Source organism: Pogona vitticeps, chromosome 9 (assembly GCF_051106095.1).
Source record: "Pogona vitticeps strain Pit_001003342236 chromosome 9, PviZW2.1, whole genome shotgun sequence".
Classification (NCBI taxonomy): domain Eukaryota; kingdom Metazoa; phylum Chordata; class Lepidosauria; order Squamata; family Agamidae; genus Pogona; species Pogona vitticeps.
The window spans coordinates 10,914,953-11,057,116 of NC_135791.1; the positions used below are offsets into that span (position 1 = coordinate 10,914,953).

The 142,164-nt window shown below is 41.8% G+C and overlaps 3 protein-coding genes across 17 annotated transcripts; 1 reads left to right on the top strand and 2 right to left on the bottom strand.

The window, feature by feature from the left end:
- Positions 1–29,037: 29,037 nt before the first annotated feature.
- On the bottom strand, positions 29,038–48,304 carry SRSF4 (serine and arginine rich splicing factor 4). Of its 2 annotated transcripts, XM_072979840.2 has the most exons (6): positions 47,962–48,304; positions 37,635–37,777; positions 36,645–36,757; positions 34,581–34,795; positions 31,392–31,481; positions 29,038–30,461 (listed from the first exon to the last, which is right to left on the bottom strand). In XM_072979840.2, exons 1-6 carry the CDS (start codon positions 48,066–48,068, stop codon positions 29,642–29,644), a joined length of 1,488 nt encoding a protein of 495 aa, XP_072835941.1. In that variant the 5' UTR covers positions 48,069–48,304; the 3' UTR covers positions 29,038–29,641. The 2 variants fall into 2 exon arrangements, with proteins under 2 accessions (XP_072835941.1, XP_072835942.1); XM_072979841.2 differs by lacking the exon at positions 47,962–48,304 and having other exon boundaries at positions 37,113–37,777.
- A 102-nt stretch (positions 48,305–48,406) lies between these two features.
- LOC110082282 (putative transmembrane protein 244) lies at positions 48,407–84,823 on the top strand. Of its 14 annotated transcripts, none has more exons than XM_078380193.1 (8): positions 48,455–48,571; positions 50,541–50,627; positions 58,169–58,254; positions 60,239–60,312; positions 61,459–61,584; positions 65,477–65,611; positions 66,788–66,832; positions 84,428–84,623. In XM_078380193.1, exons 2-8 carry the CDS (start codon positions 50,592–50,594, stop codon positions 84,430–84,432), a joined length of 507 nt encoding a protein of 168 aa, XP_078236319.1. In that variant the 5' UTR covers positions 48,455–48,571; positions 50,541–50,591; the 3' UTR covers positions 84,433–84,623. The 14 variants fall into 14 exon arrangements, with proteins under 14 accessions (XP_078236317.1, XP_078236321.1, XP_078236318.1 ...); XM_078380190.1 differs by lacking the exon at positions 84,428–84,623 and adding an exon at positions 79,056–79,194; XM_078380188.1 differs by lacking the exon at positions 84,428–84,623 and adding an exon at positions 72,241–72,660.
- On the bottom strand, positions 70,921–98,984 carry MECR (mitochondrial trans-2-enoyl-CoA reductase). The gene is made up of 10 exons (XM_020799689.3): positions 98,742–98,984; positions 84,028–84,125; positions 82,108–82,239; positions 81,342–81,485; positions 79,884–79,986; positions 79,023–79,125; positions 74,883–74,956; positions 73,857–73,917; positions 73,540–73,612; positions 70,921–72,518 (listed from the first exon to the last, which is right to left on the bottom strand). The coding sequence occupies exons 1-10, from the start codon at positions 98,909–98,911 to the stop codon at positions 72,355–72,357; spliced, it is 1,122 nt and encodes a 373-aa protein (XP_020655348.3). The 5' UTR covers positions 98,912–98,984; the 3' UTR covers positions 70,921–72,354.
- Between the last annotated feature and the right edge of the window lie 43,180 nt (positions 98,985–142,164).

Sequence of the window (142,164 nt, forward strand, 5' to 3'; positions counted from 1 at the left end):
ATCATTTTTTTAAAATCTTGTTCTTCAGCCAAAAAGGCCTCTGAGCGACTCAGGGTGTGAGTTGCTTTTGATGTGGGCTGGAGCAATTTAAATAAGATTGAGGTTGGGAGAAGAGCGATATGCAGTTTGATGCAAGCTTTGTGTCCAAATGTGGTACCAAACCTATTTCCAGTATGGTGAAGTGGGTTAATAAATGAGCTGCTTCAGAGGAAGTGAAATCATTAATTTTTTGCATCGGCAGATCATTGCTAAAGTGCTGAATCAGATCAAAATAAAAAATACAGTATTGTCTTCCCCTTGTGTAAAGTGCTGATTGAAACCACAGCTACAGGTAGTTTCTCCAGGGCAGGACACATCACACAAGGGAAAGAAATATATATTCTAATTTAATCTAAGTGATTCAGTCCATCACTTATGGTCTAGTGGATGCAAAACATTAAAAAAATCACTTGCCCAGCCCCTTGACAGAGGAGCAGGGAAAGTGTTTAATTTGCTAATATCCTGAAACAGCTCAACACTGAAATTCAAACTGGAAGGTTTCTTTGCAGCTTTGACAGCTTCAAGGGTCAATTTTAGTTTGTTCCCGGTGATCACACACACTGGAAATGGACTAAACTGGAGTGCACTTATCCACACCAAAAAAAGAGTAGAAGCCCCTGATAGAGGCTCAAAAAAGAGCAAGCCACGATTCTCAAGGATGGTGAGCCATCCCTCAATTGTCTGCTGCAGAGGGCTACAAAACTGTTTATACCCTATTGCCAATAATGGCTCATCTAGGACTAGAAAAAAGAGTGGGAGAAAGGGAGATGAAAAGCATGGGAAAACAACAGATGGGACAAATCTCCCAATAGCAGATGGGTACCTGATAACTGAGGTAAAGGAGGAGATAAAAGGAGAGGTGGATTGGGGAAAAGAGGTAGAACAGGAGGAGGAGGAGGAGAAAGAGGGAGGAAGAGAAGAGAATATCCCACTAGGATGGGGATGGCTGGAGATCGAAGATCCCTGGACTCGGGAGAAAGTTAAGATGAAGCTTCTCCTTGACGAAATAGAGACGAGACAGCATTTTTGTCCGGTAAACCAACCTGAGACCGAAGGGGAAAAGGTGAGGGTAGATCCCCTTCAGAGAGAGAAGGGAGGCATTGCAGTACAATTAAAAGGGCTGAACCCATAGAATGGATAGTTTATGTGTATCCCAGAAAGGGAGACCTTTGGAAGAAGGAGAGCCGACTAGCACCGACCAGCCGTCCTACAACTCCCACCAAAGGAGAATAGGCAAGATACCCATGCTGCGGAATCCTACGTGGAAACCAAGAGACTGCAAGCGGTTTGGGGGTGAACCCTTGTTGGTGAACTCTTTTACCAATGGAAAGACTGTTGGTCTTGGGGATACCTGTTAGATGAGCCCATTGGCGCTATAGAAGTTATTGTTTATGACACTTCTTTGTTGGTTAATAAAATGTACATGCACACGAATGAATCTTCACAATTTTTGCGGGTTAAAACCAAAGAACCATGGGAGGTAAAACCAGAACCCACTCACAGGGGCACTCGGGGAGCAAATTGGTCCAATGCCGCAATTAGGTCATGTGGCTTCCGGAAGAAAGAGCATACCAATCCACCCCTGCAGTGCACCAAACAATGAGATAAATGTCAGTCTGGACATGCCTTCACTCTCTGCTGTCATGTTTACAGTCAGAAGACTCACACAGAAAGGAAAAGCAATGAGGAGGGAAGAGAAAAATTATAAAAGTTAAACATTAGGTCACCAGTCTACTGTCTACAAGATTCCTTAAGCATTATGTTAGGAAGGGTGGGTGGAAGCACTTCCTAGACCCAAAAGAATCCAGATACTGAGAACTGCCACTTTAATTTCACAAATACTTATGCCACAATGGCTGAAATCTGTAGTAAACTGCACTAGAGCAGGCCCACTGAATCAGTGGGAATTTAGCGAATCAACTCCTCCATGAGATCCATTTATTATTTATTTAATTTATATGCCGCCCACACTACCTGGGCCTGCTCTAGGTATAGCTCACTACACTAAGCAACAATATTTCAGCCAACCTTCAGACTGCAAGGTGACTGTGATAGTTTGAGCATAGGACTAATGTACACACATAATCACCATCATCATAAATCTGATGACATTTTTATACCTTTGTCTTGGTGACCAAATGCAAATACCATAAGACATGTCTGGAGTACAACATGTTGTTTTAAGGTTAGGGCTTTCGTATAGTCCAGTATATATAATTATGAAACAGACTGATGTATATTGAACACATATGCATGCTGGATTTTTCTACATATGTTACAGTACTATTGCTTTTATGATTCAGGGACCATAGCATACTATTTTGATTGCCTTGCATCATGTTTTTGTTATTATGCTAATTGTACAAAATGTTTACCTGGGTAATCGGAAATGTTTTGTTCCTCGGGTATGTTTGAATGTTAAAACTAAAACTATTTATTCAGTAATATGTTTTTTCACTCTCCATGGAGTCATACACACAACTCAAAGAATAAAGCCTCAAAAAGTTCTGAAACTGTTACAATTTAATTGGAAAGAAGATGAGGAATGAGAAGTTAAATGGTTCAACATATTAAAAAAGTCTTGAATGCTATAGTGAAATATTTTAAACCTGTTGTTAAAATACACCAAAATCAAAACACATCTTTTGCTGCTTCTCATTACTGATTTGATATTGGAACTCTGACTTTGCCATTGATTTAGGTACAGTACATGTTGGTACATATAATCTCTCAGTCTCTCACCACACACAGAGAGAGACAGTGTGTGTGTGTGTGTCTTAGAAGGATCTGTTTAAATTTAAATAAATTTAAATAAATACATGTGTATGTGTGTTTTAATTTAAATATATTCTGAACAGATTGAATCCAGACTTCATAATAATTGAAACAGGCACACCGAACTCACTAGAAACTAATATTTGCCCGAAAACCCAAACTGTACTTTGACTGTACTTGAACAATCTTTCTAATCAAGATTGCAAATCCAACATCTCTACAAGGAAAAAAAGCAACAACAGCACTTGGGAAAATGTAGATCCAAGAAAAATTCAGGAAAATAAACATTAAAAGGGAAAAAAATCCTGAGAATCACCCAGGAAACCTTTGCTGATGGTCCCCAGCCAGAATTAGAGTTTGCAGAATATACAGCATTGAGAAGTAAACAAGAAAAGGGCATCTTGTATAATAAAGAACCATTTAGATGCATGGTCAAGTTTTCAAGTCCTCATCTTTTAGAAGCTCTGAAATCCCTAGCACTTGCTGGAATGGCAGATGCTCCACTATCACCCTTACTGACCTGCATCACTCAGAAAGCCATTAACTATTTTATAATCAGGGAGAGAAAAGGTGCCTTTTTGCAAAGTCTTCCGGGCCTGTTACTTTTTTAAGTAGGTGAAAGAAAAAATATTTCCTTGATTGTTGCAGTGTTTTATTCTGTTGAAGGAAACTACGTTTTCAAGCCTTCTACAGCTCAGACAGTCAAAATAAAATATGATGGAAAATATGATGGAAAATTATTGTCTTGTAGCCCATCAAATAAGAATATACAATAGAAAGCTCACAAACAACCATTTAGTAAAGTTTGGCCAATTCTTTAAAAAAATTGTTTTCCAGATTACTTGTTCTGCTTTCTCTGGCTTGTGCAGATACTAATACTGCATTGTTCTCTAACAATCCATGCACTTTGTGGTTGGGTGTCATTTGATGATGTTTCCTTATGTGCATTTTTCAGTTGTTCTATCTCCACCCATCCTTGCCCTATAGAAGGGCAAAACAAGGAGGGAAGAGAGAGAACAGTAAGGCAGGTGGGGAGAAGGTGGAGAAAGCAGTCACAAAGCAAGGGTAATCTGTGTTGGGAGTGAGATATCACAAATCAATTCCAGGTACGTTTACGGGTGGACAATCCGCTATATCCCAGTACATCCAGCAACGACTTCCATAGAAGCAGCCATGTCAGTCTTTCTCAACATGATGAAAGAATTAGTTGCCATGGTTGGCACTACTATTAGAGTGAAGCTGAAGACAACAGATTAAACCATAGAAGGGCAGCAGAAAGCTAGTAATATAATTTATTATGGCTGTTTTTCTAGTGCAGTGCAGGGGGGAAGTACTTGTGAGATTTTCTACTATAATTAATATAATCTGATCTACAGTACTATGCATGCTTGCTTTCAGGGTGAGGGGAAGAGCAGCAGAGGACACATTTGCTGCTGTACCTCAGGCAGCTAAATGTTTGGGGCCTGTCCTGGTAGTTCCTAAAGGGTGGAAGTGACCGTACACTCTGGGGTACTTTTCCTGGTATCAATGTCAACCTGTAGCCAGTAGTTGCCTAGATCTTTTTTTCACTTTTTGAAGATGGGTTAACATTTGCCCACCTCTAGTTTTCACAGACATTATCTATTCTCTAAGTATTCTTAAAAATTGTAGACAGAGGTTCTGGGATTGCATCTGCCAGATTCCTTACTACACTTGAATGCAATTTATCTGGCCCTGCAGATGTTAATTCATTTAGCTAGGTTACTCTGGCTGGGAAACAGCTTCCTTTATTCTGCTTGCACTAGGTATAGCATTGTTGTTGTTCTTTAGAAGAAGATAGAGGCAAAGTCGATGTTCAGCAGCTCTGCCTTCTCCCTGTGATCTATTATTTCTCTATCTTCGCAATGCAGTAGATCTACCATTGTTTAGTTCTTTCTCTTGCTCCGAGCATGGCTGAATCTTCACCCCTTTTGTTATTTTTAACTTCCCTTGTAAGCCTTGCCTTCTCACTGATAAACAGTGTGGTGTAGTGGACTCAAAAGGCCCAGGTTCAAATCCCCACTGAGCCATGGAAACTCAGGGAAGGTGCGGAACTGGTTAAATCGCTCCTTAAGCATCTCACTTGCCTTGAAAGTCCTGTTAGGGTCACTATAATTTGGTTCTGACTTGACGGCATGTAACAACAACACTTTCTCAGTACAAGTATTGGCTACTAATTTATCATCTTTCTTGGTATTTTGCTCCTCCTTCCAATTTTGTATACATACCTCTTTTAAATGTTGGCTCATTTACAAACTCCTTGTACAGCCGCCCCAGTTTCTTTAGATGTCTTCCACTTGTTTTTCTTCTGTGAATTGCTTGTGATGGTGCCTTTATGATTTCACCACTAAAAATACATCCTTCATGTATTCCCTTTTCCATGAGTAACTTTGATCTTGAGTTCTTACCCAGTATTTCCATAAATATCAGCTTTCTTAAACTAAAGATTGTGTGTGGTATTGTTCTCTTTGTTCCTCATGTAACAAATCCCCAGAAGGTATGGTCAATTCCATTCGAAGATCTCACAGGTCCCATTTTGCTAACAAGTTCTCCCCTTGGGTAGGGACTGTCCAGAATAGCTGGTTATTTCTTCTTCCAAGAGTAAATTGTCAGCAAGACAATTTGTTGAATATGTTTGTCATGTTTGACCTCCAGCAGATATCAGGGTAGTTGATGTCTCTCACTACTACTGTATCTGTGATCTTTTAATGTATGAATAATCTTTGGTGACCTTACCTAAGCTCCTGCCAACCTAGCAGTTCAAAAGCATGAAAATGCAAGTAGATAAATAGGGACCACCTCGGTGGGAAGGTAACAGTGTTCCGTATCTAGTCGCGCTGGCTACGTGACCATGGAAACTCTCTTCAGACAAACGCTGGCTCTATGGCTTGGAAATGGGGATGAGCCGCACCCTAGAGTCAGACATGACTGAACTAAATGTCAAGGGGAACCTTTACCTAAGATGGCATAATCCAGAACTTTTGCCTAACTACAAGGCCTACAACAGACTCAGAGTCATTTCACTGCTAATTTTTCTTTCCTCTGATTCTTATCCAAATACTCTTCAGCGTCATTTCCTGTTCCAGATCATGAATCACATCAAAGATCTAATATGTACATGAATTGTACCCTTCAGTCTTTATGTTCCAGGCACGAGTCTCTTCCCATCCAATTTCTATAATTCCTATTATATGTTATTACTTTCTCTATTGAGAGTTCAAGCTCATCGTGTTTGTTTCCCATTTTCTGTGCATGAGTATGGAGACATTTGAAGCTAAGGTTCTTGCTTTCCAGCTGCTTTCTTATTGTCTTTTCCTAACTAATTGTTCCTTTTCCATTGTCCTGGTTTATGGTGCATTGCTGACATTCTTGTCTCCAATACCTGATGTTTGCCCATCTTCTAGAAAATTTCTCCTTCCTCTCTAAAGTATTCAGTTTAAAGCTGTCCTAATCAGATATTGAAGCATACATGTTTTCTCCAGTCCCCATAAAGTGCAGTCCATTATTTCCCAGGAGTCCTTTCTCTTGGAAGTGGAGAGAATGATCCAGAAGAAGCTGAATGTTTACTTGATGATGTCATGAATTTGATTATGAAAATAGAATAGTGTTGTATTTCATAGGATTTAGTTCAGAGCTGCAACGAAAAAAACTAGAAATCTGCTTATGCCCAGGTGCTAATTAGAGAGAAAATGTACAAGGTCAGTTCTTCTCCAGCTAAAGAAAAAAAAAGAGTTAAGAAGAGCAAGTTGACCCTTATCTTATCTCAGCTCCGATGGACAAGGACATAGCTGCTTAATTTAAGGAAGATGGGCGAAGGAGGAGGAGAAGGACGGAGAAGGGAGAGAGACGACACCGAGCGAAATGCAGCCGACAGAACTTTAATCAAAAGGATTGCGTAAGAATGCTTATTTAAGATCTAGTTAGACATTTTATTGTTTTCACTTTATAGAGGAAATGTCTGGTGGCTAAGGCTGGGGGTTATTTTGGAAATACTGAATAACGTTAAAATAAGCTTGTTGAAATGATATCTTTTGTAATAAAATATAAAAAGTCAAATTGTCTGTAAGCTGTCTCCTTGTTTAGACCAAGCTACTGTAGTCAATTGGATATTTTGAACTAAGATTGTTTTGATCTGGCCACATTACCATATTACCAAAAGAGGGTCCTGAAGTAATAAAACAGGAAGAGCAGACCTTCCAGATTGTTTATATAAAATCGAGACAGACTTGGGTGAAGGAGTGAGAAGTCGCCTAGGGCAAAATTACAGGACCCGGTTTTGCTAGCATTAGGGACTAATCATTCTGAATCCCTCTCTGTCTCGTGTAAAGGCAGTTCTAAGGAACGTGTTTACCACAGATGATACTGCCTGTGCAACCCAGATGGTCACTTCCAGTGTCCTTGGCTTTCTTTCTGGGCCATAACATTTGACAGAAAGGAGTGAAAGTGGGGGAGGACCACCTGCACTTTGAGGTCTTCATCTTCCCACTCAGAACCTCATAGTCACTTGTGATATGCTGAATACTGTGTCTAGAAGCATCATTTTCCCCATGGGGAACAAATGATGCTCAGTGTGCATACAAGTGTCGGAAAGCTCTCTGTCACATCTTAAATCTTCACACCAAGGAGACAGCACATCACCTGAGATATCCTGTCAGCTTCCAAATTGCTGGCTCTGTCCTCCTTAGGAGGAAATCATCTACCAGCACTACAGAATCTTTCTCATCTAAGATGTTGCAAGACCCCTTCCCTCTGTGGGATCCTCCATGGCTCTTTCTGTGTTTTCTGATTACTGCGTCCCCTATTTTGAAAGCTCAGAATCACTGTCCATAGTGAAGGGTTGATCCTGATTCTGTTACTCAAAGGAAAGAGAATGCTTCCTGATCAGTTCCTCTGCATCACCATTCTCAAAGTGCTTGCCTTCTACACTTGGTATTTTTCTTTCCTCAGAGGCGTCCCCATTCTGTTGCTCTTCCAGGAGAACCTGCTGAGCTCTAAGTAGAAATTATTAATGTTCCCTGATGAACCACAGTGTGGATAAGGTGATGTGACAACCCCAGACCTACTGGGATATGCCACAGTTTCACTAAGCTGCCACCAACCATTCCCTGTAAGGAGTCACACAGACCAGGAATGGATTTTTAACAAATAAAGGAATAAGGTTTATTTAAATAACACACAGGGAAAATAAAATGATCAAGTGAATAAGATACAGTAACGTGGCTTAGTCTCAATCATACATACACCAGTTTGGTTCACACAGAACACCTTTAAATAAAGCACAGACCCTGAACCTATCAGTTCTGGCTACCCATACAGACACCTGAACCTATCAGGTAGGTACTGACTGACACACAGTTGTACCCTGTCTGACACACAGACTCCCACACCAGCTTCTTCTCTCAGCTCTCCTCAGCTTCTCCACACAAGCTCCACATATATATACACAGTACAGCCCCTCCTCCTGATGTCCCGCCTTCCACTCCCCATAGGATGGAACTTTCCCTCCAACCCATGACAGACAGGTAACATCAGTGCTGTATGTAACACCTCCCCTCTTTATAAGTTGTTTTGTAGGGGGAAAGCTAAAGTGCTTTTCTCCAAAAAACAACCTGGATCCAAAACATACAAAAACAGTTATATAATAACATACAATACCATACTTACTCTAGGATAAACATATCAATTAGGCATTTAAACATTTACCATTTACAATACATCAAGTTACCTTTATTGATACAAACCAAGCATGTTTACTAAACAAGTACATTTAACCTTTGGTCACCAAAATATATACATAGTCCATGTTTCTTTCGCCGTCTTCATTCTTCGGGTCTTCTTGACAAGGCGTCAGCAACACAGTTCACTGCCCCTCTGACCACTTTCACTTCAAAGTCATAGTCTTGCAGGTTTAAAGCCCACCTCATAAGTTTACTATTGTGGGTTTTCATTGTCTTTAACCATTGCAGTGGTGAATGGTCAGTGCACAGAATAAAATGTCTTCCCCAGATGTAAGGTTTGGCCTTCTGGATCGCGTAGACTATGGCCAGGCACTCCTTTTCCACGGTTGCCAAATGTCTCTCACCTTTCTGGAGTTTCCTACTCAGGTAGGACACTGGATGCTGGTCACCATTTTCATCCTCCTGGCAAATAACTGCTCCTACCCCGCTGTTAGACGCATCGGTGTAGATGATGAACTCCCGGTCGAAGTCTGGAGCACGCAGCACTGGATAGTTGATGAGGGCCTCCTTCAACCTCTGGAACGCCTCCTCACAGTCGCTGGTCCACGGGATGCGGTCATCAGTCTTCTTCCGTGTCAGATCGGTCAGCGGAGTCGCTATCTCGCTAAACCTCAGGATGAACTTTCTGTAGTAGCCCACCAAGCCAAGAAATTATTTGACTTTTTTCTTGGTGTTGGGCCTGGGCCAATCACGAACTGCTTCTATCTTGGCCTCTAGGGGTTTTATCACTCCTCCCCCTACTATGTGACCCAAGTATTTTATTTCTGGGCTACCCAGCTGCAGTTTGTTCTCTTTGCAGGGCCTAGGCCAAAGCACTTCCTCCCCTGGGTTAAAGTGCCTCTCTCTGGCTTTCTGGTCATCCCAAGCTTTCTTTCTGACCTTTTGAGCTTGCAGGGTCTCTGCTGCTAGCTCTAGGTTTCTCTTTAGGTCGTTCATTAAAGAGTCTATATATGTCACAACATCTTGTGGGTCATCCTGGGTGATCTGCTCCCAATTTTGTTTGATTAAATCGAGTGGCCCTTTCACCCTTCTCCCAAACAAAAGTTCAAACGGACTGAACCCGGTACTGGCTTGTGGCACTGATCGATAAGCAAACAAAAGGGATTGCAGCTTCTGGTCCCAATTGTTTGGATTCTCTGCCAAGTAAGCCCTAATCATGCGCATCAGAGTCCCATTGAACTTCTCAGTTAACCCATTACTTTCAGGGTGATAGGCAGTGGTTTCCTTGTGTTTAATTCCACAGATTTGCCATAACCGTTTCATGAGCTTCGATGTAAACAACGCGCCCAAATCTGTGATTATTTCTGAGGCAAATCCCATCCTGGACATATACCCCACCAAGGCATCTGCCACTGTGTTAGTTTCAATGTTAGTCAAGGGAATGGCTTCAGGGTACCTCGTGGCATGGTCCACAATGGTGAGAATGAACCTGTTCCCCCTCTTTGTGGCCTTGGGCAAAGGTCCCACAATATCCACCCCTATGCATTTGAACGGAGTGTCAATCACAGGCAAAGGGCACAACTTTGCTTTGGTCCTGTCACGGTTATTCCCCTGCCTCTGACACACATCACATTGTTTACAGAACTCCTTGATCTGCTTCCCTATTTCAGGCCAGTAAAAATTCTGTGTGATTCTCTGCTGTGTTTTGTTCACCCCTAAGTGCGCAGCAAACATGTCAGAGTGCCCCCTTTGTAAGATCATGGGGCGATACTTTTCAGGTACCACTAGCTGACTTCTGATCCCATCTCCCCCTTTTGAGATATTCCTCAGGGTCTCTCTATATAAAATTCCCTTTTTCTCTCGAAATCTCACTGGGGTTTCAGGTGTGAGCTGGGTGTCTGTCACCTGTTCAAAACACTTTTGGAGAGTGACGTCTGCCTTTTGCTCTTGGCCAAACCGGCTGTCTGTGGTTAAGGTTTCCACCACAGCTTCGGAACTCCACTCTGCTTCCGTCTCGGGCTCGACAGTACCCCCCTGAACTGTCCCCGTGGTGGCTTGTGAGCGTGTAATCACTAGCACCCGTTTCACATGTTCAGCCAGGTCATTTCCCACGAGCACGGCTGCTGGCAGAGTCGATGAAATCGCTAGCCGCCAAACTCCCCTCCAGCCTTGAAAGCTCACAGGTACCTCCGCTACTGGCAGTGAGATCACCTGTCCCTCAATCTCTGCCACCTTTAGGCTCTCATTCGGGATTATATACTCCCTAGGAATAATATCTGGATGGCACAGGGTCACCTGGGAACAAGTATCCCTTAACCCCCTATACTGATGGTCAAGTATTCCTACGTCCACCCCTGTGGTTTCAAACAACTGCGAATCTGTTCTCACTAGTAAGCAGCGCTTGACCTCCACAAGAGGACCATTTTCCCCAGCCTGATCAGCAGATGTAACTGTTCCAGATTGAGTAGCCATGGCAACAGGCTCCCTCAATGGCAAGGAGCTTTGCTCTTTCTGGACACAGAACACAGCTTTTGGCTTGGTTCCACTCAAATCATGAGGCACATTTCCTTTTAGCTGCTTCAATTTCTCACACTCTGAGATTAGATGGCCCTTTCCTTGACAGAAATAACATTTTCTGCTGTATTTTGAGTCTTTCTCGTCTGGTTTTGGTTTTCCCTCCAAAATCTGGTTCCTGGACTGGCTCTGCCCAGAAGTTTTATCAACAAAATGGCCGCCCATTTTTGGCGGGCTCTGAACTAACCCTTTGGAGTACTTAGGGTCCCATGTTTCCCTCATGTTTTCTTCAGAATAATTCAGGTTTTGATGTTGTGCCTTAACCTGTGTGCCTTCTTTTGGTTTCTTTTCTAGCTGCAATTTCTTCTCTTTTATTCTCAAATCCAGCTCCTTTTGCTTAGCCTCAAACTCAGCCCTGATCTGTAAAATTTCTTCCTCAGCCCTAGCTTTTATCTCTTTTACTTTTTCTTCAGTCTTATCTCTGATTTCTTTTAATTTAATGTCTTTTTGCTGATTATATTTTTCAAGATCTTGCTCACTTTGTCTGGCCTGAGCCTCATACTTTTCTTTCTTTGACATTTCTTCCACTGATAAATTGTTAATAAACTTATTTAGGAAATCCAATTCTAATTGTACCATTCTAATTTGGTGTTTCAGTTCCATCTCTTTTATCCTCATGTCCATTCCCCTTTTCTTGGCATCTGCCTCTGCCTGACTGATTTCAGCTCTTTCTCTGGCCTCCCTTTCCAATAGTCTCATTCTATATTCATGCTGTTGGGCTAGGAGCATTCTTCTGAGTTCTGAGGTCAGTTCTCCCGTGCTCTCATCCTGCACTGAGCCAAATTCATCCTCAGAACCTTGGTCTACCTGGGGTTCCCTCACTTCACCCATTTCTGCCATTTGGCTTCGAGTCAAGGGCATAATCCCCCCCCCAGAACAGGCTGCTTTCAAAAGTCAAGCCTCAAAATAAAGCGACCACTTTTTTTTTTCCTCCTTTGCCTCAGAACCAGCCTTCTATAGATTGCTGCTGTTCTTCGGCACCAACTTGCAACTGTTGCCAGCCAGAGTCCACCCCCCTCTGCTAGGCCTCTCAGCAGGCAGGCTAGATCACTGCTATTTCACACAGCTTTGCCTCAGCTTTTTCCCGCCAAAACAGGTTGCCTCAGAGCTCCCTAATCTAGTCCCACCAATCTGAGGTCACACGTTCTTCCACTAGCCTACCTCCCCGTGAGGTAAGCCTAGAAGATTACCTACGCGCTCTCAGATTGTCCCTGACTAGACCCCCCTTGCTCTGGGCACACTTGCCAAGGCTTTGCTGGACCACTGGACAACTGGACCAGTCGTATCCCACACGCTGGACACCAATCAATGTGACAACCCCAGACCTACTGGGATATGCCACAGTTTCACTAAGCTGCCACCAACCATTCCCTGTAAGGAGTCACACAGACCAGGAATGGATTTTTAACAAATAAAGGAATAAGGTTTATTTAAATAACACACAGGGAAAATAAAATGATCAAGTGAATAAGATACAGTAACGTGGCTTAGTCTCAATCATACATACACCAGTTTGGTTCACACAGAACACCTTTAAATAAAGCACAGACCCTGAACCTATCAGTTCTGGCTACCCATACAGACACCTGAACCTATCAGGTAGGTACTGACTGACACACAGTTGTACCCTGTCTGACACACAGACTCCCACACCAGCTTCTTCTCTCAGCTCTCCTCAGCTTCTCCACACAAGCTCCACATATATATACACAGTACAGCCCCTCCTCCTGATGTCCCGCCTTCCACTCCCCATAGGATGGAACTTTCCCTCCAACCCATGACAGACAGGTAACATCAGTGCTGTATGTAACAGGTGATCCTCAAGCTGCTGTATCTTCTGTTCTACCAGGGCAATCAGCTTGCATTTGCAACAGGTATAACTTTTTATATCCTCGGGCAGGAAAACATATGTATCACATGAGCTCTGCATGTCACTGAAAAAGCTCCTTCAATCATATCTCTTTTGCAAGTGCTGAAATAACACTTCTCCACTAAATTTATTCCTTGTTCATTTACCCCTTTCATGAGCTCATAGGTTCACAAGTTCACTCACCTCTTCACCTGCTGCATTTAGTTCCTCCTCTAAATGCTTCTCCACTAAATTCTTCCACTAAAAATTCTCTTTGTTCACTCACTCCTTTCATGAGTTCATAGATTCACAACTTCATTTACCTCTTCACAAGCTATTGACTCGCTGCAGGGTCCTGCGATTAAGTCTGGTGAAACAAGTTTCTCCCACTTCATCTCAGATCTTGCTCTTTCCTCAGCATCATGTGCTTGGTGTACAAGACATGACTGCGATGAAACAAAGAGATGCAAACACAGACAAGGCTCCAAACAACTCAGTCAGCCTCAGGCCAACAGACACAGCCTCAGTTCTCTTGTCTCCTCTACTAATCACACTCAAAATGCCCCTATTTACTTAATCCTCCTCACCATCTATTACCTATCAAAGGGATTCTGAGTTCAGTTCAGGACCTAGCAGTTGCAAATTTCTTCCCCAGCCAAGGCTCAGAACTGCTCCTGGAGGTGGTGCAGCCAAACTGTCTGAGACTATTTTTAAGATTGCTGTCTTTCAAGATGCTGAAGTTTCCCGATTACCTTTAGAGACAATTATCAGAGTATGGGCAGTATTTCTCAGCTCTTAGAACTTCCTTCCATGGCAGAATAAGCCCTTTCTCTCCGAGATACATTAATTTCTGTTGTGTTAATGCCAATGACAGTGTCATTTCTCCCTTCAACTTACTTCAATCATCCTGTTTATTTGTGGAAGTCTCTTTGGTCATTTTTTGTAGTTTCTGGGATCAAATCATTTAGCAAATTTGGGTATTCCAATTTGTCATTTGGGATTTTTCTACCCACAAACTTCCCTTGAAATTTGAGGATGGACAACTGGTGAGTAATGCAACCCTGGGTGTAAATGCTGAAGTCAAGGACCTTCTTGTATCCTTTCTACACAAACAAGGTACAGAGGTGACCAGGCATCTTTGTTTAAAGAAGAATCATGCCCAGTTCTTCATACTTTGATGATGATGACAAAACTGCAGACTAGAAGGGGTGCCAAGGATTGCAAAAATTGTGGTGGTCAAATATGGGTTATAGGAAACAATAATTTGGTGCTGGGTTCATGTCTGCTGAAAGAAAATATGCTGGGACATAGTGATTTCAGAGAAAAACTGATATTTATGCTTAATTATTTCTGAGAATCCATCCAGAGATGGGTCAGAACACAAATCCAACCTTCTTTGACAGAAGACCCTTGAAACTTTGGCTTTCATGAATGTCTGTATGCTTGCAGCGAATCTAGGGACATTATGTGACTGCCTTTAATTTTTTTTTTAATTTCAAGACAATGACTTGCAACTCATTGCAGTTGTCTTTCCCACTACCCAATACTGTACACCATTCTTTTGAACCAGAATGTGAACCTTTCATTTTCTGTGTGCAAAGCAGGTGTCTTTCGAAGATCTCAGGCAGAGGGCTTTCATATCATCTGCTACCTGAGTCTTATTGAACTGAGGGTGGCATGGACAGAACCTGGACCACCTGTGGGCAAATTATGTGTTCTTCATCAGTGGGTGATGGCCTCTACTCACATCTGTGGATGATTTGCTGCTGAAGTTGATGGGAATAACCCAGCACTACTTAATGTGTAAATGCGAGTAGATAAATAGGCACCACCACAGTGGGAAGGTAACGGCGTTCTGTGTCTGGTTGCGCTGGCCATGTGACCACATAAACTGTCTATGGAGAAATGCTGGCTCTACGGCTTGGAGACAGGAATGAGTATCGCCCCCTAGAATTGGGCATGACTGGACTAAATGTCAAAGGGAACCTTTACCTTTACTTCATGTGCATTTGGTTTTGCAACTTTAATGTTGTGTGTTTTGAATGTCTAGTAGCAGATTCTACACTGAAAAAAAAAGAGTTCTAACAGTCAGAACCTGTGTGTTGTTTTGAAAGTGTTCCCGCAAATGCTATTTTTCATTAAATAGTTGGCAGTGACAAACTTTCTTCTGCTATCCAGAAATGTTTTGTACCAGTCCTATGAAAAGCCAAGCCAAACTGCAATTTCAGTGTATTCAGTGATGCCTATTTATTATTATTATTATGCAAGTTCTCTACAACAAAGTATTACTTGCTGCTTTTGAATTTGCTTGCGAAAAAATACATATTCATATATTCTTTTAAATGCAGATTAGTCACACAGGAATTGCATACTGTATAGGAGCAAAACTATTTTTGTTTCTGACCACCCTACTTCCATCTCAGCTTACAGATTTTCTCTGCATTGTAAAGGGGGTTACAGGAAGGGATGGGGGTGGGGGAGAATTCTTCTACGCTGGGCCATAGCCACACTGCCTTATCAAGAAAGTACTTTCTCCAGCAATATTTTCTCAAAGGGGACGTTTGAAGCTTAGAGATAAGGTGTGTGCTTTGCATCTGTCGATATACCGGCTATTAAACTCTTATCACAGGTTGTTTAGGGATTTGGGGTACATAAACAGGCAGATGCAAATGTTCTCCATGGTTCTTGGTCTCTAGCACATTCTGAGATGGCAACGTTTCCCTTCAATTAACAGTCAATTCTCTATTTTTTCTCATCTAGGTTCAACACATGAACAAATATATCTATTTTATACGAGTAGGACCACATTTACAGTAGCCATGTGTCCTAGCTTGAAGAGGACAGTCAACCATGTAATGGCTGTTCAGAAGATAATCATTTCAGGAGAGGTGGAATCTTCATACGGATTGGTCATACCGGCTGGGAATATGGAGCATTGTCCCATTAGTGGGCAGATGGGAAAGAAATCTGAAGACGACTCCCATTCAGAAGCAGAGAACAAGGTGTGCAAAGATGCACTCTGCAACTGGCTTTGCAGCCTGGGTAGTATATAAATTTTAAAAATGAGCAGAGTACATCTAGCTGACCCTGCTCCTTGCTTCACTAGCCCCAGTGGGCATTGTCTGCCACTGCCTCTGGGTATTTGGGACTACAGTTCTCCTAGCCCTTCGTCACTGATTGTACTGACTGTGGCTCTTGGGGTTGAAATCCAAAACATCCAGAGGACCAGAAGTTCCCCTACCTCTGCTGTAATGGAAGGCATCTTCTGTTTTACAAATGGCCCAAATCTAAGGCTGATTTAAGAATAAAGACCCTTTCATAGGCATGCTACCAATTAGCACATGTACATTTGACACACATCTATGTCCTCTTTTGTCCTTTAACACTTGCCTTATTTTGGAAAGGCACAGGTGTCTACTTTGCTTACAGTCAGGATCCCGCAGACATTGGCATCCTATTCCCTGACATTCCAGGGCCCAAACCTCCAACCAGTGGGTCATTGTGTATCATGGAGGAAATGTAGACAAGAACTAGGAGAGAAGCAAGCATAAAAGACACATACACACCTTTTTGCTGGCACTTGCATGACCAGATGAAAAAGAGGACAGGTTCCTATAGCTTCGATATTATTGATGGATGGATGCATGGATGGATGGATTGTACTTTTGTGCTCCTTTTCTCTTGATGGCGGGAAAGGAGAAGGGGAAAAATCAGCAGGTGTAGTTTGCATTGCATATACCCAATATGGTGTAATGGAGAGAGGGTTCAAATCCCTGCTCAGTCTTACTGTGGGGTGGGATGGAACTGGCAAAACCACTCCTTAAATATTTCACTTACAATGAAATTAGGGTCACTATAAATCAGTTCAGTTTTGATGTCACATAACACACATGTAACAACTTGCATTAAAAGTCGCACCTGCTGAAACTTCCTCTTTTAAGCAACTCTTAAGGGTATAAGAATAGTGCCCTCTTTTTCATCTAGTCACCCTAGACCTTGTGGGGGGGAAATATTGGTTCCTGGAACCACCCATTTGGTTGGAAAACCAAGGCTTCTGCCCATCTCTGCTTTGTAAGCCAGTGCCAGGGGAAGAACTGGAGGATGCTTTGGTTGGCCTCTATGAAAGGAAAATATCATCTGGACAGACCTTTGATTCGATAGTTTTTAGCTTTTCTTCTCGTTTCCCTTCTCTCCCTTTGCTGCAGCCTCCGCTCCAGACCTAACAAAAAGTATGGAAAGGAATTATTACAAGGGGTGATTGGAGCAATAAGCAAAAGGTCAATGTGGGCACAGTTCATGCTGTTAAACTAGTAAAGCTTATTGATTGAGATGCTATAGATATACTACCATTGCACCTCGTGGAGTCTTCCAAAATCACACACCGTGGCCAGGCAAAGGAAAGCTCTGGAGTTGTTTCAGGATAGGCAACTTGTAGCACTCCAGATGTTGTTGGACTGCAATCCACATCATCCCTCCCTGTTGGTTATGCTGGCTGCAGCTGACACGAGTTGGCCACAATATTGTTTTCAAAGCACAGTGTGAACACTGCTAACTTTTAACTGCCAGATATTTACATTTATGCTCTTAAATGAGAGACTTACTGCTCCCTGGCTTATTATTCCTGCCCCGGGATAATAACTACTGAAAGCCTGAGTATACATGTACTAGCATACAAAGTATGTGATAGGAGTGTGCAACAGAAGCGAGGCTGCTAATAGGAGCATCTTTCAGAGCCCACATGACATCAGTTCTGAAGGATGTGCGCTGTCTGCCAATATGCTTCTAGTGTGAGCTCAAAGTGTTGACATTAAGGACTAAATGGCTTTGGAGCTGGATATGTGAGGGAGATCTTCCCTAGATAAACCTATCCAATCACACTGATCTGCTTGGAAGGCCCTCCTCTGTGTCCTACCATTGACAACAGTTTATTATGTGGAGAAATGGGGAAAGGCTTTTTTGCCTGTAGTACTCCAACTGTGCAATCCTTGGAGGCTTGACTAGTGCTGACACTGGCATCATTTCAGTGCCAAGCTAAAATACTTATTTTTAGAGTGTCTGGAGTTTGAGGATTGTGGCCTGCACAGGTTTAATGCAATGGTTTTAATGTTTTACTCTTGGGTTTCAAGTTGCTTAATTTTGAATTGTTTTAAGACATACTATGTTTTTAAATAGTTTTCAATGACTCTGTAACTTGCCCTGAGGTGCTGTCATATAGGGAAGGCTATAAATAAATAAATAAATAAATGTTTTCCAAATGCCATGGCCATGGACAAAATAATGGGGGAAAGGGTTCAGCTTGTGAAGGCTGGTGTTATTTTCAGAACCCCATCTTTCATGCCAGCCAGGGATATGCATTCGGGCATGCACAGTCTGCAGACCTGAGTGTGAAAACACAGCTGGTGTTATTTGTGTGACCGTGAGATGGCCAATGGGCATAGGAAGTAGGCGGTTATCTGTGGGGAAAATTCCCCCCCATCCTTTGTGTTCAATCTAACTTTTGCGGGTTTAATTTTTAAAAAAATCTTCATCTGTCTAGACGTTGTTGGACTGCAAATCCCATCATCCCTAGCATAGGCATCCTTCAGTCTCGAGAGACTATGGTAACATGCTCTGAATCGAGGAGTGTCCTCTCCAGAGCATGAAGCCCAGGTAAGGTAATATGGAGGATAGGCTGTTACCCAAGCAGCAGATCCCCCCTCTCCACATTGCTGAAATGGTCCAATGGAAAGGCAAGAGCCAATTCAACTGGTTCCAGCAATGTTGCAGGAGTTGGCAGAATGACACATGCTGCCTTCGGGACTCCAGCTCCGGATTTTGCCTCGAGGTTAACTCCTGAAGCCTTTTCCATGTGTGGATATAGCCACAAGGCAGTGGAGGTTTGAAATTGGAGTTTTCCTTCTCCTAGATGGGCTGCCTTCCATGGCTGACGAGCCCCATCATCCCTAGACAGATTTGCTAATAGGGAGAAATAGTGGGAACTGCAGTTCCCCAGTAGCTGCAAGGCTTCCTGTGCATTGCAGAATCCAAACAGACAAAGCTCACTTCTTGATGAGTCAAACCTTACAGTGGTGTAAGATGGAATTTGGTAAAACAGGCCACAAATCTGGTGGGTGACACATGGAAATAGTAATCGAAGGCTCACAGGCAACTTATGAATAGCATATATTGAAATGAGAACTCAATCTAGAAGGCAGAAAAGAGTAAACAGAATAACTTAAAATCTTGATATGGCAATAGGTACAGAATGGATGGAAATATGTTATTGTCTCCCCTCTTCCTCATCAATTCCAATTCCCTTTTCCTTTCTGTCATCCCTTATATATAAAAAATAAAAGAAAAGAAAAGAAATAGTAAATGAAGGCTCTGAGGATTCTGTAGCAATCCATCCTAAAATTCAAACAAGATCAAATATTAAAGAAAGCCTGGCATGAGCTTAATCATACTGCAGAGTGAGGAATGAACAGACCTTGGATAGACATGGCCTCAATAGAGGAGAGGAGAATGAAGAGGTGGTTGCTTTATTTGGCTGGGATTAAGATGAAGCTCTAAGCAACAAAAGGATTATTTCTCTTTCAAAATAAATTTCAATGCTACACGGAAGAGAATGACGTTGTGTGTAAGGTATGGGGCTGAAGATAACTGCTGATGGGGACCCAAGCCTGTAGCAGAACAGCAGGGGCTGGCTGGGGAGAAGAGAGAAAGGGTGGTTACTTTGAATGGCTTTGCTGAATATTGTAGAAAAGGCCAAGAAAGATGAAAATAAATGATTCTTTTGTAAAAAACATTATAAACTTCTGCGGAATCTTTAAACAGAACAGAAAACCTATTTGTATGCTAAGCCCTGCTATGAGATTTGGGCTGCTAATACCATCCTTTATTCTCCTTCTTTATGGAGATGGAAGTAAGTGAAGGCCTGAATGTCAAAAGAGGAAGAAAGGTTGGGACCCCTTAAATATACTTCATTAGGCCATATAGGCAGATCTTTTAGAGGTTTCGCCTTGACCCATGCTTTCCCTACCCTCCTGTCATTGTTTGCAAAGATCAAGAATCCCATCAACGTGAAGGGCACCAGTCTAGGGGATTAGTAGGTAAGCACCAGGCCAGCTTTTCTATGATGCTCCTGTCAGGCTTTGTCTCCTTTTGCAAAACAAAATTAAATGAAGATAAAATAATCTCCTATGTTTTGTCTATGCAATTGTCAAGCTTATTCAGAAAGGGCATGCCCTCTCAGAATGGCACCCAGACACACCACTATTTAAGGTTTATTAACCAGTTTGGGCAATGCATACATTTGATGCTCAGAGGCTTCTCTTCCCACCTGCGCGATTCTTTAATTTTTCTACTCGAGGAAGTACATTCTCTGCTTTCCCTCTTGCTCTTGGGGCCTCTCACGGATTTCTTTTCTTGAGTGAACTCCTTAAAAGCCACAGCCCTCAGTGCTACATGAATTCAGATGGCCAGTGTACACTGCAGCTCCATATAGTAGAGAGCACTACCTCTTGAATTCTAATTAGGCCTTTCTCTCCTGAATAGGAGATGAAAGAAGAATGATGCCTGCCTGCTTCATGTTGACCCATGAATAAGATATATACTTAGATGTATGAGAGATCAGCTTTGAGCCGCATTTTGTGGTAGAATATATATAGATAATTAATACAAAAAGGTTGAAGTTATTAAGAAAGAGAGATTGAGAGGAAGAAGGAATGAATAGGTTGATGGATTAATCCTGAGTGAAATTTCTAAGGTTATCATGTTAGTTGTTGGAGCAAAAACAACAACACCTTGTGGTACCTTGGGGACTAACAATTATCATTTGGTGTAAGCTTTCGATGGCCTGCAGTCCACTTCACTGTTCTATGCATAGTTGCAATAGTTGATTCATAAGCTGGTGGCGATGAATCTCTAAAATATGATCCTTTCAAATCACATTTATTACAGTTGGTTCTACATTTGGTTGCTTACTTAGATCGCACCACTAATACATGACTATCCCACATTTTAAGTCTAGATTGGGATCTGTTCCCCAATGTTGACTAACTCCAATTCTTATTTGTTCTTGGCTAGCAATGCCAATGACCAGGGATAGGAACTGCAGTTCAGCAACAGCTGGAGAGAAAGATATCGTGTCCCTCCAGATGTTGGCAGACTCAGTGCTCACCATTCATGCTGTTTAGGGTTGATAGCAGATGCAGACCAAGATCTACAGGCTGGGTACTTCACTTTTAAACCCAACACTGGCTTTATTTCTCTGCACAATTGGCCTTATATTTCATCTTCAACTGAAAAAGGCAAATCAAACTGACGTGGCTGATGGGGACATAAAGAGCGAAAGGCCGCCAGAGATATGAACTCAGAAAGCTTTGAAAACAGCTGAAATTCTGTTTTCTCCTGCGAAACCGTCTTCTCCAGTCTAGTGCTTCACATTGGACAACAACTCTCATAGTTCCTCCAATGGGCTTCATGGCGCTTTCAGGACAGCTCCTGTTCCCACCACTTCCCTAGCTATTTACTGCTTTAATCTTATACATAATTTATATATTCAAGATGGTGATGTCCCTTAATATGAATATTTTACCATTTGATTTCTTTATGCAGGAAGGTTTCAAATCTAGAGTCCTGGATGCAGTCTTGCAGAAGGGCATAAGATTCACAGTGACCGATTATGCTTTCACTGTCATTGATGAATATTGTTCAGAATGGCTTGTCTCACTGCTGACTAAAAGAAAGCTGAAAATTGAGTTAATCCAAGTTTTCCTCCACTCAATGCTACAACTGCTTTATTTGTCTCAGACCCACCTTTCCTCCATCCCTTGTTTTTCTTCTCCTGGAAATGGATACTTCAGAGTATTGGATGACATACCACCTGTCTCCTCCGAGAGTTTATTCCAAGTCTTCTCACGCAAATGAGAAGACTTGGAATAAGTCTTCTCATTGCCAGGACTGGGAGGCTAGGGGAGGCAGTTCTTTTATATTGCCCTCACACTTGCACCCTTGTACCCTTCCCAGTTAAACATCACAATTAGAACCTCTCCTCTATCCAAGGGTACCCTCCACAATTGTCATTGTCTCCTTGCTGTCTCCCTCCTGCTCTCCAGCATGCCCTGGAAGGTAGAAGGGCACATCCCACCCAGATGCTGGAGAAGGGTTTGGAGGCATCACCTGCACTATTCTGGGTTAGATCATTGATCCCTCTTTGTATTGTGTTCATTGACTGGTCATGGTTCTCCGGGATTTCAGATAGTTTTCGTAGCTGGGGTGTTGAACTCTGCCACTGATGTGTATCCTTTCTTCAGCAAAAAGCTTCTATGGCATCAGGCCCACAGTCTGCTATTTAGCCCATTATCTTCTCCACTGACTGACAGCAGCTATCCAGGATTTTAGAGGGCTGTCTTCCCTTTTACCTGGAGAAGCTAATGGTCGACCCTGGAGACTTTCTGTATGCTCTGCCACTGAGCTTTCATTATCATCTTCCATCTCCATTCATGGTCCTAGGAAGCCTAGCTGAATATGGCGATGAATGGCTGCTGCAAAAAATTGATGGAATAACTTTCCTCAATCTAGAAAACAACTGCATTGTGGCAGCTGATATTTGGGGCTCCAGCCAGAGAGAATTCACTTCAGTTCCTTGTTCATGAAAAGTCATCTTCTTTTAGCCTGACTCCTCTCATAAGTTTGTTGTGAGGATAAGGGGACTACTGTAAGTTGCTCAAAACAAGGACAGAGTAAACACTTATCGTCACGCTGGATGCAAGACTCCTTTTTTGAGCTAATAAAAAAAAGGAGACGAATTTTAAAATACATTATTAGTACAGTCTAAACACACAATGCTGTACAGTACATGGGCTTAATCTGCTTTTTCTGAAAAAAGTTTTCAAGTTAGTCACTTATACTTTATGCTATAATCAAGGAGGAAATATATTTATCTTGTTTTACACACGTCTTGATTTCTTCACCTAAAGGGTTTGCAATTGCAATGCCATGACAAAATTGAGGGGAGAGGAATATTGGTGCTTACAGTGATGTGTTCGCTTTCTGTGGTAGAAGGAAGACATTTCAGGATGGATTGCTCCTTTGTACATGCAGAATAGACTAAAGCAAATCAGAGCATGCCATGGTACCTTCTGGAGGGGGGAAGCAAGTGACTGTGACATAAGCAGAAGCTTATGTCACAGTCACTTGCTTCCCCCCTCCAGAAGGAGGGAAAACTAGGGCAAATTGGGCAAAATTAAACAAACAAATGGGAATAAATCACCAGTTTGGGGGGGGGAGCAGAAAAAGAATTTGCCAAATGAATAAACACCCGGTCTAGTAGTAAAAGTTATAAACTGGGAAGAAAGAGCCTCTTCTTTCCAGTACAGAAAATGGATGTATCACATTCTTTCTGCTCCAGCAAAGTAGTGTCTGTTATTAGTCAGTGGAACTCCTTGCCACAGGATGTGGTGATGACATCTGGCCTTTAAAAGGGAATTGGACAGATTTCTGGAGGAAACATCCATCGTAGGTTACAAGCCATGATGGGGATGTATAATTTCCAGGCTTAAAAGCAAGGTACCCCAAAATGGCAGATACAGGGGAGGGGTATCAGTAGATAGGGGTCTAGTTGTCTCATGTGTTCTCAGAGGCCTCTGGAGGGGCCACTGTGAGATACAGGAAGCTGGACTAGATGGGCCCTTAGCCAGATCCACCAGGGCTCTTTTATGTTCTTGAATATGTCCTAGGATGGAACGTACCACGGCTGAAATGCATTGCTGGACTCCACAAACAAACATTTTTTTTCTCTGTCAGGGATAGCAGCACCACCCTGTCATAAGCATTGATCCTATCTTTTAAGTCCTTTCATCTGAAGGATGCCTCTGTTGAAGCAAATTAATCTAGTCTATGGTGTCTAACAAATGTTGAGGCAGAACTGCGGTGGGCCACTGCACCAAATGTCAAGCAGCAGAATCCTAGGACAAAAGATGGCAGACCGAGTTGGATAGAATGATGAAGTTGGACGGGGCCTATAAGGCCATCAAGTCGAACCCCCTGATCAGTGCAGGAGTATAAACCACACACTCAAAATGGAGTGAGTAATCACACTCCAGGCACCATTGAATCAGAAACATCAAAGAAATGTCAAAGCACGTGGCAATTTAAGCTTTGATCCATCTTGATAAGAATGACTTGGAAATTCTTCTGGCCATGGTTGCCTGCTAGAACATATCACGCCGATTCCATTGGCAGTATGGGTTCCTATTGTCTTTAGCTGAAAAGACCTTTAATGAGAAAAGTAATCTTGGGAGGAAAGCGATGACAAATCTTGGCAGCATCTTGAAAAGCAGAGACATCACCTTGCCAACAAAAGTCCGAATAGTCGAAGCTATGGTTTTTCCTGTCGTGATGTATGGAAGTGAGAGCTGGACCATAAAGAAAGCTGACCGCCGAAGAATTGATGCCTTTGAATTGTGGTGCTGGAGGAGGCTCTTGAGAATCCCCTGGACTGCAAAGAGAACAAACCTATCAGTTCTAAAGGAAATCAACCCTGAATGCTCACTTGAAGGACAGATCATGAAGCTGAGGCTCCAGTACTTTGGCCATCTCATGAGAAGAAAAGAGTCCTTGGAAAAAACCTTGATGTTAGGAAGGTGTGATGGCAAGAGGAGAAGGGGACGACCGAGGATGAGATGGCTGGACAGTGTCTGCGAAGCAACCAACATGAACCTGACACAACTCCGGGAGGCAGTAGAAGACAGGAGGGCCTGGCGTGCTCTGGTCCATGGGGTCACGAAGAGTCGGACACGACTAAACGACTAAACACAATCTTGGTGAGCTTTTTGTCATCTTTCTTTTGCCTATTGGGAGGGCTTGGCTTTTATCTTTAGCATCTCAGAGCTGGATCTAACAATTTGCCAAACAACTTAGTACCTCCAGAAGGGTGTTAGACTGTACTTGGCCCTAAAGTCAATCTACCAGTGTTTCAACTAGATCTAGGATGCACTTAAGCTGTTTCACATCTGCCACAAAACTGAATGGCATTTTGGACTGACATCTGCTATACTAGTGTCCTCTTTTAATAATTTGATTTCCTCCTGTAATTTGATGTTGCCCTGTTGGGTGTATTTAAAGACTTCCTTAACCTCTAGATAAGAGGCCCCGACAATGATGGAAACTGTGAAGGATGCACACATGGCCAAAGAAAGGGTCTTATGAAGGAGCCATCTTGAGGCAGATCCTTCTCACCTTGATTTTTGAGTCCAGTCCGTAGCATGAACAAAATCAAGAGACCAAAACAATCACAGATCTTCCACTGGGGTACCTGAAGCCAGGTCATTAATGACTTTGGATACTTTTAAAAAAAATTACCGTATTTTTCTGTGTATAAGAAAAATAATCCAAAATTAAGAAAAAATTAAGAAAAACAAGTGGGGTTTAGGAAGTGCAGGGGAAAAGGGATGAAAGCTCTGTAGGGTTGCTTTGATCCCTGCTTTCCCCTCCACTTGTTTTTGTTTTCTCCTCAACTTACTTCCGTGTATAAGACGACCCTCAATTTTTAGTCTAAAGATTTTAGACAAACTATAGTCTTATACACGGAAAATACAGTATTACTACTACTACTACTGGGATGGGATGCAGCTGGCTTTTCATATCATCATTTGGTGTCTATAAAATTGCTGGGCAAGGGGCTGTGAGATTGGGAAAGTCTAGGTCCCTTGTCTTTTCTGGCATCCCTGCGCAATTTAGTGCAATGGCCCTGCTGGCTTTGTGCGGAATATTGCCAAACCCTCTACCTTAAAACAACCAAATAGATAGGTTCAGAGAGGGTGTTGAGGCCCTCTTCCACACATATCTGAAGGTAGGAGAGACACAAAGGAGGGACCCTCAATTCAAGTGCAAGTGGAGAGCCTGAAAGGACCAAGGCTGTTGTCATCTGAAACTTTCTTAAGTATAGGTGTGTGTGGGGATGTTCTCCAGTCACTGGGTCTCATTCCATAGAGACGCTGCTTGGTTAGTAGGATGGCAGGCCCAGTTCTTTCCCCCCTTCTAATCTAATGTGGCAAAGCAGGCCTTAGAGGTCCTCTTCTCAAGAGGACAGAATGGGAGAGGGGAAGAAGAGAATTCCCAAATTTGCTGCCCTGTGTAATGCTCTGAGGTGACTGTTACTTCCTTTTCTTTGGTGGCAAGCTACTAAAGCTGGTGGGCAGGATGATGACAGCATTCTGCAGCAGAGGCAGGTGGTGGCCTGAGTAGACTTACTTGATGTCCCAGTCTAGGGGGCGCCATGATGCAATCTGATTAACTGAACCTGCCTCTTTGAGCAGGAAAGAACCCCTCAGAGGATGTCTTCTGTATTACAGGTAAACTAATCAAATGGAAAACATTAGCAATTCCAAACCTTGGTGTTATATATGTATTCAGTATTTCATGGCACAGTGAACTTTAGATGCATGTGTTTTTACTCTCCTACTGTTTTCAATAAGTGAAATATACTGTACTTGTCAATATATGGTGACACATTCTGATTTGAGTAACTGAGCTGTTTACACCTTGGGGGGGAAAAATGAAAATAATGAAACAAAAGTATGTTTGCATTTTTACAGGACACTTACCTGCTCACTTGAACAATTTCATACTTTCATTACGAAGTACCAAAATCTAACTGCTGAGAATGTAACACTGAGAAAGATTGTATCTTTTATTTGGGCTGATTAGCACTCTAGTGTTGGCTGAACAATCTGTTCTTTAAAAAAAACTATTCAAGATGCATGTTTGGAAAAAAAGAATTTGTAAGGAAATACTAATTCTGTGAAAGGCTTAGCAGCTCAGTCTGAAGGAGGAAGAAGTTTCTGGACACTTGCCTATTCTTCACTTTTTATGGCCCTACCGGAAAAAAAACCACCCAAAAACAAAAAGGCGCATGCACACACCAGATTGTGATACCAAATTCACCTGTAGGCTGAAATCCAGTAATCAGTCACAACTAAAGTAGGCCAATTTGAATTAGTGGAACTTATGGAGGCACTGACTCACCAAATCCCCTGATTCAAAGGGTCCACTCTGGCTTCAGATTTCTACTGGATTTCAGTCAGTGAATAGGCAAGTTAAGTTATTCACGCCACAGTATTTGGACTGCAACTGTTATCAGGTCCAGCTTAAAGGGGAAGAATGCTGTAAGCTGCAGTTCAACATCTGGAGGGCAGCTTTGCCCACGGTAGTAATAATAGTACTGTAAGTGAAATCTCAAGTTCTTATTAAAGTTGTATGTAAAACTATTTTCAGCAGCCAAGTTCCATTTTCGTCAAGAGTTCAGAGGGAATCACTCACCTATTATCCTTGCATATATGAAGGAAAGTCACAAATTTACACCTTCACCTGGAAAATCAAGTTTTATGGCATTCAAAGAAACAAAAACATAAACTATTTTATTTGGTAAAATTGTTTGTGGGCAACAGTCTATCAGATGTATTTCAGGGCTGCATTAGATTACTGCAAAGGACTAACATGGCAACCCCTCTGATTTTTATCATGGAAGACAGAAGGCCAATACTGTATAGATCCCGATACAGTATTTGGGACATCTAATGCGTTTAATAGGAAACCCTAAGGTACACAAAAGCCCTCTTCAGGTTCTACTTGTAGGGATCACATGTATGGACAACATCCTACTTATCACTCCCAAAAGATGCATTCAGCCATAAATGTCATACAGATTGGAACTAGTCTGGCCTCCGATATTTCCTGCCACTTTATCATATACAGTATTCTGAAATATTCAAATAAAAGTCTCCATAAGGAGCAGCCATGTCTTTGAAAGCACATTGCCAGAGTCCAATCCTAGATGGTACACTGGCCTAAGTATGCTACTGTAGCATTTTCCTTAAGTTATGCATTATTCATGTTATATGTTAATGTGTTTAAAGGGAGGGGCCAAAAGAGATGCTAAAAAGGCAGAGACTGAGAGTCGGAATCTGAGTCTGGATCAGGGAGAGAAGGATAGTTTGGGAGTTTGTGTAACCTGTGATAATATGGAAGGTTAATATTGTTGATAGATGAATCTTGAAGAATGTGCTTATGAATTATTCCACAAAACCACCTGTAATTAATAAACCTGTTTTGTTGGAAAGTCAGTACTGGATGGACCTTAGTCTTTTCTAAGTAAACTAAGTTGAGAAAAGAGATCAACTGGTGGCAGCGTATCAGAGGGCGTGCTGAGGTCCCTTGTGAGCTCTGTTTGGGTAAACAAGCAGGGGCCACAAGGGCTAATGCCACAAACGCTACCAAACAAGAATGTTCAGAACCCATGATATCCACTCTTTTGACATATGCATTAACAGATTCAGTAAATACACCTGCCCCCGCATTTACTTAATTAAAATATTTATACACCACCTTTCTCAAGAGAACCCAAGGCGAGGTCTTATTGTACACTGATCATTAAGATATTTATTTGTTTATCTTGACGTTGTATGAGAACTGCAAATATAAAAGTCTGACAGTCATCTAGACTTGTTTCTTGCTCATGAAGTTATTTCAATTAGTATACTATAAGAACTGCACATATTTCTCTTCTGGGTATAGGGAAACATCAGTTTGCTTTGATGTCAAGTTAAACCCATGTCTAAGGGAATTACTTTTTCATTAAAACCCCATGTCCACCTTAAGAAAGGAGACACAGTTACAGAACAAAGCATTTCTAAGTGCATGCTCAACTCAATTTTATTTTATTTTTTGGTACTAGAACTTGACCATGAACACAAATCCTTTTACATTAAAATCTACTCATTCTCTCCCACAAAGATAGCAGCCCAATTTAATAGAGGAACACAGGCCTTTTGTTATTGTTAAGCAAATGAAGGTCAAAAACTACTGCTGCTTTACTGCAAATCTCCACTCTATAATAATTTAGCATTTGCCTGCCCTTAGCTTACAGTATGATGGAATCTAAAACAATACGAATTAATCTGACATGACATTGTTGATGAATTTAGATTTTGCCTGAAGGACTGGACTCTCTGAATGCCAAGTTCCTTCCTCTCCATTTATTTATTTATTTGAAAGAAGCACGAGACTCATGATGGCATATTTAATTGGGGGGGGACAACATAACAAAACCATTACAACATGTGGTCAAGCAAAAATAGTCTTTATTCAAATTTAATGGAAACAGGGACCACTGTACTTTGCAAGACAGGGAAAAATAAAAAAAATATAAAACAAGGATATTGTCACAATACCAGAATGTGGAAGTCTACTTTCCCCCCCTTCCCTTCCTATTGTTCATTGTAGGTATCTAGTTTCCTGACTGTGCTATTCACAAACTCTGAAAGTCGGAATTATGAAACAAAAAAAGTAATATGAAATTTAAGACTTTTCACTTTTCACTAAATGGCATACATCAAAGGGCATCATTTAAGGGCAAACTGTTGAAGTTACCATACCTACCTAGGAGTCATCATTCCAATCTTAGAAGCCCATCAAAGTGTAGTGCTCATTCTCTATTGCTATTCTGGAAACCCAGGATGATGTGTGGTGCTCCAGCAAGGCTCTCAGCCTCTAATATCAGAATAGGCAAGAGAGAAAGAGCACTGGACTGAACACTTACAGATACACCATGGGGGGAGGGTATTAAAAATGTACAGCAGTGACGTGTTCTACTCCAATCACTTGTGCTACAACTACCAAACATGTACAAAAGACTTCTCATAGAGCTCTAAGTGTGGTTGCAGCAACTTTAGGATCTCGAGCGAGACCGTGACCTAGATCGTGAATGTGATCTAGAGGCAGACCTCGATCTAGATTTGGATTGGGATCTTGTTTTTGAAACTGATTTGGATCTGGAACGAGATTCCGATTTTACATTTTGTTTAGATTTGGAATTTGACCTTGACCGGGACTTACCCCTGGTGTCCTCCATTTCCTCATCTGCACTTTTTACTTCCTTTGTAACAGGTTCTATTTTCATATGTTCCTTTTCCTTGGATCGAGATCTGGATCTAGATCTAGACCTTGAACGTTCTTGATCCTCTCTTTTTTTCTTCTTGCTGCTGCTAGATTTGCTATCACGCTTACTCCGCCTCTTGCTTCTCTCACTTCTGCTGCGACTTCTACTCCTGCTCCTACTGGCATCCCTGCTTCTTTTCCTCCCTTTCCTCTTATCCTTGCTCTTGCTACGGCTCCTGCTCCTGCTCCCCTCTTTGCTCCTGCTCCTAGCCTTGCTGACACTCTTTTCCTTCTCTTTACTCCTACTGCCCCTTACACTCCCCCTCTCTTCCTCTTCCTCTTCCTCTGCTGCCTTCTCCTTACTACCGCTCCTACTCCTGCTTTTACTCTTACTCTTTTCCTTGCTGGGACTTCTGCTCTTTGTTTGGTCATCATCGTCATTTTGAACCACATCCTCTGGCTTGTCTTTGCTTTTACTTCGGGATTTCTCCGCACTTCTGCTGCGGCTTCTGCTTTTATCATCTTTACTTGGACTCCTGCTTTTTTCCTTTTGGCCTCTGCTATGACTTTTGCTTCTACTGCGGCTCTTGCTTCTGGAATGGGACCCAGACCTGACAAGAGAAAAAAATGTACAAGAGCTCTGTAAGTCTTGCCATTACTGCCAGTATTAAAATCCAGATTCTAAAATTCAACTGAGTGCTTTGTACAGCTCAAATATTACCAGTAAAATGGATTTGTGTTAAACTCTAAATGCTGAATCTTTCTCATGGTACCCTTTCCCCATACAAGTCAGTGCTTGTTCGCATTTTAAGTACTCCCTAACTTGTGCAGCACCCAAATATGTACTACTGCAACCAATAGACACCTCTTGTTAAGAGTATTAGAGAAGGAGTGGAAATAACAATAATGGGCCGGGAACTAGACTTTAAAGCTAATAAGAACACTAAAGGGATATGGCTATAAAGAACACTCAATAACTTGCTTAAAGGATTAATATAACTCCTGCCTAGGTTCCCTGACATTCTGCCACAAATTGAAAGACTTTTCCAAGACAAAATCAACCAAAACATCCATCTCTGCCCTGATAATTAGGATTCTATCTTATTATGGTATGTTTGTTTAACAATCAAATTGTGCTTTTTTTAATGTTTCCTGTGATAGCACAGACAAAGCAGTGATCCAGAGATCTCAAACTAGACTTGATGGGGAATGTGTACATTTCTTTATTTTATTTTATTAATAAATAATTTATTTTCTAATGACAAATCACAAAATGAAGCATGTTAAATGAAGGAACAAGAGTGGGGAAAATAAAATATTATGACAGATATCTTTCACCCCTTGGGAGATTAGATGTTTAATTATGTACTAATTATGTTCTGTATATTCTTTGTGAAACGTACTTGACCTCAAGATCATTAACAAGTGAATGTGGCTAAAAACTACAGATCTTCTGTTCTCAAGGCTTGTTGATATTGACACAAGATGATGAGACACCATCAGCCCCCTCTGAAGTAAGCTGCTTGTTCACTGTACAGTACCTGGATCGTGATCTGCTTTTTGAATGGCTGCTTTTGGTACTGCCACTACGACTCCTGCTTTTGCGTGAATGTCTGCTTCGAGAGCGAGATCTGAAAATAAAAGAATTGCAGCAGCTGTTAACGGTCCAGAAGCATTTGGGTGGAATCACAGCACATGGCATAGTGAACTCTACGTACACACACACACATTACTACAATGTGACAGCACTTTTCATGGAGTAAAGTTCTGAAAATATTTCTGATAGGCCCCAATACAACAGCATGGGCTCTCTCAAACTGCCACAGCATGTATCCCTGCCAACAAAAGAATGCTATGGTCTCCTAAGCATTGAAAGCTGAACAAAACAAAAATAAGTTGTGCCACAGATGCAGGCAGATCAAAGAGAGATGTTGAATGGCACCACATGGACATTTGGGAGGAGAAAGAACAACAAAATAGGGGTTGTGCTATGATCACACGCACAAAGGAGGAACCACCTGGTTACTACATACCAGGAGAAAAGGAACAGATACTGTTGTCTTTCTATGCCATCACTAGGCAGTCAAAAGATTTTAAATGCACCTGTTTTATTTTGTACTACGACACCCTTTAAAAAGGCAATATATTCTAAAATTTTGCCACCTCCTCCTCACAAATCTCAGTTGCTTAAGCTTCCCCAAGGGGGGAGGACAAATAAACCAAAAAAACTTCAGCTTGCAACACCCAACTTACTGGTTCTTGAGTTAGGAATAAACAGACCAGGGAAGAAAGATGGGAGTGTCTGAACACAAAGCTTGGAAATAGGATTAAGTAGATGTCCCACTAATTCTGTACAAAACGTTTGCAATGATTTATATCTCTTTTAAAATAAATACAAAAAATGAGTCAGTCCATCTATTGTTTCTTTCCACCTTTAAATCTATATACAAAAACAACACAAGCAGAATGCCTCAAGGGCAAGGGTCTCAAACATGCGGCCCGGCGGCCATTTGCGGCCCCCCAGATGAGTTTGTGGCCCTCGCCTTGCCTCCCCCCCAAAGCGCCCACACATCCTCTGCTATCAAGAGTTTAAAAAAAGCCTTGCCTCGCTCGCCGGCTCTCTCCCAAGACACCACCTCTTGCACCCTCCGTCCAGAACTGCAGCCTGCCAGCCAGCCCGCCTGTCTGTCGGCTAAGGAAACTACTGGGTGGCTTCCTTGGGCTCTTGCTCCGCTTGGCGGAAAATCTGATGCTGCCCAGCCTCACGCAGACTCAGCCTCCAGTGGCCCCCAGGTAAATTGAGTTTAAAACTCCTGATGTATAAGCTTCACTCCCAAATGCTGATGCACTCCCTGAGTTATTCTAGACCAGGGGTCTCAAACATGCGGCCCAGGGGCCATTTGCAGCCTGCCAGATGATAGTTTGTGGCCCCCGCCTTGCCTGCCCCCCATAGTGGCCACATGTCCTCTGCTGTCAAGAGTCAAAAAAAGGCTCGCCTCTCTCGCTGGCTCTCTCCCAAGACAGCGCCTCTTGCACCCTCCATCTGGAACTGCAGCCTTCCAGCCAGCCCACCTGTCTGCTGGCTGGCAGGCTGCAGTTCTGGATGGAGGGTGCAAGAGGTGCTGTCTTAAGGGAGAGCCGGTGAGTGAGGCGCATTGCCAGCCCTTTTCCCCAAGCGCCAGAGCTGCCGCCACGCGATGCCTGAGAGCGGAGCTCGCTCCCGGCCTGTCCTCGAAAAGCACCTTCAAGCCGCCAACAGCAGCTGCCACCACTGCCACCTCTTTCAAGGAAGCGGCTCTCTGGCTCTCTTTCTCTCTCGGCACCCCCAGCACCAGCTCAGCCAGCAGCTTTCGCAGCGCCCAGCGATGCTTCCTCCTCCTCCTCTTTGTCCTGCTTCAGTCACCTCGGCTCTGCAGGCTGCCTGGACACACCTTGCAAAGTTTACTCCTCTCTCATGGTGGGGGTAGCTGCTGCTGCTGGTGGTAGTGAAGAAGGAGCCAGAGGGGGTCATTTCCGGCACCCCTCCTCCTCCTCCTCCTTGGAGCCCCAGCCGGGCTAAGGAAACTCCTGGGCAGCTTCCTCGGGCTCTTGCTCTGCTTGGTGGAAAATCTGATGTGGCCCAGACTCTGCCTCCAGCGGCCCCCAGGTAAATTGAGTTTGAGATCCCTGCTCAAGGGTAAAGGATTACTGATACTCTACTGAATTAACAGGCAATAGACAAACCATGCAGTTCTAACCAGTTATTACTCACTTAGAAGTATGAGATAAATAATAATAAATGGAAGATCAAAATCCCACTGAACCTGATTTTCATTTTATAGACAGAACAAAGGCAGTCAGTTTATAATTAAGATGATACAGTAATAGATATACTGTATAACGGTTTATGTAAGTACAGGTAAGTATATACTGGTCTAACTCTTTCAGCCTGACGTTACTGTCACATATCACAATTGTAAAAATCCCTATTAGCTCAGTAATATCCAGTAAGGGTTGTCCAATAAATGAGAAGTCAGCTCATTTCAGCCATCTCACTTTTATGCTCTTCTTCCTTTACAGTGATCCCATTTGTCATTCTGGTTTAAGGCAAATCATAGGTGCCTTTTTTTTTTAAAGCTGTGAACTTAAACACACAAAGCTGCCTTCACATTATACATCCATCTTCTTCAGTACTGTTTGTGCTAACTGTGACTCTTCAGGGCTTCATACAGGAGCCCTTTCTAGTCTTGTCAGGAGATATCAAGGACTGAATCCAAAATGTTCTTCAAATTCAGATGGCGTTCAACAACTAAGCTACAGATCTTCCTGGGCTGAAATTTCATTCCCATTCTTTTTTCAGAACAAGCCTAGTTGCTTAGAATCTCATCTAAGATGGGATTTTTACATATAGGTCTTCTACCCCTTCCCATCACCTGATATCAACTCAGGTTTTTCTATTCTAGTAATACCCACTGGAAATCTGACTCTGGAAGCACCAGTTTCCCTATCTATCCAATGCCAAATTTGGGAACAGTTTCCACAATATCCTGGGATAGGGAGAAATGGTAAGCTCTTGTAGCTATAAAGGTTTCTGACCACTCTGTCAGGATGCACCAAACCATTATTTGTCTTGAACTATATTGCCATGCCACCAACATAAACCATCAAGATAGCTTCACTGTTTTATTGTGTATTATTATTTTTCAGAAACTGTATCAAGCTACTGACTGCCCAGTAGCAAACAGACGTACCTTGAATGAGTCCGACTTCGGGAATAGGAGCGGCGACGCCTGGACCCAGGCCTGTCTTCCACTAGTCTTATCTTTCTACCATTTACTTCTGTCCCATCCAACTTTTCAAGAGCTCTTTTCATGTCAGAATAGGATTTGAACTCAATCACACCTTCATTCTTTCTCCCTTTGTGTGCGTCAGCATACGTCACTTCACCTGCCTGACGCATATAATCCTAGGAGAAGACAGAGTACTGACTCTGAATATATTTATACCTTTGATCTGATGTAATCTGTTCTCTATCTTTTTAAATTTAAAAAGAAGCAGTCTTAATTTCTAGCAAGTCAAACATATTAAAGTTCACAAACCAAATAAATATGCATGTAAAAATACAGATTAAAATTAAAATGCATTAAAATAAAATGCCATAATATGTATGAAACTGTATTATTGTAGAATAGAATCATCTGAACATGTCATATTATTGGGCCAGTTGACACCTATACTTCTTTTTTAATTGTATTATATAAAATTTACTGCTTTCTTTCTATACATGTAGGTGTGAATGTGAGGAAGATCAATTTATTAATGCCATCTTTATTCTGTTCTCAAATATATTAATTTCTAGTTACTACAGACAACTTACATTTTGTTAAATGTATACTGCTGCAGGAAGAACACGGAAAGTGAGTATCTAATGGACCAATAATCTGAAATGTAAGAGATACAGTGGTCCATTAACCATTGTATCTCTTGTAAAGTCAAAATGTTCCATGGAAAATTGGACAGCAGAAAGAACACAGAAAGCGAGTGTGCATCAGACCAAGTGTAGGTTACATTATAAAGCAGAAGTGGACAACTTAGAGCTCCCATGGATATTTTTGTAGTTTGAAGGCCTTGCAAGCACACATGCACACACCCACCCCGTCACAGCAGTTTCACAACCATCTACATTTATTCAAATACATGTCATCTTCTTCTGGTTGTTGCATAATGGTGGAGGGCAGGGTTTCACTTAACTGGGGCTTATTTCGGTGTAAGGCTTATACAGTGGTGCCTCGCTTAACGAGCGCACTGTATAACGAAGAATCCATATAGCGATCCCTTTTTGGGGATCGCTATATGGAGCTGCCCCAATCGCCGCACTCGCTTTGCGACGATTGGGGCGTCCAGCGGCCATTTTGGAGCCACCGAACAGCTGTTCGGCGGCTCCAAAATGGCCGCCGGACCAGCAAAAACATCGCTGGAGGGGTAAGTTTTGGCGCCTATTGGAATGCATTAAACTAAGTTTAATGCGTTCCAATAGGCTTTTCCTGCCCCGTACAGCAATGTTTTCGCATAGCGAAGGTTAATCCGGAACGGATTAACCTCGCTATGCGGGGCACCACTGTATTATGTGCATCATGAAAAATCATACTAGGGCTTATTTTCAGCTTACGTCTTATTTTTGGGGAAACAGGGTAACATCCTCTACCACAGACATGCATCTTGGGCTAGAGTGTCATATACAGCAAACACAGAAAATGTTCTCCAATACTATAGTTTCTTTTAAATAACAATATAGTAAACCTTTGCTCATTCAAAGAGAAATTATTTCATGGCAGATTGTTCCTCCCCCCCACTTTCCATTTTTTTTCTGGGGAGAAACTGGACAAAGACCTTTCTGCACTTTTTCTGTTCAGCCCTTCACCTATCTAGCTGTAATATTTCTTTTCAGATCACATCTACATTTTCTTGTCAAGCTAGTTTGTATGGTGGACCACCACTATTTGAAACAAGAATTTTACTCATTTTTCACTTCTTTAGGGAAAGGCAAGCTGCCCTTAATTCATAAGCACGACACAAATTCTGTTGCTGTTTTTTTACACATATAAAATCATGTCATTTTTATTAGTTCCTTAGTTTAGGAAATATTATATATGCTGTTCTACGTTGAGTTTAAAGTTAATAATATAGCTGTTCTAGACAAGGTAATGGTTGTTTTTCTAGCCCACAAGCCAAGAACAGACCTGGGCTTCAAAGCACAGTAAAATGTACATTTTCAAACTTTCAGCACCACAGGCAGAACCACAGAAATTGCATACCTTCAGATCCTGCCAACTGCAACGGCTTGACAGATTTTCAACGATCAATCTGTATTCTGTACGGGTCGGAGGACCGTACTTATCTCTTCCACTTCTTCTATAACCATATCCACCTTTAGAGGTGATAAGCAGATGCAATACTTCAGCTAATGAAGTGGAGCCAGTCGTTAATATACACCCCCCCTCCCAATAAAAATAAAAACTAGTCTACCCAACAGTCACTAAGTACATTTAACTCCCCCCCACCCACTAATCTAAGCTACATTCTATTTGTTTTAAAATTTTACATTAACAATGCCAGATATTTTAAAAGGTCTATATAGGCATGTCTATAATATTAGCATATAATTACAAGAATGTATATTTTATATTTACTATTAAAACTGAACATGCAACTAAGTTAAAAAGAATTAACACTTTTGAAAACAGAATAACCAAATCACTATATTATTTACTAATGTTACTTACATTGATTTAAAGTTTTCTGAATATCTGACATGAATAAAGGTTTTCAGGCACCTATTCAGTTTAATCACATCTGTTTCTAACCCTTGGGGTCCTCACCACCCAGGTCTAATGGGAAAAGGTTGCGGTCGTCACATGGCTTCCTTTTTTGGTCAGCCAAGGGCCACAATGGTCAAAGAGCCACTCATGGAAAGGCAACCCAGGGTCAGCAAATGGAACAGGCAGTCATCTTAGCCTCAAAGGACTCTTAATTGAAACATTGAGGTCTTTGTTAAGTCTATGTTAAACAATCACATTACACATAAACCATTCATATATTTACAAAATAAAATAACAAAAAATTAAAGCTCATTTATTTAATTACATTTAAAAAGTTAAATACAAATTAACATTTAAATAATATAACTTTAATAAAAATTACATTAGTTAAAATATACATATTTCTTTTGTTCTATTTACATTACTGTTTTTAAATGTTTAAAATAGAAATCAAAGTCACCAATACAATGGTAGGTTAGTGCTTACTGCGTCCAGAACCGTAACTGCTGTCACGGCGAGGGCCCCGGGCATGCTCAACAATTACACGTTCCCCACAAAGATCTTTGCCATTTAGCTCATAAACAGCGTCATCAGCATCACGTACATCATCAAATTCAACAAAGCCATATCTAGGGAGAGAAAAAAGTTGCTCCAAAATCAATCAGGTAAATCATTTCTCCAGCAATTCCCTATGCTTCTGATGTATGCTTGACAACCTATATTAATATAGTAGCAGGTTACTTTCAATTTTCTCTCCACATGTGCAAACACAGGGGATTTTTGGAAACAAGAATAGTATAGGAAATGGAAGCTGCAAGGTTGGTTGAAGAAATGCTCAGAGGAAATGTATTTACTATTAAGAAATGTTTAAAGGAAAAAAATAGTCTTGATTGCTTGTACCAACAGGTTTAGGATTTTCCAGGCAGAAGAGTACACCAAGTATACTGCTCTCACCCTTCCTTACCTTATTATTAGACATATACAGTAGTATAAACAACATCCAACTCAGTACACCTCACTCACCCATTATGACCAAGAGACACATGCAATCTGCACAGTTTGCTGAAGTATTTTCTCTTCATTTTTTTTCCTACTTGGGAATATCTCACGGTCTGCTAATCTCTTATGCATAGCCCATGTTTTGCATATGTAAAGTCTAGCATTCAGAGAACAAAAATAAAACATGTGTGTGCACGTGCATGCATATATTACAGACAGTGGGATCTAATAGAACAGACTAGGACTCAAGAGACCTAGTTACAAATTTCTGTCCGGCCATGGAAATTCACTAAGAGGTGACTTTGGTAAAACTAATCCTAAACTTCTCACATACTTGAAAAACCTGTTAGGGTTATCATAATTTGGGTGCAATTTGATGATAAAGGAGAAAACTGAAGTGTATGTATTACGATGATACTCTGTGTTCTTTCTGACGGAGACTATGTTCCAGTTGTTTAGTCGTGTCCGACTCTTCGTGACCCCATGGGCCAGAGCACACCTGGCCTTCCTGTCTTTCACTGCCTCCTGGAGTTTGGTCAAATTCATGTTTTACAATCAGTGCACTGTTGATTGCCTGTTGTATACACTTTTAAAATCGCATTTTATGTGTTTTGACCATGTAGTGTGTTTTGTGGATTGGCTATACACTTTTGAATTGCATTTTGTGTATTTTGGCCACATGGTATGTCTTGTGAATTATTTGTATATTTTTGAACTGTATTTTGTATGTTTTAGCCATGGATATGTTTCATGGGCTGGTCATCTGACCGTAATAAATTCATTCATGTTGGTGACAGAGGATATAGGTAAAGGTAAAGGTTACCAATGACAAATTGTCCAGTCGTGTCCAACTCTAGGGTGCTGTGCTCATCCCCGTTTCCAAACCATGGAGCCAGCGTTTGTCCATAGACAGTTTCTGTGGTCACGTGGCCAGCGTGACTAGACACGGAACGCCATTACCTTCCCACCGTGGTGGTACCTATTAATCTACTCGCATGTTTACATGTTTTCGAACTGCTAGGTTGGCAGGAGCTGGGACAAGCGTCGGGAGCTCACTCCGTTGCGTGGATTCGAACTGCTGATCTTACAACCTTGCAGTCCAGAGGCTTTGCGGTTTAACCCACAGCACCACCACATCCCCAGGACAGAGAATATACACCACTGTAATTTCAGAGAGGAAGTCCTATGACATTAGGCCAAAATGTTTTCAGTTTTTTCTAACTGGTGAGAACAAGATGCATAGTTGTTTGATGAAATGTCCTGAAAAAAACAAACTTGCTACCTTAAAAAAACAACAACTAGCCAGCAAGTAACAATCCAAACTTGTAAGCAACACAGGATTCAATAAGCATCTCTGGCTTTAGGAACATGAAGCAACAAAGAACAAAATGAAGTTACGATGTGTGTATACAGAAAGTGCATGCTTGCAGGAGACCTGACAGCTCATGCTCAGTGTCATCATCGAAGGCACAGCGTGAACAGACTGCATGTTGTGCGCACTAACTTTTATGTAAGAAAATGAATGTTGTGCCAAGCATTTTCTATGGTGTGTCTATTTAGGTCTTTCACATAACTGACTCTATGGGGAAGTCCCTTTTTCTTTCTTCTACAGTTCTGATTTTTCAATACACTCCTTTTTCTGGGATTGTACCATAGTTCTTCCTATGCAGCTGAGAAAATCTGTGGGTCAAGACACTAAAGAACGGTGCCTTATTAAAACTCTGCAACACCGGCAGCCTCTCCTATAAAAGCATTATGTTTGAAGTTATCACTCAGTCTCATAAATAAGTGCTAATATTCTTAGATTCAAGTACCTAAACACCATTAACTTTAATAGTCACAAGCAAGACTGAGTTTCCACATAATAATGTATTTTCAAGTAATTTCTGACTTAGGGTAGCACTTTCCAGGGTTTTCTAGTTATAGATTATTCAAAGGTGGTTTACTATGCCCTTCTTTTGGGAGTGCCATGGGACAGTGCAGCTTGATCAAGGCTACACAAGCTGGCTTTTCTTCTCGGACACATACAGTACTGTGGAATCAAGCTCCCAACCCATAGCTTCAAGATCAGAGATACCTAACTCACAAGAGCTATCACGACCAGTTCCACATCCATAAAGTTTAATATAGGGAAATACTCAATGGGCAAAATTCCATTGTGTAACTTTGTGCTGGCCGTAACCCGGATTAGGTGCTAGAAATGTTTAATTTACACTAATTAAAATGTTTCTATACTCACATTTTAGGTTCTTAGGCTCCCTAGGTCTACCTTTGGCCTGGTTGAAACCTTTGGGACCCTTGGAACAGCAGGCAGGCAAAATATTGCCACTAGATTGGAAGCAGCAGTTTCGATTCCAATGGCAGCAAACCGACAGCAAGTTTTGACTTTTAAAGCCCCCCTTTTAGAGGCTGCCAAAGGCTTCCCCAGGACAAAAGGGAGGCCTAGAGGGAATCTAGAAAAGGGGGAGAGGACAGGAAGCTTTTAATTAGTGCAAATTAAGTTTCCAGCACCTGATCCATTTTACACCAAGTGCAAAATTATGCAACAGGAGTTTGTCCAATAAATACCACACTTCCAGGAACCTTATTATTATCTACGAGGCATCTGATATACAGAGGTGCCTTGCTTAACGAGGATAATCCGTTCCAGCGAAATCGCTGTAGAGCAAAATCCTCGTTAAGCGAAATAAAAAATCCCACTTAAACGCATTAAAACCTGTAAAGTGAGGAATCCGTCCCAAAACACAGCAGAGAGTCATTTTACACAGCAGGCAGCCATTTTAAAGCCACCAATCAGCTGTTTTAAAAACGTTAAAACCGATCGTCGCAAAGCGGATTTTGCCTATTAAAACATCGTTACGCGAGGCACCACTGTATAGCAGATTGTGAATAAGTGAATCAAGGGATACTGATCCCACAGATATGGGCCCCCTGCTGTATATGTAAGGCTTTAATACTCTTAGTCTCAAAGATACATTAAGGTCTTTGTTACACAGCCTTATTTCCCACATTTGCCCCAATTGCTATTGCAATTCTTTGATTTATTTCAGTAGAGCAGTCTATGTTGTTGGTAATTAAATGTATCACATACGTGCATTTTGGTCTATATGTGAATTGGTACATATAATATTCAGCAAATATAATATTTAACAAACTCTTTATAAAGTTAGGTGAAATGACGACTGACTGATATTCTTGGACGAGAGGAGCCAAAGCTCATTTAGCTTTTATCTATTTTTAATATACATGTCACAGGGTTCTCAATCACAGGATGCTGACAGAGAAAACCAATTACCCTCATATCTAATTGATATTGATAATTAATCTGAAAGATTAACAAGTGTTAATAGTAAAAAAATAATAGTAACAACCCACTATCTTATTATATTAGCTATCTTTTGCTACTTATAGAGTACTTAATTCATGTTATGAGATACTCCTATTAGACTATTACTTTTTGTGACACTACATTCACCTCTACCTATATTTTTCTGATGTCTTGTCTATGATGCTATTATCTGGGCAATGAAACTGTCTGTCTTAAGTGTTCTTTTAGTAGAATAATATAGTGTAAACAAATATGTTGTTGTTACACTCTGTCGCATCACCTCCAATTTATCATGATCCTATGAATGAGTGATCTCCAAAATGTCCCGTCCTCAACAGCCTTGCTCAACTCTTCCAAACTCAAGGCTGTAGCTTCCTTTAGCAAGTCAATCCATCTCGTATTTGGTCTTCCACTTTGCCTGCTGCCTTCAACCTTTCCCAGCATTGTCTTTTCCAGAGAATTTTGCCTTCTCACGATGTGCCCAAATTATGACAGCCCACGTTTCATCATTTTTGCCTCCAGATTAGAGTCTGACAATGTCATAACCCAGAATGGATATCTTTAATTTAATTAAACTTCCCCCCCCCCTGGTTTCGAGGTTCCCTTGGGAGTCTTGGGATGGATAGAAAAGCCTTTAATATTGGAAAATTGCCATTGGCAATCCTAATCCTATAGCAGTACCACCACCAGAAATTTTCTGATATAAAAAGCCCCTCCAACCCTGGGAGCTCCCAGAGGGGGGAAAAGGGATCCCTACAGAGCCCCAAAGCCTGAAGAGGATTAATAAATTTTAAATTAAATTAAAGATGCCAATTACTGGATTATATCATACCGTTTTATACAGCCTAAATTTATGACAACTGAATTTCAACTAATACATGTTACCTTTAGCTCTACAGATATTCTATAAACTGAATCTTTGCTACCAGAAATATTGAATCAGAAGAGGTTTTGTCTATGAAAATGAAGAATCAATTGATTATTCTCCAAGTAAGAATATTTAAATTTCTAGCATCACAAGCATATAATTTTCAGCACAAGAAAATTAATTGGTCTGCCCAGTAAGTAAGAAATCATGGCTGAACACTCTATCAGTGATGACTGTTTAATTTTGCATGTCAGTTCTTTGAGGTTCTGGCATGTAGTATACCAGTTTCACTTTCAGCCTAGAATTATGCCATTCAGCACTGATAACAATGCTACGAAACACCTGGAGCACACCTTCACTCCCAGCACAAAAAGGGGTCTTTTATCTCCTAAGGATGCTACATAGAGAATGGGAGTAATATGCATTAGAAGTGTGCTTATGCAGGAATATGTTTATAATAATCAAGGAGACACTAGAGAAGTTCTACACATTTCCATGGAGGCAAAGCTAATCTTTTTAATCAGTACCCACTGGCCAGCCTTTGTATTTGGAGGGAATTTCCTATCACAATGGCAATCTGATGATATACTGTTAAACCTTATCAGAGAAGATCTACTGTACAGTGGTGCCTCGCATAATGATGTTAATTGGTTCCATTAAAAACATCGTTATGTGAAAACATCGTTAAGCGAAACACCATTTCCCATAGGAACGCATTGAAAACCGGTTAATCCGTTCCAATAGGAGCCTATTCAATACATTTCAATGGTGAAAAAAAATCACCAAAAATTCAAAAAGACTCAGAACAAAGCCAAATTACTTTAACGAAGGTTTTATTAGGTGCACTAACAATTCCAAGCACTTTAAACATTTTTTAAACATTTTAGAATATTTTTAAAATAGTGAAAACAGGGCTGTCAAAAAATGTTAAGCGAAACAGGGGACCTAAAACTGTCATCATTAAGTGAAGCAAGGTCCCAAACATCGTTATGCGAAAATCCCCCATAGGAAACATCGTTAGGTGAGGTGGCAAAATTTCCAGCAAAGGCCATCGTTATGCGAACTCATCGTTGAGCAAGGCACTCGTTAAGCGAGGCACCACTGTATTTTCCAATTCTTCTACAGTATGATCTCACAAACACATATAATGGTTCTAACCAATGGATCAGCAACTACTAAAGAAAAACAGATTCCTCCCTCCAATCCACATTCACTGGACATAAGGCCAGAATCCTATTAATTAGTTACATGAGCCTCGTGGCGCAGTGGTTAAAAAGCTTTACTGCAGCTAAAACTGTGCTCACGACCTGGGGTTCAAATCCCAGGTAGCCGGCTCAAGGTTGACTCAGCCTTCCATCCTTCCGAGGTCGGTAAAATGAGTACCCAGCTTGCTGGGGGGGCAATGTGTAGCCTGTATAATTAAAATTGTAAACCGCCCGGAGAGTGCTTGTAGCACTATGGGGCGGTATATAAGTCCAATAAATAAATAAATATAAATGCAAAGGCATAAACTGTAGCAATGCATTGCCATTAGTTAATTAGTGAATGCTTGCAACTTTGTTGCATGCCAGTTGCATGAGTTGGTATGTAATGAGGGATACAACTGGCAATTAGTTACCTAACAGCAGCTAATTAATCATTGCATGTAATGCCAGCATAACTTACCAATGGGATTCTGGCCATAAACTATCTAGAATTTAATTCAAAAATACTTTCTAGTGTTTTTGGGAAAGTGATCTCCTTCTATACCCTTACCAGCATCAATTTTGAATTTTCACTAATTTTATTTATTTATTTATTTATTTATTTTATTTATATCCCCCCTATCTGGTCGGTTAAGACCACTCTATTCACTAAGTTCTATCATGTGTTAGTAGACTGAAAGGTTTTACTTGACCACCACAGAAACGGAATTCCACAAGTGTTAGCTAGATGTGAACTTAGAACAAGAATATGTTTGCTACATCCATTCTACAGATTTGGAACAACAACAACAACAACAGCATCTGATTTCACATATCTCCCATTATTGATGAATTCCACCTTCTAACAAAAAGAATGAAGCACACACAAGATTTTAAAAACAGATTAGCAAATGACCAGTATTTTCTTCTGCCCTCATATTACAAGCTACTATAGAATGCATGTACTACAGACACATCATTTTTAATGCTTCAAGTACATCTGATTTTGCCTAGCTTCAAAGCTACTTTACAAGCTCTTCAGCACTGAAACTCTCTGTGAAGAGAGCAACCTATGTTTTTCATTAAGAACAAAGAAACTTAGTAAGAACAAAGAAACTGCCTTGCTGGACCAGCTCAAAGTCCACCAAGTTTAGCATTCTGCTTTCAATAGCTGGTAGTCAAAAGACAAGGAGATGATTAGCTTACTTGCTCCAACATGCTAACAGAATTTTGCTGACCTTAAGTTCCATCAGTTATTTGAGGGAGAGAATTCTACTTCCTCCACAGTTTTTATAAATCTCTACCATCTTCCCTCTTTGTTGACCTTAAACCAAGGGCTTGGAAACAATTTCAAGGGCTGAATTCAATTTTAAAAAGAGTAGAGAAAGATGAGCCAAAGGCAAAAAGGTGGAACCAGAAAAACCTAGCATATATTATTGTGAATAGCTAAAATTTCAAAGGGCCATTTCAGAATGTGAGCATGGGAAAGAACTGTACAAATGTATAGGCATCCTTCAGTCTCAAGAGACTATGGTAACGTATGGTAATGTCCTCTGAATGTAAGTCTTGGAACAGCGTCTAGAGTGGCTGAGAAGACCAATTCGAGAGTGACAATCCCTTCCACACTGAAGACAAATACAATCTGTTCCCTGTCCAGCTCCTTGATTTTGCTGGTTTCTGGACTGTCTCTTTGCCTGGCCTGCTGAACAAGTGTCTGTTCAATGTACAAATATGAAATCAAAATGTAGTAGAAAAAGGGATTTGGCACTCCAGGAAACTAGATATAGCCCCATGATATGAGCAAAAGCTCAAAAATAAATCGAAAAATTAAATAAATAAAAAATAGTGCTTTGTGTTCTTCAAGTATCATTAGTCAGCTATTCACACAGCTTGGTGAGGTTTACTTGGAATTTTACCATACTGAATAATGTCAGCAAAAAAATTCAGTATCTCACTTGTTTGATTACAGCTGCAAATTTATGAAGGAATATCAGGGAAAAAAATCTATTTCATTCCTTATCAGGACAGAACAAACTCTTCCAGAATAGCATGTGTGAGGAAGTTGAACCTTATGCAAGTAATGTCCTTACCATACTATAAAACGGACAGTTGATCTCCACTGAAAGCATAAACCAATCTCCAGCATGTGGGACACTTATCTCTGGACAAGTGAATGGTGAGTATAGGTCTTCTGAAGATCCTGTGACTCTTCTATCATAAGCTGGGGGGGGGAATACTGAGAGATCTACCAGCCACTACAGGGACCATATAGAACAGTGGTGGTGAACCTTTTTGGGCTCGTGTGCCCAAATTGGAAGCAGCGGCAGAAGGGGGAATCCCAGTACAGAAGTGCCTCAAGACCTCACTCTGGATCCGCTGCCAGCACCAGAGTCTTGTATACACACACTCGATGAAGCCCTTGCAGGGGCGCTGTTCTCCTCCACCTCCTGCCTGCCTCCAGCGCCACCCCCTTTTCCTCTCCAGTCCCACCTGGGACTTTGTCTTATGTCATTAGAGGGAGGCGGAGGGGGGAAGATGGAAGGCAAGTTATTTTCTCGCCTTCCTTTGTTTCCATCCCATTCAAGGGAAGGCAGGTTCTCCCCCCCCCCCCAATACACCTTCTCAGGTTTGGCTGTGTGTGTGTGGGGGAGGAGTAGCAATCTGGCGACCTATGGCTCATGTACCGACAGAAAGGGCTCCGCGTGCCAGCTGTGGCAACCGTGCCATAGGTTCGCCATCGCTAATATAAAATATCTCCATATTGCTTTTTAAATTCGGGAATTATGCTATGTGTACAATCTACACCATATTTCTTTATACCAGAAAATTTTCAACTGCATCATTATTATTGTAAGATCTTCCAACCTCTGTAAGAGAATTTTTAAAAAACTCAATCCCTGAAACTTCATACTTACATGGAAATAAGGAATACAGAACTCTGTGGGATCTATTTTCAAATTAATATAGTTACTGTAATAAGCCACAATGGCTGTAAGTCACAGTGCAGTATGTGCAGTATTATACATTCCTACCCAACAATTATCTCCTGAGTCTAACAGAACTGTTTAAAGTACTTCACACTTTGCTTCAGTCTCTAAGCCAAATAAACTTACTAGAAAGTAAATTTTAATAAACAGTGACACTTACTCACTGGGTAAGCATATATGGGATAGTCTGCTATACAGATATGAATGATACCTTTCAAATTCAAATAGTGATGATGCTTTACTCTTGCCTAAGAGGAATAATCTATGATTCAGTAGTAGGGCACTTGCTGTACATCATAAACATTCTAGGGTTCTGAACAGGTATCTCCCTGATCAAATTCTACATCACAATTGCTTCCTGGATTGAGGAAGTTAGTACCATAAACGTAGGGAGGAGCCCTTTACTCTCCTGACTGTTATGGTCCAAGCACTACAGAGACTAGCATGCTGGGCTGGGACTTCAGAGAAACAATCAAAAGTTTCCACTGACCCACGGAGTGGCTTTGGGCCAGTCAATTCCACTCTAACTTACCTCACAGGGATGTTATGAGGCTAAAATGGAGAGCAGGACCATAGGCACCACCATAAGGTCAATGGAAGAAAGGTAACTGACGAAGGTGAAAGTGACAAACAAATAAAATGCCAATGCAAAGACCCCAAGTCATGAAAAAAACAGCTGCTTTGCATGCACGAGGTCCCAGATTTAATCCCCAGCACTTCCAAGTAGAGATGAGGAAAACTCCCAGAAAAGACAACACGACTCTAAGATGCTCCTAGAAACTAATGGACCGCAAAGCGTTGCTTGAATCCCGATCTCAACCCCTAAGCCTGTTTCGGGTCCCGGGAACTTATTTTCTAGAGATGAATGGGTAGGGAGCAAAGGGAACCCAGCCATCCTCACGAGGAGGAAGTCTCTTCTCCCGGAAGAGGAGCAGAGTCGGCCCTGGCATGTGGCAAACCTGAAAGCGAGGGCAACCAGGGAACCTCTTCCCGGCTTCAAGCTGCCTGTGGGAGAAGCGGGGCTCCACCAAGAGGCTCCCCGCTCCCTCAGCCGAGCCACCCCGGTGTGCGTTTGGATCATTTGGGGGAGAAGGGACGCTCGACCCCTGGACTACGGATGTGGGGGGACAAGAGAGCCTCCCGCGCGGGACGGCCTGGCCTTCACTGGAGAAAGGGAATAGAAGAAATAAAAGGCGGCCTCCCTCCCTCCCCCGGCGCCGCACCTGAAGGGGTTGGGGGCGAGAGAGAGAGAAAGAAACGGGGGGCAAACGAGCTCGGGGGGGGGAGGAAAGAGGCGCGCGCGGGAAAAGGACAGAGGAGAGGGCGCGCATGCGCCGTGGGGCGGCAGGCCGCGCTGACAGGAGGGGGACGAGGGAGGCTCCGCCGCCGCGTTTAGGCCCCGGCCTGGGCCTGGCGAGGGAGACGAGATGCCGGCGCGCGCCCTCACCCGTTCTTGAGGTCCACTTCGAGGATTTTCCCGTAGCCCTTAAAGAACCGCTCGACGTCCCGCTCCCGGGCCTGGTAGCTGAGGCGCCCGATGTAGACTCGAGGCATCTCCTCCACCTCGACGACCCCCCCGCAAGGGCCCCGCGCCGCCAACGACGACGGCGGCGGCGGTGACTGACGCCCTGGCTCGGCTCTTCGCGGGGGCGGGGTGGGGGAGGGGGCTGGCGAGCGAGAACCGGGAGGGGGGGAGGGGCGGGCGGCCGGCAACACCAGCCGCGGACTTTCCTTTTTTTTCGGCCTCTTCCCCTCCCTCTCTCGGTCCCGGCGCTGGCGTAGCGCACGCACGCTAGCGCCTGCGCGCTGGGCTACTCGCGTCACATGACTGCGGGGCGGGGACGAGAGGGTTTGCCGCCGGCTCTTAAAGGGGACGCTTCACCCTAACCCCACCCCCCCAAGCATGAGAGGCAGCTGTTGAGCGTAGATAAAGGGGCCCGCTTCTGGCGCCCGCCTCTTTCTAGTTCCTCTCATGAAAACACACGCGTGGGATCCTAGATGGGGCCTCGAAGCCAATTCCAGTGCAGGAATTCAAACCAAAGCAGATCGGGCAGAAGGTTGTCTCTCCATCTATACTTCATGTTGATGTGTCTTGTTCCACACACTTATGGGTGCACTTATGCATAAGTACGTGCATTTGTTTGTTGATTTAAGATATTTCTACCCCACCGTTCTCCTTAAAAAGGACTTACGTCATTATTAGGCAACATTTAATGTTGAAAGTATTAAATATTCTGTTGTTGCTTAGTCATTAAGTCGTGTCCGACTCTTCGTGACCCCATGGACCAGAGCACGCCAGGCCCTCCTGTCTTCCACTGCCTTCTGGAGAGTTGGGTCAAATTCATGTTGGTCGCTTCAGTGACACTGTCCAACCATCTTGTCCTCTGTCGTCCCCTTCTCCTCTTGCCCTCGCTCTTTCCTAACATCAGGGTCTTTTCCAGGGAGTCTTCTCTTCTCATGAGTAAAATTGTATCTGGCATATTTATGAAATATTGGGCAAAATCCTATAGGTGTACAGTAAAATTGAAACCTTCCTCCTCCCTCCTTTTCAGGCTCCAAGGGCTCCCCTTTGCCCTGGGGGAGCATTGGGACAGGGCAGAAGCTTTTAACAGTCAAAAAGTGCCACTGGGTTTGAGACAGCCAGTGGGATTTCTTTTATTTTTTTAAAGGCTTCTTTCCCACCCCCATCTGTATCATATTCAGGAGCTCTAATTAAAGTGGAACTAAGAGAAGCAATTATTTCTTCTGGTTATAGTTGAAAAACAATAAATCCAGTTTTCTCATTTGAGTATAAGTACAAGTACTGTATGTGGTAATAAATATTTTTTCTACCATTGTAGTCTAGAATTGTTTCACTTTTTTGTTGCACTGGTATCATATTGCTGAATTTTGATCCATCCTTAACTGGTTCGACAAAAGAGGCTTCTGAACATCCTGCATATCATATTTGTTATCTAGCAGAAAATATAAGTGCATAGATATTGCAGATTTCTTTTACATATTGATCCAATTAACATTTTGAAAGACATTGCTGTGCCATATCCCAATATAAGCAGAGATGAATACTGTACAAGATTTTCTATGCAAGCAAAACTTCAGTCACAGATTATTAGCTCATCCATAGGGGGAGTGTGTGGCACTTCAGGTGCTGGTGGATATTGACTCTCTCTTGTTATTAGCTAACCTGCTTAGGGCTTCTGGGTGTTGCAGTCCAACAAATGCAGAGAGCCACACATGCACTATCTCTGCCCTCTACCTCTATATTTGATGTTGACTTTGCTTAAACTCCTGCGGCCACACTGGCAATAAGAACTGCATTTAAGCATCATTTAAATTGATTTAGATTTGATCGTTCACACATTGCAAGATTGAATTTTTTTTTTTATCTGGCTGGCAGGATATTTTTAAAATACTTTGCTTCTAAAATGGACCCAGTTCAATGTGGTTTCTGGAAATGGGTCTGTTTAGCAGTATAGCTGCCAAAACTGGTTTAAATCACCAGAAATCGATTTCCATTCAGTGCATGTGAGCACAGCCACCATTTTAAATGCCACATGACTTGAACCTGATTTTTAAAAAGTGAATGGAAATTGATTCAAATTCCCTGTGTGACTACAGGCAGACCTTTGAATTTATCTCTGTTGAACCTTCCTTGCATAGTTTCAGTTTATTTTTCCATTCTGCAACGTTGTTTTGAATGTTATCCTAAGGAGTTGATTATCCCTTCAACTTTTGTATCATCTGTGCATTGGATAATCTGTTACCCTCCTTATATTTTAAATAGGAACGTTGCCATTCTTGTTGAATAGCAGCCATATCCTATGAAATCCAAGACTGTGAAGTTCAGCAGTTAGAGAATGCTGCAATTCATGAAGCTCAGGAAAATGTGTACATTGTACCAGCCAGGAAGTGGACATTTCGTTCTCCTTCCCTCCCCCTCTTCTGGCAAAGCAGGCATTGCAGCTCAGTTCTTAATCTTCTTCCAGGAAAGGCTTAATTCTCTCCTCCTTCTTGCGCGTTCTTCAGGCTACAAGTGTGCTTCATGAAACAGAGGTATCCTCCTCGCTGAATCTGTCCATGGTCTTGCAAGGCAGCCAGGCAGCAGCCATTAAGGTAAAGTCCTCTGGGACTAGCCAGCCTCTTCTGACTTGACAAACCAAAGGCAGGCACAAATGGGTTTGGAGGTCACATTAGGATTCATTTGCACCATTGGCTCCTGGTCAGCTTGCAGATGGAATGCAAAAGAAACTGTTTGCTAATATAATACGGTCAGCTGGAAAACAAACCCTGGTTCTTTCACTAGATTTCTGAAAAACAGCCTTTCTGTTTTTCTGCAGGAAATTTCATACTGAAATCTTTATTTAAATATTAGCATTTTGGTTTTTTCTTAAAGCTTTACTATTTCTGTTGTATTTTGTTGTTGTTTGGTCTTTGAGTCGTGTCCGACTCTTTGTGACCCCATGGACCAGAGCATGGCAGGCCCTCCTGTCTTCCATTGCCTCCCGGAGTTCGGTCAAATTCATTGATGGTATCTGGGATCCAGAACAAAGTTGTCTGAAGTGCTGTTTGGTGGCTTAAAATAGTCAACATATTGTACATATAATGATTCTTTGCCATGGTCAGCATTATTCAGTAGTTCACTTTAGCCATGTATTTGTGTATTTCTGTTGTTTCTTGTCTGTGATTAAGCAGGAGTAGAGTTGCAGTCAAATAATATAGGTTATCTGAGTGTATCTATAATGAGCCAAGCTAGTTGGGGGATTCTGGGAGCTGTAGTCCAAAAAGTAACTTTCTCCAAACTTGGTTGCCTCAGAGGTTTAGTTTTACATAGATTAGATAATTATCCATTGATCTGAAAAAGGAAGTGGGGAGAGGACAGAAATGTGCATTAAAATCATATGTTAATTTATATGTATAAATATAAATTTAGACAATAAATTTACACTTGAAACAGCCGTACAGTATTTCTCTTTTGAGAAAACTGAGAATAGAATAACTTTGTCTCTGCTCAGTCTGAACAACTTCCCCTAGTGATTACATGCATACTTTAAATAGCATGAGGAAAAGCAAAAAGTACAAAATACAGTCTGGATTTCAAGAAAGCTGGAAATACTAGGTGAGATCCCATGGTCAGAGATGGGAGTTCATTATGATTGGGGGTACCAAAGTCTAATTAAAAAAACAATTGTTAGGAGAAAGACAGCTGTGTGGCAAATCACCAAAGAATAATACTGATGAGTAGCCAATACTTATAGAAAGGATAGGAGACCTAAGAATGATTCAGACTTTCAGGAAAGGCTAACATAACAAAAATTGGAGTTTTCAACTGTGTTTAGAGCAAGAGAGAGAATAAGGAACTTGTAGTTCCCCAAGGTGCAAAGGATAGAAAAATATTAATGGGTGGCAGAAGGAAGGTGCCAGACCTATTTTGTCTTTTCATTTCTCAGTAGAAAGACAGTATTCCAGCCTACTCAAGATAGTAAATCTTTGCTACAGCAATGTCTGGCCATTTTGAAATTTGCAGGCTAGAGGAATTGCAACCTCAGGTATAAAGGTTCCTTGCAGATATAATCTTATAGTCGATGTCTGAGAATTCTTGGTGACCTTATGAGGCCCCTGAAGAAGAGTGTACATGGGCAATTGTTTTCCCTATATGCAAAACAGGAGAACTAGAGGACCAGGACAATTATAACCAGTCAGCTTGACATTGGTACCAGGAAAACATCTAGAACAGATTGTTAAATACTTGGTCTGTGAGTACTGGCATGGTTCTTAGAAACAAGTCGTAATGGACATCTCTTTCTCTCTAAGTCTCTTGTGTTACAAGTTTGTTAGATGAGGCAAATGCTGTGGATGTGAAGCATCTTGATTTCAGCAGGGCGTTCAATGACATCCTCCATTATATTCTTGCAGTCCTACAAACGGATTCGTCGTTTTGTGTGGTCATCGTCTAGCGGGGCACCACTGTATTTGGTTTTCTTTGGCTTTAGTGCCTACTTTCTGATTTTTATGCTGGAAGACTTAACACATCAATGTAGCAGAACCTAATACATAATGAATTTGTAAGTGTTTAAGATGTCACAAGACTTGGTGGTTTTTGCTATAACTGGTCAACACAATTATCATGTGGGAATTAATGCTTGTAGGAAATGCTGATCTCCTGTATCACGACATTCAGTGGCACCAGAAGCCAGGAAAGTATAATGCAAGTGGATTGCAATTTTATATTAAATGGTGGCTACCTGATTTTTACAGGTAGGAGCAGAGTAAAATCCGTAGTGCAGACTAGTACAAAATCGAGGATAGTACATTTTATGGAGATGAGCAGGTGTAAAGAAACTTCATGAAACAGGGGCTTCAGAATGTCTTTACATATAGCCCTAAGCCCAATATGGGAAGCGACTGACTTTAAATAAAAACAGAATGATCAGAAGAAAAACATATGCATGTTCTTGAAGAGACTGTTTTTATTTATTTTCTTATTTATTTACAAGAGGTTTTAGCTGCGCCATTACCAATGTTATTTTAAAAAATAACAGAAGGGGCTTTCATGAAAAGAGGATTTTAAAGACCATATATACAACAGTGTGGTATATTCAGTTGAGCTAAAAAATCGAAAAGATCTATCGCTACAATAAAACAGAGAGGTATAAAAACTATGTGGGCCAGTCCAAAGCGCCAATGGAAATTTAAAATATCCGAGCAAATAAAAAGTGTCTAGTCCTCACAGAGGCAAGCAAGGCAAGTCAGCGGGCAACATGCAGTTTCGATGGTGGCATTTGTTTGTAAGATGATCCTGCCGTATAGTCCACCTCGGACATTGGGGTGTTACAGCAGTTAACGAAGTCTCCTCATTTCCCCTTGTTGCCGTGCATAATTTTCTTTCTAACACACACACACACACACACACACACACACACACACACACACACACACACACACACACACACACACACACACACACACACACACACACACACACACACACACACACACAAAATATCTGGGGCAGAACCGCACCCCTCAGATTTGGGGTGACGAGATGCTTTCCACAGACCATGACCGTCTGATCTCCCAGCCCAGATGAGCCTCCCACTGACTCCTCCTGGGGGCGTTGTTCTTCAAAATCGAGCATCCTGGGAAAATAAGGGTCTTCCATTGGGAGGGCCAAAGTTTCACCCCAGGGCTCGGAGAGACAGAAGACGCAGATGGACATCTCAGGATCGGACTGACGAAGGGAGGACGGCTTCTCTCTTGACAAGGACGATGGTGATCTTGATCTTCGTCCATTTAATGTCCTTCCTCCAGTCCAGGCTTTGCTCGCCATTGTCTTCGACGAGTATCCCCAACGGGCTTTTTGGGGATGCCTCCGCCTCCTTCCGCTGCCTCCCAAATAGGGTCCCCCGCTTCCCCTGAGAGATCCGCTGCCATCTCGGCCCCCTGGGGTGTCCCCTCTGAACCCAGACCCATCTTCTCCTGGAAAAGAAAAAGGGGGGAAACAGTGAGGATGGAAGCCCCGGACCAGGATCCGACTTGCCGTGGGATCTGGCCGAGTGCTCCTGGTGGCCCGTGGGGTGGACGCTCCACCACCCAACCCGATTGAAACTCCGTGGGTCTAGGGGGGAATCCCAGGGGCTGAGGGGAGATATTTAGCCCACCACCATCCCTGGCTTCAGCACCCACCGTGAAGGGATTCTGGTCACTGCCCCAAGAGGGGTGCCGGGGTCTTCACTGAGTAATCCCCTCATCTCTTCCAGAGAGGAGTCCGTCTCCTCCTGCCTCTTCCCAAAGACCATCTTCAGCAGCGCCAAAGCGGGTGGTGGTGACCTTTCTTTGTCTTCCTTTCTGGAGGGTCTCCGGGCATTCAAAACCCATCTCCTCCTGAAAAGAGAGAAAGGGGAAAGGGTGAAGAAGACAGGAGCTGTGGACCTCCACCCAGCTCACCATGGGACCTGACAAAATGCTCCTTGGGGCCCCTTACGTGGACCTCCCTGGGTAGCCCCAGTCTCTCAGGAGTTCCCTTGACAAAGGAGGTGCCATTTCCAGATGAGGAAGGAGTGCTCCTTGAAGAGGCAAAATTGGTCTGCGTTGGGCCAAACCCACACTTGGTCAATCAGCCTGCCTTTTTGCTTTATACAGTGGGGTCTTGACTTGAGAACTTAATCCATATTGGAAGGCGGTTCTCAAGTCAAAAAGTCTGTAAGTCAAGTCTCCATTGACCTACAGTGCATTGAAAACCGATTAATCCCGTAACAGGCCGTTTTTGTTCCATTTTGGTTTTTTTCTGGTCTGTAAGTCAAATCTCAGTCTGCAAGTCAAACCTAAATTTTGCGGCCAGAGAAGTCTGTAACTCAAAAAGTCTGTAAGTCAAGCCGTCTGTAAGTCAAGGGTCCACTGTAATGCGTTGAAAGAGCTTGGCTCTATTTGCATGCTTGATGAGTCCCAGACAGGCAGCCCTGAAAGAGTTGCGTCGCTGGAGGGAAACCGGTTTTAAGAGGGAGATCTGGATTCAAATCCCTGCTCAGCCCCATAAACTCACTGGGGGAGGTGACTACGGGAAGCTACCCCTAAAGTACTTCATGCCCCTCAGAAGGAGGGTCACCCTAACTAACGGACGACTTGGCAGTGGTGCTCCACAATGACAACGGCTTCAGGAAACTACAGAAGTCTTTGCTTTTCCTTCAATAAAAGGCAAACACAGCAGGAAGTGGACCCGAGTGGGAGCTCGAGGGGCTGTTCGCTCAGTCACTCTCTGTGCCTGCCCTCCCTCGCAGGGTTGCTTGGGGGAATAACCTTGGTGGCCGAGCCAGGAAAGAGTTTTAGGGTCCCCGGAGGGAGAAACCTGTGACATCTTCAGACACAGGCCCATGGAAATACTCACAGCCTCGGAAACATGCTTAGGGGCTGATAACTGTCAGGCGAAACGCTAAAACAGGGGCGTGACCCACAGAGCATCGCCTTCACACGACTGTCCAGAGGAGTCTCCAACGGTCAACTGGCCAACTGACCAACTGACCGTTGAGCCCAGAGGTGGACATTCCGCCAAGACCCCCCCCCCTTTGGAACGTCAACTCTCCTGCGTATCCTGGCAACGGGCTCCTCCCTGCCCCACCGCCTGCCTCGGGGAAAGCCCCCCTCCCTCCATGCTCCCCTCTTTCCTCTTGGGCTCCCCAGAACGTGGTCTTGAAGGATAGACTGCCACCGGCCCTGGAGGTCCGTGTGGAGAGAAGAGGAGAACTTGATTGCTTCATGTCTTGCGGAGAGAGAGCGGCCAATAGGTCTCCCCGGGGCAAGGACATGGGGACCTGATCCAGCTGGCACAGGCCGGGGATGAAGGAAGGAGAGGGAGGAGGCGGCCACGGTGGGTACTTCACCCTAACCCCAACCGCATGAGATGGGAGCTCTGTAGCCCCATGATACAATGTCGTACCTCGTCAGCTGCTGCGGTTCCGTCCGACGGGTGTCCTGGGTTTTGTGGTTTGGTGGAAGGTGTGCTTTTCTATTGACGCCTCAAAGGTTTGAATCCCTCAAAGGTTTGCTTCTAAACTGTGCTTTGGATTGCTTTCCATGGGCTTGTCATTGAATCCTTTTTCCAAAAGCTGGCCGTGTTTGGCCTCTGAAGGGCATCCTTGCTTTCTCCCTTCCTCCTCCTGGCTTTTCCTTCTGGTCCTCTGGGCCGGGAGCCATTAGAAACCGCAGAACAAGTTGGGAGGGCAGGACAAGAGGGGAATGGTGGATTTATGGGGCTGTTCCACTTCTCTTGCACCCCACTCACCCACACCTAAACTCCCTCCCCAGACCCATGCACCTCGAGTGCACCTTGATCTTCAGTCTGCAACAGTTGCACCGTAACAAAGAGGCATCCCATTGCAGTTTTTACAACCTTGTGTGCTGCCTGTGGTTGAGTGACTGGGAGGGACTTTTCTGGGGTGACTGTCAATCTGTCCAGCATTGACCAATCATACTTGTCCACCTCTGAATTCATAGAGAGCCCCGCCTCTCTGCTAAGTGTTATTTTTCCCCTGTTTATTTGTTTATTAAATTTAAATCTAAATTTATTTATTTATTAGATTTAAATCTAAATCCCCAGGTAGGTGGGGCTCATCAGCCTTGGAAGGCAGCCCATCTAGGAGAAGGAAAACTCCGATTTCAAATCTCCACTGCCTTGTGGCTATATCCACTAACGGAAAAGGCATCAGGAGTTAACCGAAAGGCAAAATCCGGAGCTGGAGTCCTGGAGGCAGTTCGTGTTGTTCTGCCAACTCCTGCAACATTGCTGGAACCAGTTGTATTGGCTCTTGCCTTTCCATTGGACCATTTCAGCAACGTGGAGGGGGGGATTTGCTGCTTGGGTAACAGCCTATCCTCCATATTACTTTACCCAGGCTTCGTGCTCTGGAGAGGACACTCCTCGATTCAGAGCATGTTACCATAGTCTCTCGAGACGGAAGGATGCCTATGGAACAAGTAAAATGTGGGCTAGACAATGTTACCGTCAGTAGATTTGTAGCTGGTTGACAGGTCATAGCCAAGGAGTGCTCATCAATTAATTATGCATCCTCATCCTGGAGAGCTATGAAAATGGGGGCGCTTTAGGTTCTGTCCTGGGCCTAACATTATTCCAAAATTTTTTATAAATGACTTGGATGAAGGCCTAATTTGTGGATGACACTAAAGTGGGATAAGTAGAAAAAATATTTCAGAAGGTAGAATTGGGATTCAGGATGACCTTAGGAGACTGGAGGACTGAAACAAAACAAAAATACTTGTATTTCAGCAGAGAAAAATGTAAAGTTCTATATTTCAATGTAAAAAAAATCAGGAACATAAGATGGGTGACCACGGGCATGGCAACAGCATGTGGGAAAAGGATTTTGAGGTCTTGGTAGACCACAAATTAAAAACTAGTGTGATTGGAACGTCTCTTGGGGTGTGTGTGTGCAATTACAATAGCCATTTACCCTGCAGTTTGCTTTGGATTAGGCACATAGAGTTCCCTTTTGTCCTGGGGAAGCCTTTGGGAGCTTTGAAACTGTTGCCACTGTTATGGCAAAGTGACTTTAGAAGTCCAAATCACTGTCAGGTCACTGATAGTGTGATCAGGACCACCAGCAGTGATCCTGGGACACACATTTTGAATAAAATTGCTTTTATCCTGTAGATGAGCCAATTGCAGCCAGATTAACAATATTATTACCTGCCCGCATTTCCAGCCAAACAGGAACCTTGTGTTTCAATATAGCAGTTTAACTTCACCTGACAATAGGAGGTGTTTGATCCTACAGAGAACTCCCAAATTTTTCACCATAGAAAATGCGTAGGTGCCTAGTTTTCTGAAACAGCAAGCAGCGGTTGGGGTGATATATCTGTGGCACATCAGTAAGTGATAGATGACAATTCCTAGCATCCCCAGCCATCTGTGAATATGACAGGCTGATGGGAATAGGAGTTCTACAACATAGGAAAGTCCAAATGCCCCACATTCCTGCTCTTAAAATCCCCCATGCTCTTGTTTGAGAAACAACATATCATGCCCTTCCACAAGGTAAATACAGTTCAGCTTTTTTCACACACACAAAAATGAAATAAAAAGAAAGAAAAAAACCCAATCCCTTTGCAGATGTTTGACCTTTTTCTCCTGCTTGCATTTCCAGGCCATTACTCTTCACATACTACTGTGCCTCCTTGTTTTCTACACAGTGTACTACATGATCTGGAGCATTTGCTGTGGGATATTCAGGTGAGGCCATTCTCTTGAACCATAAATGTTACTCTCTTAACCTCTTCATTTAGCATTTCCCACCAGACTTCAGTCTTCCCAAAGTTGCTCCCAGGGGAGAATGTCTTTTTCCACTCTGTTGTACACTGTGGTTCTGGCACAACAGCTAATTATAGTGTAGGCCATTTATTTCAATTTCCATGTAGCTTTCTGCTGTTGTGAGACCCATGTTGACAACTTGTTTCTGCAATCAAAATAGCTTCTCCAGAACAAGCATAGTAAAGATTTTCTTGCCATGCTAGGACAGATACTTAACACCCCTCTCCCCTGAGAAGACAGATTTGTATAGCACATGCCTAGGGTGATTACATTATAGGTGCACATTTGTGGATAATGACCGCCATTTGACTTAAAACCCCATGCATCTCATCTTCCTCATACTGGGCAATTTTGTGACCAACTTCAAGGCCCCTGCTCTGACTTCTTTTATATTTAAGTAGATTTGGACCACACAAGTCTTCAGGGGCTGCCTTTAAAAGAGCACTGTCCTTTGTAAAGGAGGACTCTGGCCAGCCTGTTTCAACCTTATACTTAAATGTATTAAGTCAATGCAAGAGTAGGTGATACATTTATTAGACAACTTTAAAAAAACATACAGTCTGCTAGTGTTTGTGGATCAAAACCTATTTCCTCAGGCATGCATCAGTGTCTTCTTGTTAGTGCAGATGATTTCTTAGTTGTTTCTTACATGTAAACAAGCCTGGCACACCATCCGCCATGAACTTTTGAAACTCTGAATTCTCTGCACTAATGATACTGGTGCATGCCTGAAGAAGTGGGTTTTGATCCACAAATGCTAGCAGGTTGTATGATTTTTAGTGATCTAATAAAGGTATTGCCTGCTCTCACAATGTATTATGCAAGGACCACATGGCTCTCTTCATTTCCCCCCCCCCATCAAATCACTTCATGTAAAGATGGAAAATCTTTTGATCTCCAGAAATTTTTGACTGCAACTCCCACAATCCCTTAACCATGGGTGATTCTAGGTGGGGCTGACGAGGACAAGAAGAGCACATCTCGTTTTGTTTCTAACAGAAGTTCTCCTCTTCTTTGGAGCTGGCTGCTCTGCGTCTCAAATCTACAGTGCAGTCTTACACCACTTTACTCCAAAGAAAGTCTCATTGAGGTGTATTCCCTAAGTAAGTTGTTTACTCCCCTCTGCTCAGGCTTGCAGTTTTTGTTTTCTGTTATGTAGAATTCTATTTTTTTAAGTTCTAGCTGAGCATTCAGTTGTGCTGTTCCCTTTTCCAGCCCCCAAATTTTAAATGTGACAGTCCAGAAAAACACACACATGAAGAATCAAGTTTTATGGCATGTTCCCAAATCCCTTATCATAAGTGCCAGTCCATTTAAATTGTAAACCAACAAAACTTAATCCTGCAATGAAAAGCCAACAGGGATAAAACAGATTTATGGCCTCCCAGATCAACTCAACCCCCCTACTGCCGAGCTTGGCAAGATAGCAGTAATCTTTAATAATTCCACATATTAAACTGTCCCGGGAAGAACATACTTAACTGTCAAGGTTACAGAGTGGTATTCAATCTGACAGAGCTGGTGGCAAGATCAAATCTACAAATGAAACGAAATGGAACAAATAAATGAACCACTCTCTGCTGTGAAGAGTACTCAGCGTGATAAATTGCAATTAGATGAAAGAATAGAGGTTGTAGAAAAGATTTGGCAGTGGCTTCCATCGTGGGAGTTCAAAGCAGCATGCCCTGCTTCCTCTTCACAACCTCCTTGTGAGGTAGACCAGACAGACAAAGAGGTCACCCTAGATCTCACATTTTCTAGTTCAGTGCTCTAACCACTGCCCTACATTGCCTCTCAGTTACTCTATGTATATATAATGTGAATGCAGGATGTATTTGTTTGTTTTGATCATTGTGGTTTTAAATCTCAGAGTGTCTCTCTCTCTCTCTCTCTCTCTTTCTTGCAGGCTCAAGACCTTTGGCTTGCTCACCCCTTTTGAATTTAAAACCGAGCCCTCTTTCTCAAGTCCTGACTATCTCGGTGAGAATGCCTTTGGGGAGATTTGTTTTTTTAAGCTTATAGAGATGGAGCTGCCGTTTATGGACAGAGGGAGCTACAAAACGCCCTGAAGGCACGACACTTAATGGAAGGACTTCTGTGAAGAGTGTGAAATCTGCTGGACCTACACGGGAAGGGCCATAAATCAGTTTAGAACACCTGCTTTGTTTGCAAGTCGAAGATCCCGAATTCACAGGCAAAGTTCTAGGATGCCCTAATTAGCCCACCCAGTGACCATGGGATGCTGAGGCTTGTAATAAAAAAAATAAAAATCCAGGGCTATATTTCCCAACTCTGGTGCAGAGTTCTGTCAAGACCAGCCAGGGCCAAGAAAAGGGAGGGGGAAAGGGGGCAGCTCTGATTGTGACTCTGCCTGTGGCTGGCTTTGCACCATCAGGCAAGACTTGATGCATTACTCTTGTGGAAGTGTGGCCTTTGTTGCAGAAACACTTCCAAGTGTGGCTGGGGTGGGGAGCTGGGGTTGATGATGGAGAAAAATACAGGCTAGGAGCAAAGTATTAAGCTTTCCTTCCTTAAGTCATATATACTGTATATGACTTAAGGAAGGAAAGCTTAATACTTTGTTCCTAGCCTGTATTTTATATGCTGTACAGTATATATATTCCTAGCCTGTATTTTACATACACACACACACACAGAGTATATTCAGTGTGTGTATATATATATACACTGTATATACACTGTATACACACACACACACACACACACAGTGGTGCCTCGTTCCGCGGTTAATGTTGTATTGCAAAAACTTCATCTTGGGAAACGCGTTTTCCCATAGGAATGCATTGAAATCTAATTAATTCCTATGGGCAAAAAAAAAGTCAGAACAAAGTCAAATTTGGTTTATATAGCGTTTATTAGGTGCTCTTTAAAGCCATACATATTGTGTAGATGATTTTAAAAATTTCAATCAAAAAACTTTGACAACCTTGCCTTCTGTCCTGGTACTGTGTTTGGGCACTCACTTCCTTGGGTATTGGTGGATAGGATTGTATTCTGAAACAGAAGAAGGGAAGGTTGTCACAGTGGTAATGTGTTTATGGGGGGTGCTGGTTCTTGTTGTGCACCATTTAGCACTGACTTACATTTTCTTTTCCTCTCCTCCAGCGAAAGTACTGGCCACCAGCCTCACCTTTTTCACCAGTGGCCTCCTCTTTGCTGTGCTTTTGAGACGATGGGTCTGGGATTATGCCATCACGGTCACCTTAACCCATGTCCTCTTGACTTTTGCAGGTATGTTTTAGAAGGGCACAAGTGGAATGGGAAGGATTCTTTGAAAGCTAGAAAAGGGATAATGCTTTGCACTGGGACCGTCCGTGGTCTTTGCAGAGTAAACAGCGTCTGGCTTGAATCTTAGTGTAGCTCATGACCAGAACCTTCATGTGACAGGCCACAGCTCTGTCGCAAAACCCCTGCTGTACATGCACACAGTCCCAGGTTCAGCCCCGGGCATCTCCAGGCAGACTGGGAGAGATGCCAGTCAGAAGCCTGTATTGACAATGCACGGCAGATGATAGACCAATGGTCGCAGCTTTCTCTGCTTTATCAAGAATTTTTCAAGGCCAGCTTAAGAAGCACAACTCCCACAACTGCTACTAGCTGTGATGTCAGAGTTGGAATGTGGAGCTGTAATATTAAAAAAGTAATGTTTTTTTAGAAAGGTGCGGCAGGCATTAGCAATCCCATACCTGCTTAAGAAAAAAGGATCATCATTCCTGGAGTCCACCAGGGACAACAATGGTCAGATTTGGGCTGGCTATTATTCTGTAATTCTGCAGTACCTCTGGGGTATGTCCAGCAGAGGTCTGAGACTTGTGGATTGTGCCACCCACATGGCCCGCAGGCAGCAACATTCCTACCCTTGCCCTAGCGCAGTGCTTCCCAACCTTCATTCCTAGATGTTCTTGGACTTCAACTCCCCAAAATCCTGGCCAGCAGAGGTGGTGGTGAAGGCTTCGGGGAATTTTAGTCCAAGAACATATTTGGACCCAAAGTTGGGAACCACTGCCCTAAAGCAAGGGTGGGCAGAAGCTAGAACTCTGGGTGTTTTGCAGTTGACAAGTTTTTTTTTTAAATGCCACTTGTTTAACAATGTTAGCAACAAGATGCCTCTCTTCTTCCCACCCTAAATTATTATATTACAGTGGGGTCTCTACTTAAGAACGTCCCTACTTAAGAACAATTCCACTTAAGAACAGCTCCATTTGCTAAATTTTGCTTCTACTTGAGAACAAAAATCCAGATAAGAACAGGAAAAAAAAACTTTCCTGCTCTTTTTTTAACCTTAGGTCATCTTAGGTTAAAAAAAAGTTCTCCCCCTAGTGGTCGAGTACGTATTAACCAGCTTTGCATTAGTTCCTATGGGAACTAATGCTTCAATGTACGAACGCACCTCTACATAAAAAAACAAACAGCCAGAACGGATTAATTGGTTTTCAGTCCATTGCTTCAAAATTAGCTTCGTCAGAAGTGCTTTTAACACAGTTCCCTGACCTAAGGGGAAAAAAAGAAAAAATCCCCTTCTAGTGGTCGAAGGCGGAATAGCAGCTTCCCATTAGTTTCTATGGACGGAAAAGAGCAGATACAGATTAAATGGTTTTCAATGCATTCCTATGGGAAATGCAGATTCTACATAAGAACTTTTCCACTTGAGAACCACCTTCCAATACGGATTAAGTTCTTAAGTAGAGACCCCACTGTAATGTGAAAAAAGTTTGAGATAACAAGGAATGTATTTGTATATGGAGAAAAATTGTGCATTTCATGGTGTTCTGGTACTTGGAATTAATTTCTTGGCCTCAAAATTTTGTAATTCACGATGTTGAATATGCCAGCTGGTGGATTTCAAAGTACTAGTAGAAAAATGAAACAAACCTAGTGTTTGCCCACTTCTGCCCTAAAGAATTACCCAGAGCTGTGTTACCAGCTGGGAAATTTTCTCTCAAGGGCCTGAGTATTACACTCAAGAGACACAGCCAAATCGTCCCCTTCCTAAAGCCATATACACAAAATTGAAAAAAAATTAACTAATGATCCAAGAAAAAATTGGAACAGCTTTGAAGTAAACATGAACCTTAGAGAGAAAGTTGTTTATAAATGGCTTTCAGATGGTTGCGGCCGTCTCTACTTCTCGCCTGCTTCTGCTTATTGTTCTGTCCCATTAATCCCAGTGCCTTGTGGAACCATTCTTCCTTCCCTCCCATTATGGCTGCAATGATAACACGAGAACAGTTTTCATTTCTCTTGCAATGCAACTTGGGCGAAAAGACAGGCGCCGCCATCTGCAGCCTGCTGGTGCTAATGGACTGGAAAGAGACACCCATCATTTCTGACACCCCGGAGAGCTGCGGCAGCCCTCTCTTGTTGGCTTGCTGTGGGGACTGGGTGGGGAGCACTGTTTATGGAAAGACTAATTGCTTACTTACAAACAAAGCAATTCCATTAAATGGGGAGACCAATATGTATGCTTTAGTGAAAAGGATGGTGTTGTTTCCAAGCCGCAGTACGGAGCACTTTCCCATTAAGGACACTGCATCAGTGCTCAGCATTACATGACCCTGATTTGTCTCTGCTGGCAACAACATGCATGATGGACTGCAACTGCTTTAGTTGCAAAAGCAAAGGGTCTCTCTCTCTCTCTCTCTGTCGCAGTTTAAAGAGAGACAAACTTTGGTGCTCTGAGATTGAGATGAATGGATGGATGGATGGAAGATGATACGCAAATTAAGAGGTGATGAATGAGCCAAAGCAGGAATGGGAGACAGCTGCATAAATAGATGGATGGACTCACAAATGGATGAGCCAGGATTATCGGATTTGCCATGGGAGAACAGTGCACTAGCCCCCTACTTCAGTAGCCTGTGGTGCAAATGGAATGTTAGAAGGAAAAAGCACCAGTGCAGTGTTCATAAGTGACCCGTAAGTGGTGATGCAGAACTAGGCAGGTGCGATTGGGCTTCTTGTCTTTATGGTTTTTTTTAGTGGCCATTTACCATGCAAATTACTCTCCTTCCTCCTTCTATGAAACTAGTTGCAATTGTTTTCCTTGTTAGAAGGAGATAGCCACACATTGGGACTCTGCATAATGACTACTAGTATTGTATACAGTTGTGGCCAGAAATATTGGCACCCTTGTTTTTTTGTGTTGTTCCAACACAAACCAAAGAAAAGAACATGTGAGTACCACAACATTTGCAACTGTAACAATTTTCTGAGAGAAGGGTTGTATTTTCTGACAGAATTGCAAGAGTGCCAATAATTTTGGCTATGACTGTATATGCATGCATAGTTTCTGTAACTAAACATAGATTATTGCTTTTATATCCTGCACTATTGTCTAATAACTTCCCCAAGGTAATGAACGTAAGATTTCTGTTTTTACTGAACTGAGGGATTCCAGAGTATTTATCGTATTTTATGTGAAAAAACATACAATTCTGTTATGTGTTGTAGCATAAATAAGAAATACTCGTACAAGGATCTCAGAGAAGAACCTGGCCCCATTCCACTGAGTTTAGAGCAAACTTGAGGACTTCAGAAAAAAGACTCAGGCCCCATCATCATCATCATCATCATCATCATCATCATCATCATCATCATCATCGTCGTCGTTGTTGTTCTTCTTCTTAAGAAACTTCAGGCACAGTCAACATTATAAAAACATTGACTAGTATTATATAACAGATACAAGTTTTAACAAAAAACCTAAGTATCTGTTAAATATCAACGCAGTGGGATATTTCAATTGCCAGGTCTCTGTATTTTGTTAGTATTTTGTTAGTTTTTTCAATTCTTTATCTTCAGCTCTGGCATCCCATGGAATTGCAATGTGTATTCTCCAGACATTTTTCCTTTCTACTACTACTATGTCTGGTGTGTTATGTTCAAGGTGTCTGTTAGTTTGGATCCAGAAATCCCACACTATCTTGACTTCATCATTTTCTTACACCTTTTCTACCTGACGTTACGATGTGGGTTTTTTTTTAAAGCATGACAAGTATTCTTTTGCATAATGACCAGTGCATTAATTTTGCCACTCTTAACATGCCTAATTTTGTAATCTGTATGTGCAGTCTTCAGACATTCATAGATTAGGTGTGACACAGTTTCATCTTTTTTTTGGCAGAGTCGACATTTGCTGTCAGAACTAATTCCTTGGATCTTAGCTTTCATCACATTGGTTTGGAGTGCTTGTTCTGGTGCAGCAAAAATCAAACCTTCAGTTTCTTTCTTAAGGTCCCCAGTTTTAGCCATGCCCGTGGTGAATTATGATCATTTAATATTTATTTCTCTGGTGTTGTCTGTGTAGTGGTTTATTTTTCCAAATGTTTATTTTCAAAATGTTGTTTCTTACATTGAGCCTTTGTTTCTGTTGTTTTCAAACTATTCTCCACTTTCACCTTAAGTAATTTTCTCTACTTGTACTTATATAACTATTTAGGCTTTTTTTCATCCTCTACTACCTGCTGTATTTGCAGTAATCTACAGCCTTCAGTTTTTCATGGTAAACGTAATCTGTCTACATCACTTTTTGGATGTAGTGCATGATGCATGTTCATTAATTTATGTGTTTTTTGGTCTAATTCTTCTAATTTATATTGGGTCCACTTTGTTATTTGAGGTGGGATTCTAATTACTGGAACTGCCCATGTGTTTATGGCTTTGATTGCATTTCCACCATTTAATTTTGATTTTAAGATTTTCTGCAGTCTTTTGATATATTGCCTTTCTTTCAGTTTGTTAACTTTTGTGTGCATGATGTTACCTGCTTCTAGTATTCTAAGGTATCTATAATTTTCATCACTTGAGAGTGATTTTATACTGTCATTTTTAATTTCTTCTTAAGTAATAGTATTACATTATTCTCATTTGAGTGCACCTCATAGGGCATAATGTGTCCAGTTCTGGACACCACAATTTACTGACAAACTGGAATGAGGCTGACCAGGATAGTACAAGGTCTGAAAACCATGCCCTATGAGAACCATTTTAGAGGGGCTGTATATGTTTAGTTTGTAGAGGCCTGAGAGGTGATACGATAGCCTCTTCAAGTATTTGAAAGGCTGTCATATCAATGCCTTGGAGAATGGAGAACTCTTCTTCTTTGGAGGCTGCTAAACAGAGGGATGATTTAACTGTAGTTATCCTGCTTCAGCAGAGGGTTGAACCGAATGACTTTTGGGGTCCCTTCCAGCTCCACAATTCTGTGGTTCTCAGTCCAACAATATCTGAAAGGTCACACTTTCACAGCCTTTGCAGGGTGGAAGTTTCAGACTTCTCAAAAGACCATCAGAGATAGCAATAGGACACTGATGTCCAGGTGGTCCAAAACTCTTGACACCTTCCCTGCGTACCACTTTCCTGTAAGTTAATTTTCAGTTTCATCATGCTGGCAGGTCATTGTATTTTAACTTCTGTTGACTTTTTTTTTTTACAGTGATGAAAGAATTCCCTTTCATTTGGCAGTGGTGGCTAGCTCTTGGTAAGATTCCACTTCTTTCTTTAATTCAAGGCAGACTAGCTGGTTATAGTAGCTGGATATACTGTATAATAGACATGGGATATTTGTTTTCGTCTCCTAGGGCAGACGAATATGAATATTGGCACTGAATACAAATATCAGTACCACAGGTGCCTGGTGAAACCAGAGCCTTCCCTCAGAACGGGCCATTCCACTTACTGCTCGCCACTTGCCACACCAATTGTGGAAGTAGCCCGGCTGGCACTTCCCCACCTCCCTGCGCTGCTGACCACTCTGGCAAGGGGGTGGGATGGCAAGTCTCCCCGCTCAGCTGCTGAGTGACCAGCTGTGCAGGGAGGCGGGGAAGTGGCAGCTGGGTTACTTCCACAATTGGTGCAACGGGATTGATGCTGGCCACATGCACCGCACAGCAAGCGGTAAGTGGACTGGCCAGAGACAAATACAAATATCCCATCCATTCGTAATATATAATCAAAAACCAAACCAAACTACAAAAAAGTATGCTGGCATTTTAAGGACAAACATATTTATTGCAGTGTGAGCTTTCATAAGAGTACAACCCACTTCCTCAGACACATTGGTCAAAATCCTCTTCCAGATTATGCCAGTGAAAGGGAAATTGTCTTTTCCTGCTGCTTTTTAACAGGTCCCTACTTGGACATGCCACTGGCAAGCAATGAAAAAAACAAAACAAAATGGAAACTTGTCGGTTAGCAGCAAGTACCTGCTGCAAATTATGCTATTTCCCTGCTGCTAGGGTAAAAGTGTACTGCTTCTATACTACCCCATAGCACTTAAGCAACTCTCTGGGTGGTTTACAATATGCAGGCTACACATTGCTTCCCCATCAAGCTCAGTTTACCAACTACGGAAGGATGGAAGGCTGAGTGAACCTCAGGCTGGCTACCTGGGATTGAACCCAAGTTGTGAGCAGTTTTGGCTGCAGTGCAGCAGTTTAACCACGGTGCCACAACAGAACATCGTTTTGGCCACTGCGTACAGTATTTAGGCCACAGGAACTGAGTGACATGCTATAGAGATGTCTTGATTACATGAACATTGTAAACGGGTAGATTAATTAGGTAATATAAATCATTAGTGGTTGATGCAAAATGATTGGGCTATCATATTTAAGTGCTCAAGCAGTTGCTTTTGCTTCTAAGAGGCAGTTATACCAGAGCCAGAGTTTTGATACAGAATACTTCTAGCTATAAATAAGACTATGGGGGAAATTATCTTTTATATCTAATGTAGCCTGTATTTAAGCCTCTAGATTAGTGCTTCCCAGCCTTGGATCCCCAGATGTTCTTGGACTACAAGAAATCCTGGCCGGCACAGGTTAAGGCCTCTGGGAACTTTAATCCAACAACATCTGAGGAACTAAGCTTAGGAACCATGGCTCTAGATCCTGGTAGGCATCTAAGGTTTGTAGAAGGGTCTTGTTCCTGCCTCTGAATTCGTATTGTGTGACCTGTTGAGTATCACTGGTTGTTTAAAGCCAGATGGGAGGCGAGTACAGCCCTGCAACTCAAAACCTGGGACAGCAAAGTACTATTGGCTAGAAGGGGTTGCCATTCATTAGTTATACATATGAGGAGGTCTCAGCTGGGAGCTGAAAGTCGTAACCAATGGTGCTCTATTATTTCATCATTTGGATCTGTCTCGTGGTAGCACTTAGGTACTAATCTTGTTCTGCCAATTTTTTCCCTCATTGAGTGGGTATTATAGCTTAAGAAGTGATTGCAGTAAATCCATCAACATCTGAGATACACTAATGGTATTGTTATCATCCGGACCCAAGAGAATAGAGAAGTGCTACCAGTACTTTAAATAACTTTCACCCTCTATCAGCTTGGGACACAACAGTATTTTCTAGATATTACTATGTATCTAGGTACTAGACATAATAGTGTATTGAAAAACTCAGTGTTCATTATACATACTTACCTGCATCCAGTCAACACACCCACAGACACCCAAGCTATAAGATACAGCTGCAAGAAAGACTCAAAACTCTTGCATTTATAGTAAGCATTTCTTAAATTTGGATGAGTGACTGAAAAAACATATTGACTATCCTCCTTCTGATTTGTCTTTGTGACACACCAGGTAGCTCGGCAGAGATTATGGCTGGCAATGCTCCTGCTTTCATTCTGGCACTTTTCAGATGAAAGTGGAATGAGGATGGTATCCAGTAATACTGAAGATGCCACTGACTGTATAGAGATTTGCACCTCTCGTTTTCCCTGTTCAGGCTGAAATTAGTAAAGGATTCAAGCACAGCTTTAGTAATATTTTCCAGGAAGTTAATATTCATTGCTGAGGACTGAAAACTTTCTGGCAGCCAAGGAGGAAGCACCTTCCTTGAAAACTCTGGATGCTTCTTGGGCCTGGTTGCTAGGCAAAGCCCAGGGTTGCATCTTGAAGGAGCAGAAGTTGGAGAGCAATGCATCCAAGACATGTGGTGTGGAAGCTAAACTAGCTTCTCATCTGCTGCTGGAATGGAAAATCTTTGCCCTTCATATGTTTGAGACAATTCCAGTAATACTTCACCATGGACCATACTGACTGAGGACTTATGGAAGGCCATATACTCACCAAATCATTATTGACCGACTGCTTTGCTCATCATTTTGCTGCTAGGATATTGCAGACCATCCAACTGCTGAAGTGTTCCAGCTTTAGGAGCCAAATCTTGTGTGTTTGTGGGTATGGAGGAGTTATTACATTTACGTCTGTAGGCCGAGTCCTACTCCAAGTCTCTAACAACTAGTTTTCCCACACAATCACTGCAAAAGCTTTACAACACAGCAGTTGGGACACATGACCTTTTTCCAGCTAACTGATTTTAGTATTTTTTGAAGGTCTTTTATGCGGTAATTTTCTTTAATTGTAGAAAGGTCTGTGGCCAAACAGGAATGGGGCAGAACCATTATCAATAAAATAATTAGCAAAGGATTAGCTGAGAGACAGAAAGGTACACACAATGCTTCATATGCTTCTTTATTTTCTTTTCCCACAGCCAGTGACCTCCTCCTTATGATATGCAGTGGTGAACTTGTGACTTATCTTGCTTGCTCTGATGCCAACAACCTTAGTGGAGACAAGTTTTAAAAAAGTTTTTGCTGAACTCTACCCTCCTTGACCCCAAAGGAATTACAGAAAGATGTATTACTTCAGGGTAAATCAGGGAAGAGAATACACTTTCAAGCCTCATAAAAATTCACTGACATCCATACTTTAAAGCTTCTATATCCCTCACATTATCTTGGGATGCAAGAGAACCTTGTATAAAGGTTTGATGACACTCCCTCCACAGCTTAATGATAGAACACACACTTGCCCACAGAAGTTCCTCTGTATAATCCCTGGCATTTGAAAAATCTAGATATGGAAAACCTCAGCTGGATAGCTATTGCCAGTCACAATAGAAAATACTGAGTTAGAGAGACAAATAGTTTGATGTGCGATAAAGCAGTTTTATATTTTCTGCTCAAAAGAGACGGAGTTGCACGTGGATTCACAGCATTTAGCCATTGATTAGACTGATGAAACTGTCCACCAAAATAGCATGTTTTGTCTAAATCTAAAATTACATTTCTTTTAAAGATAAGCCCCTCTAAAAACTTCATGGTGCAAATTCAATTGCAGAAACATTTCTTCCACTCTGTGAGAGATGGGGTGGTGGTGGAATACCTCCAAAATATTGCCTACTTCCACATGCACATACTCACAGACAATGGAACGTTGCTTTCCCACCCTTGGAGAACAATCGAATTTCAGTATATAATGTACAGTAGTTGCTGCCAGGTTACCAAAGGAGGCTAGGCAAGCCCTTTCCCTATTGTTCTTCCACAAGAAGGAACATTTTATCATTATCATTATCATTATTCAAACAAGACTTTGGCAAATTAAAGTGGGTTGATGTGAAAGAGGAGTTTTAACTGTCTGGGTGCTATCCTGTTTTTAACTACATATTATATTGGCTTTATCTAATTTCATTATTAGGGAGAAAGGTAGGAGATGAAAGAAAATAAATTGATCAAGTAATTCTTTTTGGAATTAAATACTCAAGAGTGTACGATACCTTAAAGACAAAGCTGTTTTATTTAGCACACACTTTCACAAACTGCAACCTGGTCTTCAGAGGCAAGGGCTCTGCAGTCCAGAAACGCTTATACCAAATATTGGTCTTGTTAGTCTTTTAGTTACCACGGTACTTGTTATTTTCACTGCAGTAGACTAGCAGAGATACAGCAACACTATGTGACTGAATTTTTTCAAAGGTGCCATTTTTTTTACTAAGCCCAAACAAAATCCCATCACTGATGAGAGGTAGAGAGTTTTATTGGGAATGAAAATCACTGGCATTTCAACGGCCATTACACAGTTCTGCAAGAACAGGTTTGCAATCAAGTACAATTTGCCTGCATTTCAGTTACAGCGGTCTTGGTATAAATAACCAATTCAAAACCCTTTCATTTCAAGAACTATATACTGATCAGAAAGCTAGCTCTTGAGAACTGCATACATCCCCCATCAAAGCCATCCTTCAGACCATGTAATTCTGCATTATAGCCCTGTGGAAACTCATCTATGAGATGGATATTCCAGGGGGGAAGCCATGGTATCAGTGCAAGGCCCCTCTTATGCCCCCTCTAAGAGCTCATGCTTTAACATGTTTCATAAGGTACAAAAACTCAATGAGGGTGCTACTAGACAAGCCTAGTTTTCCCCGAAGTCCTAAACAGATCTGCTTCCCATGCTATTCCTTATGATGTGCCTGTAAATCATGCTCGTGTCTTAATATTAAATGTGAATGACAGAGACATGTTTAGTATGTTCAGAATGTAGGAATGGCTTATAACTGACCTAAATTTGGAGGGAAGGAATAATGTAGCACAGAGATGTGAACAGAGCCATTAGGGCACCCTTGTATTATAAGAAGTGGCCTTAGGTTCAACAGGAAAAAAGAAAAATCCATAGGATTATGCTCATTGTGTACTAGAGCTGTTCTCTTAAGAGAGAAAAATACTTATTTCAACTCTCATAATACAGATTCAGCTTTCCATATATAGATTAGCTGCAATGAAATATGAAAAAAAGTTAAAAGCATTCCACAAAACAGCAAAAAAGGCAACACTAGACATACTCCTATGATGCTGCCCAGTCATAAGCTTTGGGGATAGGCACTCTGCATGCACACCCATCAATGTGCAGAACTGGTGAAAGCAGATTTTCCAAGGAGATTTTCACCTTATGCTGAGGGACCTACAAGCATTTAATTATTTTGTAGGGAGGCACAATCACTGTTGGGAAGGGATATCATTATTATGGGAGAGAAATCTTGTTGATACAATCAAAGTCTATAGTCAGATTCATTTCATCCACGCATTTCCCCTTTGCAGATTCTGTCAAGCCACATAATTTGGGGCTACAAAATAGTCCCGGAAAGCACTCAGACCAGCGCGGACTGAACTCCCCTGGAGCTAGCTGTGCATGATGTTCCCAATAGAACAGCTTCACATGAGGAGGATCTGCTTAGCCGATACATATGGTTTCATGGAGGCTTCCAAAGCTACCTGGTAGTCTGCCAGCGGGACCTGTTGACAGACTGGAGCAGTGAGCTGACCCTTCCGAATGAAACCGCACAGATCTGTGATCATGCTTTCCAATTTTTCCTTGTCTGTGTTGCAGGAAATAAAACACAGAAGGGTTAGATAGTAACTGTCCTCTTCCAGGATTGGCTTAAACAAGCCCTAGTATGGGCATAAAACAAAACAACAACAGAAGGAAAAAGAAGAAACAATGTATACAAAAAAGAAGTAGCTTGGTTATGGCTGTATTAAATCAGGCTGCAGAACTCCAGTGCTGTCTTTGAGTTGCCTTTTTGTGACTCTGTGCAAGTGTCTGGGATGGACTCTCAATTTTTTAAAAATGATTTTATGTCCATGAACTGGATATGATGTTTTTATCTACAATTACAATTCCCAGATTCCAGCCAGCCAGCATGAATAAAGCTGGCTGGGCAATTTAGGAGCTGTAGTCCAAAAAAGCAACTTTTCCCAGCCATGAGCTAGGCAGGTGCAAACAGGAGCTGGGCACAAGAGGAAGTGGGTGTTTGGGAGACATCTCATGTTAGACACTGGGATAACTGGCAGGTACAAATGCAAGCTTAAATCGATGAGTAGAGATGGAAATTACAGAAAATGTAACATTAGAAGAAGGAGTCTCTTAACTGCTGAAGATTGCACAGCAGGAGCTTTTTGAAGCCTTATTTCTCAAATACAGAAGTCTTCCTGAAGCATGTATCTTCTCATCACTTACTTGCTTATGTTTCTGCCCAGAGTTACTACAGTTTCGGCATTTTTACAAAACTGGTGAGCAGAGGCACACAAAGGCTGTTCATAGTCAACTTATACTTCTAACTGTCAGTGGTTTGTCAGGGTCGCATGCAATAATTTTACTCATCATCTTCTGTAGTACATGTTAGGGATTGAGCCTGGATCCTTTCACATACCTTACATATGCACTTACAATATGCTCTGGGCAAAGCCTAAAAATAAGCTACAATTCTCGGGATTTCCCAGCTGGCTGAGAAATCATAAGAGCTATTGTACAAAAAAAGAAGGCATAGTTTCCAAATTCTGTCTATGGGGCTGTTACTCTCTTCTAAAACTCAATCTAAACACTATTCTATCATTTACCTTGGCTATGGTCCCTCTTCCACTGGGACATCCAAAACCCACGAAGTTTCACATCCTTAAAGATCAGTGCACTCTGTGGGAATGCAAAGGAGTCACAGTTTACAAATGTATTCCCATGGCTTTTCTTTCAGAATACTTCCAAGTTTACAGCACAAATTGACACTTGAAGGGTTCTGTGCTACAGATGCTGCTCTAGAACAATCTATAGGAAAAGAGATTGCTCACCAGGAGGAGAACCTGAGACAAAAGTAACTGGAATAAGCTAGCTTCTACAGGAGCAGAAAAAAGGGCATACAGGAAATAGTAAGGATACTTACCACAGGAACTGTCACAGGCTGCTTTGACATTCCACCATAGGTAACCATGGTCCCTTTATGCCTACAGGAAAGTAAGCTACGAGATTAGGAGGTCTATCCTTCTTTCTCAAAAGTAGATTCAATAATACTATCCATGCACCATATTAAAGTAAAGCACTTTTTTCTGGCTACTCCAATGCTATGTCGTTCTATTTCCTTAGAGCAAGGATGGAAATCCTCCCTAGTATTGTCTTTGCATGCAAGGAAAAGGACCCACAACACAATTCTCATCAGGGTGGCACTCGTGACAAGAGAAGAAATGTATCTTCTGTACAAATTTAACACAAATAATACACATTGTACAAAATTCTGTTTCCACTCCTCATTTCTCTCTCTTGATGTTGGAAGTTTCCATTTTGTGAAGAAGGAGACACTGTATTGGTTTCTTCCTAACATGGAGAAAAGTATATAGAGTTTGAAAGAAAGTTTACAGCAATTAATTAATTAATTAATTAATTAATTAATTAATTAATTAATTAATTTCTTTTTTTTGGTAAAACAGTGTGTTACATTGAACTTGCCAGGCATGAACCAGAGGATGAGAATCATCTGTGTTGGGGAGTCCCTCCCTCCTCTTTATATAAACAACTAGAGGCAAACCAGCTCTGAGGAAATTGTTCCCACAGTTGACATGGCAGCTGATGTCAGGGGAGTTGTACTTACACACATCCCCACAGGACCCAAGCTTGTTTGACACAAAGGAATAGATGGGGTTAACAGATTTCAAAGGAACTGGCCTTCTAAAAAAATCCCAATTCTCAAGCAAGGAAAAATAACCCTGAAATGGAAGAGAAGTAGGAAGGAATGATTTGAGATTACAACAACGTCACATGGATCTCTTAACCTAATACAAATCAATGGACAACTGAAGCCTCCACTTAAACAGGAGTAAATAGGATGTCTGCACGGGCCCAAAGACAGGATCTGACCCAAGGAAATCATTACTATGAAACACATGTAATTCAAGCAGCAAACAGTTAAACTTACTGCAAATGACGTAGCAACTCAGTAGCACTTTTCCCTCCTACGCCGTTCAAAGCCAAGATGGGCTTAGGAACTTTCTGTAGAACAACAGATTTATGAAAAATAATTGTTGCACTGCCTGCTCCATGTTTTGGCCAAACATTTTACCAAACATTAAAGTACTATGAATATTTATAAAGTACTTAGAAATGAACAGTTCAAAGTCATAAACTGAAACAATATAAAACACTACATAGTATCAAGACACAGTACTGGCCACAATACTATTGCTATTTCTGTAAGGACACATAATGATGGACTCAAGTTACAAGATATCAGATTTTAGCTGAATATCAGGAACGGTTGAAGGATTACAACAACAGAACCAATTATCTCAGGAGGTGGTGAGCATTCCGGAACTGGAGGTATTGAAGAGAAAATTGGTCTGCATTTTGTCAGGTGTACCTTGATTTGAATTCCTGCACTGTACAGAGGGTTGGACTCTATTTTATGATTCTATGATCTTGGGGTAAGACATGAACATTCAATTCAGACAATGAATTGCCCCAATTCAGGACTATGTATCACCCATGAGAAGATTCCCTCTACATCAGTGGTTCCCAACCTTGGATCTCCACGCATTCTTGCACTGCAACTCCTAGAAGCCTTCACCACAAGCTGTAGCAGCAAGAGCTTCTGGGAGTTGCAGTCCAAGAATGTCAGAGGACCCATGGCTGGAACCCACTGCTCTAGATCAGGCATCTGTGCGTGCATGGGGCAGGCAGGTGTGTGTGTGTGTGTGTGTGGCAGGTGGGTGTGGCAGCTGGCTGGCATCTACGTGTGGGTGGGGACGTGTGGGTGTGTGCAGGCACCTGTGTGGGCAGGGGTGTGTGCAGGTGGCCGGCCACATGTATTGGCATGTGCATGTTCCGGTTCCTTTGGCCCTCAAAAATGTTGGAAATACCCAGTGTGGCCCTCACAGTCAAAAGTTTGGAGACTCCTGCTCTAGATGGTTCCACGGATTTAATAGTTCTATAAAGGAGATCTTCTCCAAAACAACCAGATTCCAAGTTGAAGTAATGTTGCAATCAAATGGGGAAAGAAAAGCTTGCCATGATCATGTTAGTTGAGATTGGACAAAAACCTGCACAAGCCATCTTAAAATTCTTTTGAATACAAAGAGGACAATATATCCTCACAACCCTCAAGCTATTTCAGGCTAAAACGCTCTCGCAGCTTTTGTATGGAACAATCCTAGGGCCCCCAGGCCCCAGTTTTGCCCCATTAGAGAGAACCCAATCAAAATTCATAAGGGCAGTCTTCCAAATGTCCAGATGTGTTTCAAACACCAGCTTATTCCAAGAATCTGGCGTACTCAAAATAGAAGCTAGAGTAAGTCTTGACTCCATCAATTTCTGGCTTAAGTTAAATTACTAACCCCAAGAATTAACATCCTTAATTCTTGAAGACCACTTCTGCTCTCCTTTGCTAAATGCAGTATATCAGAAGTTAACATCTATCAGCCTCTCCCCTCAGTCCCTCCTTACAATGGGATTAGACAAGGTGACTGCATTTGTCAAACAGAGAGCTTCTGACATAGAGAGAAAAAGCAATCATTAGTCTATCTCCCCAATTTTCTCACAGCAGATGACTCCAGATATGTTGTAGCTCTGGCTGCCTACGTCTCTCTCCTGGAATTGCTGACCAACTGCAGGGGGTCTTCTCACTAGTTAGATGGCACACTGATAGCACTCAGAGGTTATCAATGGGAGATAGAAAAATATCTCTATGGCTAAGTGGGTCTGTCCTTGCAGTGACAGCATGGTAGAATCAACAACACACATTATGTTACACTACCAGTTTTACCATGAACCTTGTGTTAAGCTTGTTCACCCTTTGCTTAACTGGTTCTTGGGCTGTCCTGAAACAAAGATCTTACACAAACTACTTTTAGGCCTTACTCCTCAGACTACACTTACATGAAAAATCTTGCATGCAAGATTTAATGGGCAATGATTTTGAGATATAACTTTCCCTTATCTCTTTTTTTCCTTTGTATTAGGGTTGTGACTGTCTTATAATTTCAATCTGCATTACGTTCAATGTCTTTTGCTGGTTGTGGATGGAAACAAACTGAAAATGAAACCAATCCCAAATTGTTTAGGGCTTCATAAACTGGGCATAAGAATATAAATCTTGATAAGCAGGGATCCTGTTCAATTACTTCACCAGAGAGCTGCACATTGAATTGACTGCAACAATCCAACTTTCAAGTTACTAGCTCCTACATCACTCTAACCAATTATACTTATCAAAAATGGACATAGTTGAAGCTGGCAAAAGCGGTTCTGTCCTGCCTCTCTGTCATAACAAACTTCTACTTTGCAGAATTTGGATTCCTGCAGTGTGGAAATGAGTTTCACATTCTCAACCCTGACCCGAGTCACTTCATTCAAAACACAATTATGCAGGGCCATTATCAAACTGCAAAAAAACTTTGTGGTCTAGCAGCTGACAAGGCAGTCTAGGCACAGAGGACACAGAAATGTACAAAATCTTAGAGAAGTCCCCTGGACTGCAAGGAGAACAAACCTATCCATTTTGAAGGAAATCAACCCTGAGTGCTCATTGGAAGGACAGATCCTGAGGCTGAGGATCCAATACTCTGGCCATCTCATGAGAAGAGAAGACTCCTTGGGAAAGACGCTGATGTTGGGAAAGTATGAAGGCAAGAGAAGAAGGGGACGACAGAGGACGAGATGGTTGGACAGTGTCGTCGAAACTACCTACATGAATTTCACCCAACTCTGGGAGGCAGTGGAAGACAGGAGGGCCTGGCGTGCTCTGGTCCATAGGGTCACGAAGAGTCGGACACAACTAAACGACTAAGCAACAACACAGGTATGGAAATTTCAGATTCCTTACACTACAAGCCCCATAATTCTCAATTCTACATAACACACAGACATCTAAATGTGACTCACCTGGAAGAAAGTCTTCAACTGGAAGGCTTTGAGGCTAAGCTCTACCTAGTTTCATGTTCAGAAAGAAAGTTTCCAACTAGCATTTGGGCAGGAGCAGGGGTGGAGCTAGGCCTAGCTCACCCTCAAAGCCTTTCAAGCTGAAGTCTTTAGGTGTCTGTAAGGCCTCGGTCTGTCAAGCAGAACACCTAGAATGGAGAATTATGGGATTTATAGTCCAAGAAACAAAACAACAAAAGACCCCATTCCACTGCACTTGGTAGGTCAGGCTTACCTGACCAGATGCCCTCTTGTTGTGTTGGACTGCAACTTCTATCATTCTTAGCCAGCAGGGCCAATACTGAAAATGCTGAATTTTGCAGTCCAACATACTTCTAGGGCACCAATTTGAAGAAGGCTACAATAGATCAATTCCTTGCATTAACATAAGCCAGTGTGAAGCAATGGTGAAAAGGCAGAAGAGGGGAGGACAAACAACAGGATGTTCTTGCCTCTAACCTCTTCTATTATGTCCCAACATACATAAAGAGAAAACAACATGCTCGGCATGTGAACATGCTTGCTTCTCTCTCTCCTCCATGTTCTTTCAATATCTTGCCTCAATCAAAGTTACAATTTAGATGATAAAACTCTTTCTAATAAGAATATGAATAAATAACTGCTTTGATGTTTATGTGAACAGGAAAATATGTTCCGCGTCAGCTTTTAACAACGTTCACCTGCAACATACACGTTTTTGAAATATAGCATGATGAGCATCCATACGGCTATGCTTCCCCAGCTACTACACAGCAATTTTATGGTACTTCAGTACCTTGAATATTCCTCTTGATCCATTCTTCTCAAATGATTTTTAGAGATAATAAGCTTGAGGAGTGAGATGCTCCATTTATAGAAATAAAAAGACTTCATAATGGACTGCCTTGTCTGCATTCCCAGTTATAAAGTAACAGGACAATGAATCAAATTAAATCCAGAAGTTAAGCACAAGAAAATCTCTATGTTTCTAAGCTGAAGTCTTTGGAAGCTCAAAATAATAATAATAAAAAGTAAAATCTCCCCACCCCCTCCATTGCAGCAACTTGCATCTTTCTGTGAGGTACTGCCTCAGAACAGCCATTTAACAAGGTGGTCTGACTCCCTCCTCATCTCTGATTCCAATATATTTGATGCTCACCTATACCTTAAACAAGTCTTTCACTTCTGGTTTTCGCAGCACCTCCTCTGTGATGACATGGTCAGCACCAAGGGACTTCAATCTCTCTGCCAGCTCTTGGAGATTAGGTCTGAGAAGCAGGAAGGGAAAGCAGGGAAGAAGAAACAGAAGATCAAGCAACATTTGCAATTTATCATACTGTACTGCATGGAAGAGAGGAGAACATTTCACCGTTTTATGAGCCCACATTACTGCAAACTTTTATTCTGGTATAAACTTGTTTGGAAAAGTTACTTATTTGGACTATAACTCCAACTATCTTCCAGCCATCATACCCAGTTGCACATTCTGTAAGAAGCTGCTGTGGTGATTTCTGTGAGTTGTAGTCCCGGGTGGCTAAAAATCAAAACTTTTTTTAAATAAAATTTATTTAAATCACAATTTAAATTTAAAAAAATTAAATTTAAAATATCAAAAATCTGATTTTTTAAAAATTTAAATCACGTTTTAACTGAAACCTACCCTGCCATTAGGCTAAGGCATCTCCTGAAGAACTACGACTCCCAGATACACCTTGGCAGCTTCCTTTTTTCCACACATGTTGGTGTCTATAGGTGTGTGTTTGTGGGCTGAAACTCTCAGAAGTTTGCCTGGGCAATTTTTGGAGAATTCTGGGAGCTGGCATCCAAGATAAACAAAAAAAAGCACACACATATGTAATAATGGAGTCTACCTTCTTAATAACATTCCCCGTCATCATGTTAAGGAATGCATCCAAAACATGGTCTCTTACCAGCTCTGTAACTTAAAGGAAGCTGGCTGAGTCAAAACAGCAGATTGGGGGGGGGGGGGGAGGAAGGAATCACCACAACCTTATTGTACACTCACCTATCTCTGATCACATTTATTGTTTTGATACCCTTAGCTGCCGCAAGCTGGATAACAGCCTGTCCCACTCCACTATTGGCTGCGTTTTGGATTACAGAATCTCCTGTAGACAAATAGATGCATTTTTAGTTTTAAAAGTTTTCTACCCTTTAGTGGAAGAATGATATTGTTAATCCTCAGCTGCTAAAGAGTAAGTGAGATTCTGGGCAACACAAATGATAGCAGTCCTAATACTGACATCATCATTTTTTCTAATTTGAAGAGTGAAACTCTAGAAATCAGAAAAGTGGCATATGTTAGCCACACTGACAATTTAAATGCAGAAGAGTTTATTTCCATCAGCAATGGCAATTTCTGCTAAACCACCACGATTATTTAAATAGGTAAAAAAGAAAACAGACATAAAAAACACTGCATACATTTGGTTGCTGTGGGGGAAAGGGAAATGTGAACAAGGATATCCAGAAAAGCTTATTTGAAAAGATACGTTTTGAGGGACTTTCTGAAGGGAAGGGGCCTGCCGTACCTCTGCTGCCAAAGCATCTTGTAACGTGGCAGCCACCACTGAGAAGGCCTGATTCTTAGTCACAGATTTCTGGGGCTGCCTCGGAGTGGCCACCTGCAGCATCACCACTTGAGTGGAGTGGGTGGAATAGGTAGATGATCTCAGAGAGGGGCGCTTTGAAAAGTAACGAGGTCCGAAACCGTTCACAGCCTTTTATGTTAACATTAATACCCTGAATTTGGCACAGAAACGTAAAGGAACCAGTGCAGGAGGGCCAGGACTGGGGAGATATGATCATATCTTGAAATATCAGAGAACAGCCTAGCCATCACATTCTGTACCTGCTGCAGCTTCTGTACCACCTTCAAGAGTAGCCCCATGTAGAGAATGTTACAGTAATCAATCCTCAAGAGTACTAATGCATGAACTAGCATTTTTAGGAATACATGCCTCTTCCTCTGCAGGAACATAACTTAGTCCCTTCTTAGTCCAATGGCCCATCTCTTCTACTGTCCCATTTTCCATGGAAACTATGCAGAGTCTTCCAGCTCACAGACAGAGACTGAGGATCATCACAGGGGAATATTAGGTTACTTCACATCAGAAGACAGTATTGCTTTCAGGTTTCTTCCAACTGGACACCATCTAGTCTGTGCCCATCATCCCCAGCCAGCACATCCAGTGGCACAATGAGATTTATACTCCTTGTGGACTTGGTGTTCGCTCACTCGGGTAAAATGTACAAGAGCAGAGAAACCCAAACAGTGAATAAACCTCAATCCCCTTTTACCACTGTGCACTTCTACTGTAGCTGTATAATCCTAGCATCCATACCATGAGTTAAGAAAATTTCTGATGTCATTCTAGGCAGTTCAAGCAAATATTCCTGTGGAGTTTCTAGTAAAGTTGCCCATGATATACAAAGATTACTCTGACGCCCCTTCAATACATACCTGGTTTCAAGATCTCAAAGTCACATAACATTCGATACGCTGTGCACGGATTGACACCTAAGGTGGCAGCACAAGTCAGTGGGATATCCGACGGTATTTTCAGCAGAGTTTCCTCATCAAATACAGCCTCTGTGCGCCATGTTCCTGGTTTGAAGGATTAAAAAGTACAATTCAAGCTATAAGAGCAGCTGGAAATAGGCAGCTTAAGTTGTATGTTTCCACAATTGAAGTAAAAGGTTTCAGGTAGTATACTGAACAATTTAGAAAAGATGCCAGCCACAGAGACTGGCGAAACGTTAGGAAGAACAACCTTCAGAACACGGCCAAAGAGCCCGAAAAACCCACAACAACCATTAGATCCCGGCCATGAAAGCCTTCGCGAATACAATTTAGAAAACATTTCTAAAATGTCAGTAGTTAGAAAACCTTTTCCTTCAGTGCCCCTAGGCGTGGCAATAAGAGAGTTTAGCTTATTTACTGGGTCTCAAACATTTTACTGGACAGAACATCAGGGGCTGGTCTTTTAATTCAACTTCTGCATGTTGCTGTAAGAGCTATAAGCATGTCGTCTGCATGGCCCTTTGATTGCTTTTAAAGTGTTAAAAATATAGCCCCTGAAACAGACCAGGGCAATGGTGCCAGACACTTCTCCTTCTATCGTAATGACATTATTGGCTGATGTTTGTTTCTAATGAGTGCCCTTCATGACTGGTTCTCTTATTCTAAATGTTCTCAATTCTCAGTTTAAACATTGAGTCAAACTTACCAAGTCCAGCATCAGCTGGAATCACCAAATCACCTGGTTTCAGCGAAGTCACATGACTTCCAGTCTTCAACACTTGTCCAACACCTTCATTGCCCCCAACTGCAGGCAAGTCAGGGAGAATAGCATAGGTTCCTACAAGACAACCAGAAACAAATCATTAATATTCAAGCTTTACTGGATATAAACAGTGGAGCTATAATAATAATAATAATAATAATAATAATAATAATAATAATAATAATAATAATAATAATAATAATAATAATAATAATAATAATAATAATAATAATAACAACAACAACAACAACAACAACAACAACAACAACAACAACTATTATTATTATTATTATTATTATTAGTATTATTATTATTATTATTATTATTATTATTATTATTATTATTGAGATATAAAAACAGATTCCAACAAATAATACAGACAAAGGCTGTTTATTACTCGCCACCAATAACCTTTCAGTTATAACAGTTTCCAAGGTGATTACAAATATGGAGATAGCTGTATACTCCACATAAACAAAATAAAATCCAGTTGTGATCAACACCAACCACAACTTCATGACAGTGTGTAAGCTTTCTAGTCTTCTAGGATTTTTTATCAAGTTAGATGGTTAAAAAACAGCTTGGTGTGGGGGTAAAACATAGACATCTCAAATTTGACTGTATGTTTTAGGCATTATACTCAGTCCCAAATAGAGACTGGGTAGTTAATAACAGCAACAATAAAATTGTGTGCCATCAAATCAACTCCAACTTATGACAATCTTTTTCAGAATTTTCTGGGTCGAGAGTACAGTGTTGCCTCGCTTAACGATTGCTCTGCATTATGACAAAATCGCTGTACAACAATCTTTTTGCGATCGCAAAACGATGGTCTAAATGGTTTTTTTTTCACTTTGCGAAGATCGATTCCCTGCTTCAGGAACCGATTCTTCACATTACGAGGATCAAAACAACTGATCGTCAGGTTTTCAAAATGGCCACCAGTTGCTTAAAATGGTTCCCCGCTGTGTTTAGGGACGGATTCCTCGGCACCGAAAATGGCCACCATATGGAGGATCTTTGCTGGACGTTGAGTTTTTACCCCACGGGTTTCAATGTGTTTCAGTGGGGTTTTTAATATCACTTTACAATGTTTTCTCTTAACTGCAATTTTCCTGGAACGGATTATCATCGTTAAGCGAGGCACCACTGTACTCAGAAATGGTTTACCATTCCCTTCTTATTGAGGTCATCCTGAGACTGTGCAGCTTGCCTAAGGTCACACAGGCACAGCAAACTTCCAACCTGCAGCCAGATACTTAACAGAGCCTCGTGGTGCAGTGGCTAAACTGCTGTACTGTAGCCAAAATTGTGCTCACGACCCGGGGTTCAATCCGAGGTAGCTGGCTCAAGGTTGACTAAGACTTCTGTCCTTCCAAGGTCGGTAAAATGAGTACCCAGCTCACTGGGGGAGGGCAGTGTGTAGCCTGCATAATTAACTTGTAAACCCAGAGAGTGCTTGAAGTGCTATGGGGCAGTATATAAGCAGCATGCTTCTGATTTTGCTTTGCTATCCATCCAACAGTTAACAACAAACATAAGAACTTAAGAAAACCACAGGTGATCAAAACAAAAGCTTATTCACTTGGACATTCTATTCTTGCAGTAACCAATAAGCAGAACATTAAAGAAAAAATTCACAATTTAGGTTTTTTAAAAAATTATATGCCAGTTGCAGCAGAAGCTGGGCCTTGGAAGGTGGACAGAGCACTGTAAAACCTGGTATGTTATTAATCTTTCATAACCTGTTTGCCTACGTGTCTTTTCACAGCACAAAAGGAACAAGATGGGGGGAGATGGCACAATTATGCTAAGGAATATTGCACTTATGAACAATTCAGTTTGTTTGCTAGCCAAGGTTACCTTGAACCATATTGATGTCTGATGGGTTGATAGGGGCTGCAATCATTTTCACATGGACTCCAGAATCTCCCAGTTCTGCTAGATCTATCTCTTTTAGGCTGGAAAAAAGACAGACAAAATGGAGCACTTTTCCTAAGAGCAATTCTCTCTTATCTTCAAGGTGATTATCAAGCATTTCACTGGAGTTCTCTCTGTCTTTTATGAATTCCCTCATCAACTCCATTTCTATTACAAAAGAAAACACGCAAGACTTCAGGCAAAAACAAAAGAAAAGTAAAAAATAAAGAAGTCAAAAAAAATTATGTCTAAGGAAGTGGATTTGTCTGCGGAAGCTCACATTAAAATATGGCAGTTACTCTTTAAGGTGCCATGACTTTTTTCTTCTTTTTTTGTCTTATAGGCTAGAAGACCAATGAGATGGCTGCCTCTTCTAACACAAAGGCTTGTTTAAGTACAATTTTCTCTTAAGAACTTCTATCAGTATCGCATCAACTTTGGAGCATCTTCGTCTTTTTATCAGAACTTAGAAACAGTAATCATAATGCTATTATGTAAAATAATTATTATGGTTACTGAGAATAAAACATCAAGAAATTTCTAAAGTCAATTCCTTAAACTAAAAAAAATCACTTCAATTTGCTGAAAATTACTGTAATGAGTTAATGTGCCAAGAAACATGGAAGCAACATCATTTGTCGTTTTAACAAGTAAAAAAAAATTAAACTGAAATTGGTTGCTGAACAAAATTAACAAATTATAGGAATAAATTAGTGTTTAATAAATTATTTTCACATTCTGGTTCTTATCTTACTATTTGAAAAATGAGTTTCAAAAACAACTAAGAATATTTCTACACTTGCAGCTTATGGACGTTACTCACTTTTAACAATGACACTGGGACAATATGTCATTTTGTGATGTATGTCATGTTGTCCCCCCCCCCCCAAATCTTTTCCTCCAGAACTGGTCTGCGGCAATTTCTAAGCACTTTAATACCCAGGTGCAGTGCCAGCCCATCAAGCACAGACTGGCTGGATTGCTACAGTTCCTGTAATTGGCAAGGTCTTCCTCCTTCACCCTTTCCTTTAAAGCAGGTTTTTTTCCTTGGAATTCTTGTTTCTAATGCACTTCTGTGAACAGCTCTTAATTAGCAACACCCTCTTCTCTACAAAAGAGTTCCTTTAGTTGCCGACTTTCTTTTTTTCACAGCAGAAACAAGTGCTTATTTTGCTTTATTTTATTCAGTTGTAAAAACAAAGCCACAATTAAAACAGACAAGCAGTGACTTATTGGAGAGGGGCAAAATAGGAAGTTGCTCATTAAAGGGAGACTGGAATGCAGAAGCAGAAACTTCGTTTAGTAGGACTTTTGAATAACCACATAGTCTTGTTCCCAAGTTGGGCACTGAAGGTTTTGTGATTGGGAAAATGGCACAGTATAAAATGCCACATGAATCTTTGTTTTAATAGTTGCAGTCTATCAGAAGAAATGCCTCAATAACATTAAGCGCCTATAACCAGAAGTAGTGGGAAGTGAAATCAGGTATGGCAGTAAAGCCAAAGTCAGGTGTAAGACCAATGCAAGAAATAAGTACTTAACAGTTCTAAAAGCTGACTAGTCAGGTAGACAGTTTATGTTATGGTGTCAATAAAGACATGAACGCTTATTGGTTCCTTCCTCCTTGGGGCTGGAATTCTGGAACTGAAGGGACAGGGAGATCAGTACTCCTGTTACCAACAAATAAGAGTAAACTGGCAACTGGCTTGTCTCAAATATTGTTTTTTGTGGTCTCTCTCTATATGGCCAATGTCCCTCTCAAAGAGAACATGGAAAGGGTCATTCAAAACCACCATACTATGGTGGAGGATAGTAGGAAGGGTGAACATACGAACAGTTCCTTTGGTTATTGAGTCTCTGGAGAGTGATGCTTCTTGTATTGAGTCTCCATGGCAGGGAATCTGGAATAAACAGTGGCATCTCTGAGGGATTCTTGATGTCAATCTCGACCGAGACTGGGTCCTAGATTGTTACTGAGTGTCTTGTCCCCTAAAATGGAATAAGGCAGTCACCCACTCTGCATGTGATGGCTCAACTGAATGTTCAATGGCACATGGTGGAGATTGTGTCATGCTATGAGAAAATATGTTCCTTAACTCACCAACAGAGATGGATCCTATGCACATAATATCAGCATTACCAGATGAAGCTACCTCGCCAGATGGGGTTTTTGAATGAGGAATTGGAGGATGTTGAGAAACAGGCAATTTAACCACAACAGATTGCAATGACAACTAACCTTGATGTTCCACTTTTTTTCTTACGTTGTTTATGTTTAAACAATCTGAAATTGAAGGCCCCTTCTTATGTTTTATTGGTGTCAATGGTAGGATTGATTTCGAAGGGCTAGGATATGAGATATGCCTCAAGTCTAAGTTTCTGGTGCGTCCAGTTGAGGAGAGGCCACTGGCAGGTGCATTGGACTAGGTTTAGAAACTGTTACTGGAGTCGGTTGAGATTGTTGTGTCAAGGAGTCCATTGCCTACAAGGATTTTTCCCACAAATGAAATCTAAGACATGACTGATGGTTTTTCAGTGCAACCTTAGTTAATCTTTTACAGAGAGTGCACTGCTGTGTAAGCTGTTTCTCCCCAAGGCAGAAAAGGCACTTCTTATGCCTGTTGGAGCAAGGAACTTTCCCTCCACAGACAGTACCTTTTTGAATAGGATTTCAGAGTCCATAAAAATTGGTGGGAATAGGGAGTGGGGCAAAATAACAAACAACTATCTTTTTTGGACAATGAAGAAAAAAGATTGGATGAAAAATATGACAACAGAGACTACAACAGAGAAAAACAGGTAGGCTACACAGAATAATTACAAACTAGTTGTGAGGTGAGAAGAGAAATCACTCTATAGAACACTCTCTAGGTTGGTGGCTGTCAGCCTCACGTCCCCAGATGTTCTTGGATGAAAAGTCACAAAAGCCTTCACCACTAGCTGTGCTGGCCATGATTTCTGGGAGTTACAGTCCAAGAACATCTGGGAACACAAGTTTAGCAAACACTGTTCTAGGTACTGTGTGCATGGTAAAAATGATTGAAAAGAGGAGGAACTGTTAGGGGGAGCACCTGAGCATGCACAGTGGGCACTGGAGGTAAAGAGATATTTTAAGAATACAAGGCTCCAAAACATTCAGAGGATTGTTTTGCATAGGTCTCAAAACCCGTATGTGTGATTTATAGACACCATCAAGAATAAATTTTCTTCTAACATCAGCAGATCATTAGAACCCAAAGATCGCCCACATGTAAGACATTAGCTGTGAGGGACGATGTGTTTGTTCACAGAAAAAGTCTGCCTTCTGAGTATAGACAGAAGGCAGGAATTAATTTCCAGGATCAAATCAAAGTACTGTAATGTCCTGTCACACCAGCCACTGTTTCTTCACTAAACTTTCTTCAATCTAAGTAGCCAAATGGAAGGGGGGCAGATTTTTCATGCTTTTTAACTGTTCAACAAATAGGGAGTTTGAACATCATACTTAACGACTGCAATTTACTCACAAAGCTACCTGTAGATACCAATCCACCTTCTGCTTGATTTAAATAATGTATATGGGGGGGGGCTAAAATATGTCAACTACCGTAGCAATTTTTAAATCCCTACAGACTCTTTTTCTGCCTTTCAACCTTTACAAAAGGGATTTCCAACAGTTTTCTCACTGTAAGCAGCTAAAAGTCATTGGACACACTACTACTGAAGTTCCTGCTTGACACACTGAGCTCTTGCACCAAAAAATAAACACAAATAAACTTTAAATCCCAACAAGAAGTCAGCCCACACGCTGATTTCAGAACTGTCTTTTTTCATCTCTACCTCCACCCAAATTCAGGGATGTTCATGGGGAAGGAACTTTGCCCTCCTTGGAATATTCATTTTTAAAATTATTTTAATTGCACAGACAGATTTAATGGCCAAAATCTTGACTGTGTATTTATGTAATGCAAACCATATAACATAATTATCTGGTGCCAGTAAAATTTAATTTAAAAATATTTAAAACTTCTTATACACTTAAGTTTTGGTTCTGAGGCTCCCTTGGGCTCCATTTTGCTTTGGGGAGAAAAAAAAATTACCACTGGATCACTGTGTGTCAGTCCCAGTCCTGGTAGTGATGATATGGTGGTGATTTTTTTTTTTTACTATCAAAGGCTACCTGCTCCCAAATCACAAGGCTCCCAAAGTGCAAAACGGATTATAGCAAGCTGGCAATTAAATATTTTCAGTCTGGTTTACCACACTACACAAACAGGATTTTGGTTACTGAGGTATAATGGCTTGTGTTACACATGTGAATTATGCTAACATGCCAGCCAGTGCAACTTCCAACTTCATTCCAGAAAAATCTTTGTGGGCCCTGAGAGGATATCAGAAAAGGTTCTTTCAGACTTAATGCTGTCAAGGGATGCTAAAATATCTCAATAATTACAGATTAAACTCTTACAAAAACTAAAACAAGCATAGACTTTAGTTAAACTAATGAGGGACCTGTCTGAAGACTTTGAAGAGCTATCATGAGGATCTCATCAGAAAAAACGGTAGCTGTATTTAGATATTTTACCGTGTTTTCTAGCTCTCATGATGCCACATCAGTTTACACCAAAATCTAACACACACTGAGGAACACAGGTTAAAAAAAAAAACCACACTACAAATGCAAAGCAAGACACAAATATGAAAAGACAATAGCTGCACAAATCATCCATCCCCAATGAAAATGAGACAGCAGCCAAATCCTACAACTGTGTCACTTGAACACATTCAAGTCATTGCAAAATGTGCATCAAGGCAAAAATCATGCCAGCTGCACAACTGGTTGAACAATTAATTGCACAATCAGACACAAGGACTATCTAGGTGTAATTTCTTGTGAACTTCATGTTATGTCAAATGGAACAGAATTTCAGCCAACATGTTAGACTCTGGAATGTTCTACTTGCGGAGTTCAAAGTGCCAAGAATGAAAGTAGATTATATTCATCACCAACAGCTGCCCATAGCAGTCATGCCTATTGACATAGAAGACAGCGGCCATCACTGCACTTACAAGTTTTCAGTAGCCCAGCTGTCAAGAAAAGGCACAAGCTTCAGACATGCCTTTGAGGCAGATTCTCTGTACCACCTACTGCAGCTAAAACACTGATACTATCTGGCTTGAGTTGATAGGCAATACTTATTGAGAGGTGCAATTATCCTTTAATATGGTAGTTCCCCAAACTGGGGTCCCAGATAACAGTGAATTTCAATTCCCAAAACATCTTATTGCTGGACATACTGGCAGGAACTAAGCATCCAACAGCATCTAAGAACTCAAATTTGGGGTGACAGTCTTAATTGATGGTTGACGTGGAAGCCTTAAAAAGTCAACACTGCCTTTAATAAAGTTTATTATGCATTACACAGTATTTATTCTCACTAACCATCTGTTATTAAGCAGAACTGTCCACTAGACCAGACCAAAGTCAGAACATTATTCTTCAAAGTTTCATTTATTTGTCCAACTGCAAGGTTGCTCTGAACAAACTGGAGGAAGGTACAAACACAAATATAAACGTGGAAGACAAACACAGCAAAGATATACAAACTGCATGCTCTTCATGAAGGTTAAGGAAAGTAACATTATTCTTGTATGAACACCTGCAGAGATACAGAAGATACCTTGCAGAAAATGCAGAAAAAAGAACAAGTCACTGGCAGGTGAAAGAGAAGCTAATAAAACTATAGGGTGGTTTCAAATAGACCTAGAATTGAACATCAAAATGGCACCAACTGAACCACCACAACCATAACCCAACTACATGACGGTGCATTGCTTAATGTCAGTCATGATGAATAATTAATTTAGGCTTTTCCCCATAGAATAGCCTACACTTCCAGTCTAACTCTATTATCTATGAAATGTTCACTATTCTGCTTTGATCTGTAACATTTGAATTAAGACAGCTTGCCAAGTAAATGCTAAAAAACTTTTAACATATAGAAATTAGCATCCTTTGATCTTGCAACTGAGATACTCTTAAAACAATTTATTGAGACTCTCAGCCAAATGCAACGAAAGTCCTTCTCTCCCAAATGGTAGATACCAAGCTACAAATATAAGGAAATGACCTCCCTTCCCCTTCCCCTTCCCCTTCCCCTTCCCTCCTTCCTTCCTCCCTCCCTCCCACCTTTCCCCCAGCACAGGGACTCAAGGCTTCTGTATGTCAATATTCCACCTCTTACTGTTGTCACAGTAAGAGTTAATGTCCTTTAATTCTTTTCTGTTGTTAGGTAATTCTGTCCTTTAGTAACAAAAGGCTTACACTGATGTTGAGCAGGCCAAGCCCCTGTGAAACCACTATGTCACAAATTAAGACATGGAGGAGGTCGGGTTTTGTTACTTTTACCTCCTTGGATTCTGCATAAGCAAAATCCTTCTGGACACAAGACATTCAGATTTTTCGAGGGAAGGACAGTGGTGATACCAAAGTGGAAAGAAGGCCTTTTATTTTGAAATTTTGAGGAGGCTGTTTTCTTTCCCAAACTTCATTATTTTATGCTTTGTACACTATGAAACAGACCAAAATGCCTGTTTGCAACAGCATTTGGGACCCATCTTGGCCTAACAGCAAACACTTGATACAGTAGTATCTAAATCTTTAGTTACATGCACAGCAAATCTTCAGCTTTCTATGAAAGGCATGCAGTCAAGTCTATGACAATCCATGCCAGGCTCCCACAAAGTACCGTATTTTTCTGTGTATACAACCCCCAATGTATAAGACAACCCCGTAATTTTGACCCTTGCCAGAGATGGAGAAGCAGTTAATGGGCAACTGCTCCTCCACCTCCGTCTCCTGCTGCTGCTGCCTCCACTGCCCGATCACCTCCTCTAGGGCGACTGCTGGGCCTCACCTCCAGGTCACGTCACCACTGCCTTGTCCCCTGCCTGAAGGGAGCGCTGGAGGAAGCGATGTGGTGGCAGCAGTCAATGGGTAGCAGCAAGAGGTGCCCGAGCGCATGTGAGTGCTCCTTTGCCTCTGCCTCTTGCTGCTGCCTCCACCAATGGAGGGGACAAGACAGTGGCGTGAGATGGAGGCGAGCCCCGACAGTTGCACTGGAGGTGGTGATTGGGCGGCGGAGGCAGCAGCAGAAGCAAGAGATGCCCAAGCGCGTGTGAGTGCTCCTTTGCCTCCACCACCTTCCATGTATAAAACGACCCTCAATTTTCTCCCTAATTATTTTAGGAAAAAGTGTCATTTTATACATGGAAAAATATGGTATCCTGACTTACTGTCATGTCAAGACGCTCCTCTGTAAAGAGCAACAGTTCATGATTTGCAAAGAGCAAGCAGCACCTGCTGTAACTATGCTTCAGGACATCTCTGCATTCACAGTACACAAAGGCACCCAGGGGAAACAGAAGGGGCCACAGCAACTTTACTGCCACTGACTCACGTCTAAGAGGGACTCAACTACTGAGGTTACTACTGGGTGGTGGGTGAGAGGTGTCCCCATCTTATCTTCTTGCTCACACCATGCCTGGGGACTGAACTGAATCACAAGAGCCTGCAGGACCTAAAGTGAGGTGGTAGCTAGGGAAGGGCTTCCTAAACGGATGGAAGTGGCTTCAGCAGCAAAGGGCTTTCCTTTCAGAGTGGCATCAACAGCTTTCCTTGCAGAAGAAAAAGAAGTGATTGTGATGGCTGGGAGCTGGCAATCAGAGGAGGAGGGAAGATGTCTCCTTATAAGCTACTCACTTCCCTTTGCTTCCCACGATCCGTGTAAGGGTAGGGACAAGGAAAGTTAACATGGCCTTACTATGAACTCTGCTTATGTAACATCCAGAGGCAGGTGATAACCACCCATCAGTTCCTAGCTCCCAGTGTGGAAGGGCTTTGGCGGTACTTTTCCTTGCAAAAGACCCAGTGATGAGGGTCATCCGGGGTCATATGAGAAGAGGATATACAGATGTGTAGGAGCTGGCCAACAATGCCCAGTCACAAGGCATGGTGTGAGCAAGAAGATGAGATGGGGACACCTCTCACCAGAGCGCGGTCCATTCCAACAGAGGGAAAGACAGAAGGAAGTTCAGGAGGGACAGCTTTCTCAGAGGCAGCTTCAACAGGCTCTCTCAAGGGGGTCAAAGAAGAAACAGCCACTGAGGGTCTGAGGGGAGAGTTGGAGAAGCAGTTGGAAAAGGTGGGACATGAAGGTGAAGAGGGAAACCAATCAGAAGGAAGAGAGAGAAAAGGTTGGCACGGGGGGGAGGGCCAAGTGAGGGGGAAGCAGTAGTAGTAGAGGCAGGAGAAAGTGAGAGGAAGGAGGAAAACCTACCTCCAGGGTGGGAATGGATCTAACCGGAAAACCCCTGGACCCATAGGTGGGAAAGGTTGCTAAGCCATCTGACTGGGGAGAAACAGAAGACAGAGAGTGAAGGTGGAAACTGAAGGGAGAAAGGGAGGGAACAGAACAGAAAAGCAGAGAAAGAGCGGAATGGCAAGTGCAAGAGATAGGAGGAGACCAGGGCCTTGGGAACCTGGGAAGAGAACAAGGTGGAAAGAAGACCTGGGAGATGCATCCGTGCCCTTGTTACCAGTATTGTTGGGGAAGACAATGAAAGACTGGCAGCCTGTAGAGCAGCCGGGACCGTGGAACCTCAGTTATGGGAAACCATTTGTTAAAAAAGAGTGGAAAACCCTTTTTGGCCCCATTGGAAGAAAAGGAGAAAGTCCATGTTCCGATTGGCGTGTTACAACTTGAATCTGTGTCTGTGTCTGAAGAGAAGGGAGGAGGAGAAAGAGAGGAGATTTGGCTCACAGCATGAACCCTCCTCACACACGGTCATCAGGCAAGGAGTGCCTGGTAACGCCAAGCAACCCGGACCCAATCCTAGGAGCCGGGAATGGTGGGAAATGGCAAGTGCAGGCAGACACTGTTTTTCAGTAATGTTACACACAATCCAGCCAAATTTGAGCACCAGTAACATTGTTTATTTTCTTCATACAGAGAAAAGCCATATGCAGCTGGAGTTCTCAAAATAGATTTCGCTGTTTCAATGGACTCATTCCAGCAGTTCCTCTGCTAGCCCAATAACTGTTCCTTTCAAAAGCTTTCAGATCCTGACTGTTTAAAACCAACTGATTCCAAACACAATTGCTCATTTGCTACCATTAACGTCAGGGGGAATGTCTGTATATATTCTAAATACAAATATCAAAAGCCCTTGCTCAAACCTTTCCTAGCATCGGTGTTATAAGGCCTTTTTTTTGCTTAGCTCAGCTGAGAATTGCTGCTCATCTGTTTGACCTTGACTAAAACACAGTCACATGGATGAAGTGATTACATTCTGTTTTATTTGCAACCACACACTAACATTATGTCCAGAATATTTTATCTGTGTGGTATTCAATCTCCATGGTTTCATGGCTGCTCACTAATAGAGCATTCCATTATGCCTTCATTAACCAATATCTATCAGGATTTACACTGGATGAATTTAGAGATCTTTTCTGAATTCATGATAATCCCAATCACAATAATGTACCGTCGAAATCAGGCCAACCTACTGTCAACTACAGTAGATTACCTCTGCTGCTCAATATGACTTGCAAAAACAGTGTGGGACATATTTGTCTCAATATTTTACATTGGTTAGACAAAAAAAGTATCCTAATAATAAAAAGAAAAAGTTTTGTTAGGATTTTTGTGTGTTTTAGACTTTGTCTGTTAAGAAAACACAAACAAACAGAAATGGCAAGTGTTGTTCGCAGCACTTCAGATGACTAAGTCATAGAATGCACAATCAATTCAAACCAATAATAATAAAAAATAAAAATAATGTGTTTGCAGACTTCATGAACTAATATGTTTACTTCAATGCAAGTGTTCACTAACTAGAATCCAATTCACAAGCAACAGACTAGCCTAGTTAGCACTGAGCAACACAAAATAGTTTCTACTTTTTAGTTCTAGCTCTATGTGAATTCTGCAAGAAAGCATGAACTGGAAAGAGTTAAATGCCCTGTTCTTAGGGAAAAGAACTAAAAATACATCTAAACTTACTTTCATTTTTTCATGGCTATCACAAAATTTGGAATGACCTTTTTATTTGAATATTTTTAGACTTATCTTTAGGGCAAAGAACCTTACTTTAAGGTACTTTACATAAAAACAAAGCATAAACTACACAATCACCAACCCATGAAGAAACAGTACTGTAATTTAAAACAGTAGCTAATAGATAATTGTGTTCCATGAAGACAGTTCTGGCTTATGGTGACTCTTTCCACGATTTTCTAGGGAGAGAGAATTCAAAAGTAGTTTACTATTCCCTTCTTTTGGAGGCATCCTGGAGCTGTACAATTTGCCAAAGGTTGTGTAAGATGGTTTTTCTCTCTCTGCAACAGTGCTTCCTAATCCTGGGTCCCCAGATGTTCTTGGACTACAACTCCCAGAAATCCTGGCCAGCACAGCTAGTGAGAAAGGCTTCTGGGAATGTTAGTCCAAGAACATCTGGGGACCCAAGGTTGGGAACTATTGCTGGAGGCACAGTGGGGAATCCAATCTCCAGCCTCTGGCTTCACAGCCAGATATCTGAGCTATCAAACCAACTGAAAATAGTAGTTAAAATAGCAGTTAATGAAAGGCTATTAAACCAACTGAAAATAGTAGTTAAAATAGCAGTTAATGAAAGGCGAACGAATCCAATATACTTTAAAACCAACAAAAGATAATCATCAACAGCAGCAGGTGCACATCTTGCCTTTAATTGCAGGAGTATTTTGTGGTCACGGATTTTAACTCACCACTGCAATATAGTTGCTCTGCAGATGTAATTAAGTATAGGTTCACATTGGATACAACTTTTTGGTCATATCGGCTATGGTGATGCCAGCTGAAATCCAACAGAATCTGGAGGGCTGCAGGATTCCCTGCTGCTACACTAAAGACATGAGATTAATTGCAATTTTCTTACACAATTTTGTACGAGTAGCTAACGCAGTGGTTAAGGACCAGGAATTGTTTAAAAATAGTACAGAAGAAAATCTGACAAGACCCTGATCTTAACATTTCTGCACAGTCCAGATTAAAAAACAAATTGTTAATTTATAGCTCCCATGAAAAATTGATGCTATAATGGAAATGCTGACAGGTCATTAATTACTGCATTGCTAGTAAAGTAGAGTAGGAACCTAATCATCCAAATTTGCTGGAATTTATTATGCCATTCAGCTGAATAATGGTCACTTGCCTTGACTGATCAAATAAATTGTGTAAGAAATCCATTGCTTAATCTACAAGATGCTGGGCAGGGAATTTTATGGCTAATGTCATATTTGATTTCCTATCAGGACAGAAATTAAATATCACAGTGGCACTTTCAAGAAGCTATGTAAGAATCAGAAAAGAGAGCACAGAATCACCAATAAGCACAGCTGACTTTAAGCAAAAGAGGGTAAGTTGTTTTTATACCACATCTCAACATAATTAAGTCAACAGTGTAAGACTTAATGTCAATTGTCTTCACTACTTTCTCCTGCACCGTTCTTCTTTACCTATTTAAACGGCTGTCCTTTCATGCTGCAGCCACAATTCATACAGCTTTTCTGCTCCAGGCTGCCCAATGATTACCTGAGTTGCCACAGGTACCCACAGCCCCATAACATACTACCATTACCATGTTCTTCTTCTGGCAGCCTTCATATATGAGAAAGGAGCATCATCTTTACAATGTAGGAGGGATGTGTGGTCCTCTCCATACTGTTGGATTATAACTACCACTGCACCATCCCATCTTCACTAGCTATGTGTTTGTAGTTAATGGGTGATGCAGTGCATTATCTGCAGCTCTATATTTCCCTTCTTATTTCAAGAATATTTCTATTACTTCTAGTAACCTCCCAGGAGTTATATGCATCAGTTTTGATACCCCCTCCTTCCAAAGAATGAGATAAACTTCCATAAGAAACCATCTGATACCCAGCTTTTACTAGCTTACTGCTGTCTGCTCTCACTGATCACACAATGAAGAATTTCAGGCAAGAGGAAATTTCCATTATTACTGGCTAAAAAGATTGAATTCGGTCACTAGTGTTAAGCCACACTCTTCATTCATCCTTCCTATTTGCAATATAGAAGGGAACTAAATGAATTACAATTGAGATAATGCCAAGTGTTAAAAAAAACACGAAAATATTTAAGTACCAGAGAGCAATCCAAGATGTGTAATTTTCAAAATGTGAAGTATTGTTGCCACTATCACCTGCAACTTGAGCCTTTTTGTTGGGTAATCTATGCCAGTATCTCTGGCATCAAAAGCATTTGACATACCACCTAACAACAATTCTTCCCCAGTTATATTACAATAATCACCCCACCACTCCAATATCTTATAGCTTTCCCAAAAATAAGGACAACACAATGGTAGTCCTCCATTTTTCCTCCCTATTACCACACTTTCACAAATGTAACCAAAGAATCATGGAACTGGAGAGTTAGAAAGGACCTCTAGGATGACTGGGGCTAACCCCCTGCCGAAAAAGGAAAATCACAACTTAAGTATCCCTGACACGTGGCAAAATAATATTTGTTTAAAATTTTGTTCATTAGGATCTTTAACTTACTTCTCTTTAAAAAGGTAATGTGACATGAAGAAAGCTGCAAAAATAAAGCTTGGAAAGATGAACATTTGCACATGCTTACATCACATGAAGTGGGAGATTTGGGACACTTTAGAATTATTTTTCTTGCCTGAGATGCCACACAGACAACTCTAACAATTATTGTTGTTTCATGCTGTCAAGTCAGACCCAACTTATAGTGACCCTAACAGGGCTTTCAAGGTGAGATATTTAAGGAATAGTTTTACCAGTTCTACTCCTCCAGAAAGTTTCAATGGCTGAGTGGGGATTTAAAACCCAGGTTTCCGGAATCCTAGTCCATCACTCTATCCACTACATCACACTGGGTATCCAATCTAATAACAGATAATAGTTATTATCACTTTAAGCTACATGTCTTTGCAGTTACTTGTAAAGTAATATTGTATGGTTGTGAAGTAGGGCCATATTAGTTTGTAGTGTACATTACTTATTTATCTCCTACTTTTGGTAATGTATCAGGTCAGTCTTGATTATTATTGGATTTGTGTGCCATCTTACAAATGTCTTATTTTCATTGGTTCCCTCTGTACAAATCATCATTTGGTTTGAGAATTATTTTGTTTCTCTAACCTTATCCCCTTTATGAAAAGCATTCACAGTTTTGCATTTTCAGTGTATGCCATCAGCCATTTTGGAGGAGAGGATATGATAATGTCCCATTTCAACAAAGACCCTGTATCTGAAGATCAAGAGAGGTCAAAGATGCTTTCCATTATTTATTAAATTGCCCTTTATATGAGCACCCCAGAAGCCAACTTCTTGCTGGCATTCTTAGACCCCTATGTTATAGACACCACCACCACCGGCTTAACCTTGCACATTGATTGTGGGTAGGGATGCAAATACTACCTATCAAGTAGCAAAATTTGCTTTGGCAGGAAAGAAAATAGATGCCAAGCATTAAAAAAGGGAGGTTATGTCATCTTGAATTTATGTATAGATATATGGCTTCGGACTCCGCCCCCTTCCACACCAACGCCCCCCCCTTCACTGCTGCCAGTGAAAAACCAGCGCCTTCCAGCCCCAACGGGAATAAATTAATAATACTAAACAAAATAAATGATGGTAATTGAATAAATGTAGATTGTTGTTCTTGAAAAAAATAAAACATCCTCCCAAAATAAGCCCTAATGTATATTTTTTAAGCAAAAATTAATATAAGACCGTGTCTTATTTTCGGGGAAATGCAGTATTTATCTCCTACTTTTGGTAATGAATCAGGTCAGTCTTAATTATTAATTTTTAACTTTTACAAAGGAATTTCTCTATAATATTTACTCTTGGCTTTTTAAACCTTTGGCAAACCTGTCAGGCAGGGCAAGAAACACTGCGGTGTACTGAATACAGTGTCAGAATAAGAACTCTTGGTTTAAACACCCACTCAGGAACAGAAACTCACTAGGTGACAGCAAAAGTAAATCATTCCTCAAACAAGCTTGGAAACCGTATTATGGTTCTCATAAATTGACAACAATCTGATGGTACATAGTAAAAACAATACAAAGGACGTACCAATGAAAACACCATAATTAAAGTCAGAATCCTAAAATTATACCTAAAACAAATGGCCTTTAGTAATTAGAACTGTTAAAATAATAATTGAAAAGGTTTTGAAACCAAAGTAAAAAAAATAAAATAAAAAGTAAAACATAAAAACGTGGTGGCACCGTAAAGGCTACCTTTCATATTTTTTAAATGTAAGCTTTCGTGGACAAGAGTAGTTCGCCCAGAGTAGTCTACTGACTACACGGGGCGGGGGGGGAATATAAATTCAATCAATCAATCAATCAATCAATCAATCAATCAATCAAGAAAGAAAGAAAGAAAGAAAGAAAGAAAGTCAGTCCACTTCATCAGACATCAGGGCTCAGCTCCTTCATTCTTGCCCCCTTTTAGGCGACCATCTTATAGTATTTACTCGGGAGGAAATACTAATAGAGACGGCAGGATTTACTTCCAAGGAGAGACGGTCTCTCCAGGTCTGCGCCATCCTCCCTCCTTCCTTCCTTACCGCAGCACCTGAACGGGGTCCCCGTGCTGCTCGTAGGCCAGCCCTCGTGGCCGCGCCCGGGTCGTCATCCCAGCCGCTGACAGGACGCCGACATCGCCGCCACACAAGAACCGGACGGGCCGAGCCCAACTCCCTCGTCTCGCTGCCCGGACAAAAACCATAGCAACCATGGCTGCGAAACCCGCGGGCGCAGCGATGATGACGACACCACCACATGTCCTCCTCCCCCTCCCCGGCGTCGTCGTCAATAGACGTCATCAAAACACCGCCCTCTGCCTTCCCTGGGAGGTCGCGCCTCTCCGCTCAGGGAAGAAGCTGGGGAGGGACAGTTGACTTTGGGGTGGTTATTCCAGGGTTGGAGAAGGAAAAAAGGGCAGGTTTCTTTTTGTGTTCAAAGGAATTGGATTCAGATTGCTGGTCAATGACCATACTAAAACATTTATTATTATTATTATTATTTATTATAAAAAGAGAGGGACATCGCGAATTGGGTAGTGAGGCTCAGCACGCTTCCCATGCAGACCTCAAGAGAAACGATTCTCCCATGCATTAATAAGATTTCTGTGGGAGGCTTACAGTAACAGGAAAAGCGGTATGGATTTTAGACATTGCAAACCTTACCAGCAAGCGTATTTTGTTAAGAAAAAAACTGAGCAGCGATGAATGAGACCGGTGTTAAACAGCGCCAGCATAACATTCCAAAACAATAGTGCTGGACACTTATTTGAGTTCAACTCCCCACTTGGCCACAGAGGGTTGGTAAAGGTAACCCACTCCTGGATCATCCCACATACCTTGAAAACCCTGTTTGAGTTCCCATAAATTGGAAAGACCTTGACAGCCTGTTACATCAAAGAGCCATTGCTATAAGAATTAAGTATTTACAGTATTTCATAAACTTGTATACCATCTGATAATACTGGGCAGCACTCTGCGTGGTTTACATCAGAGAAAACAATGTAAATGCAACAGCAAAAGACATCAAACTCAAATAAAAACAAAATAATGTCTAGGACTGAGCAAACCCAAACCATGGCAAGAGTGTGGGAAACATCTAGAAAATCATTTAATCAAAGATGCCCCTAAAAGCTTATTAAAACAGCCTAGTTTTCAACATCCTCTTAAAGGCAAAGAGAGAGGGGGCCAGGTGCAGCTTTACTGGGAGGGAGCCCATTCCTTAGGAATGGTGCCACAACTGAGAAGGCCTGATTTCTTGTGGATGTCTTCCTGGCCTCTCTTGGAGTGGCAACCCATGAGAGCATAGCCTGTGTGGATCAGGTGATAGAGGCTGATCTTCTTAGGGAAAGGTGCTCCAATAAGTACTGAGGTCCCATATCATGAAGGGCTTGATAGGTAAGAACTAAAACCTTGAACCTGGCCCTGAATGGCACAGGTAGGAAGTTCAGGTAAGCCAGGACTGGGGAGATACGATCAAACTTATTTACACTCAACATAATATGGCAGCCACATTCTAGATCTGATACAGCTTTCAGCTCAGCCTCAAGGGATGCCCCACATAGAGAGTGCTACAGCAGTCAGTCTTTGAGACCAGTACCTCATGTAGCAGTATCCTCAGGGCTCCCCATCCGGGTAGGGTCATAACTGCATGACCAACTTCAGTTGCTTAAAAGCTGACCTGGTCACGGCCACAATCTGGAGTTCCCAGGTTACAAACCCAGTCCCCAAGCTGTACTCCCTGGATTCAATCATCAAGGAAGGACTGGAACCAGCTAAGTGCCAAAATATCTGATCCCTACACTTGACAGTCGGTCCAGGAGGATACTGTGGTCCGCAGTTTCAAAGACTACTGAGAGATCAAGGAGTACCAACAGGATCCTTCCTGCCTCATCAGCCTCCCTTAAAAAGTCATACATTGCGAAGTGTGACCCAGTGCTTTTGATTCCCTGACAGGGCCTGAATACAGACAGTTGGCTAAAAAACTATTGTGCTTTGCAGGGCTTTTTGGAGTTGTTGTTTTTTTGACTAGCTGTTTACAGTGTAATAAATGTGTTTCTTAAAAGGATTTTCTTAAGAGGTGCAAGTCACCCTAATAATAAACAGTGTGTGCCGACAAGTAAATTCCAACTTATGGTGACCTTTTCCAGGATTTCCTTGATACAGAGTACTCAAAAGTGACTTGCCATTCCCTTTTTCTGGGGGTACTTTGGGACTTTGTGCCCAAGGTTAAACAGGCTGGGTTTTTTCCTAGCCACACTGGAAAAATGAACTCCTGATTTCTGGCTCCACAGCCAGGTGCCCAACTCATTAAACTATCCATCACTCTACTGTACCAAAATCTTTCTCAAATGAGGCAGGACTCATCTTTGATGCAGCAACCTAAACATTCAGATTCATGTTATCATTTCTAAGTCCCAGACCTTGACATAGGTAAGTAGATGGAAACAGCACATTTGAGGGGAAAAAGAACCCTGGAAGCATAGAACACAGTTGTTTTTCAGCCACCATTTCTTTGTGCTTCTGAGGTTGATATTTGGTGACTCCAGCTTAAAGTGGGAACCCAGCCTAGATGCATTGGACCACACTCTTCATGTAGCTGGTAAGGATGTGTGACATCTGGGTCTCTGCTTTCCTCTGGCTTCCCCCCAGGCAGTATTAGTAGTCTGTGAGGCAGTGCCATTTTGTGTGGTGGTTAGAGTGTTAGACTAGGGACTTAGGTAACCTGGGTTCAAAGCTCAACCCAACCATAAATCTCACCTTGTGCTAAAGATAAAAACAACTTTATTACGGTCAAAGACCAGCCACAAATAAAACATTGAAATAAATAAATATACAGAGGTATACAAAAATATTGGCATCAAATGCAAATACAGTACTTGGTTCTGAGGTGAACAACAACAACATCAAAACATTTCCCCTAAAGCAATGTACAGAATTTCTAGCAAACCATACTCTAACTACAGAGGCTCATCTAACGTCACTTTGTGACACTTTGTGACATTAGACCAGTTACGACTCTCTCAGCCTGACCTACCTCGAAGGATAGTTGTGAGGATACAGTTGGGGAGAAGAGAACCACAAGTACAGTCTGGGGCTTGTTGAAGGAAAAGAATTATATAAATTTAAAACTGCAAATAAATAACTATTGGGTCTGGTCATGTAGTACGAATCTTCCTCAAGATGCGTGTTCTGTCTTCCTGTCTGTCTCTTCTTTCTTTCTCCCTCAGCATTTTTGTTGCTCAACTCTTCATTCTTTTCTCTCTTTTTCCTCTTTTTTCCCTTTGTTTTCATTCTCTTGATTTCCTTCTTGTTTGCTTTGTTATTTTCCCAATTATGCTTTTCCTTGGGAAGGATCTATAGCTCAGTGGAAGAACATGTGCTTTACATTGCTTTATCTCACTAGGTGGGTAGAAAAACTCTTGCCTAAGTCCCTTAAAGCAATTCATCTCTGTGAATTCTTCCATAAAGGAAACATGAAATGGATCAGCTCTTTTGGGCCACAAAATTGGCGACTTGGAACTGAACTATAGATAAACTCACTAGAAGAGGGGATTTTTAAAGTGCTGGTTGTGTGTAATTGTCAGAGCAGGAATGTTTCTCATCTTCCATAATATGCAAATTAGTTTGCTTTGTTTTCTGATTTGGTTGTTAGGCCATAAACACACTCCTATAAATCTTAATTTCTCATATATGAAAAGCGTGCTGCTTATATACTGCCCCATAGTACTTAAAGCACTCTCTGGGTTGTTTACAGGTTAATTATGTAGGCCACACATTGCCACCCCCCCCCCCCCCGTACTCATTTTACCAACCTCAGAAGGATAAAAGGCTGAGTCCTTGAGCCAGCTACCTGGGATTGAATCCCAGGTCATGAGCACAGTTTTGGCTGCATGGATTGCTGCCTTGTCGTGGCGAAGGGGCTTGAGTAACTCAAGGTATGGGCTCTGCCGTGCAGGGACACCCAAGACGGACAGGTCATAGTGGAGAGTTCTGATGAAATGCAATCCACCTGGAGTAGGAATTGGCAAACCACTCCAGTATCTTTGCCAAGAACACCCCATGATCAGAAACAAAAGGCTAAAAGATATGACGCTGGAAGATGGGCCCCTCAGGTCGAAAGGTGTCCAACGTGCTACTGAGGAAGAGCGGAGGACAAGGACAAGTAGCTCCAGAGCAAATGAAGTGGTTGGGCCAAAGCCGAAAGGACACTCACCTGCAGACGTGCCTGGAAGTGAAAGGAAAGTCCAATGCTGCAAAGAAAAATACTGCATAGGAACCTGGAATGTAAGATCTATGAACTTTGGGAAGCTGGAGGTGGTCAAACAGGAGGTGGCAAGGATAAACATCGACATCCTGGGCGTCAGTGAACTAAAATGGACAGGAATGGGCAAACTCAGATGGTTATCATATCTACTATTGTGGGCAAGAATCCCGTAGAAGGAATGGAGTAGCCCACATAGTCAACAAAAGAGTGGGAAAAGCTGTACTGGGGTATAATCTCAAAAATGATAGAATGATGTCAATATGAATCCAAGGCAGTAATCCAAGTTTATGCACCAACCACCAATGCTGAGGAGACTGAAATTGACCAATTTTATGAAGATTTACAACACCTTCTAGAAGTGACACCAAAGAAAGATGTTCTTCTCATTCTAGGGGATTGGAATGCTAAAGTAGGGAGTCAAGAGATAAAAGGAACAACAGGGAAGTTTGGCCTTGGAGTTCAAAACGAAGTAGGGCAAAGGCTAGTAGAGATTTGTCAAGAGAACAAGCTGGTCATCACAAACACTCTTTTCCAACAACACAAGAGGCGACTCTATACATTGAAATCACCAGATGGGCAATATCGAAATCATATTTAAAACAGATATGCCTGGCACTCTGCTGTTGTTGTGTTCTAGTACATATTAGCCTTTGCCACAATGCTCAATTAGGATGGGAGTTGTAGTCTAGTAACATTAGGGAATCACAGTTTGCTCACTGCTGCTCTCGCACATTGTCTTTCCCCATTGTGTTGTGTAGCCCTGTGAAATTTACACATGTGTGCTGTCCACACTCAAGCCATTGATGAACATACAGTATAGTGTTGTTGCATCCACCTATGTGGGTCCCTTTGGGGTCCTTACAGTCAGCTTCCCAGTTTGTTCCCTGATCTCATCCATTTCTGAAAATATGTCTACCAAACTGCTATAATTGTGAGTGTTGTTTCCTGCTACTTCCCTCTTTGGGCTGCATTTTTCTTCCTCACCAGGCTACTAATTTACTTCAAAACTAGCAACATATTTCACGGTCCCAATCCAGTTTACTCATACTCAAGGTAAGTACTTCACCCACTTACATGAATTAGGAGCTGCTGGATCAGCTCCAGATGCACCCACAGCTGAGTTATTGCAGTGGTTAAAATCTTTCACTTAGTAATTTCCTGACTTATTTGAAAAAAATGAAACTTTAATGCCCTCTTTTGCTTTAATGTAAGCTCATAAACACATCATTTTCATAATGCTCTTAAATCTGCTGAATGCAAATGGGATACATTATTTGAGCCAAATGAGAGCTATTAGTAGAAAACTCAGCACTCTGCCATTGGATGCGGAAAGAAAAAATACCAGAAACGCCAGTTTCTTGAACTTCAGCTTTTCTTTGTAGTGCACATGGGGTAAAAAGTGGTGCAGGAGAATGCTATAATTATTTAAAATGGGATACCCGTCTGTCACCAAATAAGAAAAGGATTGTTCAACTCATTTTGGTATGTAGGAACAGTGTTCTAAGTTGGGGAAGGTATCAGTTTATTTGTTTCTTTTGTCATTGAAAGCATCAAGAAGCAGCATTTGTGTGCCTTGAGCACACTGCAGAATCCCAGGGTGCTCTCAGAAGAAGGGAATATAGTGAACCAATACTCTCGAGCCAGAAAAACCTGAAAAGGGTTGCCGTATGTCAGAACCGACTTGACAGTTCTTAGTAGTATTTGCAGCACAATAACATGCATGTCTCTTTACTAGTGAGTTTTGATGGGCCTTACTCCCAGGGAAGTGTATCCTGGATTGTAGCATTTATAATGCTATCATAAACGTATATGTTTTAAAGAAAGCCCCACGTGAATTCACTGGATATTACTCTCAAGTAAGAATGCTTGTAGATTGGTTTTCTGTTAAAATAATCAAAGTAGCTATGATTTTTCTTTTCTTCCTAAAATAGCTGTTCTTACTGCTATCCTTCTTATGTTTTGGAATCATTTTTTGTGTAAGCATGTATTGTACAAAAATGTACAACTCCCTGAACGTCTGGCCATTCCATCATTTCTGCTGACTGGAGATTCATACTCCAGGGATCTGTTGTGCTAAGATGACAAATTCCAGGCCATTTAGTCATTTAGTCGTGTCCGACTCTTCGTGACTCCATGGACCAGAGCACGCCAGGCCATCCTATCTTCTACTGCCTCCCGGAGTTCTGTCAATTTCATGTTGGTTGCTTCGCAGACACTGTCCAGCCATCTCATCCTCTGTCGTCCCCTTCTCCTCTTGCCGTCATACTTTCCTAACATCAAGGTCTTTTCCAAGGAGTCTTCTCTTCTCATGAGATGGCCAAAGTACTGGAGCCTCAGCTTCAGGATCTGTCCTTCCAGTGAACACTCAGGGTTGATTTCCTTTAGAATTGATAGATCTCTGGTGTAGATCTCAGCAACAACAAGAACAATCATCATTATCATTGTGGCTGGGGAATTTTTAGGAGCTATAGTCTAAAAATATAAATCTGCACACTGTCTCCCCAGACCCAAACCTATACTGTTGCTTTAGAGTGTTTGATGAATTTAGAGTCATAGTTTTGCTTTTCGTATTCTTTTAAGCTGCCCCCAAAATATGGCTATAGACCAGTGATGGCGAACCTTTTGGAGCCCGAGTGCCCAAACAGCAACATAAAAATGTATTATTTCTTTCCAAGTGCCAACACTGCAATTAAACCTGAATACTGAAGTTTTAGTTTAGAAAAATAACAACTCACACAGTTGTCTGAACTAATCAACACCTTTTGTCTTTAAAAAAAACCCACAATACTTATCAGCACCCCCTCGTATAGACAACCATTCAAGATTAATTTTTAAAAAGGTAGCTATAGTTCTTGAAACAAGTACAGATGGTGTAAAGACGTTTGTGGTCATAAAGAGTTGCAATTCCTTGTTTTCTGAGGCTCCTTCTTTCTCCTACATTGCCACCTGCTAAAGGAATTTGTATTGGCAACAATGGAAAAACTCTATTTGCTAAAAAAAGTTTTTCCATTTAAGTGCCTGGAGGGATGGTAGGCATTTTGTGAAGAATGCACAGCACCTGGAAGCGCCTGTTGTGACATTTATGGCCAAATTGCCATGCTGAGTGCTTCTGAAATGTGGCTGCCAGGCTTAGGTTCCTAAATTACGGTAGAGTGCTGTGGGGGAAAGGGAAGAAAAACACCCTTTCTCTCCTCCTGAGTACAAACAGACTTCTTTGAAAGAAGCAGATAATCCACACACACACACACCAACCTTCAAGGGGTGTTGTAGGACTCAAAGATTTGGTTATAGTTATTTAAGGAGGACCTCTCGGAGTCTTTCAAGCCCACCCTGAGACCAACCTGTTTTGCCAAAGAGCTAACAACTGGGGGGGGGGGGATCTTTTTGTTAAATAAAAAAATAGAGAAACAGGAAAAAAGGCAGAATTTAAAAAAAATCTTTCTATGTATGTCTTCTCCTACCACGCTGTGGCTGCTGCACACTATTTTCAGTTTGTAGGACAAAGCATTTGTCTTCTCCCCTGGATAAAAACTTCCTACGTTTCCATCACCACCACATTTATACTCTCTATAGCAGTATGTGATGCTGTCGATTCGTTTCTCCGTGTGTGTGTGTGTGTGTGTGTGTGTGTGTGTGTGTGTGTGTGTGTGTGTGTGTGTGTGTGTGTGTGTGTGTGTGTGTGTGTGTGTGTGTGTGTCCAAGCTTCTTAGGAGGAAAGTCATTTATTTAGTTTTTTGCTGGATAAGAGCATATACAGCCTTTTGAGTCTATCTGCTCAAATATAATTCAGCTGCCAAGATGTGTTCTATTGGGGCCAATCCAAAGCATTTTGTTCCTGAGGCATGAGCATCCGGGCACGCACGCACGCACGCACGCACATACACACACACACACACACACACGCACACACACGCACACACACGCACACACATGCACACAAACACACTCAGGACCTGTTCAGTTTTCCCAGAACATCCTTTACTACTCTGACCTGTGCTGACATTCCTTCAATCTGATGGGACAGTTATACTGACAAAAAGAACAGCTGTTGAATTGGGGTTTGCATAAATAAAAGCAATTTTAAAAATCCAGGCTACATGGCGAATGAGGAAGCCTGATTTTTGTTGTTGTTTTGTTGTTGATTCTTTTTTTTTTGAAGAGCCTGGCGTTGCTTTTTATTTTAATTAAATTTTGAAACTGATTCTTTATGAATCACTTCAGCCTATGTAAATGCCCCTGTCACATTTACCATAATATGCCCCTTGTACGTCTTGAGCTACTGTCCCCATAAATCAGGAAAAGCTTGTATTCCTTCCTGTTCTTTCTTGTTCTTGCTCCCCCACCTGTTTCCAGTCTTCCTCTGGTTCCATCTCTGTCAAACTGTGGACAGCTAGTCACAATCTTGCAAAACAATTGGCCAAAACAGTGATTGTATGTTTTGTGTTTTATTTCAGGTTCTATCAGGTTTAGACCAACTGGTCTAAATGAACATCAGGTACGATGCCTAAATCCAGGTAAAATCCAGCCAGCAAAATAACATGGTCCTATATTGCGTTGGTCAAATCCAAAAGAAAATGTGCTGTTAATATTTTGTAGAAGGAGGAATTACAGCAGGTGCCACTTGTCAGACAAATTGTTTATTCAAAAACTCTCACTATCATACAATATTGAAGGCTACGGGACCCTCCCTTCTGCATGAGGCCACCCTATTGCCCACTGGTAGGGCCAGCCTGGAGAAAGGAGACAAACCTACACTTTGTACCTATCCATTAGAGTGAATGATGAGAATGACAATGGGCATGAAGAATGTAAAAGGAAAGGAGAGTTTGTTGGGAAAGCTGAAAAGTTTGGACTCAGTAAATTTGAGATGCATTTGTTCTACGCAAGTAGCCCTACTTCTGTACACATATCTTTCCAACTGAATCATGGCACATGCTTCTCTGACTGTATGTCCTTGTCTCAGTTCCCTGCACTAAATAGAGGTAATTACAGTATTCACAAAAGAGGGGCACCAAGCGATGCAATTAATATTCATATAGTGCTCCGATCCAGACAGTGTTTTTTTGCTCATTTTTCAGTGTGCTTCTTGGTGCGGCGCATGAAGATAATAATAAATATTGAGCGGATTAAATTTGTATTCAGATCATCTGACATCAAGTCTTTTAAAACAAAAATCAATGGCTGCATATTGCCTCGTGCCAGTTCTAATTAATCTTTCACCCCTTGGGGGTTTTTTTTAGTATAAAAATACTTGTAATTAAGAATAGGGGTGTGCACAGTGAAAACTCTCATTTCGGTCTCATTTCAGGTTGTTTGGGAGTTGCCTCATTCATTTTCATGTCTTTCATGTACTGCTCTTTTCATTTAAAATGAAATGGACTGCTTCTTTCAGGCTATTTTCCGTTTCTCCCCACTCATGTTCTGTCTGGAATTTATCTGAAAGTCCTAAAAAAAAACCTACCCCAAAATAAAAGGTAAGGCATGAAAAATCTATCTACTCAAAAAAGAGGCAACAGTATAACCAATCAACCACCACCACAAAACTAAACAAACTGAGAAAACCCACCAAAATACACATGTTAACAGAATAAATATACATATACACAGTAAATTAGCCAGATAACAAATAGGGAAAGCAGCTCCCTCGCCCACACTGTCTTCTTCTCCCAGAAACCAGGGAAAGCAAGCAAGCAAGTGAAAGTTTCATTTTTTAAAAAAAACCAAGCAAACCCCTTCCAAGTTAAAATACTCTATCACTTTATGTCTTCTCTTTCTTGAGTCCAGCAAGCTGGAGTCACACAACACTAAAAATAATCCAAGAAAGAAAAGGACAGAGCTGGGGGAAAAATTTCCCAAAGGATTTGAAGAGGGAAATAAAAATAAAAATAAAAAAATCCCAAGGAGATAAAGAAAAATGGAAAGGATCCAAGATACAGTGGGGGCTTGACTTGAGAACTTAATCCGTATTGGAAGGCGGTTCTCAAGTCAAAAAGTCTGTAAGTCCTTTGACCTACAGTGCATTGAAAACCGATTCATCCCGTAACAGGCCGTTTTTGTTCCATTTTGGTTTTTTTCTGGTCTGTAAGTCAAATCTCAGTCTGCAAGTCAAACCTAAATTTTGCGGCCAGAGAAGTCTGTAACTCAAAAAGTCTGTAAGTCAAGCCGTCTGTAAGTCAAGGGTCCACTGTAAAGTGAAGGACAGGCAGGCAGGCAGGCAGGTAGCCATGCAGCACAAAATCGAGGCATCAGGAGCCCACACACCACAAGTAATGAGTCAAACAAAGAAATAACACAATGGGTTTGTTGTAGCCATGTTAGTCTGTGCAAGCATATCAGCAAGAAACACAAAACAAAACGAAAGCAGAAACGCATTATGGGTTCTCTTGAAGGCTTTCATGGCCAAGATCTGATGGTTGTTGTAGGTTTTTAGGGCTGTTTGGCCGTGTTCTGGCCCAGAGCACGGGCAAACAACCTACAAAAGCCATTAGGGGTTCTATTGGGTTCCAACGGATCAAGACTCCAACTCCCCTGGGACATTCTGATTGGCTGCTGACAACAGTCCTTACAATGCTTTTGGAGGAAATATTGATGGGGCAATTTGACAGACAAGGAGTAAAAGAAAAATTAAGCAAAAGAGGGGGGAAAAGCACATACAAAAAGAAACTTGAATATTCCTCCCCTGGTTTTTCGGTTTTTGTTGGCACAAAACATTTGTGTTCTCTTTAAGGAACCAATGAAAGAGCATGAAAATAGAAGTGAGAGCCTCTTTCTTTTCCATTTGTATTGAAATGAACTTCCACCCCTAGTTATAAATCTACAGTATGTGTAAATGGTCAAAGAAGGATTAGTTGTGGCATTGTCTGTAACAGTAAATTTGCTCAGATATAAAGTCTTTCAGCTTGATCCTGCTGTTTTACTCAGAGAAAAGTCCATTACTTCAGGTGTGGTTTACTTCAAGTACTATATTCATATTTATCTGTTTGTCTGCCATTTTTAAAAAAAATACAGTATATGGTTTAATTTTGGATCCTATAACTTCCAAGGTACTGTATGTGCCAACAGCTTATGACAACACAATAAAAAGTAATTATATTATAGAATACAAAGAGATTATATTGCTGGAGGGATGTGATGTTATTACTACTGATGCAGCTGAAAGTTGAAATTGGTTAGTTTGTAAATTGTGTCTCACACATTTATAGAGTGGGGAAAAGTGTAATGCAATTTGACTTTAATCCATCAGATACTGTAATCCAAGCATGAACTGATTACAAGTTAATTTATATTAAAAGTATGCACCAATTTCAGAAACAAGTCTTCAAATGAGGTCGAAAAGGAATATTTGTGTATTTCAGGATCAGCTACGAAGAGGCTCAAGGAGCTCTCATTTGCCTCAGGCCATTTCACGCACACCTTTCATGAAAATCACAAAAGCTGATTTGGCATCAGATAGCTGAAATTTGTAGGTGCAGGAAATTCAGTCCCTTGGAACCAGTTATGGTAGCAAAAGCAGAACGTGTCAAAGTATAGGGAGGTTGACACGTGAAGCCCCAGTGACCCAGTGAAAGCCAGACTTTTCTCTGGAAATGGGAATCACTGAGTCCTGAGGAATCTCAGATTAACCTCACCAGATTCTGTATATTCTTATCAAACCAAATGAACAGCCATTTCAATTAAAGTGTTGCAAAGGGAGGACCTCCATTACTAAACAGATTCACTATATGCTAGACTTTTCTTCTTTTTCTTTTAGGTAGCTACACTGATATTTTATTGCACCTAGGACTGATTATGTGTGTGAATGTGGAATGGACAACTTACACTCTTGTGTGGGCTTTGATTGGAGCATGAGAGCCTCCAGTCAAGGGGCGGGGAGATGAAACAACTACTTTATTTTTAATGCCTTCTGCTAATTGATGCAGGATGGGTCCCTGGAAGGGTGAGTGCTAGGCAAGAAGTAGCACAGCTCCTGGGTGGTGGACGAAGGAAACTGGTAGGACCTTTCTCTACACGCTGAAGGTCCACCACATTCCCAAAATTAATGGGTATGTATAGTACAGTACCTCCGTCCCAGCACATGGCCACTTTTCCTGTGAATTTGCAGTTTTCTCCCTTGATCTGGAAATATTGTTATTTATTTAAAATATTTTTTTTCCTTAAAAAGCAAGGCAGCTTACATCATTAAAAGGTTATAGGTACAGCAAAATAGAAATTAAAAGTTAAAATGACAAAAACATGGTGGCACCTTAAAGACTAACTTTAATATTTTTTTAATGTGACCTTTTGTGGACAAGTCCACTTCACCAGACATAGCAATTTTAAATATTGTCATAAAAAGACAATATTTAAAACTAAAACCGGCAAGTATTTGAATACTAAAAAAAATCAAACAAATATCACATTAAAAGACACTAAACAAAAGCAACACCAAAGGCATATTCAAAGCAGTAAGGTACAGTGACCCACTCAGGTAGCCAGTCATTCAGTGAAAGCTTGCCTGAAAAAAAAGTTTTTCCCTGCTTGTGGAAAGGCAGCAAAGATGGGGCATCTGCACAAACCTGAGAACAAATAGCTTCAAGTCCCCTCCATACCAGCTTGGAGTTGTTTCAATCTCTGTTTGTACAGCAAATATTTAGATACAGCTCAGACTGGATAGTATGAACAATCCCCTCTGCATTTTCTTTACCTGTCCGGGCTACATTACTTATGCAACTTAATTTCTCAGCCTTTGAGCATCTCAGGGTTCTGGCTGAAGTCTCAGGGAATTGCTCTGTTTTTCCAGGTATGTAGGCACAGAGATAGATCTCAGGATGAGAGGCACTGGAAGGGGACAAAGGACAGTTTTGATGTGTGAGGTTGCTCTGAAACTTGGAGACGTCTCTCCGTCCCTTGAAAGCTGTCTCTCCTCACTTTATTTTGGTTTCTCTGATCTTGTTGGTGCAGTTGGTGTCGTTACCAAAGTTCACACTCGCTTTTTCCTGCTTCTCTTGTTCTTTTGCCTGCTCTCTGGGTTGGAGAATTACAGGCAAAATACAGTCATTCTGTGTAACATCCCACTCCAAGGCATAGCCATTTGTATTTTCCCATTCATGAAGATGGGATTTTTAATGGAGAGCTGGAAACAAATACTGGAATGGGCACATACAAGTTGAAGTATCCTTGAAAAGGAATAAAGTGTGTTTGATCCGTATAGTGGTGCCTTGACTTTCAAACATCTAGACTTGCGACCAACTTGATTTGCAATCAGCTCTGGTCGCAGAATTCTGCTTTGACTTGCGATCGGCACTTTGAGATACAACCGAAAAAAAGGCTCCCTCCCTCCCTCCTTCCTTTCCTGCCCTTTTTTCAACCTTAGAGGTCATTTTAGGTTAAAAAAGTCTCCCCCTAGTGGATGGATTAACCGCTTTTGCATTAGTTCCTATGGGAACTAATGCTTTGAGATACAACCAGTGCATTGACATACAACAACAACAACAACAACAAAATGGCCAGAATGAATTAATTGTGTTTCAATGTATTCCTATGGGAAATGGTGCTTTGAGTTACGACCAACTTGAGTTACGACCATTATCCCGGAACAAATTAAGTTTACAACTCAAGGCACCACTGCATTTGGATCCTTATCATATCTGGATCTTTATCTATTTTTAACATTTAGCCCAAGGGCTGAGAAGTACTGCTGTGGACAGCCAAACACGAGAGTACCTCCATTTTGGGCTTCAGCACAGTGGGATATATATAAACCAGTTCTATGGGTTTTTCTACTCAAGTCTGAGTCTTAGTTCCTTTGATCCTGAACTGATTTCTTAATTGCCACACATTCTGAATTAATTTTTAAAAATAATTACCACAAATTCACACAACGGATGGGATTGCTCACAGGAACCTGTACAACCCTCCATGATTCAGGGTACAATCCCTGTACCTTTGGAGGTTGCCCACCTCTGATCCGGCGGCAGAGTTTCACCTTGGCATCTGGCTGGAGCCCAAGCAGGACTTGAGACAGGCAGGCATTACAATGGAAATGCTCATTCACACAACATTATCCTGCTTTCTTGATAGCAATATATGTCCTGCTTTACCATTAAAAAATAAGAACACATGATTGTCCAGAAAACGGTACAGGAAGAATCTGTGGGTCTTTTCCCCCTAAGTGATCTCATGTATGTGTCCTAACATGTAGGCGCCAAAATAGAAGGTCTTGATCCTAATTCAAACCATGTCATCTATTCTGATCAGGTGGGGAAGAAGCGGGAAGGCTGCAGGCTACCACTTCAGTGAAGAAATATAGTGTTTGGAGCGCAGTTTCCCTGTGCCAGCCAATCCTCCATTTGTGGAAGATGTCTGCCTTCTCTGTCATCATAACTGAGTAACAACTGTGAATATAATGCATATAAAGCCTGAGCCACGATTTACCCTTCATAATTTAGCACTGACACGTGAAAGAATTATCTATGTCCAGAAACCTGGCACGGGGCTCTACAGAGTATAAACAATTTCAACTGCTTGCTATTAAATTATTGATTCTGAATCTGTGTTTTAATCTAATCATGGTAATAAAACAGTCACATTTTAATTGTGTTTAAAGGCCTGGATTTCAACTGCTGCCAAATGTCCCTCTTTTAGTACATGATGTGGGGTTGTTAGCCCTGTGGCAAGGGTGGCTAGAAAATCAGCTTGCACAAAGAGGCATGGCTGGCAGGATAGCTCAGAGGTTTAGGTACCAGACTGCAGAGCCGGAGGCTGGGGGTTCAATTCCCCACTGTGGCTCCTAGGGGATTAGCCAACCTGTGTAGCCAGCCAACAAGCAACCTAATCCCAGGGCACACCCAGAAAAAGGAAATGGTAAACCACTTATGTGTATTCAACCCTGGAAAGGATTGCCATAAGTCAGAATTAAACTGATGGCATGCATTAGTTTAATTCAATTTTTTAAATTATTATTATTATTATGGTATCAGTAATGAACTGAATAAGGGCGAACAAACTGAAACTTCATCCAGACAAGACAGAGGTGTTCTTGATCAGCCAAAAGGAAGACCAAGGAATAGGGATGCAGCCTGTGCTGAATAGATTTACACTCCTTCAAAAAAAACAACAACAACACAGGTGTGCATCTTAGGGGTAGGTCTGCATTTGTTTCTGAGCCTGGATGCCACAGTTTTGGTGGCGGCTGGGAGTGCCTTTGCAGTTAAAACTAATGCACCAGCTGTGTCTGTTCCTTGAGAGGTCTGATCTAGCCATGATGACCCATGTCTTAGTTACATCTCAGTTGGATTATTGTAATGTGCTCTACATGGGGGCTGCCTATGGAAAGTTGCTGGAAATTTCAGTGGGTCTAAAATATAGCAGCCAGATTGCTAAGTGGGGCTGGACACAGAGATCACATAACCAACTGCCCTGTTACAGCAGCTCCACTGGCTGACAATCCATTTCTGGGCACAATTCAGAGTGTTGGTTCTAAACATTAGGGTCCAAACAATCTCAAGGACTGCATCTCCCTTTATGGAACTGGTCAAGTGTTTAGATCATCAGGAAAGGCCTTTCTTTCCATCCCAACACCTTCACAGGTGTGTTTGATGTGTCCAAAGGAGATCATCATTGCTTCTCTGGGAAAGGTGTTAGCAAGATACAGTTCAGTTACATCCGTATGGGACCTGGTGTGATCCTGGATTGAGGCATACCTGTAATATATGGAAAAGAACCTAAGTTGGCACATATCTGAAAATTTTAAGTAAAGCTTAGAATAATGTTATTGTTAATGAGGGAATGTTAAAATATCTACTTCTGTGTTTAACAAGATGAGCAAATTGATGCATCTAACCTTCTAAAATAACAGCCTGAAGGTAATATTAAGAGTAAATGTTGTTCTTAGAATATTAGATGAATTGGCTTGCTTGTCATCTGAACACAAAACTAATAGTTATAGCAGTGGCACATTAATGCCACATATTGGTCAGAATCCTGTTGCAGAACTTTATACTGCACAGCTATGATTATGTCATCATCTATGACCATTGGGGAGAATTAAAAACTTTGTATTCCCTCCCTGCTGATTCCAGGGATTCCCAGGTACCTTTTTTGTTTACCCTTTGGGGCTGGCTGTGGCAATTTAGGGGCATTAAAAAGTATCGTCCCTCGTTCTGTTACTCCCATAGGCTTTCCTGGGGAAAAAGAGATCTTTAGAGATTCCTGAGGTTTTGGGAATGGGGAGAAAGCTTTTAATCCCCACCACACCTCAAATGGTTCTAGCTGATAATGTCATCAGAGTTTCATGGCAGAAAGATGGGCAACAGGATTCCAGCCAATATTTCCAAGAAAATATCCCATCGTGCTTCCAGCTGCATTCATTCTCTGTGAGTGCTGAAAGTAAATCTAGTTTAGATCATCATCAACCACAGGAACAGATAATCCCTTCTCCTTAGCACAACAATACACCCACAACAATACAGACTAATCGCCCATCTACAGAAAAAGACAAAAGCCTATCTCACAGACATAAATACTGCACTCCCAAGCCAACTACACCAGAGCACAGGTTGCTGTCCTCTGAAGATGCCAGCCACAGAGACTAGCGAAACGTTAGAAAGAACAACCTTCAGAAGACAGCCAAAGAGCCTGAAAAACCCAGAACAACCATTAGATCCCGGCCGTGAAAGTTTTCGCGAATATATTAAATCTAGTTTGTTCCATGAGAACAAAATGACTTTAAAGGCTAACAGCACAAGCCAATCCATCTGTAGAAGTTGACTGGGGTCTCTGAAAGTTTGTGCCATAGAAGTTTTAAAGGCATTGCAAGACCCTCAATTGGTTTTGCTGCAGCAGCCTTATGCAGTTATTCCCCTGCAGTAATCCCATGTTAGCTATTCCTGTTCCTAAATAGACGGTATCAGGAATTTTTGGTTGATTTGCGATGACCCTTTTCAGCAGAATAATCAGAGAGAAGCCTGCATTTTTTTTTAAAATGGCAGTTTCTATAACTTCATGTAGTTAAAAATTCAGTAAATCTACCCTGTTGCTTTTGGGGACTGTCTTCTTCTTTCTGTTGCAACCTGCCCCAGATGTTTGTCCCAGAGTTCTGCCCTGACGTCATTGTGGCAGCTTATGAATCTCTGCCACTTTTAGCCAGAGGTGCCAAGATTTAATCATCTCCTGTCTAGGCATCTGATGGAATGCTTCCGTTCCTCTTTTCCCCAGTCTTCCTGATTTGATGGTGGCAGGGTGTCCATTTATCAGGATCATAGCATGTGAAAAGCGGAATACCCACTGCGTGCTGTTTCGTCCTCCATCTGCTCCATTCTTCCTTTCTCCTTTTTTTCAGGAAGGGTTAAAGAACTAATTACCTTGGCAAAATGAGATTCTCTTGCATATCAGTCAAAACATATGCATTTGAAGATTGGGACTGGCAGACCATTTATGATTATTTTGTTAATGTTTTCTCTTTTAACAAGCGCAATTTCCCATGATTAAGAGCTTTTTCATCTCTCAAAGCTATACTCATTTATTTTTTTTAAAAAACGGAGACGCAAATGTTGTTTGTGTTCTTAGGAGAGGTTTTATGACTTAGATTTTTTTTTTTTTAAGGTTGTGAAAGGCGGAGGTACAGAGCTCTCTCAAGTACAAACAGCTCTTCCAGGCTTCATCAGTCTCTCCCCCCCCCCCGCCTCCCTCCACAACAGAACAGCCTGGCCAGGAGGGAGAATTAGACCATTTGTTCTTTTCTGCCTTGCCTGGCTAATAACCATTATTGTTAATTATGAGGCAATGATTTATCACAGTCATTGACGGATTCGAGTAATTCCTGCCTGTTCATGTCCTGAAAGCCGAAGTGTTGCCAATATGACATTAAATTTATTTATTAATATTTTTTTAAAAAAATATCTGTAAACCAATTGTAATGCTAGTAAGCAAGGATACTGTGACAGTACAGTGCGTGGGACTCATTTATTCATGGTACGAAGGATCATGCTTATTTGTGCCGCAATGTGCCAGCCTGCATTGAGGAAAGCTCGGCCGTCCTCTAAGCTAACTGCTCTCTCTGATGGTAGTCTCCAGGGCCATCTCTGCCATTTTCAGAGTGAGGTGACATTCTGCCTCAGACGGCAGATTTTTTTTTTCATGAAAGGGCAGAAAATGGTTGGTTATTCCACTTCTTTTGATTATATTTTTATGGCCAGAAAAGGGCTAAGTGGTCCTTTGGGCTGAGCTATCCTGGAAGTTGTAATCCGAAAAAGTAATTTTCTTATCTCTGGGGAAAAAAAATGTAAACTCTCATAGTGGCAGCACATGTCTCTAGGGTGCAAGAAAAAGACCTTTGTGAAGGGGCAGCAATATTGGAGCCAATCCTGACTCAAATCAGACATCCACTCAAGGAAGGAAACGCAAAGCTATCAAAGACAGTACTATACCTAGTCCAGAATATATACGCTGTAGCCTCAGCGTGTTCATTGCTTGGCCATATGAGCAAGAGGATATCATTCTCTTCTTTTGTCCCTGTGGATTTCCTATGGGTATCTGGTGGACCCTGAGAGATCAGAATGATGGGCTAGACAGGTTTTTGATCTGATCCTGGGACATTTTTCCTATATTCTTAAGGGTTGGACTTTCTGGATTGCCATTTTCTTGTTATAAAAATCGGACAGGTTTGCTTTCCTTTTTATTGCCTATATTGATTCTTACACAACTTTGTTTAGGGCTTGGTGATTCACGCTGCAATCACAATAAAACTCTAAAGGGCTTACTTTAACCTAGTAATGTATAGGATTGCACGATCACTTTCTCTGTTACAACATGGTTACAACAAGGTTTAGAAAGATCAGTGTCTTAAATCTCTGCAGTGGTACTTATAGAACAAGAACCACAGAGGAAAACAGTCAAAATAATTTCATTTTTAGTGGGAAGGAAGACAGTGACAAGAGCCACCAGGTCCTAAGACCTCCAGAACCTGGAGTATGAATTGGTTCAAGGAGATCCAAAAGCGTCAGGCCAGTGGGTTTGTAATACTAGACAATGATCTGGCATCACAGGACAACACTGTGAGCTCCTTCTCACATTCTCTCCTTCCAAATTACTTATTCTTGAAAAGTTCCTTCGTCATGTATAAGAAATCACAGTTTGCCCTTAACAATTGAAATAAAATTGCAATACACCTTCAAACTATAGTTTGAACAAACTGGAGTCTACTGATCTCTGTTTTGCACCAGCCAGCACTAACAGGCTTTGCTTTGTTCCACAGCATTCAGACTGTACATACCGTTCCTTGAGAATCCATAACAGTACCAGCCGTGCTGAACCCATTTAGTGTCAGTGAGTTCAGGGGAATAAGATTTGCAGAAGTAAAAAGAATCTTTGGAGTAACAAAACTTTAAGAGAGGGAAAGTAGAGGAACGCCCCGACTTCTGAATAGGGAATGATTATGCTCTGTGATCATAGAATACAGTAGTGACTGACTGTGTAGAAAAAGTGGGTGGCAGGAAGGGATAAGATGCTAAACTCTTCAGCCCAGAGTAGACCATTGGTCTAGAAGGATGGGGTATAAATCTAATACATACATACATACATACATACATACATACATACATACATACATACATACATACATACATACATACATACATACATACATACATACATACATACATACATACATACATACATACATACATACATACATACATACATAAATAGCAGCACGTTGCACTGCGTCATTTGGTTGCAGACCCCGTGTATAATATTTAGAAACTGGACAGCTGCTCTAAATAATATACAAACTGATCCCTGTTTTCAGTCCTAGGAAATCAAAACTGCAATTTGGAAGACAGGTAGAAACTCGTATCTAAAGCCAAAATAGACAGCTTGTGCAAAAATGGTCAGCAGCCCCCTTTTAGGCTGTTTCTCCCTCTAGAGGTCACTCGTGTCCCGGGAGGACCTGCCTGCCTGCTTCTTTTAGCGCCTCTTGGTCCAAGAGCTACAAAAGCCGCTGCATGAAACTGCCCCAGGTAACAAGATTACACACAGTGGGAAAGGGAAGCCTTCAAATCCCCCAAGCTTTATATTGTTGATTTTTAAAAAACTTCAGTCCTTCTGCTGCCTACCTGCTCTTCTTCAAATGCTTTCCTGCTGCCCTTTACACTAGGAAAGGGGCTAAAACAGGAAACAGGAGCTGCTTTCCCATTCCTACTGAAAAGAACTGGGTTCAGCTGGAAAACCAAACCAAACCCTCATCTCATCAGGGCAGCTACTCAGAGAAAATACAGCAGGGCCCAGCAGGTAACCTGGGCCAGAGGTTCTTAACCTTTTTGAAAGAAACGCCCCCTTGAGCCATTGAGGAAGTTATCATCGCCCCCTTCCCCACGGTGATGATATCTTTTATTTATTTATTTATTTATTTATTTATTTATTTATTTATTTATTTATTTATTTATTTATTTATCTATCTATCTATCTATCTATCTATCTATCTATCTATCTATCTATCTATCTATCTATCTATCTATCTATCTATCTATTTATTTATTTATTTATTTATTTATTTATCTATCTATCTATCTATCTATCTATCTATCTATCTATCTATCTATCTATCTATCTATCTATCTATCTATCTATCTATCTATCTATCTATCTATCTATTTATTTATTTATTTATTTATTTATTTATTTATTTAAGACGCTTAAATCCAATGACCCCTGAAAACAAAATTAAATTCCAAGAAAATGAAATGCCCCCCAAAAAGTAACATTTAATCATTTAGTTGCAAGTGAATTTTAAGACGCAAGATGAAATATAAAAAGGGCGTAAAAACAAATGCAGGAACTAAAAATTTCAAGACAAAAAGTCTGAAACTAAATTAAAATTGGAGGAAAATATATATTCATGCACACTGTAAAAAGGCTGCAGCCATCTTCACAGGTTTGGCTTGCTCCAGCACCCCCCTACCGCCCCCCTTCTGCTCCAGCGCCCCCACGCTGCCCCTTTTCATTCTACCGCCCCCCTGAAAAATGAAATCGCCCCCTGGGGGGCATTATCACCCACGTTAAGAACCACTGACCTGGGCTATGGGTGAGATGTCCTCTAATCCAGTTACATCCTTACAAGTGAACCAGGAGCCCGTGGTGAAGTGTGAGTGGGTGGAGATGTCCTGAGTGTATGTTACTATGGAGGAGGAGGCCAGTGGAATTTGAAGGCATATTTCATTTTCAAATGGAAACAAAAGTAAAACAAAAATGCCTTTCTGCATTCAGTTATCTAGGGTAGGACTCCGATAGCCCGTTGGCCACATGCAGCCCCCCTAAACTATTCTTGGAGTTTTCCTATGGGGGGAGCCCCTGAAAGCCTTGGGGGGGCAGAGTTTCTCTCTACAACAAGGTGAGTCTTTCCCAGTTTGTTTTAGCCCCCAGCTTCTTTTTGACAGATTGGAAATGACCAGAAGCATCAATAATCTTTTCTGGCAAAACCGGTACTGACCAAAAGGACATTTCCAGTTATTTCTGGATTTACAGGAAGGGACAGGTGTGAACTCATAGGGACAAGGGGGCTCATTTGGCAGAGGGAGGCAGCTGACTCAGGCGGTAGGTTCGAGGTGCCCTGACAGGGCAGCAACTTCTGATTTATTGTGTCACTGTATTTTTTCACTGCCAAGGATTTTCTCTACTGTGTGCCAAAGTGTCTTTGCTGAACTGAACTTGTTTGTAAGAGAACACTTGATAATCGCCTACACCTTACATCCTGCATTCAGGCGTGATGCAGTGCAGCGAGGGCTGTGTTGTGACCTTCTTAGAAAACATGGTTAACTTTTTGGTATCTTTGCAGATGATAGTCACCCTATTACCCTTCCCACCCCAGCCCATTTCCTTCCATTAAAACTGTTCTTGCACCAAGGAGCCAATAGGGTAACAGAGAAGCATGCCACCAGGACTCAATCTTGGTTGAAAATGTGCCGAGGTGTATCTTTGATAGTGATTGTGGGAAACTGTAAAAATAATGTGTGGTGTGTAGTAAAGCATTGTAAAAGGAGGCACCACAACACTAGATTCATGGAATTTTGCTGAGAAGGGCATGCTTTAGCTTGGAGAAGATGATAGTGGTGACATGTGATGTCTGTCTTCAGATATTTTTTAAAAATGTTATCCAAAAGTAGAGGAGCCAAGGCCTAGTGCATTCTACATGAAAACCCCTGGCTCTTTCATCTAGTGTGGTGGGAAAGACTGCGGAAAACCTTGCAGAGCTGCTAAATCAGGATCTACAATCCTGGGCTTGATGAATCGAGCATCTGACTCAGAATAAGACAGCTCTCTGTTTTTCAGACAGAATGGATTTCTAGGTATAGAAGGCAGGACAAGTTGAAAAGCGGATAAGTTACTTTTGGCTGAAGATGGCAAGGAACTCTGTTGAGCACTTGAACAGAATGTCTTGGTGGACCGTGACCTCTTCTTCACTGGAAGTGTTTCCCTTTGCTTCATTTTAGGAACCTAGTATTCCAACATGGAATACTAGGTTCCTAAAATGGAATTCCTGTCCAGAAGGACTAAGGCAAAGAAAGCCAAGATTATGGGTCAACGTTATCAGTAGATCAGGCAGCCCAGAACATAAAAAAGTAGTTCAATTGCTCACTAAATATATTCTCAGCCATTAGATTGTTGCTTATTTATATATAATGCTTTGACTTCATCATTATGGCAACATTCCAGATTCTTTTAGAAAATGTTATCATGTATTAAGAGATTTGATATCAGTGTGAAACTGTAAGGAGTTTCAATATTCTCAATTTATATTACACTTGATTTCCTTATAAGGAAGGAGAAAATAAATGTCATTTGAGTTTTTCCACATATATATTTATAATCTCTCTGTGTGTACACACACACACACACACACACACACACACACACACACACACACACACACTGTATATGGAGAAACTGAAATATATTTGAGTTGTCATCAGTTTCTTCAGATGGTGAAAATTCAACAAGAGAGTGGTAGCACAACTATAAATTATGTGGATTTGTATGTTTTCTCTCTTCTCCCACTCACTCCACTCCATCCCACTTTCTTGTAATGTGAGTCCAAGATTTTTTTTTGGCTGAAGCAAAGCCAAACCTGAAGCACAGGTTGCTGTCCTCTGAAGATGCCGGCCACAGAAACTGGCGAAACGTCAGGAAGAACAACCTTCAGAACACGGCCAAAGAGCCCGAAAAACCCAGAACAACCAATTGTGGATTAGTTGCTTCTTGTTCCATTCCATTTTCCACAAAAGCTTGCAATTTGTTTGATTTTTTAGTGGCCCAATAAAAGCTATCAACCCCTCTTACGTCTGGTGTAACATTGCCGTGCAGTCGCCAGTGGCCCTACACTGACCCTGGATTAGTCAGTGCCAGTTCTAAGGTGTAGACCATTTAAAGGTAAAGGTAAAGATAAAGGTTCCCCTTGACATTTTCAGTCCAGACGTGTCCAACTCCAGGGGGGCGGTACTCATCCTGTTTTCAAGCCGTAGAGCCAGCGCTTGTCCGAAGACAGTTTCCATTGCCACGTGGCCAGAGTGACTAGGGAATGGCGTTTTACCTTCCCACCGAGATGGTATCTATTTATCTACTCGCATTTACATGCTTTTGAACTGCTAGGTTGGTGAGGAGCTGGGACAAAGCGACGGGAGCTCACTCTGTTGCGTGGATTCGATCTTACGACTGATTGGTCTTCTGACCCTGCAGCACAGGCTTCTGCAGTTTAGCCCATAGCACCAACATGTCCCCAGACCATTTAAAGTTCCATTTAAAAGCCCCATAGGAGGGATCAGTTTAGATATTGGCAAGTGTCATTGGATTCATCTCTGAAATCCTGTTGAGCAGAGAAGGAAAGAGGAAGGGAGAAGGGGTACCAAAAAGAGAGATGAAGGGGGGAAAAACAAGCCTGGTGGCGCTCAATTTGGATATGTCCAGCACGGAGCAAGAGACGGCTGAAAAGGAACATGACATCTCTAAATGTACATCTGTCGCATGAAGACAGAGCAAGGTTGTTTTATGGCAGCTCCAGAGGGCAGGACCCAAACTGAATTGGTTCAAAGGACAAGAAGGAAAGTTTTCTCTAAGCATTAGGAAGAACTCGCTGACAGTGGCAGCTGTTCGACAATTTAAGTGACTTACCTCCGAAGGCAGCAGATTCTCCTTTGTTGGAGGTTTCAAAGCTCTGGAGTTGGATGGCATGCAGCTTTTCTGGAATAGTAAATAAAAAAGGTTGTGATCTACTTAAAACATAATAATGTTTTCAGTAGATATTTTGAATAAGTGCCCTTTAATAGGGTGTTTCCAGTGTCAATCCCCAAAGAGCTGATGCTAAGGAACATTTCTGTTTATTTTCTTCATTCACGCTGGTTTTCTAGGATAAGCCAGTGGGAACGTGAAATGAGATGTTAAACTGTGGTGCTGAATCCAGTCTTCAGCTAAGCAAAATTGCCTCAAGCCAAGGTGCTAAATTCTCAAATGCCCCTGTGGGTATTATGTCAGTGCTGTCCATACAAACTGCTTTCAAATCAGTGTCACTATCATGATTCCCTTCATGGAGAATTTTTTTTGAGGGGGGAGCTAACGTTTGGTGAAGAGCCGAGGGACCTGTAAGAAATCATCTTCCCAAATATTACAACTGCCAGCAATCCTTTATGCAAGTCCTAATGAACGAACGAGACTTGACACCTTTAAACCATTTGTAGCTGAGACAGCGTTGTAGCTGAATCGGGGTTCACAGGATGGATGTGCTGGGGTGTTTTAAATAGCAAGGGAGAGGACGTTACCTGTCACATTCTCTCAGGCTTTTCTTTTTCCTTTCTAATCCTAGGATAAGACAGGGTTTCTCTGATTTTGTGATTGCTCCCTATTGTAATGCAAAATGAATTTCTATACACACATGCACACAGAGAAGAGAGAGAGAGAGATGGATCACTGTTGCCAACATTTCAGCAGCAATGGAGACTGTCAAAATATGCCTGTGCTTCAAAATTGACTGACAGGAATGGTTGGGTTAAAATGGCTGCTTGTAGTGACTCCATTTCCCTTCCTTGTTTCCATGTTTGCCCCACTCTTATAATCAGCTCGCATTCTATGTTTGTGAATCATGCTTTGAGACTTTTTTTTTTTTTTTGGTGGGATGGTCGCCCTCCCTCCCCAGTTTTTCCCCTAGTGTTTTAACAAAAGATGTTGTACGTCTGCCGTCATCAGGATTTCAGTCGTACTGAAACTTCTGCCTCGTACGTATGTGTGCAAATGTGTGAGGCTGGCCCAAGACACTGCTGCCTGAGGCAGAGCCCCAGATGGTTCCCCTCACACCCAATTCAAGGGGCATAGTATCTGTGGCCTGTCAAATTATTTTTGACACATGAAGCAGAAAATCTACCAAGCAGGCTGGCAGTAAAAATGCAAAATGATACATTCAAAAACTGAGATTTTGATTCCCTTTTGTGACAAATCAAACCTGCCGCCTGAAGCGGCCACCTCACCCTACCTAATGGTAGAGCCAACGTTCCACGCGTGGAGCTATTTTGGCTACATGAACAGTGGCCCTTCGCTGCCTGACTGTTGGAAGCAGAGGGGTCGAACGGAATGCCATAAACATCTCTGAACAGATGATGACAAGCATTCTTGTAGCTGCTGCTACTTGGAGCAATATACAACAGGCTCCACTTGACAACTGTAAGAAGTAAAGTAGCTTTGAAACTTCCACGAAAGATCTCCTTCCCGCCCCCACTGATAAGTTAAAAGATAAATGCTTCTCTTGCTATATATTTCCCAGCAGCCGCTGTCAGCAATCTGACTCCCTCTGTGATTCCTTTTAAGCCCACCCTCATATTATGCTGTCAGGATGGAAATATCTCAGGCTTGATTGCGATTATATTTTAATTAAAGGCCCTTTTAAAACAGCTGTGTGGCTGTGACTAAAGCAGTCGAGCGACATCGCCCCTGGAAGCCTTGCTCTCGTCAGGGAGGGGTGGATAATTGTTTAACATTGATCACCATCCCTTCAGTGAGAGTTGCACTGAAATAGTGATTCCCTCCACCGTCTAACCAGTATGGCCAATGTTGTGGAGAAGCCGGGACTGGGAATAGTGAAGTACATGGATTTTTGATAATCATGTCCTCTGAGCAACTAAGACCTATTAGTTCTATAAAAGAATCTAGCTTTTAGTCCATTCTAGAGCACAAGAAAGGGACATGGTGGTGCTGCGGGTTTAACTGCAGAAGCGTCTGTGCTGCAAAGTCAGAAGACCAGCTGTCATAAGATCGAATCCATGTGACGGAGTGTCCCAGCTCCTGCCAACCTAGCTGTTCGAAAGCATGCAAAATGCAAAAATGCGAGTAGATAAATAGGTACCATCTCAGTGGGAAGGTAACAGTGTTCCATGTCTAGTCGCACTGGCCACGTGACCACGGAAGATTGTCTTCAGACAAAAACGCTACCTCTATGGGTTGGAAACGGAGATGAGCACCGCCCCCTAGAGTCGGACATGACTGGACAAATTCTCAAGGGTACCTTTACGTTTACCTTAGAGCACAAGAATCCAGAGGTCTTTTAGCACCTCTAAGACCAACTGCTGTAGTTTTTATTTCTTATGTTTGGGTGTCATAGGACACTTCCATCAGATGAGCTTCATCTGAAGAAGTGTGGCTGGACACACAAAAGATTATAAGAAATAAAAAACTAGTCGCTTTTGCAGGTGCAACAAGACTTCTGGATTCTCTGTATAAACTAATTGGGGCTGGTGGAGTTAGAGGAAAGTTCCTAGAGCTGGCTGTTGTGGTGGATGGCACCCCTGTGCTGCCTGTATCTGGGGACTTTCCTCAGAGATGGAGCTTCAGGGGATTTAATGATGCGCTCTTGAACTTCAGGGTGCCTAACCACAGCTCTGAATATCCTGACCAACATAGTCCCTGTCCCTGCTCGCTGGGTATACTGGAAGATGTAGTCCTGTCTCAGGATCCTGCAAGGCTGACGGTTCTGCCATAAGCTGAGCACCTATCTATACGAGGACAGCACTTGTAACCATCAAAATGGCATGTGTTGATTAGGAAATCCAAGGATTATTAAAAACTGTTTTCTAGTCTTGTTCTTTTGCCCACATTTTCTATAGAGTCTGTGTGCACTCAACATGTCTAGCATTCAAGCCAGCGATAATAATAATAAAAAAAGCAACAACACCCCCCCCCGCCGCCACTCAGTTCCTATTTAGTTAAAGGCAGTAGTTACAGCCTGCCCACTACACAGGAGAAGGCAAGGTCAGCCGTTTTGCTTCGAAGTTGAATTGCTGTTATTAAAGCTGCAGAGACCCATTCACAAGCAAACAATGGTGCTGGGGAACCGCTGCCATGCAGAAAATAAAATGAGGCTTCAAGATCAATTGATTTCCTTTTTGCATTGGACGTGCATGAATTTTCTAATAAAAAAATACATTGTGCTTAAAGAAGCACTTTCCCTAATCCATGGCTTAATCCCCGAATCCTCATTTAACGCCTCTTAAGGTGTTGGACAATCCTGTAATTTCTGCTGCCTCCAAGCTCATTTAGTTAAAACCTCACTGCCACCCACATGTGTCACTCTTGGAATCTAGTAGAGCATTACTCTCTAAATAAATAAATAAATAAATAAATAAATAAATAAATTGCCGGGTTTGTAGGAGAGTTATTTTAGTGAATAAAATGGCTTTTATCTATCTATCTATCTATCTATCTATCTATCTATCTATCTATCTATCTATCTATCTATCTATCTATCTATCTATCTATCTATCTATCTATCTATCTATCTATCTATCTATCTATCTATCTACCTACCTACCTACCTACCTACCTACCTACCTACCTACCTACCTACCTACCTACCTACCTATCTATCTATCTATCTATCTATCTATCTATCTATCTATCTATCTATCTATCTATCTATCTATCTATCTATCTATCTATCTATCTATCTATCTATCTATCTATATGATAAAACAGCAGGTCACTCTGCTTATAATTTTTATCAACCCTGCCTCCTCTGTATCTGTAAATTAACGTATGTAAATATTATGCAAAGATTGCCATGCCTTTACTGCATGTGGAAGGGGCTCGCTCACCCCTTGCTATCGTTCTGCTGGCTATTCTGTGCAGTAAGATGAGCCTTTTCTGATTAAATTTTTAATATTCAGGATGATGCATTTAAAAAAATAATATGTATTTTGAATAAACAGATGGATAGCTTCCAAGCTGGACCTCCACTTCCCAGCTTGTAGTGCTTCTGAATATTTCACTGACAGCAGAAAGAGAGCTGAAAGTGAACTCTGGATGGATGAAGACTGATAGTTTGCTGATGAGATAAAGAGCAGAACCTCCATCTAACAGGTGGCAGAAGCACCCATTATTATGTAAGGTGGCTTCTGATTGATTGGCAGCTGTGCCAGCTGAATGGTTATCTGCTGTCTATTCTGAGTGACCTCATTAATCACAGTAGTGTCAAACAACCTCCCAGACATTAATGAATTTGTCTCAGCAGAACTCTGAGAGTAAGAAAAAGCACACACACTCGTGCAATGGGAAGAGAAGGAAAAGGGAACCTCAAAGTAAAGGACAGTAAAGTGTAAGGGTGGATGGGGTGAGGGAACCGCAACAATTCTTAGTATGGAATAGGCCAGTTGTGAATGTTATTGTGCAGCAGAATGGATCAACATTCTTAAAATGATGCCAGCCCAAACCAAAAATTATTATTTTGAAACTGAACTTTAGATCGGCACCAAATTTGGCAGCACCAAAGGCACAGCAGACAGTTAAGCCCTGCTCTGTGCCAAATTTGGAGACATTTGGACACAGGATTTTTGAGTTTTCACAGCAATATTGTCTTTTCTGGTCAGTTCTGTATTTTCATTATGCGTGCATGGTGGGGTAGTCTAAGTTTACTCATTTTTTCTGTAGTGAAAGTTCAGACTTGACTTGATTGAGCACCCACCCCTTTCAGCTTTTCTGGCCTTTTGTGGTTAACCGCTGAAGCCTCTGGGCTGCAAGGTCAGAAGACCTGCAGTCGTAAGATCCAATCCACGCAACGGAGTGAGCCCCCAAACGCTTGTCCCAGCTCCCGCCAACCTAGCGGTTTGAAAGCATGTAGACAAATAGGTACCACCTCAGTGGGAAGGTAACGGTGTTACGTGTCTAGTCATGCTGGCCATGTGACCACGGAGGATTGTCTGCAGACAAATGCTAGCTCTATGGGTTGTAAACGGAGATGAGCACCGCCGTCTAGAGTTGGACATGACTGGACAAATTGTCAAGGGAAACCTTTACCTTTACCTCCTCCAACACCACATTTCAAATGCGTTGGTTTCTCCCCTGTCTTTTTCCATTTTCTTTCTTTTACATAATAGGGATGATTCTGACTTTGATTTCCAGTGACAAACGTAGCTATCGCCAAGCCTTCTTCTCTCTTTTTATTTCAATAGGTGACGGAACATCTTTTGGAAAACATGCACACAGCATCTTTGTAGAACTTTCGGTCTGATAATAGCTTTTCTTCCTTTGGTTAGTATTCTCTGGATGAGCCAGATTATGAGATATAATTTCCAGCCACTATAATGAAAAGTTATAGTATGTATGCCTTTCTCTGTTTACTCAGTTCTTGCCACTTCCCAAAGATTTCCCTCCCCCCCCCAAAGAAGATATGTGTCTTGCTGTTAACAACGTTCTAGAATGTTACATTATCTTGCTGTTTTAATTTGAAATATTATGCTGCTGCCAAGGAGAATTTTCTTGTCAATTTCAGAGCTGTGACGGCTATTGAAATGGATGAGATGTGAGCCAGGCATCCCGGAATTGCGATTTCAATCTTGGATGGCACCAAGGCTGAAGGGTTTCCGTGTATCATGTCAGGTAGTCAGTGGATGATCTAGCCCTTGGCCTTCTTCCAGATTCACAAAATATATATCATTATTATTATTATTTGCTTCAAACTATCAAAAAGAAGAGCTATGTTACTGCATGAGGAGTTAAGATTAGAATGCATCTGTGGACACTTCTAGTGCAGAAATTGGATCCAGCTTGGCATGGAAGGAATATTTTCTTTACAGACCTCTGTGTTTCATATTTGCAAAGAAGTCATGTTGAACTGATGTGACGTTTCCAGACTGGCACATTTCAGGGGGCTATAACTGCTAGAATAGCCTAGCCAGCAGTCCTGGCAGGTGAATGTCCACCTTCTGCTACAATACAGTGGACCCTCGATTTACAGACAGCTCGACTTACAGACTTTTCGAGTTACAGACTTCTCTGGCTGCAAAATTTAGGTTCGACTTGCAGCCAGAGAATCAACCTACAGACCAGAAAAAATCCAAAATGGAACAAAAATGGAACAAAAATGGGCAGTTACGGGATTAATAGGTTTTTAATGCATTGTAGGTCAATGGAGGTTCGACCTACAGACTTTTCGACCTGCAGCCACCATTCCATTACAGATTAATTCCTTAAGTAGAGGGTCCACTGTAGCACTAGCATGTTCTTCCATGGAGGTGTGTGTATAGCATATATATAAAAAACTAGTTGGGTTTAATGATTGCAATGTGTGTTGGGAGTTGGACCTTGAACTATCTGATTCCAGTCCCCATTAAATCATGGAACTTATTTGGTAACATTAGACCAGAGACATCCTCTTTGCCTGGATAAAAGGTGGGGGACAGCCAGATGTACCACCTTAAGCTATTTGGAGGAATGGTGGGATATACACACAACTGATATGCAAGTACAGTACATATAAGGGTTTCAATCTATGGTTTGTACATTCAATTTTTACTTTGTATTTTTTTGTTTTCACTCCATTTCTCCTCTGTTCCTCCAGAGGAGCCCACCACAACATAAAAACCCAGACGGCCATGTTAAAACAATTAAAAAAAATCTATTAATGCCATGACAGTGCATGATAAAATCCATTATGACAATGCGGTCATCTGTAGTAGCTGTCACATAGTGACTTAAGAGTATCAGCTGTGGGTGGGCGGTGGGGGGGGGGAAGAGAGGAAATGACTTGTTTGAATTTTGTCTGATCCAAAAGCTACCTGACACCCTTGAACATCAGTGAGGCACTCAGGAATCTGGAAAAAAACTCCACTTATTCTGTACCAAAAGCTGAATCGGTAGAATCATTCATTTATTATTTCCCTGCTTTTGGCTAGTCATTCTGTCTTAGCCTGACCTACCTCCCATGGCTGTTTAGAAGATGAAATAGGGAGAAAGAAAGCCATCTATACTGGATATATCTGTAACAGATAAATCCTTTGGAGCTGGCTTCTGAGTAACACCAACAGTCATTCATGAAATCATGCTAAAAATGTATTTTTTAATGGTCTCAAATTTTCTCTATGGACATATGGTCCAAGTTGTAGGGGAGAGGGCAGTTAAGCAGGCTATGGGGTGGTATTCATTGGCTTCCCTCACAGAGCTAGCCCAAGTGTTATGCCCTGCCTGGTAGATTCTTCCTCAGAGGATGAAGGCCAGGATGACAGGGCTCAACTGGAGGGACTGGGGCAAAAGCTTGAAGTCCCAAGTAGCAGTCTGGCAGCCCCCTCCCAAGAGGCACAGCTGGCATAGCCTGGCCCTTTCAGAGAAGACCCGTCCTTCCCAGATGTGGAGAGGAACAACTTCCAAGCTCCGAATAATGGTCGCATTTCAGATGAAAGGGCAGCTAAGCACAGTGGAGACAAAGTGTTTGCCTCTGGTAAGGAAGTCCCAGCTGTAGAATGCAGCTAGATGAATTATGGAGAGATCAGCAGTAACAGTGAGAAATAAACAAAGTTGTCAAAACAACTCAGAGATGAATTTTTTAGTGGTAGGGAAGGGGAGAGGGCATAATGAGAATTAATTCAGTTTAAATTTTATTTGAAATTAGAGTATGCATTAACTGTTTAGGAATAAGTTGGAACTTAAACCAGTTGTCTTAGCACAGTGGAGAAAGACCTAAGAAGCAGCACTGACAGCTCTTAGCTACATTACTTCAACCTCTTCCTTTGCTAAGTCCTTGTGATCCTGCAGGACTGAGCCTATAGCCTGTGGGGTTGGGTGTAATCTGAGAAATTTTGATCCCTTTCCCCCCAGAAATGTTGTTTTCCTCCTGTTTAGGGATAGCATTATGTGTAAACACACCTTAAACAGTCGTTGTGCTCATATCTGGGTGATTAAAAGGGGAAGTTGTTCCATTTTTAAATCACATCCTTGCGGATGAAGTGGGAATTAAGTCATTTAGAGCAGTGGTCCCCAACCTTGGGCCTCCAGATGTTCTTGGACTTCAACTCCCAGAAATCCTGGCCAGCAGAGGTGGTGGTGAAGGCTTCTGGGAGTTGTAGTCCAAGAACATCTGGAGGCCAAAGGTTGGGGACCACTGATTTAGAGCACAATCCTTTACCTGATTTTCGGCCATTATTAGCAATCATTGCAAGTGTCTCTCAGCGTTTGCAAAATAAAATCCCATCACACTTTACAGAAGAGGTCTTCTCAGGCAGTGGGAATGATGAAACTTTTGCTCTTATAAATAAATTATACACAGGAACAAGAACACAGTATTTATTTCTGAATAAACGTTGCTTTGAGTTGGGATTTAAACTAAGCTGACCTTGAGGTCCCTTTCAATGCCGAAAGTATGTATATCAAAGGCCTTTTAGAAACCTAGGAGAATAAAAAGGTCTTTATTTCATGCCCAAAGGATAATTTATGTATCAATTATTTAAAATATTTACAACTGCTTCTTCATTAAGAAGTTTCAAGGGGGTGTACCGAAATCATTAAAAGAAGAAAATCAAATTGAAACAAGACAGTCAACAAAGGGGCAAAAGGGGAAAAGCTCACTGGGTTCTGGGGCAGTTTGTGGACCAAGTGGAAGCACCCCTTCCCCCAAACGTTGTGGGGTGTGTGCTTTAGTTATGAGCTACTTGTGGCCATGCTGGGTGTTAAAACCAGCACATTCCTGGCTAAACAAATATGTTTTGAACAGGCAGTAAAATACTATCTAGGTGAGCCCCTATCATATTGCATGGGGAAAGGGATGCAAAGGAGTAAAGTGGTGTTTTCCCCAGTTACTATCTGATGTACCTGGGCTGGAAATCAGAAACTCCATGAGGTCTTTGTCTATGTTGGTGAATGAGTATGTTGATTTGCAAGAAGATCCTCCCAATTTTTTAGCGCCCTGGATGTAAAAAAAAAAAAAATCACCATTCTTTACTAGTAATATGTTCCAGAAACAGGCACTACCTCTCCAAATGTCTTCTTGCCAAGTGCCACCAGCCTCAGTTCAGAGGGCTTGAGAAAGCCCTTTGCTCCTTGGTGTGGGAAGATTTCCTCTGCAACTTGAAAAAGTTTGTTGAAGACCAGCTGTGTCCTTCCTGATGTTTTGATCTACAACATCTCCCGCTTGCGCCATTGCCAGGGGCAAGAGGAGTTTAGGAGGTCAGATATTTGGGGAGACTTAGGTCGAGGAAGGCTGACTTACATCAAGACCAAGAAGACGTCCCTTGCTTTGCAGCAACAATAATATCTCTCATACATAGGAGAGCTGGGGCTAGATGACACTATAATAGAGTGTAAAGAGATATAGAAAAAGACAGAGTCCGGAATGAAAGGAAGAAAAATCCTTCAAAAAGATGAAGCTTATGGGTCTGAAGTTGCTTAAATGGAGGCTGCAATGTGATGCTCAGGAGGATCGTTCTCACATTAGGTTTGTGAAAGTTGCATTGTTATTGGAGGAAATTACTGCAAAGCTCCACTATGTGGTCCCCTGAGCTACATCTCAGAGCTACTTTTTTGCAAAAAGTAAAAACAGAGGGAGGGCATCAGATTGGGATTCCAGTGTAGAGGGAAGGAGTGGCTTAACCTTCCTCTTTTCCCCCTGATCAGCATTTCCCATTGAAACAATTCTTTTCTTCACCATAGGAAATCAGGTATGTACCCTCCTGTTTCGTTACGGTATTTATTTGTTTATTGTTTACATTTATATCCAGCCTCAGTGAGCTGAAGGTGGTGCACATGGAACTCCTCTTCACAGCTCTGTCTTTGCAGTAATCCTTTCCTTTTTCGGGCTTAGAAAGGGAATGAGTGGCCAAAGACTGATTCGGGGTGGGACATTTTGGGAGTTATAGCATTTCTGTCAAGATCGCCCAGTGACTAAGAGCTTCTTCTGATGGGCATTTGTCACATTGTTTTGTGCATTGTAGGGATGGATTGATACATTCTTTTTTCTAGTAACCACATTGTAATTGCTAGAGCAGACCAATTTGCCCCCAGAGCACCCCGACTTGCTTCTACTTTTTTTGTGCAGGTGAATGTGCTCTGCTTTAGTCCATTCCCAGTGCATGAGATCACTAGAAATGCAGCTATCAAAGATGCTAAGGCTCCTACCAGTGCCAATTTCTGGTACAGTGGTGCCTCGCTTAACGACGTTAATTCGTTCCAGCGAAATCTCTGTAAAGCGAAAACGTCGTAAAGCAAAATTGAAAAACCCATTGAAACACATTAAAACCCGGTTAATGCGTTCCAGTGGGCTAAACACTCACCGACCAGCGAAGATCGTCCATATAGCGGCCTTTTTCGGTGCCTGTATAGCGAGGAATCCATCCCTAAGCACAGCGGGGAGCCATTTTGAGCACCTGGTGGCCATTTTGAAAACCTGACAATCAGCTGTTTTGATTGCTGTAATGCGAAGAATCGGTTCCTGAAGCAGGGAACCGATCTTTGCAAAGCAAAAAAACCCCATTTAGACCATCATTTTGCAATCTCAATTGCGATTGCAAAAACATAGTCGTAATGTGGGGTCATCGTTAAGCGGGGCACGACTGTATCATGAAGTGGCTTAATATGCAAGCCACTTCAGGATAATGGAAAATTCACCACTTCTGCTGCTGCTCTGCAGAGGGGCAGGGTGAGTGAAATTAATTTTTTTTACTCTGCTATAGCATCACTGTTGCACTGAATCACTTAGATTACATTTTAATGTTTTTCTTTGCCTTTTTGTGAAGTGCTGATCAAAACCACGGCTATGGGCAGTTTTTCAATCTACACACTACACACAGGGCAAAGAATAAAAAAAAAATTGAAGTGATCCATTTCATAAATGATGGTCTTGAACAACTCAAACCTGAACTATTTCTGGGGGCAAACATGATGAAATTGAGGCTGTCCTGCTTTGGGAACATCATGAGAAGGCAAGATTCTCTGGAAAAGACAATAATGCTGGGAAAGGTGGAAGGCAGCAGGAAAAGTGGAAGGTCAAATATCAGATGGACTGACTTCCTAAAAAGAACCCACAGGCTTGAGTCTACAAGAGCTGAGCAGGGCCTTTGAGGAGAGGACATTTTGGAGAGTGCTTATTCATAGGGTCACCATAGATCGGGTGTAACTTGATGGCACTTAACAACAATTTACTTCCTTGAAATGATAGTGCACACTCCTTGGATCTTAAAATCCAGCAACCCCTCACAAAGCTCTGCAGCATCTTTTATGCTCTTTAGCACTGATATTTAAAGCTGGATCCATTAAGAACAAAAGAAATCTTAAACTGTAGAGCAGCTATGAGTGGCACAGCATGGGTTGTAAAAATGGCACAAAATTACAAGTTTTAGTATCAAGACAGCAGAGACATCTGATGGCATATTTGAAGAGAAACATGGGTTTTAGATTGATGCTTGGCACCTGGCCGGCTTCTAAAAATAACCCCTTTGGACTATAGTTGCTCTCTGTTTGCAGAGCCACTTTAATGCAGAGGTGGGCCCTGAAATGTATCTAGCATCTGCCCACTGATCAGAGGTTGGAAGAAAATACTTTTGCGGACCATGCTCCCCAGTCTCCCTTACTGGGACTTTAAAAAATTCTTTATAAACCTTAAAACCTGGGAGAGAAAAAAAAAGAAACAAAAGAATCTCTAAGGAAAAAAGTGGTCTCTGATAACTGTTGCAGAGTTTTGAATTTCTGGTAAAATTCCTTTTTGTTATGCAGCTGAAGTACAGAGATTCACCAAGGGAAATAGGTATATGTTCTCCAGATCCCACTGCTTTCTCATTAACTGGCACTTCAAGTGTCAATAACTCACTCTGAAACATCTATAGAGAAAGTCTGTACTTACAGTTGTTTGAAATTAAAGACTTGTGCATACTGCTTTCTTTACTGCACACATACTTAGCAATCAGCTGAGCAGCTCAACAGCAAACAAACAACATTGCCACCAACCAAAGAAAGAGAGGGAAAAGAACACTTAGCAGAGGATGAATTCAAAGGCTAGAAGGCTAGATAGATAGATAACCCCCTACCCCAGAAAAGCCCCTCCCATCACACAAACTACAGACAGCATATGAGGTTGTAAATAAGAACTACATCAGGGCACCAGAACAGACCCTTATAATTCTGTCTTTATTCAGAGGAGAGCCATTAATCTCCGTAACAGAAGAGGTCTGCCAGCCTAAGTAGAAAACGTACTCTCCAAATCAACTTGATCACTTTACAAATAAGGAATCAAAGGGCTGAAAACTGTTTCAAGAGATAATCCAGCTCAACCCCCATTTCAGAATACTTTGTATATTAAATTTTGAACCTTTGATTTTGAGTAAACTATCTCATTGCAGAGTACCATCCGAAGGCAGAACCAGCAAACCACCAGTTGTCAGGATCCATTTGACAGCACCTAACCATGATCATTATGATTTATCCCTCCAAGAGTGTATTCTGTAAATGTTGTCTAATAGTCTAACTACTTGATGTTTTGAGTGCTTTAGGTGTAAAAATGGCTGGAAAAGGAGTAAAAATTCCAAAATAAAATACATGGGGGGCTGCTGAAATACAGGAAGGATATGTCTGCACAGTGAGAAATAGGAACAAAGCAAAGTGGAGTCAATTGACTTGGTTTTCAACTTGAACTTGGCCCAACCAACTCATGTCAGGCAACTAGGGACATTCCCTCTGCAACGGAGTGAAAGAAGGTTGGTCAGGGATGGGGCCAGGCTGGCTGCACTTCTGGTGTTGTGGCTTGCATAGTAAAAGGGACGGTTCTCAAAATGATGATCTGGGTAAATGGATAAGGGGAACTGACCAGTCCAAAGTTGGGCAGCACCTTAACTCAAACAGCATTGCTGTCATCGCATCAAGGTCAGCTGTTAAGATGCAACTGTGCTTCTTCCCAGGAGATCTGTAATCACACACTTTGCCTTCGAAAACATTTATCCTTGAAATGGAAGTGACGGTCTCAGAGACCAGAGTGTTTGCAATCACCAAGACACCTATATTTTCCCTCCAAATGACTGTACTTGGAGAGAGATTACTTCATTTTGACTTTAGTGGGGTATTTTTTGGGGGGGTCAAGAGTCTAGTGTGCTGATCCTTGTAGGGGGCTATCAGAATATCAGAGGAGAATACTGCGGAGGGAGGACCTAATCCTTCATACTGAATCACAGAACAGGAACCGACCTCAAAAGTCATCCAGTGTAAGCTTTATTGGTGCAAGATATTGCTGTCTCCCTGACGGGTGTCCATCAGCTTAAAACTAATGAAGACAAGTCTATATTGCCTCAAGAGGCAGCCTGCCTCACAGTTAAACCACAAATTCTTTTCAATATATGGCTGAAATATTTTTTTTTCTTGTAAATATGAACCCAGAATAGTTTTGGAAGAAGTGGTCCCTTCTTTAGTCAGAAAAATGGGTTTAGTGTCCTCTATGGAGTATCCTATGGAGGGACGTGGTGGTGCTGGGGGTTAAACCGCAGAAGCCTCTGTACTGCAGGGTCAGAAGACCAGCAGTCGTAAGATCGAATCCATGTGACGGAGTGAGCTCCTGTCACTTATCCCAGCTCCTGTCTTCGGACAAACGCTGGCTCTATGGCTTGGAAACGGGGATGAGCACCGTGCCCTAGAGTCAGCCACGACTGGGCTAAATGTCAAGGGGAACCTTTACATTTACCCATGGAGGATCCTAGGGTAGAAAATTGGTTCCTGGGCCCTCCAAATGTTCCCATCTTTCTCTGGAGCAACTGAAAGCAAGGCTGCACTCTCATCTGCCTAATGGAGATGATCCAGATCTTGGGGAACAATTCTGCTCTTCTTAGCCTGCTCTCTTGGTTAGACAGACCCAACCAGATGGGTGCAAACAGGGACTTTTAATCCATAGGAACACTACTTATTGTAATCATCTTGTTTTACTTTGGTTTAACTAGCTTGTTTTCAACTATTTTTGCTTGGTTTGGTGGCTTGGAAATCTGAGAGACTGGCTCAGAATATAGCCAATGGTTATAGTGCCTCTGCCATTAGCATGTTGACAGAGACCTTGGGATTTGAATCCTGGACTTGAGAGCAGTTATTCTCTAACGAAGGATAGGTGAATCTGTAAATTTCAGTTTCTTATTTTACTCATTTTGAGTTCACTCTGTCTCACTTCCTCCATTATTTATTGCCTTGAAAAGGGGTCTGCACAAATATTTCTGGGCATTGTGGACATTTCCATAGGCACATAATCATATACAAGATTGAGAAATATACACAATTTTGCAGGCCGTTTTCATTAATATAATGGTGGTTTCCCTAATATACACATCTCTTGTATAAATTTGTTGTTGAGAGAACTGCTCCTCAAAATTGTGAGAAGTTTGGACACCAGATGATAGCTGCATTCTAGTTTTCATATTGATTCAGAAACTAAACATTTAGTAAGTGCTGTATCCAAACAAAAACCAAATAAAGTTATCCCCTACCGGCAGGCAGCATTAAAGTTAAAAAAAAAAAAACACACATATCGCCTTCAGGCTAGATCCTCAGGATCTGAGGGAGCACCTCTACCTTAACCCTAACCCCCACCCAAACTGGACTGGAAGAGGAATATCACCATACCTCAACATTTCCAGACACGATGAATGTCTTCCTGTGCCAAGATTTTCAAGGAACACTTGTCAAAATGGGAGTGTTAACCGTGTGTGTGTGTGCGCGCGCGCTCCCCTGTAAAATGGCTACCGGGGCACTGAATGCTTCTATGAGACCTGCTTGGAATGCGCAAGCTGGTGTTCGTTGTCTCCATCAGCCCTTCCCCACGTTAAGAAATGAACATGATCACATGGAGGCTCAGGGGGCCCTCAGCTTCCCATCCTGTTTCATTACAGTTCAGGTTAATTAAAATGTTCATCTCGACAGGCCCACTGAGAGGGAAAAACACACAATTAAAAAAACCCCAGTACTTCATTAAATTGTGTCCCAGTAGGAATTGCAAGAGAAATATGACACACTGCTGCTGGTCTTGCCACTGTCACAGAGATCATTATAAGTGGGCTGGCAATGCACAGCACCCCAACCTCTAAAAATACATATGGTACACTGAAAAACAGGAGCCAAGGTGTTAAGTAGCACTTGTGCTGTGGCTAGTGTGAACTTCTGAAGGGTGTTCAGACCAGTGTCTGTTTTTCAGCAGTGATCTGCGATGTCCTACTACTTGAGATGGGATCAGAAGTGCTGTTCCTGTGATCTATATGTTTGCCCCCAACCTGATGCGTATGTGCCTGTCTTTCTTGTTGTTAATGTGCTGTCAAGTTGCCTGTGCTCTCCAAAATGTCTTCTCCTCTGCCGCCCTGCTTAGTTCTTGCAGTCTTAAACCCATGGACACTTTTATTTTATTTTTATTTATTTATTTATTTATTGGACTTATATACCGCCCCATAGCGCTACAAGCACTCTCCGGGCGGTTTACAATTTTTTAATTATACAGGCTACACATTGCCCCCCCAGCAAGCTGGGTACTCATTTTACCGACCTCGGAAGGATGGAAGGCTGAGTCAACTTTGAGCCGGCTACCTGGGATTTGAACCCCAGGTCATGAGCACAGTTTTAGCTGCAGTACAGCGTTTTAACCACTGCGCCACGAGGCTCCTTTTAGGGAGTCATTCCGATTTGGTCTTCCTCTTTTCCTGCTGCCTTTCACCTTTCCCGGCATTATTGTCTTTTCTGGAGAATCCTGCTTTCTCATGATGTGCCCAAAGTAGGATAGGTTCAGTTGCCTCCAGAGATAGTTCAGGTTTATTTCATCTAGGCCTCACTTGTGTGTCTTTTTGGCAGTCCAGGGTATTTTCAGAGCTCTCCTCCAGCACCACAGTTCAAATGAATCAATTTTTTTAAATTGGAAATACAAGACAGTGGTTGATCTTGGCCTTGGTGTCTGGAGACACATCCTTACACTTGATGATCTTTTCTAGTTCCTTTATTGCTGCCCTACCTAGTCCCAGTTTTCGGATTTCTTGGCTTCAGTCTCCATCTGGATTGATGACTGAACTAAAGTATACAAACTCTCTAATTATTTCAATTTCTTCATCATCAACATTAAAGTTGTGTAGTTCTTCTGCAGTCATGACTTTTGTCTTGTTAACATTCATTTGCAATCCTGTTTTGGCATTTTCTTCTTTCATTTTACCAAGACTTTTTCAAGTCATTGCTGCTTTCTGCATGTAAGATGGTGTCATCTGCAGACCTTAAATTATTGATGTTTCTTCCACCAATTTTTACTCCTTCATCTGAATTCATTCTGGCTTTCTGTATAAAACGTTCTGTGTACAGATAATCAGATAAGGGGATAAAATGCATCCTTATCTGACACCTTTGCCTGAAGGAAACCATATTGTCTCTCCATATTCTGTCCCTCTCGTTAGCTTCTTGCGTACAAGTCGAGTTATGCATCAGGACAATTATGTGCTGAGGCACATCCGTTTCTTTCAGAATGACCCATAATTTCTCAGGATCTACACGGTCAATGATTTTGCTGTAGTTGATAAAGCGTAGACTGCTCTTCTGAAATTCTTTGGTGCTTTCCAGTAACCAGCAAATATTTGCAATGTGATCTTGTGTGCCTCTTCCTTTTTAAAATCCTGCTTGGTCATCAGGCATTTCTCTCTCCATATAAGGTAAAAGTCTTTCTTTCAACATCTTGAGCATCACTTTGCTTGAGCATCACTTTGCATGAGAAATTAAAGCAATGGTTTTATAGTTAAAGGCACATTCTCATGATCTTCACAGTCTATCTTGGCCTGCCTTAAGCCACTGCTGCTGCCTCTTGCAGATGCCTTTGCCACCCTTTCCATGATAGTTCTAGAGTCTGGGGGCCAAGTATCATGAAATGTTCTGTGCAGCTCGAAGTGTAATCTGAGTGAATAGACAGCTGTTCTTGTTTGGTAACTCTAAGGTTGCATCAACATTCCAAGCATGATGGACACTGGGAAAATATTATTACTAGGACACTGCAAATTGTGTATCCCATGCTTCTTGAGCCAATAAAACACTTTTTATAACTTAAAACTGGGTTTTATTTATCTCACCAGCTTGAGGACACAAACAATAGGCTAGCATGGAAAATCCCCAAACTTTTGGTGATTGACTGTTCACCTTACCTTCTGGTCACGCGATTGAGTTGATTAGCTTAAAAAAAAGTAGCACTAGAACTGATGCCAACAATATTGTTAGCTTGTTCTGTTAATTATTGAGCAGCTGTAATGATCCAGGCATTTGGAAAGGAACAAACGAAACCAAGCAAGAGGCAGCCCTTGCCTATAGGCTGTTAGTAACCTATATATAATTTCTGTGATGAAAATAGCTGTCCTCAGTCATGTCATTCACTAACTTAGGGCATGCCCTTTGTCTACTGTAGATCAGCTGTTGTTTGAAAGTTGCTGTGACAGGTCCCTTTGCTCAGCTATGTGTCTCCTTCTCCACGCAGTCTCACTACCGTGCTGTGACAGCAGGAAAAATAAAATCACTTTCTTGTTGCAGTGCATTAAAGTTTAAATTCTGTTAAGTTGCACTATTGCTTCAAGACATTTACCAAGAAAACCAGTCTCTTTTCCTGTTGTTCTTCATACTCATTTAAATGCTTGGTAGCTATTGTTACTGCTTTGCTGATGGTCCAGAGACACCCGTTGATCATCTGATTAGCACATGGACCTGACCAGCATGCTGAAGATACAGCCAGTCTGTGAAAAGAGCAGGGCATTTAGGGTTGAATCAGAATTTTATAAGGAAACGTTTTCATGGGCATTTGCTGTGCTGCCCTTTTATTGCAGAGCTCCCACCCCAAGGCTGACCTCCGGTGACAGTAACCAAACTAGAGTGAAACTTTATCAGTTTCACAGATACCAGGTTATTTGCCTCTTGGACTCAAGTGGAACTGAGAAGATCAAGGGGACACACTGATTGTGTGCATCAGTGGTGCCCCTGTTTACTTCCTTCTTTAGAGGAAGGGAGGCAGGAAGGGGCTGGTAAATATGTATAGCTCGAAGGGAGGGAGGGAGGGAGGAAGGAAGGAATGGAGGGAGGGAGGGAGGGAGGGAGGAAGGGAGGAAGGGAGGAAGGAAGGAAAGGAGGGAGGGAGGGAGGAAGGAAGGGAGGAAGGAAAGGAGGAAGGAAGGAAGAGAGGGAGGAAGGGAGGGAGGAAGGAAGGGAGTGAGTGAGTGAGTGAGTGAGGGAGGGAGGGAGGGAGGGAGGGAAGAAGGAAGGGAAGGAGGGAGGGAGGAAGGGAAGGAGGGAGGGAAGGAAGGGAGTGAGGAAGGGAGGGAAGGAGGGAGGGAGGGAGGAAGGAAGGGAGGGAGGGAGGGAGGAAGGAAGGAAGGGAGGGAGGGAGGGAGGGAGGGAGGGAGGGAGGGAGGAAGGAAGGAAGGAAGGAAGGAAGGAAGGAAGGAAGGGAGGGAGGGAGGGAGGGAGGGAGGGAGGAAGGAAAGAAGGGAGGGAAGAAGGAAGGGAGGGAGGGAGGGAGGGAGGGAGGGAGGAAGGAAGGAAGGAAGGAAGGAAGGAAGGAAGGAAGGAAGGAAGGAAGGAAGGAAGGAAGGGAAGGAGGGAGGGAAGGAAGGGAGTGAGGAAGGGAGGGAGGGAGGGAGGGAGGGAGGAAGGAAGGGAGGGAGGGAGGGAGGGAGGAAGGGAAGGAGGGAGGGAAGGAAGGGAGTGAGGAAGGGAGGGAGGGAGGGAGGGAGGGAGGAAGGAAGGAAGGAAGGGAGGGAGGGAGGGAGGGAGGAAGGAAGGAAGGAAGGAAGGAAGGAAGGAAGGAAGGGAGGGAGGGAGAGAGGGAGGGAGGAAGGAAAGAAGGGAGGGAAGAAGGAAGGGAGGGAGGAAGGGAGGGAGGGAGAGAGGGAGGGAGGAAGGAAAGAAGGGAGGGAAGAAGGAAGGGAGGGAGGGAGGGAGGGAGGGAGGAAGGAAGGAAGGAAGGAAGGAAGG

Coding starts and splice junctions, on each gene's coding strand:
- SRSF4 (XM_072979840.2), bottom strand. CDS start 48,068: ATGCCTCGAGTCTACATCGGGCGCCTCAGCTACCAGGCCCGGGAGCGG. Junction 37,778..47,961: donor GAAGTGGACCTCAAGAACGG/GTGAGGGCGCGC, acceptor TTCTCTCCCTAG/ATATGGCTTTGTTGAATTTG. Junction 36,758..37,634: donor CAGTTACGGTTCTGGACGCA/GTAAGCACTAAC, acceptor TCACCTCTAAAG/GTGGATATGGTTATAGAAGA.
- LOC110082282 (XM_078380188.1), top strand. CDS start 50,592: ATGGTCTTGCAAGGCAGCCAGGCAGCAGCCATTAAG. Junction 58,255..60,238: donor ATTTGCTGTGGGATATTCAG/GTGAGGCCATTC, acceptor TCTTTCTTGCAG/GCTCAAGACCTTTGGCTTGC. Junction 60,313..61,458: donor CTCAAGTCCTGACTATCTCG/GTGAGAATGCCT, acceptor CCTCTCCTCCAG/CGAAAGTACTGGCCACCAGC.
- MECR (XM_020799689.3), bottom strand. CDS start 98,911: ATGGTTGCTATGGTTTTTGTCCGGGCAGCGAGACGAGGGAGTTGGGCT. Junction 79,987..81,341: donor CTTTGAGATCTTGAAACCAG/GTATGTATTGAA, acceptor ATTTGTCTACAG/GAGATTCTGTAATCCAAAAC. Junction 79,126..79,883: donor ATAAATGTGATCAGAGATAG/GTGAGTGTACAA, acceptor CCTGCTTCTCAG/ACCTAATCTCCAAGAGCTGG.